Source organism: Squalius cephalus (assembly GCF_949319135.1).
Source record: "Squalius cephalus genome assembly, chromosome: 17".
Taxonomy (NCBI): Eukaryota; Metazoa; Chordata; class Actinopteri; order Cypriniformes; family Leuciscidae; genus Squalius; species Squalius cephalus.
The window spans coordinates 14,033,147-14,177,325 of NC_137138.1; the positions used below are offsets into that span (position 1 = coordinate 14,033,147).

The following is a 144,179-nucleotide window of genomic DNA, read 5'->3' on the forward strand; positions in this document are numbered from 1 at the left end:
AGGCTAGTCCCACGGATATAAAGAAATGAGGACATTTAATTCTACAGAACTACCCGCAAGTGCTGAATTACTCACACAGGTCAGTTTATTTGACGAATTAAACTTGTGAGGTAACGCAGCGCTGTTTCACTTGGTCTACACTATCATACTAAACTGCATTTGAGTGTGTTGAAAGTTGTAATGGCATTCTATGTGTTAGTTTGTCTGTATGAGACTAGCAGTAAGCTAGATCAACATTAGAATAACATACTGATCATATTCTAACATTTCATCATGTTGAGCTATATAACATTGATTTGTTTTATGTACATTTGCTCACCTGTCTAATAAAGCAAATGCAAGAGGCATCTCTGTCAAGTCGAGAAGCTCTGTCAAGTCGAAGTTTGCCGCGAAGCTCTCGGCATCTCGAAAACGCCACGCCAATATTGATCCTCGTTTTAGTTCTCCTTTTGTCCCAAAGTCTGCTTGCCATGTGCTTGCCATCCATAATGTTTGAACGAATCAACAACAGCGTGCCGCTAGACGTTACGCAGTTGTCCACATCTGTCGCCACGGTTACTATGGCAGTACAAGCGGAAACCAGGCAGGGATAACGCGGATATTACGTCATTGACAGGCGACAAGTGACAAGGGACGGGCATTTTTAAAATTTCTCTGAATTTACAAATTTTTGGAAACATTTAGGATAATGTAAGTACATAATTGAAAGAAATATATAACACTGTGCAACTTTGGATATTTTGATACAGAATTCTTACATATTGTACCTTTAATTGAATGAATTCTTGCTGAATAAATTTATTGATTTCTATTTCTTTTTAAAAAACTTGCTGGCCCAAACCTTTGAATGCTATCACATTACAGATGTAAAATGTCATTTCACATTGACTTTAAAATGGTGAACATGTTTAAAACATACAACAATAATGTAATATTTGTATTTGTAATTTGGGTGTTTCTAAAAATGTAAAAGTGTCAGATTCACTTTGTTAATACATGTGAGGGCAAAGAACAGGACTTTTAAAAAAATAAAGGTTTTCACAGGGTTTGCCAATGAAGAACTATTCAGTTCTTAAAATAACTTTTTCTTAGTGAGAAGAACATTTTAATAATCCAAAGAACCTTTTTCCACTATAAAGAACCTTTTGCAATGTAAAGGTTTCATTGGTGTTAAAGGTTCTTTATGGATCATCATGCAATAAAGAACCTTTATTTTCAAGAGTGTAATGAACTAATTTATAACAGAACTGCATTCTTTACTGAAGAAAAAAATGATTTAGAGAAGGAAGGAATTCACTTGCAGTTTAAGTGTATTGTGTATGATAATACTGCTTGTCTTTTGTATTTTATCTTTTAATAATTGTATAAATTTGTATCTGTTTGCAGAGCATGCCATACGATGTTTAAGAATTGTGTATACAATGTTTTCTGTGACTCAGACAAGCTTTTATTCTTGAATGCATGGCCATTAATCCTGCAATGATTGAAATAACCATGTAATATAATTAATTATAACAGTTGTTTTTGTCATCAGTTTTTATTGGCTACAGTCATCGGTCAAATTTCCCTTGGGTGTCTGTTAATTTTGATGGAACGAAGCTCGAAGACTTAATTGAGATTTCTGTGTTGGCTGGGATTTAAATCTGTTTATTTTATTAGTGTCATGTAAAAATAGATAACCTTAATGACAGAAGCTAATTGGTGTGGTCATTTATTTTAGGTTTAAATGCTCGCCTAAAGTCCCGTTTTTGTCCCAGAAGTTGTACAAGCCAATTAATGTGATGCCTCTGGGAACAGTTTATGACTCGAATTATAAGACACGTACCATAATAATTAATAGTTCAGGGGAGTTTATGTTCTCTGTTTATTACGCTGTATGTCAACAACGCAGACATCCAATGCGGGTAAAACATGCACGTATTACTTGAGGATCATAAATATGAAAACATGTTATAAAATAAATATGTTTGGGTGCAGACAAGCCTCTCAGGTGCAGTGATTTTCACATATGTGAGTTCTGTCACTGAACCTTTTAGACCCTGGATGTAAAGTTAGTGATTAAATTGCATTTTAATTGACCCATTTGACAAACGGGTCACTAGAAAGGGAAATATGTATTGCATTTGACAGAATGAATATGGTCTCCCTTTCTCTTCAACTGCAGAGTTAGCACCAGTGCTTACTTTTTTTACTGCAGTGTTAAAAGGTACGGGAGTGGATTACGGCTTTCCTATCTGAACTACTGGCACTGTGAGCTACAAAAGCTTTTCACCCGTGAAGTATACAGTCCTTCTCAAAAGTAACCAAGATGGACACAAATAGATTGTATTGTGCCCTGTGTAGCCCTGGCCCACATTTTAAATCTCTCCTCTCTAACCTAATCAGTGACACTTAGGGTAGACAGCCAACATCTGCGAAACCATATCAGTTCATGTCAGTCAGGTGCTTAAAAGGGTGGAATTGGAAAACCAAATGGAAAAAAAGAAGAATGTGTACATTTTTGTGTAATTTTACCAACAGGAAGCTTTAAATGGGTATTTACACAAAATAAATATTTTTGTCATCATTTCCTTACCTTCATGTCATTCCGAACCTATTTGGCTTTCTTGCTTCTGTGAATGGAAGATATTTTGTTAGAAGAATTTTTTATATAGCCTAATATTTTTAATATATAGAGTTGTAATCAAAATGATTTAACCCCCATTGCAAATCAGGGTTATTGGCAAAATGTACAGACTTTCAGCTGTTTGCAAAGAAGAAATCAAACAAAAGTAATTGAAATAGCTCAACACAACAAATGTTTCAAGTGGTTTCCCCAAATTCAACTGAAAATGCAACTTTTAATGACTTCTGCAGTCTCATAATTATCCAACCCCTTCATAGCAAGCATCTTTAGTACTGTTTGACCTTCTGCAAACGAGATGTATAACCAGACACACGCGTTTCTGAGGAATCATTCAACCCCCTGAATAGAATCCCTCACAACAGCACAAATCTGCAAAAACAAGTGTTGTCTCAAGCACACTGATGTGTCTGATGCAACTAATCAAGGGCTTCATTAGTTAGAGCTTAGTTTGATCTAGAACACATGAAATATCTGAACTGGCTATAGGGGTTTGTTGAGTTTCACGTTTAACTGCATGTGAGAAATATGGATCGAGTTAAAAGAATGTTTCAAAAAGTTAAGACAAGATATCATCGTCCTTCACAAACAAGGAACAGGATACAAAAAGATAGCGAAGGCACTAAATGTTCCTAGAGACACTGTTGGAAGCATAGTTTGCAAGTTCAAAGCTAAAGGAACAGTGTTTACACTATTCTTTTTGTCCCTGTTGATCAGCGGTATGTCTGGAGGAAGAAGAATGAAGCATGTGCGGAAAAGAACACACTGTCTGCAGTTAAGCATGCTGGTGGCTCGGTGATGCTCTGCGGCAGCTTTGCATCCTCTGGCACTGGAAACCTGCAGCGTGTGGAAAGCAAGATGGATTCAGTTTTGTATATCAGGAAATGTTAGGAGAAAATGTCTTGCCGTCAATGAGGAAGCTGAAGCTTGGGCGTCATTGGACCTTCTAAGGACAATGATCCCAAGCATACCTCAAATTCCACCAAGTCGTGGAAGATTCTTCAGTGGTCAGCACAGTCACTTGACTTGAACCCCATAGAAAATCTCTGGTGGGATTTGAAGAAGGTGGTTGCAGCACGCAAACCCAAGAATATTAATGAACTGGAGGCCTGGGATCAGATTCCTCAGAAACGCGTCTGTGTCTGGTTATACATCTCGTTTGCAGCAGGTCAAACAGTACTAACGATGCTTGCCATGAAGGGGTTGAGTAATTTTGAGACTTTGAGAATTTTGAGAAAAGTCATTAAAAGTTGCATTTTCAGTTGAATTTGGGGAAACCACTTGAAACATTTGTTATGTTGAGCTATTTCAGTTACTTTTGTTTGATTTCTTAATTGCAAACAGCCAAAAGTCTGTAAATTTTGCCAAGAAATATACACACACATATATATAAAAAAAAATATTTTCATACAAAGAAAGTCAGTGATGTTCAGTTTTTTTTTTTTTTTTGGACTCCATTGACTTTCATTGTATAGACAAAAAACACAGACTTTTTTTCTAAATATATTCTTTTGTGGTCTGCAGAAAAGAAATTAGGACTTTTTTGGGGGGAGAGGGTTGTTTAACTATCCCTAAGATTAGCTAAAACTAGTTAGATTCTGAAATATATATAAATACAGCAGCCTTTTCATTCTTAATTCACTCACATTGTTTCAGCATAGAATGTTTTTCATTGGGATTTATTTTTTTATTCAAAGCGTGATGAACTAATTTCTTCGCCCAGGGATGGCATGTTCTTCTGTTATTTTCTCTCTAAATATTAATTCATCCTTGAAAACCACAACAAAAAAAATGCACAATAAACTTCATTAGAACTATGTATCCTAATAGGAAGCTTAGTGTGGAGGAGAGTTTACCCATAAGAGTTTACCCATTGGTCCTGGCCACTGTCAGTGTGAAATATGAAAGTGCTTAACCCCTGTGAGCTGAGGGAATGGCAGGGAAGCCAACGGGTGTTGAATTGCAGGGTTTGCATGTTTATAATGAGCAGAGAAAACTGCTGCAGAGCATAAAGAAGGAAGTCTATTGCACATTAAGCGGCTGAATGTTTTACAGAGGGTAATAAACTCCTGCCTGGCTAATCAAATTTGCCAAGAAAATACCATCCTTCAAGTGTTCAAGAGACCAAGTTTTTAATCCTTTTCTTCAACAGTGTTTATTGAGAGTCATTGCAGCATCACAATTTACCTGATTACAGAATGCATCTTCTTGCTCATTTTCAAAAACAATTTAGCAAAGTTTAATAGATTACTCAAATTGCCCTGGTGTGCCATTCTGGTGATTTAGTTGATATGAGGATCCAGCTTCATGCCCACATGCCCCATCAGATTAGTAACTTTCAAAATTAATCAATCAATAAATAAAGAAATATCTAATTTGAAAATTAAAGATATAATTTAAAAATTAACTTGTATATGCACCAGAGAAACAAGCGCAGGGCTACATAAGGTCTAAGCTAACTCATCTCTGGGGCTTTTAAGAATTCTGCCTGCTTTTTTATATAATGAAAGTGGCTGAGGCTCCAAAATCAGTATAAAGCCACAAAGGTATTGTAAAAGTGGACCATACGACTTGTGCAGTATAAATATAGGTCTTCTGAAGCTCTACAACAGCTTTTTTTGAGAAACAGGCGCATTAGAGACTAGCATAACTGTGTTCATTACAGAGATGGGGGTGTGTGTTTTCTAGACGTTTTCCTATTTAGGTAAACTTCATAGAAGTGGCTGTTTATAATGAACCCACATAAGCGAGCAGAGACATCTAGACAAGTAGCCGTCTTACCTGACACTGACATTAAAATGGGCAGTCAAAAAACAATCACAAACATTCAATCTGCATTCAGACGGGATTAGATTTCCCAGAGGATCGTTGAGTTTGCCGAAGAGTAGGTAACTGTAGGTAATTTGCCCTGGAATTTTTACTGAGGTTGTCTGAGAAAAACACAGACATGGCCAATTTGGACGAGATTAAAAATCACAAAGTATGTCTGTGAAACACAAATTTCTCTAATGTCCCCCTGAGAACTAGTCCCGTCCGAATAGGGCTTAACCCACCATGTTTGATTTAAGAGCTCCAGCATGGAGCTGCATGATTGGTTCATTCATTTTTTATTTTTTGACATAAAAACATCATATGGCTTCTGAAAACTTGGAAGATGAGTCATTTGGTCACTTTTAGAATACTTTTAGGGTGCTTTTTTTGTCCCTGTCATCACAATAATTCTTTAATTTATAGTTTAAAAAATCTTCTTTATTTTATTAGTTTTTATTTCTTTCAGCTCATGCCTGTGTTAATTCATCGTGTCCCAGAGAGATGTGTGCACCAGCGATCATATCTGGCATCATGTTTATAGTAATGGCCTTATAGCTATTAGAATGCTGAGGTAATCACTCCTATTGTTCAAATGTCTGCAGATATCCATTCAATGCATGATTTATTGTCTCTTATGATTTATTTGCTTCATAATGCATGTAATTAAGGTTCTAATTCCCTTCCCCTGAAAGACACGAGGAACCCTTAGAGAAAATGGTAATGCACGCTTCAGAATGGAAATCGCATGCAAATAAAATCTGTTTCAATAACAGTTCCTTTTTACATCAGCCTGTACTTTTAAGCATTTTTATTTTACTCTGAAGTCTCAGTCCGTGTCAGACCGAATTCTTTTCGGAACTACACTTCCCATTGAAGTATGCATTAAGTATGAAGTATGCTGTTCATATAAAAGGCATTTTTGCATTTCAGTTGTTTTTCTATAAAGATGCGCTAGACAGACCTGTTTGACCATTGCTCTCGTGTCTTGCACCTTTTTTGCAGCATGACAGTGTTCTAAAACTGATTTTGAAAATTTCCAAAAACTCTAGATATTGGGGTTTTTTTTTTTCATTCCACTGCCATGCATCTTGTGTTTTTAAACACAAAAATGCATTCTGTCCATTCCACTGCAGTGCTTTTCCACAGTTTTTTAATGTAAACATGCGCTAGTAGATATGTGTTTGGGAGCCATTCATACAGAACATGAGATGTGAATCTGTGGAATGGATATCCTGTTTTTTAAAAGTTGAACTTATTTTAACTTGAGCGCTACACTGAAAACGCAAAGGTCAAAGACATCCATCTGGAAAAACAATGGAAAAGTAGTGCAGTAGGGGCCTTTCACACAGAAATTGTTTTTTGCATTCCGCTGCTTTTCCATTGTTTTTAAACATGCACTAGATGGACATCTTTTGTCTTTTTGCGCTCACATCTTTTGCAGCATCTCTCACATTACATGCCATTCAAGCATGGAACTCAAGTAAGTTAAAAATAGTCTTGTCAAGACAACTCTCTGAGTGTTTGGCATGGTAATGGATATGACAATGTTAATGTGTGGTCTTGGGGGATAGATCTGCTACGCTGCTGCTATACAATATACATGAATTACCCGTAGCAGACCTATATAGGTGGAGCTGGGGGAGGTGGAGAGGTTCTAAAAGCGTGCTGCAACTTATATAGCAAATGCTGACCAAGTATTTGAAAGTTGAGCAACAATCTCATTGGCTGCTGATACAGCAGAAGCCAATCAGCTGTGCCCTACAAAGAACAATGTGATTGCAAGCAGATTGAGTTAAGGATATCAGTCTTCGCTGACAGGTTTGTATTTTAACTTTTTAAAAATAGTGTCTCTATTCATTCCACTCCCCTGGTCTCACTTTTTTAAATGAAAAATTATTAAAAGAAATTGTTTAAATCTCCAAAAAATATTGCTAGAAACGAGGACAATCTGTAGAATCTGGCCAGTTCTAACAAAGATGCAAAGTAAAGCTTTGCCTCAGACTGTCTGAATCACAAGGCCTGATCAATCTTGTTTTTAATGAATTTGTGGAATGTACAATTAATGAAAACAATCAAAGCATACATATGGAATTGAAACTAGCCTGTTCATTAACCGTACCCTCATGAAATCCTCTCTTGCAAAATCCTGTTAGGCTTATATCAGACCTATCAAACTGAGTTAATGTGAATTAATCCATGCCTGTGGCTCTGCTGTGAATTGGTAGTTTCAGCTCATAAATGTTAAACAGACAGAAGCCGTCTTTGTATATCCTCTTCATCTCACAACAAACAAGTTAAGAAGTCAGTTACAGAACCTATGGCCAGCTTCAGCTCCATATACTGGCGTGATTAATCCGATCTTCAGTCAAAAGAACTGGATGAATCTATGAATGCTATAGATCCTAATCTGAATTCTGACTTGTGATGCATTGCAGCCTGAATCATAATCACACCGTGTTCGTTAGTTGGCTAGAGGAGGACTGGTACCCCGACTAAGCCTGCTTTCTCCCAAGGTTTTTTTGCTCCATTCTTTCACCTGATGGAGTTTGGGTTCCTTGCCACTGTCGCCTCTGTTTGGGACATGTATATTCAACAATATTATTGACTGTACTACTGACGCTGTTGTATGAGAACTGAACTGAGCTGGATGATGACATATTTTTTTGCAGAACTGCTTTATAGATGAAATGAACTAATTTAATAATTGATTATCTTTACAACGGAACTGAATCAACACTGAACTGACTTCAGCTGAACAACAGCCAAAATGCATAATTTTCCTGTTATCACTGTAAAGCTGCTTTGAAACAATCTGTATTGTATAAAGCACTAAATAAAGGTGACTTGACTTGACTTAAAGATGCAATCAGGATGAAAGAAATTCTTTGATTGCAGAAATAAATGTAACTGAAGTAAAACCTTTTTCCTCTGAAAATATTCCACTAGGACTGAGCCGACATGATCTGACAACTTCTTTTTTCTTATTTATAATTCTAACTACAAATTCAGAAATTCATAGGATCTGTTTTACTTCTGCATTAAATGTCAATGTCTTTTGTTTACTGTTCTCAGTGATGTTCGTGGACCCCATTTCCAGAAAAGTTGGGACATTTTGTTAAAATGCAATAAAATCAAGAATATGTGATTTGTTCATTCTCTTTAACCTTTATTTCACTGACAAAAGTACAAAGAAAAGATTTCCAATGTTTTGGCTGACCAACAAAATTGTATTTTGTAAATATAAAACAAATTTTGATTTTGAAGGCTGCAACGCACTCCAGAAAAGTTGGGACAGAAGCATGTTCACCACTGTGTCACGTCCTTTTAATACACTTTTTAATCAGTTGGGAATTGAGGATACTAACTTGCAGTACTGCAAGTGGAATTTTTGCTCAATCTCGCCTGATAAAGGACAGCTACTCAACAGTCCTTGGTCGTCATTGTCTGAGTCTCCTTTTCAATTGGCCAGACATTTTCAATAAGAGACAGATCTGGACTGCAGGCAGGCAGTCAAGCACATCCACTCCACGGTGTAGAATGGCTATGAAACCACTCTCATGCAGAATGAGCATTGGCATTGTCTTGCTTCCAAAGATGTCATCTTAATGGCAGTTTATGTCTCTGTACAATCCCAATATACAACTACTATATAGTACCTTCATATGCAAGTCATTCATGCTGTTTGCACTGATGCACCCCCATACCATGACAGATATTTGCTTTTGCACCTGTTGCTGATGAAAGTCTGGATGGTCCCTTTCATCTTCGGGACTAAGAACTTAATGTCCGTTTTCCCCAAAAACAAGCTTAACGTGGACTCCTCTGACCTAAGCACATATTTCCACTGTCTTTTAGACCATCTGATGATCTCGGGCCCAGAGAACTTGGCAGCATCTCTGCATAGAATTGAGCTTTCCCCTTGCATAACATAGATTCAAGTTGGTTTTCTTGATGCACTAGCAGACTGTGTTAAGTGACAATGGTTTTACAAAGTACTTGAGCCCATGTGGCTATATTTAGCATAGTAGCATGATGGTTTCTCATGCAATGCCATCTGAGGGCTCGAAGGTTACACACATTCAACAGAGGTTTCCTGCCTTGGACACACACTGAGATTTCTCTGGATTCCCCGAATCTTTTCACAATATTATATATGGCAGGTGGTGAAAGGATTAAATCCTTTGCACTCTTGCATTTAGAAATGTGATTTTTGAATTGTTTGACAATTCTCTCATGAAATTTGGCACAAAGTGGTGAACCATGACCCATATTTGCTTGCAAAAACCAAGCCTTTGGTGGATCTTCTGTTTATACCCAAACACGATACCCTCACCTATTACCAATTCACCTGCTAATTGTGGACTGTTTCGCCTCTGCCCCAGCTTTTTTTGAGCGTGTTGCAGCCATTAATATCAAATTTGTTTATATTTACAAAATACAATTATGTTGGTCAGTGAAAACATTCAAAATCTTTTATTTCTATTTTTGACAGTTAAATAAAGGTTCAAGAGAATGAACAAATTACAGATTCTTGATTTTATTGCATTGTACAAAATGTCCCAACATTTATGTAAATGGGGTTGCATTTTTCATATGTTTTCATGTTCCTGATGAATTGCAGACATGGAAAATTATGAAATATTAAAAGGAAGTTGGAAATTGTGATTTCTAGCATTTTTATGCAAGCTTATGCCCACAGGTATTTTAGGTATGATGTATTAAGATTAAAAAAAAAAAAACCCACTAGCATCAGATTTACTGGTGTTTTCATTAAGATGTACATTTGTCTTCAGCTGCCTCATAAATCATGTCAGTATGCTTTCCTCAGTCTGATCATCTGGCAGGAATTTAAGCTGACATTCAGAGACAGAGTGAGCAAGGCAGTTATTTTAGAGGCAGCTCTTCACAATGAATTGCTGACATGATATAAGATAATTTAGCCGTATCCCATCATGCCATAATTCTGTCTGTGCCTTTTATAATTGCAGAGCCTTCTCTTAAAGACACAGTGAGCAGAAATTGGACTCATTTAAGGTTAAAGAAAAATATCATGGCGTTTCAGACCATTTTTTAGCATGATAGACTCAAATTATCTCTTCTATTGTTTGTTTGGTTTTTTTTGTGGAAAAAAAGTACCTTGGGTGTTCTGGGTGTTTAGCTTCTTTTGTGTTCCGTAGAAGAAAGAAAGTCATATGGGTTTGGAACAACAAGATTGTAAGTGTTTTTGGGTGAACTATCCCTTTAAGGAATATCTCATAAGGAGGGGTAGAAGATAGAGAGTGAAAAAGATGAATATACTATATTATTTATAGTATTATATTGGTTTGTGTGTGTGTGTGTGTGTGTGTGTGTGTGTGCGTGTGCATGTGTTTGTGCGTGTGTGTATGTGTGCTATATAAAACAGAAAATGAACGAGTGAACATTCAAATGAGTTTAGAGCTGCTGCAAATTCATTTTGCAGCAGTTTTTGCAACAGTCCATCTTCTCTGTGCATGGTCTCTTTTGCCTGCTCTTTCCCTCTTTCATTGCTCGGCACAGGCAGCAAGAGTGGGCTTGAGCCGTGAAATCCATCATTCCACTTCATCTGCAGCACTCTCCCTTTCTGATCAATGATAGCGCTAATAATAACTGCCACATAGTTACCTCCAGCTCTCTGTCGGTCCAGCACAGCTCCGGGCCCCCCTCTCCAGATTGCCCAGTCCGATTAAGAGCCCATTACAGGGGCTGTTTACTCATAATGTCCCTCAGGCCTGGCCCTGCTTTGTTTGCCTGTCTAGAGATCCAAAGGTGATGAGATGACCTTCTGTAACTGCAAAAGTTCATTCTCTCTCAGTCATTTTCAGTGGTCTTTTTAGTGTTTATTATTGACAAGAGACTTGTGGGGGATTATTTTGTGAACCTCCCCCAAATATATGCTTCAATGCATTTAAAATCTCAAAAAAATACTGAAAATTGTTATCAAAAAGTCTACTCTAGTTATAATTAGTGTTTGTAAACCGGTTTGTTCTGATGTCAAAGTACAGAGTGTCCCTATTATGCTATTTCAGATTCCTTTCATACAGTGTGTAATATAGCTATTTGTGAATGTAAAAGGTCTGCAAAATTTCAAATATCAAAGTGCACGATAAATGGAGTTATTATCTACCAAAAAAAAGGATCTGATTCTGAACTGCCTGAGACGAGTCGTCAGTAATTGCAGTCTTTTTCCAAATGCATATGGTCTTAATTGGCCGCTAATTTGACCTGCCCTCAAACACAGTAGTTGTAGCTGAGGCCTGGAAGAGTTTAGTTCGTGTTGTTGAGAAGGCTTGTTATCTGCGCTGCGTAAGCAAATACACTTTGCGTCGATTTCTAAAGGATGAGGACTCGCGCTCAAATTGATACAGTAAAACCGACGCCATTGTTACTGTTTCATTTCCGACACGCATTGTAGCGGTAGCAACGACGTAACTCGCTGCTTAACTACCATAGTACGATGCATCGTTGAAGAAATCAACTAGCTAGTCACGACTCTTTCCCGAAACCGTATTGCCACAAAGTGGTCGTTCAACCCATACTGTCTATGGTTCAACCACGTTAGTTTATGACGTCACGCACGTGGTGGAGTAATAACTTCTTTTAATGAATCTGTTTGAGATCGAATTAACGCTAGATGTTTTGCTATAAATTACAGACATGGCATCTGAGGACTATTTTTCATTTTTCTCAGTTATTTTGCTTGATTTCCAGATTCAATCATAGGCTCGTTCTTACATAGTAGAGCACGTGCTTTAAATTTCTTAAACTAAAAGACGTAAATGACATTTGTATGTATTCTAAATAAAAGACACAAGTTGTTGTGAATGTCAGCTTGCTTATTTTGCTCAAGATAAGGATTTATTTAGTCCACATGTCATGTAAACTAGAAACTATGCCATAACCACAGGAGAGCGGTCATTTCAACTACACAAGTTTGCGATGCTGTTTGCGAATGTTCGTTAGAACGATGGTTTCGGGAAACACTGACTCGTTGAACTATGCTGATAACGACGGAACTTGCGAACATAGTTGGCTAACGATGTTTTTGGGAAAAGCACCCCAGCGCTGAGTACACTTTCGGGATTTAGAGACTGTATCATTTATCAAACTGTTTCAGACGCTGTGAGAAGAGAGGTGATGCTGCAATGTATATTATGAGATTTTTTACATTAAATGCATGCAAACCTACAGTGGGAGACCTTCAAAACAAAAGGAACCTTTAAAATATGGACACTTTAAACAAGTAGGCTAAGTTGTCCCAAACCTGTAGGAGTTTCCAAATTGACATTTTCTAGAACAAAATACATCTTCAATTCCTTTAAGTCATTTTAGTTGCATAATAAGAAGTAACACATCATCTAACCCTAATCTAAACTGTACATTTTCTCCATTACAAAAATAAATAAATTCAGTTCATTTTACCTGAGGTGATGATGTCCACTGGTCATCAGTCTTGATTTTACCATAGACATGCGGCTAAAGTTTGTTTTCATTAAAAGTACAGTCCTGCCAACACACAACCAAGGGCCAACGACTCTTAAAACTCACCAGACTCAAAACTCACTGTGACATCTGGCCCCATCACAGCCTTCAGCTAAAGTAATCATTAGAAAGAGAAGATGGACTGCCTGTTCTGTCCCAGACCTCTTCTGTCCCAATAGATCCACATTACCAGTCCCCCACCCCTACAAATGAGGAACAAAGACCTAATTTCTCTCTTAATGTTAAATAATCTTTTAATTTAGCTGTGGATCAATGCATTTATTTTCCTTGGGAAGTGAAATATTTGTTATGCTTTCAATTTGATTTGATTTGTTTGCTGGATGGTGTAAAAACCTTCCCATACCTTCTCATAATTATTTGAATATTGTGCACAGACAGTTATCTCAGCTAGACGTTGTAAAACATGCATTTCATTGACTCGCTGTCATGGCTGTTGAGAACAGATTGTTGTGTCATCACATTTTGATGCGATTATTGCAGTGAACCGTGATTGAGTATAAATACGGCTGACTGCTCTTTCGTCAAATTAAGCATCTCATGCATTATTGACATATTTCAGATGTGCAAGAGAATTCAAGGGACTAAGCAAGATTCATTTTAAAGTTTAAAGGTACCAGTACAATGAACAGATCAAAATACACTGTAAGAAAAAAGAATCTGTGCAAAAACAGAAAAGGTACTTTCTGCCAGGACATTTTCCATTAAGTTTACTGACATTTCCTTTAACCCTAAACAATGCAATGCGTATAATTAAAGAAACACCTCTGAAAAATTCATATGGAAAATTCCTTTATATTAACACTATTAATAATAGCCTATTTTTAGTGTACCTACCCATAGGCCTATATTATGCTAAACTACACTTTAAGTTCAGTACATAAGCCATAATGTACATTTGGTTTATTTTGCAACCAAAAACAAAAATAAAAATAGACATGATATGTTGATTTGGCATGAATTATAGGCTATTATAATCTTACCCTGTATATCAACTTAAAGCTTTCACTAAGAAAAAAATTATAATGTGTAAAAAAAAATTTGATCTAGCAACAATACGAACACTAAAACAATAACCATAACATTATTACAGTAATATGAGATCTGAAGTCTTCTACATTCATTTTCACTACAAACAATAACGAAGACGTTTGTATACGCAAGAGTGCTACGAGTGACATTAAAATAGTGAATAGTTTGAGGGCGACGATCTGAATGCTGAATTCTCAGATTGACCAATAAAAAGAGCCATACAATGAAAAAGAACTTTTTATTTCCATACAAGATTAAAACTTTTTCTAGGTGTTGATGGGAATCTAAAATTATTGTTTCACTTTTTGCACTTTTTTCAATTCAATGGGAGAACCCAGGGCCATTTTTCAAGCTCTCTCCAGAATATTTTAACAGCACCACACTAGCCGATAAGAGAATGAAAAAATAGATATATTTTTGTCTATGCTCTCATTTAAGAGCCCTCTTTCTGAGTCACCTCACTGTTAAATCTCTGGGGGCATTCACTGCCACTCAAAATCTGGCTCATACATTTTATTTAGACTGAACAGGGGAAAGGTCCTCTTCCTGTCCTGAGGGACTGATAACGCCACACACTGAGTGGAGGAAATAGCTACAGCTTCACACAATTGCCCTTTTGTATTTATTTGGTCATTTTTAAGCCCTCTTTCCTCCATGATCAACCACTTTATTTGCAAATAATTTACAATAAAGATGTGTGCTGCATAGAAGTCCTGTTGGCTTGGTTTTGTATCATAAAACCATTGATTTTCATGAATCAGAGAGTACTACATAAGCTAAAGTGGACTGCTTTTTCAAGCCACCTGCTTTTTGTTTTGTTTTAGGGGGTTTTCTGATCATTTTTACTTGCTGAGTTCAATTACTTGTTGAGCTCTTGTAAAATTATTATGAGAAGGAATTCAAACTTAAATGGTTATTTTCTCTGCAAAGATTGACCTTGGGTGTTCATTTTGATGAATGAGTTTTCAACACCATGATTTCAGGGCGTTATTTATCATGACATGATCGATGGCATTTCATCATTCCTGATCAATTTTTATGGTGAAAATTATTTTTCCAGTTGCTTTATTTGTATACTTTTATATATGATGGTGTCAAATGTCCATCAGAAGAGAAAATCAAGCGTATAAATCAAAACTCAACGATGAAACTATAGGAACCAGTTTGATTAAAACAGCGGCCTTCATTTTTCCAGTCCGATTTGAACAGGCTATTTCCTGCTCTTCGTCCTGAATGACTTTTATTTTATCTATTTGCATTGACCCGCTGAAGATGAAGTTAAAAGAGATAGAGAATGGCCCTGATTACCAGCCCCTGATGTGACTTCACACCAGGTGATCATTGTCATCCAAGGGTCAAGGGGGGGTCACATCCATCAGTCCAGCAACGAAAAAGGTCCTCGTGCCAGGGTTCTTCCTCTTTTTCCCACTGGAGAGTGATGACGGCCTTGTTCCAGATAAGGGACTGATCCATTGGCCTGATTTGTGGCCAGCAGAGCAATTTCAATACCCGTCTTTGCACTGATAGATGAGGCCTGCTGTTGATAAAGGGCCAATTTACTTTAGGGGCAATGGGGATGAAACTGCAGCAGTTGCCTTTATTTATCTAGACCACAATTCAAAGTGAAGAAAAAAAGTGGCAAAAGAGAGTAAAAAATAATGTGAAGAGTCAGAATGAAAGAAAAGTCACAGTGTTTTGATTGGTATATCTATGACAAAGCTTTCAACTGACTGAGAATATTTTACACACAATGCTTTTGTTTGAAGGAGTGTTACAGTGTAAGGGGTCATTTGACGTGTTGTTATGTTCAAAAACAGGTATTTTGAAAATGAATGTGCTTTTTATTCAAATTTAATTCGTCATAGGCCGACAAAAGGCCTCCTCTGCAAGAGAAGATCAACGCCTTCTTCTACATCACCGCCCACCAATTCACACGTCACGTAGCAGTAAATACAAGACAGACGCAAACAGGATTACCCAAGCAACAAAACAATAGAGGATTAGCCTACAAGACGTTTTGCAGTGTCAAATTGTGGAAAAACAGTCTTTGCATCGCCTTCCTTGTGATCCTAACATTAAAAAAGCATGGATAAACTTTATCTTTAAGAATATAAGAACGACAGTGCAACAAACTACATTCATTCATAATTCGTTTACACAAAACACCCTAAATTATCTTTTGTCAACTATAGGCTAACTGTGGTAACTCAGTACTTAAACTTTATTTGCCACAACCAAGACTTATAAAGCTTATGTAATATGCATAAATGCTTCACATTTGGCAAATGTTTCAAATATATAATGAGAGAAACACCTTTCTACTGTCTTTGTTTAAAAATGAATGTATAATGTAATAACTACCTCACAAATATAGGCTACATATGGGATAAATTACTGCTCTGTCGCATGGAGTGTCCTTGGTATAAAGTTTGTCTTTTGATTCAGGATCAGACTCTGGCTCAAACATGTATGGCTGAATTTCACCCATTGCCATTTTCAACATCGGAATTTTTCAAAACAATTCCACAAGTGTAATGGTGGGGATGTTGAAAATATGTTAATATGCTAAATGGTTACCCAATCGTATACTCTAAAAAAGATGGTTCTTTAAAGGTTCTTTACAAGTAGTAACGGTTCTATTTTAGAACTGTCCTGAAGAACCATTTATATGCTGAAATGGTTCTTTGTGTTGGAGTTTAGGGTTCTCTGCTCCCGCCTTTTTGTTTTTCAAATCTGTAACTGTCAAAAAAAAAAAAAAAAAATGCAGTAGGCTACATGACCACTTTAAGGGAAATAAGACTTCTCTGGGAACCACATGTTCATTTTCTCGTATTTGAGGCGTGGTTTACGAATGCCCAGAGCCGTTTATTGGGCGCTACGAATGTCTATCAAATGCACCTGTATGTAGCTCATAGCCAATCGTTTCAATTATACCAGATGACGTAGAGCAACAGAAATTCGACGAGGAAGAAGACGATGGCTGAAGAAGACTAAACTACTTAGAACACTATCTAAGGCTGCATCGAAAGGTAACTTCGCGTCTGATGCCATGTTGGATCCATATAAACAAACTGCTTCGGTGTGTCGCATAGACGTCGTCATCGTCTTGCTGATCCCCGTTCTGTGATTGGTTCCCTTTTTGAGGGGAAAATCTGGTCCATGGTATCCAGGCTGCCTAGCAGCGTGAATAAAATCGCACTGCGCTCAAGGCAGCATGGGGAAACCCAGGCTAATCTATATCTATTCATCATTACATTCAGAGTTTGCAGATTTCTCAGATGGAGATGGAAATGACAACTGAGACTTTTGCACTTGATATTTTCTCTGTAATGTTAAATGTGTTGCCTGAGCATGATGAGGATACATAGCCTACTTATAAGAATGGTGTAAGAAAGAAGAAAGATCAGTAACTGCCTCTGAATTATGTGGCTCTCATTTTTAATACACATTTTGAATACTTTTACAACTCAAAAAGCAATCTCCTTTAAATGCAAGTTCCCTTGGAATGATTAACAAATTCATCTCAAGACTCAAACAATAATGAATGAAAACCGAGTGAGATACTTTTTCTTCACATTAGTGACATTGTTTCAATACAGACCTCATTATTTTGTTGTATTTCAAATACAAGATGAGCCTTATATAAAAGTAATTATTAACCACATTCACTTGGTACAGACATGGCTGCTTTTTGAATTAGAGATGAGCTCTTTGTTATTTCTGAGTTTTCCTGCGGTGAGATTAACATTTATTTCAAACACTGAGCAAATTTGAGAGCTCATATAATACAATTTTAACAGATTAAAAAAAATGACTGATTATTGTTTTTTGTAATATTGCTGTTACATATCCAGATTGCCACTATGTCTCCTAAGTAGCAAAATACTCAAACTGAATATATGCATATGTTTGACTGTGCAGATGTGCAGAAATATCTTCACAACCCTTACGGCTGTTGGACGTGACACACTTTTATTGCATTAGGCTGCTGTTTTGTTTGTGCTATCGGTGCTACTCTGCCTCAGGTTCTTTTTGAAGTCTATCTACTTTGACAGATGTTTTCCATAGTCTTGCCTTTATTACTCTGAATTTCGTACAATCACAAATAGTATATATTAATTTGCATACAAATTTGGGGGGTTATGACTGATATAGTCTGATGTTCCTTTGAATCCTCCCTCGTGGGCCTGTGGTTCATCCAGCACATTTTCTCTGATAAACCTAATAAAAGATTTAAGGTTTTACAAATTCATAGTTTATGCGAGATGCATAATTCGCATGTAAATATTTGGGAATACAATAACAGTATATTCAAGAGGTATCTGTTCATATCATTCGTTTCAATAATAATAATAATAATAATAATATTAAAAACATCCTAACTATTTCGAAAAAAGTTACTAGAAAATACCAAAAAAAAAAAACAGGCAAAGAACTAAGAATACAATAAATTTTACTTTTAACAAACTGCTAAAAGAACATGTCATGGAAACACACACAACACAAATGTGTATTCAAACAAAACAAAACAGACACATACACAAGGAAAGAACCTAATTACTGGGATTTGTTTTAAATAGGTCTTTGTCCTCACAATATTTAAGAAATATTAGGGTTTTGTTGTTCTAAATACATTTTTAGAAGGTAGAAAAGATGGGACACTAATTTATGTTCATTTTTAATATAGCCTATAAAAAATAATGTAGGCTATTTTAAGCTAAAAGAGTGTGTAGCATTTGCGGAATCTTTGAGAGCCATGGTCAGACCAAAACTGTTTGGATAGGGCATCTTATTTATATTTACATCAGGAAGATCATTTCTATTCATTTCTACTTGTGATGTTATTCTTAGCTCTCAGCCTATAGATGGCGCTGTTACAGTGCTAGTCGGCGGACATGACATCATAACAAGCGTTTTTGACTCTTCTTGGGTCTAAGCGCGGTCTATTGGAATTTACTAGAAATATAATTTTCTCTCTCTCTCTTGCGTGTGAGGTAATGTACTCAAAAACTTATTTGACACGTTTAATATCTGTTTTAAGTGAACATGAACCCGATGGAGTGTTTAGTTGTTTTACAGGGTAAACTCAGTAATGTGCAGGCTACACTGTTAGCTGATAGTGGAGCTAGCTGGCTAACTTCTAAGCGGTAATGTTAGAGAAAAATATATTTTGACAAATTAAAATGTTGTGTTTAAGGATAGTCTGACAGTGGTTATTTAAGCAGCATGTAATATGCAGGTTTTCATTGATAACGTTCACTGACACTTTAGGGAGTGTTGGAAGTAACATTACTTCACTAGTTATGCTGAATGTTTTGATTGTCATTGTATTATATTACTGCCATTTATTTCAGGTTTGGTGTTGACCTGTGGTCTTGAGTTTCCATGGCTGTACCTGCCCTGCAACAGCCCAGTTATCTTCTGGTTAGTACTAGTGTGTGTGTGTGTGTGTGTGTGTGTGTGTGTGTGTGTGTGTGTGTGTGTGTGTGTGTGTGTGTGTCGTTCTTTCTAACCTTTGTGTCTTGATGTCTTCAGGCCAATTTAAAGGCAGACTGGACTAATAAACCTCTTCATCAAAGATGTCATGAGCTGTGCAAAATTATAGACGATTACCCTGCAAAGGTACAGTTTTCTGATTTATTGCATATGACAATGTTGAAATACCCCTTTTTATTTGTACATTTATTATTAATGTTATCATTTGCAGGGTTGTGATACACTTTTATAGTTTAACATGGAGGATCCGTTGCAGGCTTTTTAAACCCAAAAAGCCTGCAAAGCCTGTTTTTATTTTATTTATTTTTTGATTCATCAGAGAAATCCATTAAGGCAGCTGCGCCGTTGCCCATGTATTAGAGATTAAATGCAGTGTCATCTGCTTGGCACATGGCACTGGACCAGCTGCTGTCCTGCTGCCGCCACTTTACCCTCACCCTGACTTCACTCTGTGCTGTCGCAATGAATGATTTTTGTTTAGTACTGAACTCTGTGACCCCGTTTCTCAGATTAATTTGAGCGTTGGTTGGTCGCACATGCCTGTACTCTCTGTACATGCCTGGCTCTTCTGTTTATTTGGATTATTTAAAGCAGGGTTTCTCAAACTCGGTCCTGGAGGGCCACTGTCCTGCACAGTTTGGCTCCAACCCTGATCAAACACTCCTAGCTGTGAGTTTCTAGTGATCCTGAAGACATTGATTAGCTTGCTCAGGTGTGTTTGATCAGGGTTGGAACTAAACTGCAGGACAGTGGCCCCCCAGGACCGAGTTTGAGAAACCCTGATTTAAAGGGTGGCACGTATGCATCCCTGCTCTTTCAAGAAAGTCCCGAAAAGTCTTGTTTGTGTTTATGACATACATGTTTGATTAGGATCTGCATGCGATCTTTCCCTGGTTGGTGGAGAGCGTGTTCGGTAGCCTGGATGGAATCCTTACTGGCTTGAATCTTCGGTTTCTGCAGGCTCGAGCAGCAGAGTACAACATCGCCATGGACTTCCTGGACCCTAGGTTATTTTTATTTTGTTTGTAATTTTTTTTTTTTTTTACTTTTTTTTTTTTTATGGTATTCTGTGTGTTTTTGTATGTATGACTGATATTACCACTGAGTACAAATCTGATATATACTACTGTTTAAAAGTTTTTGTTTGTTTTTTTGGAAAGAAATTAAATAAATTATTCAGCAAGGATGCATTAAATTGAATTAAATCGATCAAAAGTGACAGTAAAGACATTTATAATGTTACAAAATATTTCTATTTCAAATAAATATCTTTCTGTTTATTAAAAAATCCTGAAAAAAGGCGTTTGACTGTTTCCAAAAAAAATTTAAACAGCTCAACAATAACAAGAAATGTTACTTGAGCACAAAAAAAAAGCAGATTATAATGATTTCTGAAGGATCATGTGACACTGAAGACTGGAGTAATGATGCTGAAAATTCAGCTTTGCCACCACAGGAATGAAATGTGTTTTAAAATATATATATAAAAAAGTTATTTATGTGGATATATATATATAATATAATAGAATATATATGTATATATCTTTTTTTCACAATATTACTGTTTTTACTGTATGTTTGATCAAATAAATCTCTGTAAGACTTCTATCAAAAACATTAAAAAAAATCTTACTGACCCCAAACTTTTGAACAGTAGTGTAAATATTGAAATGCAGCCCTGTTGTAATATATATATTTTTTAATATTTATTCAAGCAGTGGTCCTATGATGAAATTGGTGTACAAACTACAAGCTGAGGAATACAAGTATGAGTTTCCAGTCAGTTATCTGCCGGTAAGTGTGCATAAAAAAAGTTTATGTTTTAAGGAATTATGTCCATTAATTATGTTTATGTTCAGAGGTATTCATTTAGGTTTTGGCGCATCATCCCTGATTTATTTCAAAGTATAAGTTATGTTATTTTCACAGCGTTAATATATCAACCATGTTTGCATTTATTTGTTCTGTATGTACAGGGTCCCATAAAGTTGTCCATTCAGGCAGGGGTTCTGCCGGATTGCCCTCTGTTTCACAATAAAATTCAATTCCCCATGTCAGGCCTTCTATTCCTCAGTACGTCTTAGCTCTTTTCACCCTCACTTTTGTGTTTTACAATAAAATATGTTGTATAACCTTCTGTAACTGTTACAAGGCTGTTTCATCACTCTACATCTTTCTTTCACATATCTGTTCTTAATCTTTCACAGATCCTTTTGAATATTATATGTTCAACTTTGCCTCCAGTCTCATGGCACCAAAGGTAAGTGCTGCAGTCATTTTTATAAAATATATTATATAGAATAATTAGAAGCGTTACACAATTTTATTGACTGAACGTTGAAATGTTGTTTAATCATCTTTTCAGAACTACCCTCCAGGGCAGCATGGGAGTTGCTCAGACAGTGCGTACTTTGTGCTTGTCGACACCTACCTCAAGTACTTCCTTCCTACAGAGGGAAATGTGCCTCCATCACCTTTCTCAGACACCAGGGGCACTGTGGCCTCTCCTGCTCCGAGGTATCACAATGTCATTTTTAAAGATCCTTTTCTCAGCAAATAAACTCTAGTTTTATAAGCTTTTATATGCTTTTTCTCTCAGGTCTCCCAATGTGCCTTATGTTGGAAAGGGTGGTTACAGCACCGGTCTGTTAAAACGTCATATTACCCATCAACCCTCAGTCAACGCTGACCCTGCCGCTCAAGAGATCTGGAGGTCAGAGACGCTTCTGCAGGTAGGAAAACATGTTCTTAATTCATGAGTTTACTTAACGATTTGGTGTGTACTCATGCATAAAGTTGTGTGTTTCTAAAGGTGTTTGTGGAAATGTGGCTCCATCACTATTCTCTGGAGATGTACCAGAAGCTGCAGTCTCCTCAGGTGAAGGTAAGAACAAGATACAGGCCATTAAACCTACACACTCCCTTCTTCCACTGCGCACGGCTGGCTGGCTGAACACCACCACCCTCCAATGCTTCACCCCTTCACTGCATAGGGACTGCTGCACGACACCCACCCTGATTTATGCGCTTCCTCTCCCTCTGTGAATGACACACATGTGCTCTGTTTACAGATATATCCTATATTATTTTTGTAAGCATTTTTAGAGGGGGGGGATTCCTGTTCATCATCACAGTCATTCCGACTGATCTAATGTCATGTATATCTGGTATTATCCACGGCACTAAAAACCACAGAACTCCCTTTTGTGGTTTTGTCTTTAAAGGACTTTAATACTAAATGCGTTTACATAAAAAATTAACATTTTACACCACTTTAAAATTAACATTTTGCTTAAATCAACATAAAATAACTATTTCTATATTTATTTTGTATATAAAATATTTTATTTATTCAAGTCAGATTTTGACATTGCAGTTGACCCAGCTTATTCCATTCTTTAAAACTTGTTTTTGCTCTTACAAAATTTGCAAACAAATGTAATTTTTATTGTGCAATACATGAGTATGAAGGGTATATATTACATTATGCACTACATATTGGTTGTAGTATATTATGTAATGTATACTTAATATATCTCCCTTCTATAAGAAGTTCATGAAAATGCTTTCCTTTTTTGTTTTGTTTTTTGGTAATCTCTTTAATTGATGATCATATGGTAGTTTTCTAACTAATCGGCTTCATTTCAGATCAAGCTGTTGATTTAAAAATGTTAGCTGAACAATTGTGTCTTTTGTAGCTGGCTGTTTTAAGCATATTGCTGATGCATTTCATGTGATTTTGGCCATCTTGTAAAGCTCTCTGGTAGTTTACTGGGGACCCCTAGTGGTTTCTGTAGTTGAGAAGTTTTTGTGTAGAACATCAATCTCCCTTGAACTGTTTTATTTCCTCAATGACTTGCCTGTTAAAATCAACCCAAAGTCATATGACTGCTGGAAATAGAAGGGAATAAAAGAGAAATACAGTTTTTTAGTTCATATTTACTGTGGTCTCTGTTGCTTGATGATTTGGGCAGAATAAGCACACTTAGCACATTACATATTTGGCATGTGATTTAAGTAGTAGAATTATTGCTTCATGTTCGAGTCCGCATGATGCAGCCCGCTGGCTTCTTGATATGTCTTCTTCAGTCTTTGTTCTTTGGCTGTGGGATGTATGTAATCTTTTGGTGTCTTTGGCTTCCGAGTCTGTTTCCCTGTCCGTGCGTTATTTACAGTCAGTATATCAGTGTAAGTCTCCCTCCAGTCAGCCCAGGTCATATTAAGTGTGGCATCATTTATTTAACATCTTTGTGCTGGAGATTATGAACTGAAAGTCACCAGTTTACTGAAAATGAAAGTAATAGTTCACCCAATTAGAAAAATTCAATCATTATTTAATCATACTCAAGTTGTTCTGAACCTGTATGCTGTTATTTTGTTTGTATGTAACAATTTTTTTTTCTTTTTCATGTAATATTACATTTCATATACTACTGTTCAAAAGTGTAGGGTCGATAAGATAAGTGTTTTTGGAAGAAGTTTCTTATTCTAACCAAGGCTGCATTTATTTGATCAAAAGTAAATATTAGTAATAAAAGTAATATTATTATAACTCAAAATAATTTTCTTTTTTTTATGTATTTTATTCCTGTGTTAGCAAAGCTGAATTTTCGGCAACTATAAACACATTACATACAAAATTAAAATATCTGTGATTAAGATTTTCTTCTCCATGGAAAAAAATAACTATATGGATTTGGAATGAAATGAATAAACTGACAGAATTTCCATTAATTGGGGTGAACTGTTAAACTCTAGTGAGTAAAAAAATCTGCACTGTAAATATATAATTCTGTTTGCATGGCCTGAATTTATTTAGCAAAAATGACCTACTTTGTCTGAGAGTAAATTGGTGACTTATTGGTATATTTCATGGTGAAAACTTTAAAGATGCAGTGTCTCCTTTTCTGCTCTCATAAGATCCATTCGGTTTTATTTGGAATTATAGAGATTAGACAAAGCTGAAGGCAATAGAACACTTCATCAAACAGACACTTCTCTTGAGAATCAAGGCTCACATTACAAATAATGTTCCTTGGTTGCCTTGACTACAGTTGCAGGCTTTCTGAGGCAAACACTTCTATTTAGTTTATGCCATCGTTTATACTCTAGTTAGCAGCATTCCTCAATTTGTTTTGCCTTTTGAAAAATGTTAGTCACAATTTCTGTGTCATTTTAATAAGAGTAGCCTATATCCACTTGGCCATATTTCATCAAACTTGCATAGTTAGAAAATCTTTAAATGCCTCTCAGCCTTTCGCTAGAGGTTTGCCTTGGTACGAAAAGGACAACTGCATCATCTTCATGTTCATTGCATTTGTGTCTTTTGTGGTCAATATCGATTTGTCTCTTTCTTTCCTTTTGTACACCCCCATTTCGGTCCTGACTATATCCAACTATTTTTCTCGGATTGCACTCTCTCCTTTTTCCTTTCTATTCTCATGTTCACTGCCCTGCTCCTCTCCCCTTTTTCTTCCTTTCCTCCCCCCCACCGTGTTCCTCTCTTCCCCCCTCTCCTCCACCCGTTTGTGATGAGTCCTTCAGCTGGCGTTGTTGCAGTATCGCCTCAGTATGTCCAGCATGCTGTGCCAACCCCCCGCCCCACCAGGCTCTGGGACCCTCCACACATACCAAGTACTTTTACCTTTTCATTCAGTTCCACGGGCTTTCTGGAGGTAACCTCAGATTAGATAGGAGTTAGACTAGGGGTTGGTTTTAACACTAAGGTTTAAGCCCAGTTGGGAGATTTGGTCTGATTATAATGTGTGATTGAATTAATGTGACTACTAACTTGTCTTGTGATCTCTTAAATAATTAGGATATATTGTGATGTTTATTTACATTTTATGTGATCTGCTCTTTTTATTTGGTGTAGTTTTCTTTTATTTGACGTGGTTGTTCTTATGCCTTGAACTGTGCATACGTTACTACACCACACAGAATATCCAGACCAAATTGCCCAAATATCTTTTGTTTTGTAAAATACCTTGTTTCAGCTGAATGTGTGAAGCCTCTGGTCTGATGGTTTTGAGAAAATATTACACTGTGGATGATGCATGTTTACACATGGTATTGACATTCATCTCAGATGATCTGATCGCAACTGGACAAATGACTGATCACATTTACACCCGGTAGTAACAAATGTTTCTATTGCATTTACTGTGACCACTTGTGATTGATTCAGGGAGCTCTTTTTTCGGCACGTTTGTTACCACTTTTAGCTTAAGAGTGCATTTTCTTTACAATTTTTCTTTTTAAATTTTATCCAAATAAAAGTATTTGTTTATCTTTTATTTACATAATATTTCAAGCAGAAAACTCATTCTTATTTTAACCCTTATAATGCACAAAAAAACTTCAGATTATTTTCGGATTTCTGAATTAGTTCTGACCTTGTCGAATATAAGCATAATGCAGTCGTAACTTTTTGAGTGATTTCAAAACTGTATCTGATTAATAGTTTCTCGTTAATGACTGCATGTCCAAACATTTAGTTTCACATATTTCTACTACACTTACAACTTTTAAAAATTAAAAACAAATTAATAACACAAATTATACTTGAACTTTAGCAAAACCAGTGTGATGCAAGGACTTTTTTACACATTTTTATGAGAATACATTGTTATATGGAATCTATAAAAACAATTAATGAATTTAATCGAGCTCCTTAAATGAACTTAAGATGTGTGCCCTTCAAATAATCTGTCACTGCAAGTAAATGTCAGTCAAACCAGTTAATACCAGGTATAAATGGGGTCTCAAATTTTTTTTTTATAATCTTAAAAGTCTGACTTGTGTTTGTGTTGTTTGGATGATGTCTTAGGAGCCCTTCACACCTACGGAGGAGCACGTCCTTGTTGTGCGTCTCCTAGTCAAGCATCTGCACGCTTTCTCCAGCAGCCTGAAACCTGAGTCGATCTCCTCCTCGCCCTCTGCACACTCCCACAGCAGTCCTCTGGAGGAGCTCAAGCGGTGGGTTTTTACAACCTGCTAGCATCTGTCAGCTTGTCCTGAGGATCAGGCTATAGAACTAAAACATCTGTAAATCTAAGGTGGCATGTCGTAAAGAGGAGCTATTCACCCGATCAGGTGCCGCGGACTTGATTGAACTGTCTTCTGTTTTACTGCTCTGTCAATAAGCCTCCACTCTCTGTCTCCCACAGTGTAGTGGTGCAGAGGTTTGTCCAGCAAAAGCTGTATGTCTTTCTACAACACTGCTTTGGTCATTGGCCTTTGGACGCCTCTTTCAGAGCGGTAAATGTCCTTGAGTGCTCACTGACATTTGGAGCCTACTTTATATGTTGGCAATAAACATTATGTGCTGTTCAAATCATAGTGAGGGCCATGATGCTAAAGAAATGCATTAAATGTAATTCAATGTGTTTATTTTGTTGTTTTAGATACTAGAAACGTGGCTTAGTTACATCCAGCCCTGGAGATACACTGGAGAAAAAAACAACACTCAAACAGATGGCCAGAACAGAACTGTTCCCGATAAATGGTATTTATAATATTGGGTGCTTGTTAAAGGATTACATACACTACTGTTCAAAGTGTGTGTGTGTGTGTGTGTGTGTGTGTGTTTTATTTGAGCTCCAAATCAGCATATTAGAATGATTTCTGACGGATCATGTGACACTGAAGAATAAATTACATTTTAAAATGTTAAAATAGACATTTTTAAATTGTAATAATATTCAACAATATTACTGTTTTTACTGTATTTTGATCAAATACAGCTTTGGTGAGCATAAGAGACTTCTTTCAAAAACTCTACCCCAATCTTTTTAATGGTAGTGTACGATATTTCACAGAGAGCAGTTGATGCGACCTTCAGATCAGTTTACCAAAATGATTTTTGGTCTTTGTCATTTACAGGGCCTCATTTGTCCAGGAGAATCTGCTTATGTACACAAAGCTTTTCCAGGTCTTCTTGAATCGAGCCATGCGCACAGATTTGGTCAATGCCAAAAATGCCCTAATGATCTTTAGGGTCGCCAAAGTCTTTGTTCAACCAAATCTGTCAGAGATGATCCAGAAAGGTATTTTGGGAAATATGAATGAATGAATTTTTGATGAATGTTTTATATTATTTTATATTTTAAACAACACCCCATGGATTTTTATTATGATATGATAATGTTTTTTGTTGTTTTTTTATGAGCAAATTAATGAGATTATATCTCCAGGTGAGCAGCTGTTCTTGGAGCCAGAGCATGCCATTCTCCAACGACAGAACCGTGTCTTCCTGACACCTTCACATGGTGGCAGCTTCCTTTCTTCCCGCCAGCCAATGGGGACGGACAGCGTCTTCAAGGTCAAAAGTCATGTTTATAGCCTGGAAGGGCAGGACTGCCAGTACAACCTGATGTTTGGTCCGGATCTACGGAAAACTGTAAGCTGACAATTAATTCTACATGTGCCAAAAAAGAGTTGGTGTTTCTTGCAAAATCAGTGTTAAATGCATACAATAAGCAGTCCGCTCTTCATGAATGGTGTTACCACAGAAAGGAATAGTATCCCCTTAAACCCGAAGTGTACCACCGGCGGTACTTTGATCAACTATTAATGAGTGCCAAGTAGTCCCTCTAAAACGGAGTGTACCGCCCGATCAACACAAAATGGGTGTCATTTGAAAGTTTAGAGTCTGAACTTTACAATGAATGTAGCCAATTTGATTTACTCCTAAGTAGTGCTGAGTTATTTGCTGATAAATAGAATTTATTTTTTCATAATCTATAAAATGTTTTGAACTATGTACTGCAATGTGTCAAAAACATCATACAGCTCATGATACCTTCACAGATATTGAAAATGGCACATCATTTTTACAGCATATTATTACAATTAAAATGAGCCCAAAATTAACATTATCTATTGCGTTGATCATGGAGGAACAATTTTAAAAATGCACATTAGGGGGCGTCAAGGGCTGAACAAAAAGGCTATCTTGGTTCCAAATGCTGTAACTTTGGATTACTTTATGCAATCACCACAAAATTTGATCCAGGTGCTGCTCACATTTAGGGGAACTTCACCAAAGAAGAATTTCCCTCTACCGTATTTACTTCCGAGTTATTGGATGTCAAACAAGAAAGATATGCAAAAATGATATGTATATATTTTTTGTCTTTTATCAGCAGTTTCTCGGCATGAGAATGTCCAAATGTATTGTAAAATTTGAAAAGTGTTCTATCAAGCGATACCTACCTTTTGACTCTCCTTGCTATATTTTTGGAGTTATGAGTCTTTAGTTTTGTGTGTCACTCTAAAAAAACAACTCTAAAAATGCCTTCAGGGCTTAAGGGGTTATAGACCATGATTCCTTCTGTCAATTGCAGGTGTTAAAGCTCATCCAGATTATTGCTCAAGCCCGACAGACTGCCAAACGGATATCGGATCATTCTACGGAAATGGCTGCAAACAGCTCTTTTCTCTCGTGGTTTGGCGTCGGCTCCTTAGATCACAACAACACCTTCAGTGGAGGAGAGATGGACGATTTGGGAGAGGGTGTGAAGAAAACTCACGAGTTCCTGGACAAAGCCCTGGACTATCTCTGTCAAATATTCAGAGTCAGTCTATTCCTGCTTTTATTTAGGATATACGTCAAAAGTTTGGGGTCTGTAAATTTGTAAAAAAAAAAAAAATTGTTTATATATATATATATATATATATATATATATATATATATATATATATATATATATATATATATACATACATACATACATACATACATACATACATACATACACACATATATATATATATATATATATATATATATATATATACATATATATATATATATATATACATATATGTATGTATACATATACATTTTTTTTTTTTTTTACAAATTATATATATATGCTGATTTGCTGCTTAGCAAACATTTCTTATTAATGTTGTGCAGCTTAATATTTTTGTGGAAATTGTTTATATAAAAAAAATTCTTAGACCACAAACTTTTGAACGGCGGTGCATGCATTTATTTACGTAGTTAATTACATGAAATGAAAGTTGAATGAGCTGATTTTGGTTCTTATGTTGTTCAGTTAAATGCTGGGCAGCTGTCTCAGCTGATTGTCAATGTAGCGTCTGTAGACAATGAAGGAGCGTCTAAACAGCTGCCAGACTGCATCCCGAGTGAGAATGGCCTTGTGCTAACAGACCTGGGCAGGATGCAGGTGAGTTTGAGAATGGCGAATTTCTTTAACATATTCTTTAACAAATCATAATGATTTTCTACCTGTATAATTTCCTTTTTTTACAGATCATCAATGGTCTCCGCCGATTTGAAATCGAATATCAAGGAGACCCAGAGCTTCAACCTATCAGGAGCTACGAAAATGCATTTTTGGTTCGACTGCTGTTCCAAATCTCAACCTTTATAAATGCAAGAGTAAGAATATTACTTTAGCCTGCAATGTAATCCAAAATTAAACCTTATTATGGTCTTGCTTTGCATTTAATTTCAGTCAGATGTGACCATATTGTTTGTGTCTTGTAGTTGGGAGACCACATGGAAGCGCTGTGTTCTCGACAGGACCTCCTGGGCAGACTAGGACGACACTACCTGAGCAGTACCTCGGTTGTGGAGCAACGGCGGAAGAGCCCGGTGACGCGGCAGATGAGGGAACGTCCTCAGCGAGTCCGTCTCAGCCTGCGGGTTCTGGCCAGCTATCGCACCCTCCTCGTTCTCCTCCTGCTCTACATGCTGTTGGCACTACTATCATTCGGTGTTCTCTCCAGCACTGGACTCATTCTCATCGTCAGCTTTCTCTATGAGCTCCTCTTGAATATCTTTAATGAAAAACTAAAGACTCAGTAGATGGAGGTTCATCATGCCTTTTTTATATTTTTTTTTATGTCAATACAAAACTTCAAGCAAAGGTGCATGAAGGTTTTTATATACAGTATTTGCACTGAAAGTGTATTGGTACATTTAATGACAAATTGAACCAGGAATGTTGTATGCAATACACGTTTTTTATTTTATTGTTATGAAATGTGGTTAATCCAGTTTATCAGTCATTGAGTTCATTTATAATGGTGTTTTGCCAATGTGGTTGTCAGAACAATCCAAAGTTTTAACTGGCTGCATTTCATTAAACATAATGTGTCTCATTTGTGTACTGGATTTTCACTGCTGTATAAACATAGATAAGTATCAGATCTCCACTTAATTTCACACTGAAAGAAGTAATGCAATGCCATTGTTAAATCTGTTATTTCCCAGCTGTATTGGAGGAAGTAGTGCTGTTACCATAGCAGCCACTTCCAGTGCGAGAGGAGTGAACCGTTTTTGAAACATGTATTTGCAGAAGGAGTATTTGGTAAAGCATAAGTTATGACGCAACGTGGCAGCGAAACGTCATCCGCTTGATTAGACGCACGTGACGCAAAGGTCGTTGTGGGAATCAAACTTGTTTCACAGTGAAATGGATACGCGAGTCGACTCGCTGCGGAGGAATATTGACTTCCTACAGAAGCAGCACAGGGAAACTCTGGAGAAATTACATGGTGAAATAGATAGTTTAAAACGGCAAAATAAAGGTAAACTTATGTTAAATTACCTTATGTATTTTACAGGAATAATGTTTTGGCCTTTTCATGAACATTACATTTACGTGTAAGTGGGGACATGGTCCGTACACTTAACAACAAAATGTAGGCTAACATTTTTATTTTAATTGGCGTAATTTACTGAAAATATGACGATAACCTGTACCGTTAATAATGATGCTGTGTGGTTGTTATAATAATCTCTGCTTGCTTGCCTGTGAGTTTAAGGGATAGTTCACCCAATTCTGTCATCATTTACTCACTCATGTTGTCTATGATTTTCTTGTGAAATACAAAGATGTTGTTTGGTGGAATGACAGCAGCGTCAGTCACCATTCACTCTCACTGTAAGGAAAGTTGCAATGAAAGTGAGCTGAGTTATCATGCAGATTTAGGACAACATGAGGGCGAGTAAATGATGATGGCAGAATGTTAATTTTCAGGTGAAGTGTAGCTTTAATGAGGACGGGCAGTCGGGCACCCGCTGTTGCCTGGTGACGTCGAGCTACTGAATGAAGAGAATGACAGAATGGCGTTTGTAACCGCTGTGGGTGGCAAAGTATCAGTTTACAGACAAACGTTTTGGTGTTTTGTTTCTGACTGTCAAAAGGAGATTTGTTTGGTCAACTCAAATGTAAAGGAATTTTGCTTACACCAAACGACCAGGTGAAAGAAATACACGAGAAATAAATGTTTGCTGATACTAGTTGGCTATCATAGGGCCTACTAGTTGTCACAGATGCGATATTTGAGTCAAATATTGTAAATGCATATTTTTGTTTTTGCTCTTGGGTCAACAATGAAACACTTTGGAGTAGTTTTCATAAATGTCAGTTTGGGACAAGTTGTTACGAGTTTTATCTGTTGTAATTTTATAGCCTTCTTTTCATTATTGTTTTATGTTGGGTAAAACGATATTTAGATATTTTCCATTTCATGATTTTTGTTTTTCGTAATTGTTTTATTGTTCACGTTTTCTGAAAGGCCATTGCATTTAACCATAAGGCGCATATATTATATACAATATGTTGCAAATAAAATAGTACTCTTATATTGAATATTATGAATAATATTATATTATAAAAAATAAAATAAAAAAGTAAATCCACGTCTGGTTTCCCTGCATGATTCATACATGCATTAAACTGGACATATTAATTAAACATCATTCTCCATTCTGTATTTTTTTGTTTGATTATGTGTTACAGATTTGCAGTATAAGCTGATAATGGAGCCTCCAAAGTTGAGCAGTCAAGGTTAAGTGACACTTCTGTTCTCTCACACATTTTCATAAGACAAATATATTATTAATATTGTAACTTGCACCAAAATCCCATGACAGGATCCAGCCGTATTCAGAGGCGTCACACAGAAAGCAACACATTCCAGAGAGACAGACTAAACTATCTGGAGCAAACTTTGGAGGACACCTGCTCATCACAAAGCACAGAGATCAGGTGCTTGCAAAGATTATTATTATTTAATAATATTATTTAATTAAATAGTTATTATTATAAAGATCTAATAAGTGGAAACATACATTCTGCCTGCAGCAGTTCTTTAAACTATAGAGAAACTAGATCAAATACTTCAGAGACCCTCGCAGCAGACAGAATAGAAGCCAGAGCAGGATTCATCACTTCTCTTCAGCCTCTAATGATCCAGTGTAGTCCACTTCAGGCCCCTCGACCTCCCACCCTACAGGAATGTGAGGTCATCATACGCCAACTGTACAGCGCTAATAGCCTGCAGTCCCAGGAGGTGAGACCATATTTCTCAACCTCTCTCACTATACAAGATTGACTATATATGATGCATTTTAATTTGTCTCCTCTCAGATCCTACGTGTGAAGGCTGTTCTCAAAGACATTGTTTTCAACAAGAAAATCACTGCAGAGAATTACATTTTGACCAAGGCTTTTCTTGCTGATGGTAAAAGGTAATTTCTTTATCACTACATTTAACTTCCGCATCTCAAAAAGCCTGTCATATTTCACCCCAAAATCAAAGGAAATTTCTTTTTTTTATGTATATATAATGGAAATATTAAAAATATAGGTCCCTTTATATTAGGTTTCTTTAACTGTCATAAAAAATGATAGGTACAATTTTCTTATTGTGTTCATGTTGATTGCAAAACTTTTGCTGCTATTGAGATAGGATATTAGTGACAGGTTTAGTGATATGGTTAGGTTTAAGGGTGGGTTAAATTGTAAGGGAAGGGTCAACAGTGTAATTATAGATTATAGAAATTAAGGTAACACTTTATTTTACAGTGTCCTTGTTACATAGGTTACATGTACTTACCATAGTAATAAGAGTAAATTATGCATAATTACATGCAATTAACCCTCAACCAAATCCTAATCCTATAGTAAGTACATGTTAATTATTATTACTCAGTATAATTATACTGTAACAATGACACTTTAAGTAGAATGTAAAAGAAAGTGCATTGTATCAAATGATTAATTTAAATGTTAAAGACGCTTCATATAAATGGGGACCTGTCTGTATATATATCTATATCTATCTATATATCTCTATATCTCTCTCTCTCTCTCTCTCTCTATATATATATATATAAAATGCATGTATATACACACACATCTTTTTTTTTTTTTGTTGGCAGAGCTGAAGATTCAGAGACATTTCCTCAGATTTCTTTCCAAACCCTGCCTAGAGGACTGTAAGTCCATGCTTGTAAATTTATTTTGTTTCTATCCTGCCTGTTTTGGAGATATCAACCTTTGCTCTGTTACTATCTGAACAGACCTGTGTCTCAGGCTAGTAAAGCAGAGAAAGTGATCCTCCCTGCCCTCAAACAGACCCTCAACAACAACATAGCAGACAGACAGAGGAGAACTCTGGCTGTGCAGAGACGTCGTCTACAGAGGACTATGCGCTGAAGGACCAGTCATGTGCTTATATAACTACATGTATTTGAGTTCTGTGCCACACATTTACGATTGAAACAGCAGTTTAAATGACTTTATTGATCAAGCAATGCACAAACAGTTAAGGCTTTAGTGTATTGGAATAAAGAAAACCGATGATTATTCATGTAGATAAAAAAGACAAAGAAAGTATTAATATATTGCCATCATTCCATAGAGGTGCAAGGATTATACTGGGCTGCTAGTGCTGATGGGAAAACATCTAAGCAGCTGAAAGGCAAGCCTGTCTCACGCTTTGAGCCCAGGTGTTCAGCAGTGCCGTCACCGAGTGCTTGTCAGGAAGCTGAAGGAGTTTAGAGGTCATGTTCTTATGCACAGTCTGCAAGAAGGGGTTGGCCTCTGAAAACAGAGAGGAAGGTAAGGACGTGTTCAGTTCATACGTTTCACCGCCTATGTATTTTCATTTAAACTGGATGCTTAAGAGGGTTTGCATCTTAGGCAGCCTAATGCCGGGCGTACACCAAAGGATTTTCACAGTCCCAGACTAAAGACCGGCATTTTTTAGGAATCTTACTGGAGTCTCGGCGCGCTCCCGTCGTCTCGATCTTTAAATGTGAGGTGATAATCTGCAGTCGGCGACCCGATTTATGCCCGTCTTTCTCTAGTCTTTCATATCAAACATGTTTGATATTATCGCAAGTCTTAGCGTAGTCATAGTGACGTAAAACAATCAACAACCAATAAATTCGCTACCCTTGCTGTGAGTATTGTCCATTCTCTGTATTCTATAGCCTAGTAGATATGTATCTTTTCTTGTATTATGTACCCTCGAATATTCACTGTGAAACACTTGTTCATAATTTCAACACAGCATTTAAAATTATACCCTTTCAAGATATTTAGTTCAAACTATTGTTCTCATCATATAATGATATAGATTCATAACCCCCATATACAGTCATGTGAAAAAGTTAGGTCATCCCATTAAATAGTCAACTCTTTATTAAGAAATGTTCACATAACAATGTCTAATTTGATTTTTTTTTCATTCCTGGAAAAGAAAGTGATTTATTGTAATTAAACAATACCATCAAACAAATCACCATTAAATTGTGGAATGGCTGATGTCAAAGTCCTTTGATATCTTTTTAAATCCTTTTCCACACTCATAAGCAGTGTGGGGGAAATATATGGGGGTTATGTACCCTCAAATTTATTATTTGTCCTAATTTATTCCTCCTCAAAAATTGCATTCTTTTAAAATTACATTTCACAGAGAGTCTTAAAAAGGCCTTCCTTATTTTTAAATAGTTTAGTTAAATCACTGGGTCCTTCAGTATTGTTCAAATTGTTATTACATGTCCATATGTTGAAAAATAGACAGGCTTTCGTGGTGTCCTATTTTTTTCACATGACTGTATGGTTGCCTTTATATAATTTAATAATAATGATAATTTATTATTAATATTATTATTATTTTAATTATTATTTAATGATGATAATCACATAATTTGGACAGTGACTCCCACCCCCTGCAGAACACCATCACTGCACTGAGCAGCTCCTTTAGCGATAGACTCCTTCACCCCAAATGTGTGAAGGAGAGATCTTATCTTATATACCACCACTGGCCTACCTTCAGAAATATTTTGGATCATGCAACATAATGTGATACATGTTGATATCTAACTTTAGCTGCTTCTCCTCCATTTTTGTTAAATCACTGCTGAGCATGATAGGAGGAATTTGGTGGGAATAAAAAGCTAAAATAATCTAGTTGTAGTCTTGTAAATAGTGTCACTACAAGATTCAATGTTTGTAAAATCTTTAGTCTGAGACTAAAAACTGTGAACCCCAAGTCTTTAGATGTGAGCTGATAATCTTATAAAGTCTTTTCTAAATCTTTTCAAAGTCTTTAGGTGTACAGAAAGCATAAGATAGCACGCTGGCAGTTAATGCACGAAGACTCACCATACTGCTGACCGTCATCTTCCCAGTGGGGGCTCTGATCGGGATAGTCAGCTGGAATGCTCAATTGAAGAGGGGGAACACTGGGAAGATTTTTATCATCTAGACAGAGACAGTGCCGGGAGTGAATGTTTAATTTGTACAAGTGTACATGACGCATATAGTGGGCATAAGTGTTGAACTGACCTAGTTTACATATGAGATGCACCGTTCCATTGTTGCTGCAAAAGGACGGGTCCAGATTGACCAGGAATTTGGAATTAAGCCGAGCCACCTCCCCTTGAAGTATGTTCGGGATGGTCTGGCGCTCGTCATCTTCAAGCTTCCGTTTACGGGAAGGAATTGAGGGACCCCTGTAATGAAGGAATATATTTTGTAATATGTAAATTTACGAGTTAAAGCTGGGTGGTATATATATCATTCAATTGTTTATTTAATGCAAAACTATAAATATTGTTAAGCTGTTTTGCACTAATGCAATACTTCATTTATTACGATTATCTTTTGGTTTGCAGCAATCAATTTTAAAATAATTAAATCTTAATAATGAGATTATTAAAAAATATATTTTTAAAACAAACTATATGGTGATATACTTGTTATAAATGTATAGTTTATATAATTTATAAAATGTATAATATACATTACCGCTCAAAAGTTTGGGGTCAGTATGTTTTTTTTTTTTTATAAATAATACTAAATCATAAAATATATCTTGAGCATTAAATCAGCATATCAAAATTAATTCTGAAGGATCATGTGACACTGAAGACTGGAACAATGGCTGCTGAAAATTTAGCCGTGTCATCACAAGGATAAATTACATTTTAAAATATATTCAAATAGAAAACAGTTCTTTTAAATTGTAACAATATTTAACAATATTACAGTTTACTGTATATTTGATCAAATAAATGCAGCCCTGGTAACCGGCATCTCAGCTGTTGAGCTTACGTGATTGGGGGTCCATGAATTGCTGTCATAGCAGGAGCAAACGTGCGGTAAAGTGAATGGTTGAAAACCGGGGAGCGGATATTGGCCAAAACAGCATCCAGCAGCGGCTGGCAAAGGTACTGCTTTTTGGTACAGGGCACTGGTGGAGGGGGAGGAGTCGGCTGGAAACAAAAGTCAAGACATCACTGTAGAAATCTGTTACTGCTTTTAAATGAACAGCAACTTAACTGACTTCCTATCTTGAAAAAAAAAAGGTTACTCACCACTGCCATGTCATTCTTTAGTTTCTCCAATGCTATTTCACACTTCTGTAGTGTTTTAAGTGGACACCTAGTGGAAGACAGCAATAATGCAACCTTAATCGCAAGTCAAAAATTAACACAAGAGGGTGTTCAGCGTGCCTGCTTTCCTACCTTGTGTTGGGGTCAGTTAAAATGTTAAGCAAACTTTTCATTTTGCTCAAATCCTTCTTCCTGTCTGTAAAGACCAAACAAAGCATGAGCACTAAAATTAAGGGGAAAAAGATAAATCAGCACCAAAAGAGAAAAAGTCTCCAGTACCCTCATTTTTGTCTATTTTGTTAATCATCCTGCGCAGCGGCTCAATGTACTTTGACAGCTGCTTCAGTTTATCCATGTAAAGCTGGTCCTCAGACTGTGAGGCCCCAGCTGGACTCATCACAGAGCCTGGATTCCCTGTAATAAAAAAATAAATAAAAAAGGTTTGATTAGGTTTGCACCGAAATTCAATTCTGGCTGCCACGGAGAAGCAAATAATTATTTTCATGTTCGGGCTGATAACCAATAACTGGCTGAAAATGTCTAATTAAATTATAAATAAAACAAAAAATAAAGTTAATCAATCATTTGATTGATTGTTACAATTAAATTTAGGCATCACAAGATTATAATGTACAGTACTAAAAATGCATAGTCTTAAAATTAATCTCTACATTTAACAATGTTATTGATTTATTCAAAAAAAGTTTGAAAAGTAGAAATACAGGAAAATTAGAATGTACAATTAAATATCCAATCTATAAAATTGCCTGATACCAATAAATGTAAAAAAGAAAACAATATATTAATTTGTATTATCCATGTAAAAAAAATTATATACAATGCTTAAATTTATTAGACCAACTGTCATAATAAAGAGAAAACAAATATTTTAGGAATCTGTTAAAAACTTAACTAAAAAATGTTATTGTAATTTATAAGGCAAACAACAAACTGAAACAACTTAATAGTCTTTATTCACACAATTATTTTATTTTGTATGGCATTGTTTTTATGTAGTACCTTTCCACAGTCTCTGTTGTTATTGACTTCCAAATAGTTTCTAGTTGTTCCCAAAGACTTGCTTGCTATTGATGAAACTTTTGTGCGATCTATCTTTGAAGCCACTAAATCCCAAAACTGTTCAATAGGATTCAAGTCTGGACTTTGACTTGGCCAACTGTGACTAAAGAGCTTACACATACTGGATTAACCATTACAGAAACATAAAAAGATATTTTGGTAATCACCAATACTGTTGAGGGAAGCTGTAGCACAAACCTTACATTGGGTGGTGGGCTAATAAATTTGTTAAACACTACAGTATATATATTAGTGCTGTCAATCGATCATTTTTTTTTTAACTTGATTAATCGTGATTAATCGCAATTAAAAACACGTTTTTATAGGTTTATTTTAATTTATATATTTTATCATTTAATAATTTCACAGTTAATCTAAATTAACACAAAATGTAAAACCAAATTAATGTAGAGACAACATGAAGACAGTATATTTTAAATACTTGTTTAATGGCATCTTTTTATGAATGAAGGTCAGTATCACTGATACTAATACAGCTATTGATGTCTGGATACATTTTTTTTTTCCCCAATTTTAAGCTATCAATTTTTGTAACATTTATTAGGCTTAAAAAAATATGACAACTTTTAATTTTAGTGAACTTCAAACAATCCTCACATAATAAATGTCATATTTACCTGTGCCCTTCCTTCCTGTCTAACAGGTAGGGCATATACAGAAATTGAATACAGTCATCAAACAGTCTGCACTGCGTAAATTATAAATGTATATAAAGATTTTAACACGTTAAACTGGACAAAAATTAATCGCATACGTTAACGTTGACAGCCCTAATATATATATATATATATATATATATATATATATATATATATATATATATATATGTATATATAAAAACAAGAAAGCTTCTCTGTACCTGGTGTATTCAGGGGTCCAGGTGAAGGTACCTGGAGGGGGTAACTCTGGGGGGTGCGTGCAGAGGCAGGACTCTGGGATGGCTGGGGAGAGGGACTGGGTTGGAAACCTCCTGGAGATGGGGTCGGACCAGAGCTAGAGGCAAAAAAAGGTTGAATTAACCTTCTGCAGTTAATACTAGTAAATACATATTGGAGAAAAACAAAACTATTTTACTATACCTCACAGAGTTGGGCTGAGAGGAAGGAGGCTGGGGGGATGGCTGAGGCTGTGGGGGAGGTGGCATCGACTGGGGTGTCTGCACCTGAACTGGGGAGGGTGATGACATCATTTGCTGACCCTTTGAAAAAGTTAGGAGAGAGGGAAAATGAAAGTGGGTTCAAAGTAAATAGACGAGTGGAGGAGAGCGAGCACAGCACTGGTGTAGCCAGTTACCTAGAGATCACAGACATACTGTACAGTCAAGATAAGTTCGCTTTGACTGTAGAGCACCAGTAGATGGCGCTGTTTAACCAGTAGATGATTGCTTCTTATTAGCCTCCTCACTAATGTCACTTTATAACAAAATCCAGTCCACTTACCTGTGCCACACACTTTTTAATTTCACTTTCCTAAGTGCTTCTGGGTAATTTCTGACTAAATGTTTCTGATTGTGAAACTGGTTGGGGGTGGGACTGGGGGGTAAAGGGAGGCAGATGAGTGTGGATTATGGACAGCCTTCGCTCTAGTGTAAAGCCACTGACGTACGCACCCACTGGGTTGCAGCGCTGAGACCCTGCACTCAGCCCTGCGGTAAATACCTGTGGCATTTGCTGTCCTCCAATGGCAGCGGGGTTTTGAGGAATGGCAGAGTTCGGGGTGGCGCGGGGCAACCGGGGTGGCATTTGCATCCCAGGACGGGGCATCATCTTTGAGGAGGACAGAGGGGACAACAGACATGTCACAAGCAAAACAATAAATGCAGTGCATCAGCGGACATGAGGAAGCACATGCAAGAATGCAAACGGAAATAGATTCGGCAGGTCTGCAAGCACAGATGCACATAGAGTCACATTCAATTATGCAAAACAAGGCTGTCCAAAAATAAAAAGATGTGCCAGCACGGCAGCATAGTGAGCTTCCTGTCATTCCAAGAGCATATAAAGTAAAATCCCGGGTTTAATACAAGTAAAGCTCAAATAACTACACGAAGTTGTGAAAATGTTGATTACTATTAATAAAAAGTAAAATAATAAAAAAGGACTTGTCCCTCCTGCTTTTACTTTAAAAAAGCAAAAATCTGGGATACAATAAGGCGGTTACAATAGAAGTGAATGGGGACGATTCAATCCAATGCTACAGCCAGATGTAAACAATGTGTATTAACAGTGAATTAACAAGTCGCTTACTAACTGTTCTGCGTAAGGTATATAATTAATATTTTTTTATATTTAACATAGATCATATAAATGAATTAACCTCTAAAACGGCTATAAAAATGGCAAGAAGATATTTTACAGCTCAAATAATACAAGTTTTTACAGAAGAAATAATTTAAGTGCTTTTGCAAAATAACTGTCATCACATTTCTGCTTTTAAATACTCAAAAAAATCCCATTTACGCTGTAAACGGCTCACGGTAATGAGTGTGGTAATCAAAATGATGCCGTTTGTTCTTAAATTGTATTGAACCCGGAATATTCCTTTAACAACACTTATTGTTAAGACAAGGCAAGCCACAGGCCAATGGATTTCATGCTCTCTTTTCATGTACCAGAATCATGCAACGCAAGGAAAGATGCAATGGGACTCTAAATTAAAGCTGTGGTTGAGCTTGCCATCTGCTAATGGCTTTTAGAGGGGAGCTCGGATCAAAAAATGGGCGGATACAATGCAACCATCAATACCTCCCTTGAAACACATTAAGGAAATAATTTAAAGGCTCAAAGGAAAATATCAGAGTATGTTAACAATCATGGCAAACTGTAATTTATACAGCTTTGTGCAGGCTAACCTAAAAAGGAATGCATTTCTTGTCAGGTGCATGCAGAAAGGGCTTGTGGGTTTAAACGGCAAGCATGCAGTCTATTAGGCTGTTAGCTGCACAAACATGCATAATGCAAATGAGATTAAAAACTAACGCTACTCAGACTTAAACTGACTGCTCTGCTGTATTGCACAGCTCTGCAACAGAATAAAGATTTCTGGCTTTAGAATAAACTAGGGCCACACAGATGGGAAAAGGTGAATAAAAGCAACATGAAGCAAAATGTTATCCACCGAATGCTTGCAGATGGGAGGGCCACCCTTGAGGGAGAGATCTGACTGAATGTATTTGGAAAAGTAAAACAGGCATCTAGTTGAGCTTAGCTTTATCATACATAACTAAAAACAGGATATATATAGAATTTATTAGGGGTGTAACGGTTCAAAATTCACGGTTCGGTACGTTTTCGATACAGCAAAAAGAAATACCAGAGAAATTTCCTTGATTTTTAAATTGTATTTATTACTTTGAACAATGATGGAGCTTATACTTGACCCATTTTCTGAGGTGTCTTAGCATATAAAACAAAAACAGCTCCTTATAAAAAAAAATTATGTAATATTGTAGTAGTTATAAACAAATGTTTATTTTATTTCAGTTTTATTTCAAGTTTGCAAGGCTCCGGATTAACATTTGAGGGCAGCAATTTTATTAATAATTCAAAAGCAAAACGATTAAAAATGTAATATTTGGGAGTGGAAATGGCAGCCACATACTGGTTACAATGGTAATTTAATGTCTTTTTTATTTTTAAATAAAGTGTGAATTTTCCTACATCTTGAAACTTGTAGTTTTATAAATGGGGGGTAATCTTTGAAAGACGAACAAATAATGTTTTGGTCATTACATTAAAAATAACATTTAAAATATAATAATATTTGAGTTTTGAAGTCCTGGAAAAAGATGTGTGACGTTCTTGAAAGCAATTTTACTATTCCTGCCAAACTTTCATCATTACAGTTAGTGTTACTACATTAAATCCATGGTGAATGTTGCTGATCTGTGGACTTAAAGCCTATAACTAGTTCATTTATGGCACATTGTTTCTCCTGTTTTCCACGTCAGCGCTATTTGATCTAATAGAGATCTACAGTTAATAATGGAGAAAATGTAATGCTTCTCACTAGATCTCGCAGTGATGTTATTACTTCTGTGGCAAATTCAAATGCTTTCTTTATTGGATCTCTTAGCGCTGTGTAGTAACAGTGTCGCTTGATCAAGATCAGCTCGTGCTACACTGACAATGGTCCACTCCAACCTATAATGCGATTTGTATATGTGCAGCTTGTCAGTGCAGCACGGCTGATCAGTAGTAAATGCTGCTCCATCTGAACGCCAGAGGGCGCTATCGCGTAGACATGCCAAATATGCCACGCCACAGAAGTAGATAAAGCCCTTCGTTCCAGGAAATCCCTATCAAGCATCATGGCTGAAGCTGAATAAACAGAAGATTGAAACGCTTTGATTGATTAAACATGACTAATAAACACACAACTGCCTTATTCTCTGTAAGAAGTCACATCATCTCACTGAAGGATGCTCAACTGCCGTTATGAAGTGAGTTTGGAGTAAAAGCATGTTATTAAATGTTGTCTTTTGATGGACAAGAGGTTATTAAATGCTTCATGTTTGGAAAGCTGTTTGACGCATGTTGCTTTTTCAAATGCACGTTATAAGTGATTTAAACTCACAGTTCTTTCAGATAGTGCAGCGTTTACAGAGCCGTACATCAATGACAAGCTGCACATAAAAATAATTAACTAAAAAAAATAGTCCCAGCCTTTGCGATTTCAAAATCGTGATAAACCAACTTGATTTACAGTAAGTGCAATTACATCACGTTATAAAAAGGCCCTAAAAGAGGCCAGAGCTGAGCATCTCCGCAAACTAATAGAAAACAACCATAACAATCCTAGGTTCTTATTTAACACCGTGGCTAGACTAACAAATAAACAGATGTCTCCTGAACAAAATATTCTGTTACAGTTTAGTAGTAATGATTTCATGAAGTTCTTCACTGAGAAAATAGAAAACATCAGAACCACAATTGTAAACGTTCAATCCTCAATCGCGCCTTATAACTCAGCCTCAACTATCACCCCGCAAGAACAATTACAGTGCTTTACAACTATAGAACAAAAAGAGTTAAATAAACTTATCACTTCATCTAAAACAACAACATGTTTACTAGATCCTATACCAACTAAACTATTGAAAGAAGTGTTACCTGTAGTGGAAGAGCCTCTCCTCAATATTATTAACTCGTCTTTATCATTAGGTTATGTTCCAAGAACATTTAAACTGGCAGTTATAAAACCTCTCATTAAGAAACCACAATTAGATCCACATAATCTAGCAAATTATAGACCCATTTCAAATCTACCTTTTATGTCTAAAATACTAGAAAAAGTTGTGTCCGCTCAACTGGGCTCTTTCTTGCAAGAAAATGACACCTATGAAAAGTTTCAGTCTGGGTTCAGGCCGCATCATAGCACTGAAACTGCGCTCGTTAAAATCACAAATGATTTACTTTTAGCTTCTGACCAAGGCTGTATCTCAATATTAGTTTTACTTGATCTTAGTGCTGCGTTCGATACTATAGATCATACAATACTCTTAGATCGACTACAAAATTATACTGGTGTTCAAGGACAAGCATTAAGCTGGTTTAGATCGTATTTATCTGACCGCTACCATTTTGTTTATTTAAATGGAGAAAAATCGATCATAACTCCAGTAAACTATGGAGTGCCGCAGGGATCTGTGTTAGGCCCTCTATTATTCTCAATATATATGCTGCCACTTGGAAATATTATAAGGAAACATGGAATTAGTTTCCATTGTTATGCTGATGACACTCAAATCTATATTTCATCACGGCCAGATGAAAACGCTAAATTATCCAAATTGACAGAGTGTGTTAAAGATATAAAAGATTGGATGACGCGCAATTTTCTTTTATTAAATCCAGACAAGACAGAGGTAATACTTATCGGTTCAAAAAACCACCCACAAAACCTCTCACAATACAACTTTAACATAGTAGGATGTCCTGTTACTTCATCCTCTACAGTAAAAGACCTGGGTGTTATACTTGACTGCAACCTGTCTTTTGAAAATCATATTTCATATGTTACAAAAACAGCCTTTTTCCACCTTAGAAACATTGCTAAGCTACGTAATATGCTATCAGTTTCTGACGCAGAAAAGTTAGTTCATGCATTCATGACCTCGAGACTAGATTACTGTAATGCTTTATTAGCTGGTTGTCCTGCATCCTCAATAAACAAGCTACAGTTAGTCCAAAATGCTGCCGCTAGAGTTCTAACTAGATCAAGAAAATATGATCATATAACACCAATTTTATCATCACTACATTGGTTACCTATAAAGTCCCGTATTAATTACAAGGTATTGCTACTGACTTATAAAGCCCTAAACGGCTTAGCTCCAGTCTATTTAACCGATCTTCTATCGCCCTATAATCCATCGCGCTCTTTAAGGTCACTAAATTCGAGGCTTTTGGTCATACCTAGGATATCCAGATCCACCAAAGGAGGGAGAGCATTTTCACATTTAGCTCCAAAACTCTGGAATAACCTTCCTGATACTGTTCGTTGCTCAGACTCGCTCTCCCAGTTTAAAACTAGATTAAAGACGCATCTCTTCAGCCAGGCATTCATATAATACTTTTAATCTTACAGTTAAATCCGGTCTCTAGTTCATAAACGCCAGAGGAGAACTGGCCCCCGACTGAGCCTGGGTTCTCCCAAGGTTTTTTTTTTCTCCATTAGGTCACCTGATGGAGTTTTTCGGTTCCTTGCCACTGTTGCCTTTGGCTTGCTCAGTTGGGGATATTTGGATATTTAATTTAACTAATCAATCAACGATACTATTGATCAGCATTACCAAACATGGACGTTCCATTAGAAACAAACATTGATGTATTGTTTTAATTTATTACTGTGAAGCTGCTTTGATACAACCTATGTTGTGAAAAGCGCTATATAAATAAACTTGACTTGACTTGACATGGAAATTGCAATTAATCGTGCAGCCCTAGTCAAGTCTCAAAAAAGGAACAAAAACAAAGCACCATCAACTTTTCGTCCACTATATTATAAGTGTTCTAAAGCAATTCCATAGAGATGAATATTGAAGTCGTTAAATTCAAGTTCATGTAAAGCTGCCTTTCCACTGCACACGACATTCGCATTCAATTGTCGCATTTCGCCCCCCTAGCGGCAGTCGCATGGAACTTTGAAATTGGTCATGAAGCAACCGTAGTGCTTCCCTCCACTTGCTCCATTCAGCACTCAAACAGCGCGTCACGTTCGGTTACGACAGTCAACATAATGAAACTCTCTCCAAGATGATTCAATGTTCCTATTATACTTGATCTGTAGATAAAGGTCTATAGTAAAATGCATAAAATGACTTGCTGGAGTTTATTGCTGTTCATGTATATTTCTCCTGGGTGTCTTTTAGATCACAACAATGGAATAGAGAGCACTATGAATTGTAACTGAAATTTAAAACTGTTAAAAGAAAAGACTTAATAAACTATTGCATTCATGTAATATACAACGGATCAATATCTCTTTCCTTTTTGCTTTGAACTTTCCAATGGGAAGTGCTGCACGTGCACGCTGTTGTTTCAAGCGCATCATTTTGAATCTGCGCATCAGCGGTTTGTGCCACTCTGTTTTGGTGCCTTTCATATTATAATACTTTAGTGTAATGAAAAATACAAAAAACAATGTGTAACATTTTAAAGGTCCCGTATTATGCCCCTTTTCACAAGATGTAAAATAAGTCTTTGATGTCTCCAGAGTGTGTATGTGAAGTTTCAGCTCAAAATACCCAACAGATCATTTTTTACAGCATGTTTAAATTGACATTTTTTGGGGCTCAGAAAAACGAGCTGTTTTAGTGTGTGCCCTTTAAATGCAAATAAGCTTCTGCTGAACGACACAGGGGGCGGAGCCTCACAAGCTCGCGCTCAGTCTCTCAGGACAATTTCATCTCACGGAATGATGATAATATCAGAAACTCTCAGTAACGGTGTTCATTTCGAGTCGGACAATAATGCCTACAGAGTCAGAGTGCTGTATAGAGATGAAACAGGTATAGTTTAGTAGTTTAATTACGGTTTCTATAACGTATTTGTCATCTGCTTGTATGTATCCATTATTTATTAATAGCCTACAAGTCTGCTGTCTGAATGATGATCAAACATATACTGATGAGTTTAATAAAGTTTATTGTACATCACACAAAAGATGAAGCGTCAGTTTTACTTCAGAAAATCACCGTAAGAACTGAGTAAACACAGTAAGTTATAAGAAGTGCGCAAGTACATAAACGAATTTCGGTAGAGTTGAGGGAGCATTTCTGTGGGCGGAGGTTAGTCAAAAAACGGTTCTACTGACGTCATTAAAGAAGGAAGTAGAGGGATGTAGTCAGTGTTGGGCAGTAACGCGTTACTAGTAACGCGTTACTGTAACTCAGTTACTTTTGACAGTAACTAATACTGTAACGCATTACTTTTTAAATAAATTAACGCCGTTACCGTTACCATATGGTGCGTTGTCCGTTACTTTTTAAAATTAATTATGTGCCGCAGTCATGGCGAGTCAAGGCGAGAGCAAGGCGAACAAAAGCGAGGCGAACAAAAGCGAGTCAAACGCCGCGAGCGCCCTTGAAAGTGCGCGAGAGAGACCGTTGGAGAGCGCGCTCGGAAGTGCGCGAGAGAGAACGATGTGTCCGAGAGCGAGCTCGAAAGTGCGCGAGAGAGACCGATGTGTCCGAGAGCGAGCTCGAAAGTGCGCGAGAGAGACCGATGTGTCCGAGAGAGACCGGTGTGTATGTTGGAGAGCGAGCTCGAAAGTGCGCGAGAGAGACTGATGTGTCCGAGAGAGACCGGTGTGTATGTTGGAGCGCGCTCGGAAGTGCGCGAGAGAGACCGAACGTGTTCGAGCATAATATAGTTTGTTTATAAAGAAATTACACACTTCAGCATTTGAATAATATCTGTAGCATATTGGTATCATCTGCAACGTTTTAATTAGTTTACATATGAAACAAAACTGCAAAATAACCTGCAAAGAACGTTCCCAGAACACATCAGACCGGTTGTGAACACGACTAGAAAACACGACTAGAATTTGGCTTAAATAACCTCTGATGGTGACGTTCTCTGTAGGTTATAGAAATAAACAGCCCCAAAATTATATTTTATTATTATTGTTTATTTTGCTACATTGTTCAGTATTATATTGAGAGCACATTTTGTGAAACTGCTTACTTTCGTGAGGAAGAAAATATTTCAAGTAGGCTATACAGTATGTCTACCAGTTTTAAAGGTGTGTGAGTTTTATCATTTTAATTTGCACTACAAAGAGTGTATGTGTATGTATATTTTTATTACTGTTTATTTATTTTTGGTACATTTCTTAAGAAGCATCATTTATTTTTAGACTTATTTCTTGGCCAGTTGTTGACTGTGCAATAAATATTAAAAGTTCTAAACCTTCTATTGTTTTGTTGTTCCTCTATAATAAAGATAACATTTTAATATTTAAGGTAATAGGTGTCTCTCACAATGTCCCACACCAAATTAACATTAAAATAGTGTGAATTATTGTACAATATTTTATAATAATAATTTATTCTATTTAGTGTCCATTTTTCATTTAACTTTTTTTTTAAGTAACGCAATAGTTACTTTCCCTGGTAATTAGTTACTTTTGTAATGATGTAACTCAGTTACTAACTCAGTTACGTTTTGTGAGAAGTAACTAGTAACTGTAACTAATTACATTTTTTAAGTAACTTGCCCAACACTGGATGTAGTCCAAAGGTGCCGTTCGATGTAGGCGACTTCTGTTAAATAAAATATCTCGCTTGGTATTGAACTTTGAGCTTTATAATTTTACAGATATTATTTATGCTCTAACAGCAACATTACACACTAACTAAAGTTTGAAACATGGGATCACGAAGAACGGGACCTTTAACAGATTTAGTGCTACACTTATTCACTTTTATTTGCTCTCCATCTCCACTAAATCATGTTTTTTTCATTAAATGTTTAAATTTAATACAATTATTGTGCACTCATGATTTTTCTAGAGTAACTTTTACTGCTGAATTTTCCATTAATCTAGTTTATTATAGTATTTTGTCATAGATTATGATCATATTTTTTTTCATTTGTTGTTTTTTCTTTATAATGATGTTTAACACACAGAGGTATAGAAATAAAAAAAATAAATCACTGCACTATATCGGATCGGTATCGGCCGATACTCAGAATTTTTGGTATCAGATTGGTTCTGAAAAAATGGTATCGGTGCATCCATAAAATATATATATATATATATATATATATATATATATATATATATATATATATATATATATATATATATATATATATATATATATATATATATATGGCAAGTGCTGACAAATAAAGCCACGTCAGCAGTGTGAATTTTTTTTTTTTGTTAGTCAGCTTTTACAGTAACAAGATTTTTTTCTCCAACAAGTAGTGTACTTTTTAACAATTGTGATATTGAAATATTATACATTTCAAAATAAAAAAAATTAATTACTTAAACTTCTACTAAAACTTCAAAACTAAGTTCAGTTGCCTATTTTAAAAAACACTTGTTATTTTGCCATATTTTATTTTGAAATACACATATATAGAATTATTCAGCTGCTCGCTTGAAAATTGTCTAAATACGTCTTGTGTTCTTCTTTTCAAAGTACCTTAAGCATTCATGGTTTAAGTTTGAAGTATCATTTATGTCGATTGCACAAACGAGTTAGGTGGGAAAGTTTAATACTTAAATTAGGGGTTTGGAAAAACCCTTAAATCTAATTATGAGTAATAGTAACAGTGGTGCTTGCTAGTTATGAGTAGCTTGTAGTTTGTAGCCTCCCCAACACTGGTGAAAATGTCAGTAGCTTATTTGTTCAGAAACATTGAGCTGTGATTGGAGAACAAGGCCCACCGCTGTGGCCCACAACTAAACCTCTATTGACAAGAAAAATATTGATGTATAATCCTTCTCTTGTTATTTAGGCATTGTGCATTACACTACGGCCCACCACCAGGCAAGGAATAAACAGTTCTGACGTGATTGATTTTGGTAGCATGCAATCACTTCACGCTCAAGTCTCTTATCTCAATCCTCACCACGGCTTGCACTGGGTTTACCTGGCCAGGGACTCCTGCGAGCTGGGCCGCCTGCTGCATCTGTTGAACCTGCTGCTGCTGCTGCTGCTGTTGCTGTTGTTGTTGCTGCTGCTGCTGCTGCTGCTGTTGTTGTTGTTGTTGTTGTTGCTGCTGCTGTTGTTGCTGCTGCTGCTGTAATACTCTCGCCTGCTTGTATAAACAGAAGCAAACAGAAATATATACCAGAAACTAAGACTAGCTGGTGTAATATGCATATCATTTTCCTCTCCCGACTACTTGTGTTCAGATGAAGTGAGGCGGATGTCAATAACAGGTGTAAACGGAGACTCAAAGTGGTTATTATGCATTTTGCATTATGATTGCATCCTGTTAGGGCAGCTGATCTTTACCTGCATTACCTGCTGGAGCTTCAGATGTTGCTGCTGCTGTTGGCTGAGTGAGCTGATTTGTTGATGCTGTCCAGGAGCCATTTGTGGTAATGACTGGGACACCAAGACTTGTTGCTGCGAGTGAGGGGGCATCTGACCTGCCACTCCCTGAGCCTGTACCTGGGCTTGACCTTGAGCTTGGACCTGAGCCTGTACCTGGGCTTGAAGCTGCTGCATTTGCTGGATACTCTGGGCTTGGGCATGAGCGTGGGCCTGTGCTTGAGCTTGAGCTTGGGCCTGTGCTTGAGCTTGAGCCTGGGCCTGGGCTTGGGCTTGAGCTTGGGCCTGGGCTTGAGCCTGAGCCTGTGCATGAGCCAGTTGCTGCTGCTGCTGTTGTTGTTGTTGCTGTTGTTGTTGTTGTTGGTGTTGTTGCTGTTGTTGTTGGTGTTGTTGTTGTTGCTGTTGTTGTTGGTGTTGTTGCTGTTGCTGTTGCAGTTGCTGCAGCATTCTGGTTTGGTGCAACTGGAATTAAAGACATTAAAATAATAAATACACAATGAGTAAATTATGAAATTATAAATACAAATAAGTAAATTAACACTTGAATTCAAATACTGTCATGTAGTATCTTTATTTGGCCATGATTTCACCAACCCACCGACAACAGAGCAAACAGAGAGCAGAATGGATGTATCAGAGATGGATGTCTATGAAGTTATTGTATCAAATTAATAGAATGTTAAACAAATTAAATATTTACACCTTTTTAGCTGGTGTGCACAAGCTGATAAGCGAAACACATGGAGTGGATTAAGCGCTCAGAGATGTGAGCTTGTCGCATCCCTTTTTCACAGACATCACTGGAAAGTTTGTAGTTCGGTCGATATGTAAATTGCAGAGAAAGTAAATCAAGGCACGTTGATATGAGAGAGAGAGACTTCTGTTGCATGCTCTTGATTGTTCACTCAGCCCACATGCATCATTTAGATTTACAGATTTACATTTACAGGACAAGAAGTTTACTGTGCACAAACATCTGAAGCGTGCGCCCAGAAAGATGCGTCTCAGACAGCGCTTGGATACTGCATTGAATTTTCTTTCACGTCTTCTTGTGCTTGAACTGACGAATTCACACAAAATTATGTTAAGATGCCCATCTTGGCGAGTATCCTAGTCAACTTAGTTAGCAATGTCTCAAGTGAACGTAAACAGTTGATAAATAAAACACTTGTGTAACAGTATGTTGGATCCGTGCATTCAGTCTTAAAGTGACAGCAGCTTAATAAATCTGCTGCTGTGTTTTAATGTTAATCAAACAACAAAGGACAAAGAAATCAGTCACTGCTCTTGATTGAATGAATTCTGTAACTTTAATGAATATTAATCTATATTTAATTTATACAGTGTTTTACATTTGATTATTCAAATTCTGTACCTAAAAACTACTGTTAGAACTACCTGAAAAGCACAGTTTATTTCATTCTATTGTATTTATTTGTGCTATTTGTAATTGGATAATTTGTTCTTAATTTATTATTGACTGTTAACTTGTCTTTATTTATTTTCATTTATATTCATTAGGCTAGTAGCCTAGTTTTTACAATAGCATCAAAATTGTAATAGAGAATTGTGATATTTCACTGATATCTAAACATTTGAACCACTGACCCAACCGGGCCAGTAGGAAAAAAAATAAGCACTGAGCCCTGCTGAAGCAGCTCTAAATATGTGAAAGATAAAATATGATAGAGCAATAGAATGACCAATGAAAGTAACAGAGGCTTGTACAATACATTTTAACAGGCACAATTAAGCATGAGAATAACTCAGGGCTCGACATTAAGGCTTGTCCGCTTGTCCGGGACAAGTGGATTTTTTTGTAGGACAAGTGGAAGAGAAAATTAGTTGTCCCACTGGACAAGTTAAATTTCAAACAAAATAAAATGCCATGTTACTTCACGTTATGTGCCACTCATTACGTCTATAATTTTACAGATTTAATTTTACCGATTTGAGACGTCGCATAACTGCTAGATTCAAACTGTGCTTTCGCGCGTTGGCTGGCGCTGAGCCAGAGTCGGACGCGTTCAGCGCTGTCATATATATCACAACTAAGCAGTGTTTTCAACCTCATAATGTTTATTTTAGGTTTCAGATATTTAAATACACATAAGCACGAGTAAAACAATACATTTGGAGTTTGTAAAATACACACTGATGTATCGCGTGACGCGTCGCCATGGAAACATTAAAGGGAACGTTCGCCTTGAAAAAACTCACTCTGGGGGTGGGGGTGTCAGTTAGAATATTTTAAACTTACGCGTGAAAGGGTTAAAGAAAAGATCCAAAATAAATATTTGTGTGTGCTGTAAAGTGGTTAGAAAAAAAAAATGGAATCGGCAGGTTAAACTCAATGAAAAACCGGTATCAGCCTAGAAAATTGTAATCGGTGCATCTCTATTTCTACAAAATTATTTTAGATATAGTATACAGTAAGTCTAGCTAGCTTGTCTAGCTAGCTTGCAAATACTGAGGATACCTACAAGAGTCACCACTTCCTCTGGTGATACACTGCGCACCCGCGTGCAAAGTATTACTTTGCATTATGGAGTCTGGAGATCCTTATTTCTTGTTGAAGGGGAACTCTGTTCTTGGGACACGTTCCTTTCTACAGTTTCAACTGAATTTTATTAATATTGATAGTGTTTGGATGCTTTCAATGGTTTGTTCGAATTCTGCATTAGCAAAACACAAAAAAATAAATAAATTATAAAATTATAAATCTTTACCCGGACAAGTGACTTTTGTGCATGGACAAGTAAAACATAAATTTACTTGTCCAAAGGACAAGTGCCTTAAAAAGTTAATGTCAAGCCCTGTAACTGAATGAAATATATATTTGCTAAACCAATTAGAGCAATAAAAATACAGGTATCAGAGAGTAAAAAAAAAAAATTGAAAGTATCGGTATCGGACTACTGGCCTAATTCTGGAAAAAGTGGTATTGCCGAATCCCTAATCACCACCGTTTAAGTAGCAAACATTAATCTTTCGATTCTCCGCTACCTGGTTCTGTTGTTGTTGCTGCTGAGTCTGGGCCTGCTGCTGTTGCTGATTCTGATGCTGCATTTGCTGATTCTGATGGTGCTGCTGTTGAAGTTGCTGGAGTTGCCTTATCTGTTGGAACTGCTGCTGCATGGCATTCTGCTGCATAGCTGCTGGCTGCTGAGGCTGCATGCCTGCCTGCTGCTGCAGCTGGAACTGCATGGACTGCTGCTGTTGCGGCTGCTGTATCATCTGCATCTGCCCTGCAGCTCCTGCTGGGGTAGATATTGCATCATGTCATTTTGAGGGAATGATTGAGAATTCAAATAAGATTATTATAAAGCCACACAGTCTCTCTAATCAGTTGACAGCTATTGAATTTACCAGCCTGCTGGCCTCCCGCTACTCCCTGCATGGCATGTTGACCCATTTGCATTTGCCCTATTGGCCCTATACCACCCATTGGTGCGCCAGGGGGGCGTGGTCCAATGCCAATAACTCCAGGACCACCTCCACCCACTCCTGGTAAATTCTGCAGGGCATTCATGGGGTCTAAAAATAAACAAATGTTACTTTGAAATTCAGAAGAAAATATATTCAAACAGTTAAATAAATAGTAGACTTAAGAAGATCTTAAATAGCTCTTTAATTTACCAGGCCCACCTTGAGTCTTTTTATCTGCAATGAAAAACAATCATTTCAATTCACGGTCCACATCCAAACATCACAGCAATAAGACAGAAAAAAGCATTGTAAACAGTGAATTGCCTACTTACGAATGTCTCTAAAATGAATTATCAGCCTTGCAACCAGAGATAAATACTCCTCCTGTTCCCCCCCACCAAAAAAAAAAAATTGAATATATTTAAACAAATCACACAAAACATTTCCGTTAAACTGCAAGTTAACATGTACATTTAAAAGTAGTACTTACTCTGGTCTTTGCTTTGATAAAAACATGGCTCTCCATGTCAGTACTGGACTTTGTGTGAGCAGTTCCTGCTTTTCTCATGGCTTCATCTCTGCAATAAAGCAGAAGTCTGAATATTTTATCACAACTGATGCACAAGAAATGTTACTTATCGTTTACTGACACTATCAATCATTTAAGAGATGTCTCAGAACTATTAGAAGAGCTTTTTATTATTGACACAAAGAATAAAACTATTACAAGCAAAGAGAAAATAAACTTAATATTCTAAGAGGGTTACAATCAATACATGAAATTCTGAAATTAACTAAAGTGTATTATCTTATAAGTATTACACCAAATAAGAGTATTGCAAGCAAATTAATTTATGAATTCTTCTTTAAAGAAAGAAATAAGTTACTCATTTAGGTACCAGAAGTTTGGGGATAAATTCCTTTTAACAATAAAGAAAAGTCAATCCAAAACATTATAAACACAATTCCAAAATATGTTGGTAACTTAATTGTTTTTTCAAAGTGATGACAAAAAGAGCAATTTGGCAACTATTAACGTTACTAGAAGAGCTTATAATGAGCCTAAAGTGATCACAAGAGCGATAAAATATATTTAAGGTTATTTTTTTTATTTTTTATTTTTTTGCCTACAACTTTAAACAGCATTTATATATAATTAATACATATTTCGCTTGAACATATTTGACTAGAATTTAATTAGGCTTACTTTACATTAGCTAACCGCATAGCTAAACAAACTCTAAACAGAAAATGTAATCTCACTTAATGAACATAATACCGTGATCAGATAAATATCATATATAAATACAGCCTATCTTGAAATTTCGACTGTTTAACAGATGAGCTGATAACAAGCCTGAACATCCGCTAGTTAGCAGCTAACTAGCTAGCTGACTCTGGGACTTTATATGCCCTTTATATAAGTACATAACCAAAAAAATATTTGGATGCTCACATTTGCGCCACTACTTTCTGTCGAAAGGCGGGACTCCTCCAATCACTATCAGGACCTGGGACCTCCATAACTGTTATTGCTGAACAACGTTGAACAAGCAGCTTCCAGTTAGCGATGTCCGCTTCGCAAATGAATCATTCCACTGAGTCGAATCTTTTCAAGGAAACGGTTGAACCAGCTCAATCTGAAAGATTCGTTCAAAAATCTATATTTAAACGAACTGTTCTAGAGACGAAGAAATAATTCAAATAAATCCACTTGAAATATAAGTTTACGGCTTAATTGCTTGTCAGATTTATTAAACACACAACAGAGCTCGTTGTAGTAAACTGTAGGCCTATTTTATTAAAACGTGACAGCTTTTTAGATAACGTATATTAAATCAATAGTAGGTTTTACGTAAATGCAAATTATATGTAGGTTCAAAATACTTTACCTTTCTGAATTTAACCATATCTGCAACCAACTGAATTATTACACAGCAAATGATAATTCAAAAATAATAATAAATACAATTTTAAAATAGAGAAAAAAGTGCAATAGGCTACGTAAAATAATCACTGAAACGGTTCATTGACATGAAAGAAATGAAACAAAAGAACCGATTCGCAGAAATGAGTCAGACTTCCCTAATCCAGGTTTGGATAAAAACTGCTGCTGAAAGGATTGCTGCGGATATTTTCAAAGTCTCCTCTAGCAAATCTGGAATATAAAGGGTATTCATTATTATTATTAGGCCTATTATTATTATTATTTGTAATTTATGTAGGCTATTATCGCACAGTGAAGTCTTCAATCAAATTTCGTTTGATGTCAATAGTGAAATAAACCTCTAAATGATGTATGGTTTTTAGATTACATTTGCAACCCCTAGTAGTTGTCACTAACCTGTGTCATGTGTCAGTTATAGGCCTATCCATAATTTAAATCATGTTTAAAGTGTATTTTGATTTCTTTATTGATATAACTGCCATAAAACTGATTATTGAGATACTATTATAGTTGTTATTAGTATTGTAAATGTTTTTAATTCGTTTTTATTTTTATATTTTCCATTTGCATTTTAAATGTGGTTACATTTTTAGTCCTTTTGTTGTGTGTTTTTGTCTTTTTTATTCGTTTTTTCTTTTTTGAAAATATATTTTTTTGTATTTCCGTTGAGTTATTTTAGCTAAGTTAAACTAAATGAGAAAAATGAGAAATGTTATACCTTAAGTTTTGTACATATTTTATTTTGTTAATGTTTATCTTATATATTTTATTTCAAGTGCCAAACTTATTTTATGGTTATTATATTTTAAATTATAATAACACTAACATGAATTCAATAGTAGTAACATTTATAACAGTTAGAGTTACTTTATCATTGCATTACTGACTTTTATTTTCATTTTCAGATGTGTGTTATAGGGTGTGGTTACTGGGAAGACATGGGTGACATGTCAGATGAAAAGCTTCTGCATTTCACACATCGGTTAAATGTTGGCTTCCTGCCCAAACATCAATGTTCTTCATTGACTGTATTTTTACTTACCGGTTAATTACTGTAATATTATTTTAATTATTATTATTTTATTTGGTGGCCATAATCAGTAATGCTGAATGTAGATGGCAGGCAATTCAAGGCCTTGACAAAAGACATGTCTCATATAATTTACCCCATGTTGCATAACTGCAGTTGACATTGTCTACTTTATGACTTAACAGTTGTATGGCAATATAGACTCTTATGATTCTTATGATCATATTCTTGACAAACTGCTGCTACGCAGAAGTTGCCAAGAGGACTGATGAGGTCGGAATATGATAAAAAATATTTATTTTTCCAATGAGCACATATTTGTAAAGGATGTGATGTAATAGTATCAGTGTGATGATTCAGTATCCTCTGGTTTAGTCTGGTTAAGTCCATGCACTGATCTCCAGAGTGTGTGTAATATTCATGAATTTGAGTAGGTCTGTATTAATCAATGCAAAAACTATATGGCCTTAAGTTCACAGGTTTTAAGGCAGTTTTGACTTTGATCTTAGACACGTCTGGCAAAAGTGCCCTGAATATAATCTTGTCTTCTTTTGTGATGTCTTTAACATATCCATGCAGACTGGGGTTAACGCCTCAGGAAGTGCAATATCATAATCCATTTGCCCATATCCAGGGTAAAGAACTTGACCAAAGGCCAGATAATATTAATATAACACGATAATATTCTCTTTATTCAAGTGCTGTTGTTATGTCCTACTGCTTTAAGTACTCAAGCTCTTTGAAGTTGGATGGATCCTGATCAGCTGTCAATATCATTCATCAATTGAAAAAAAAAAAACTTCCTAAAAGTGATTCTAATGATATTATTTCTCTGTCGTTATTTCTGATGTGGACTTCCCTATTCCTAGAATTAGATCTATTACAATTGTAGTTTATCTAAAACTTTATCATTGTTGTTATCATACTTTATTATGTATTGAGAAATTATAATGTAGCCTACATAAGTTCTACTGAATTAAAATACTTTCTGTTGTGACTGAGTAAGCTACTTAACACACATTTTAAACACAAATATCAAAGCCTATTTTTACTCCTTACAAGACCTTCTATATTTTAAATACTTAAGTACAATTAAATGTGGAGACATTTGGCTAGATACTGCATACAATGTTTAGGCCTACACAATATCCATAATTTCACTTAAGTAGTGAAGTAGTATTTTTACAACTCATGTCAATAGCATATGCATGTCATCAACAGAGATGAGATGAGCCAACATGCCATCCAAAATGAGATGAGACCACTACTACCAGCACCTTACAACTTTCACATTAATAGGCCACTCGCACTAAGCTATACAATCTCCTAAGCAGTGTCTTGTGTGCCTCATTATCGCGGTTGAGAGCATTTGAAATGCCGCGCCTCTGCACGCCACTCATCTTTTACTCTTCCTTTTAAGTAACAGCCGCTCGAGGCGTTCGTGACGGGTGATCAGGCAGACCGGGAGCGCGCGCAGATCCGCCCTCCAGACGCCATTTCTCGAACGGTGTGGGGAGCTAAAGCAGCTTTTACACCAATCCCGGGAAGGAACAGAAAACACAACAAACTGAAAAATTTCTAAATCTTTTCGATCGTCTTGTCGCGTGGAAAAGTCGTGCGTCATATAGGGGAGCAAGGTGGGAAACTTTCTGCTGCGAGATTATTCAGAATTCGTTGTGTGTGAAGACGTGTTGCGGGCCGCCATTTTTGTTACAGCCTTCAAAGTCTGCTGGGAGTCTAAATAAGAGACAAAACTCATCCGTACTTTGGTGTAATACACGAAGAAAAACTCGCTGTTGGACGCAACTGATATGTGTCGCCTTGAATCGTTATGCAAGGCGATTTATTAACATATTATGCTTCATCTTCAGCGGACGGTGACGGAAGACGGCTAGCTGGCTAACGCGTTATATTGTCTCATAAGCTGCAGCTACTTTCACGGAAGAGAGAGCGGAAAGGGGAACTTTGACTCTAAATACGCGTTTTTGGGTTCGTTACGAACTTTTGGGGTTGTTTAAACCTGTTCTACGCCCGTCGTGATTCTTGTGTTGGTGGAAAATTTAGCAATGCATCAAAGTTGGTTGACGCCAGTCGCAGCCTGTCTGGTCAAACGTCAGGTTGCGGTTCAGTAGGACTGTCGGGTCAGAAAAGCGTTCGGTTCGCTTCGCTTCGCTTGTAAGAAAAGGCGTTTGCTGTTTTAATTTATTGCTCGTTTCCGTTTTCTTTTCGAGTTCATCAGTTACAAGTGTATTTCGAACAAACATGTCGTCTGCACGGTTCGACTCCTCGGACCGATCTAGCTGGTATTTCGGGCCGGTTTCGAGACAGGAGGCGCAGAATAGGCTTCAGGGACAGAGACATGGGGTGTTTTTGGTGCGAGATTCGTCCACCTGTCCTGGTGATTATGTACTGTCAGTGTCCGAAAACTCCAAAGTTTCTCACTATATCATCAACTCTTTGCCAAACAAGAGATTCAAGATAGGTGACCAAGAGTTTGATAATCTACCTGGACTTTTAGAGTTCTATAAAATACATTATCTGGATACGACCACCCTGATAGAGCCAGCATCAAGGTAAGAGCTTCCATTAGTTTTGACATCGTCACATCATCCACCCCTCTTCTCACTAATGCATTTCCCTCCCCTTCGTTGATATGGCAAGCTGTTTAAACATCCATTCATTTCAACTTACTAGGGTCTGTTTTTATGTTACTAGTTGTTTTCTAGCAGGTTATCAAATAAATGAGTATCTGTCAGTATAAGTGACAATTCGTTCGATACAAGTAGCCTACTGATTTATAAGCTACTAGTACATACTTTTGTAACTAGTCACAATTTCAGTCGTGACAAGTAACAAATTGCAAATATTTCTGGTACTGGTTAAAGTTTTACTATTCGTCAGATGATGGTAATTATAATTTATTTACTAGGAACAATTGATTTTGTTCTAGTGTATTCAGATTGTTGCAACTACTATTTACATTTTTAATTGAGTAGTCAGAATTGACACTTTTCAATTAATCGAACTTGACAAGTAAATATCAATTGTGACTAGTGAGATAAGAAATGTTGCTGGAAACAATTGAGATAGATGCTAGTGTCTTAAAGTATTGATATCTAATACATAAGTAATAATAAAACTGGAATAACAGCAATTTGTTCATTATTAGTGACTGTTAAAACCGCTTGCCATAACTTTCCTGGTTCTTGTTCACATTCATTCTTATAGTTAAATATTGTCAAGGTGAGACGTGAGAGTGGTCAGTTAAACACATCTGTAATTCCCCTTCATTTTTTCCTTCCTGTATGTTCTCATTGAGCCATGCAGTAAAGAGAAATTAAGTCATTTGCATTAAAGATACCAGGAAGTTAACTGTACATGTGCAAAGTGCACATCCAGAAGTGGAATGGATATTACAAAAGACCAACTGCCTAGCAATAAGTGGATTTAAGCATTTCCTCTTAGTTATGCTGTTTAAAAATGCTGTTTCATTTTGTTGTTGATTAGTCAATCCTAAAAACTCTTTTATCATTGTCCTACAGGTACTCCAGTACCCCCCTGCCCAGTGGTCCTATTCAGCCATCCGGGGGACTCGGAGATGAGACCCAGGAGTATGTGCGAACTCTTTATGACTTCACTGGTAGCGATGCTGAAGACCTTCCTTTCAAGAAGGGTGAAGTCCTAATTATTCTGGACAAGCCTGAGGAGCAGTGGTGGAGTGCCAAGAATAAAGAAGGCAGAGTAGGCATGATTCCTGTTCCCTATGTAGAAAAGCTGGTGAGACCTTCGCATCATCCCGGTCAGCCTGGCCATGGTTCACGAAATTCCAATAGCTACGGCATACCTGAGCCAGCACACGCCTATGCCCAGCCTCAGACTCCATCGCCCATTCCCCCCATCACACCCGGCGCTGTTATCAACCCGCTGCCGTCCATGCAGAACGGGCCAGTAATGGCCAAGGCTATCCAGAAACGAGTGCCATGTGCATATGACAAGACTGCCTTAGCACTGGAGGTAGGTAGCTAAATGATGGATTCCCATAAACCAGAATTTTGCATTTGTCACCTGCGTGGAAACGTCTGCTAGTTTCCGTTGTTTTATTGATGAGGGATAATATGGGACAGCCTTATGTACGTTAAAATCTATTTATTTCCTTCAGTTCACAAGATTGAATTTTTTGTTGATGTTTAGGAACACAGGATGCAGTGCTGGTTGCCATAAACACTTAATGAAGCTATTTCTCTATGGTTTATAAGATTTAAAGGGATTTTCACCCTTCGTTACATTTGGTCAGATGGTGGTGATAGCATGGAAATGTAAAATGACAAATATTTTCTCTTGATGACACACATGTCAGCTCAGTCCTATGTCTCTGAGGGACTTTCCCTAGACAGACCTATCAACATATTTGTAAGTGTATATATATATATAAGCCTTGGGTTGAATATTAGAGAAAATAAATCTTCATATTCTCACTTCCTCTGTTTATACTTATGCTCACTGACTTGTATTTTAGGATATTTTTTAGCATTAGACCAATCTTGTTTTTCTTTTCCTAGTTAGCAATTTGCATGTGCCGCATATCTCTTTAAGAAATGTGTGAGGAGAGATGTAGCGAAAAATAAGCACAGAGACCTCTTACGTGTTTTGTGTCTAATTCAGTGTAGTTCATTGGGTTGTTCAGGGTCTAGAATGAAATTCCGTACTTAGTCATCCCACATGGCAAGTTCCAGCACCCCTTGCATTTGTTTCTACATGCAAGGCTTTGTCAATTTGTAAAAAGAAAATGACATAACCTCTGTCTTAGTCAGCCTGAGAATGTCAGTTGATTCAGCTAGGTACAAGAAAAAGGTAAAGAAACTCATGGTTCAAATGCAGATTTACTTTGTATTTGGCCAAAATGTGGCCCCATTTTATATTTTTCCATCTGTCTGCTGTATTTTACATGCGAGTGAAGCTTTTGTATGGAAACGGGGATTATGACGCACGGTTTGTTGTGGCCTAAAGCAAAATAGTCTGATTTAGAACAGCTATTGCAGGAATGTTGAGAAAGTGAAGCTGCATGAGGATTTTGTCCTGAACTATGATTTTATATGCTTCAACTTTGATTTTGATGAGTGGTATTTTTTATTTTTTTTTAATGGGTACAAACAAACCAGTAACTCTGTCCAGCTTAATGCACTCAAAGGATTTTCATGTCGTTGAAAAATATTTTGTTCCTTGGATCTAGTTTCTGGTGGGCAGGCCATTGTCTTTTCCCCAGGCGTTCCCGGAATTTTCTAGGTTATGTTTTTTTAAAATGTCAAAGCTTTCACTGTGCTTTTTAAAAAGCCAATAATATTTTTTTCTCATACTAAACGTGAAAGTAAATGCCTGTTTTCTTTTCCCTCACAGGTGGGTGACATTGTGAAAGTGACTAGGATGAACATCAGCGGTCAGTGGGAAGGGGAGGTAAATGGCCGGAGAGGTTTATTCCCTTTTACCCATGTGAAAATATTGGACCCCCAAAACCCAGATGAGAGCGAATGATCTGGACCATGCTCTGTCAGCACCCCGTCAGCTCGCCGGACGCCCCATCAAGTCACAGCTGGTATTACGCTTGCCTGCCTTGGGGCTCAGCCGTGGCGCATTTCTCAAGCAAAACCATTTGCGTGGCTTCTGACTGTTTACAGCTCCGAAATCAAACGGTTCTTAATCCCCCTCACCTGGTTACAGGCGAATCAGTATTTTTTTTTGTTTTTTTTTGTCTGCCCTTAATATTCTGTTACTCCTCTCATCTGCAATCTGTTCCTGTGACGAGGTGAAATGAGGTCTCCTACATTGACCTAAGCCTTCCTGCCACTCCCCTGCAGTTTTCTGCCTGTAGCTTTGACTTTTGCTAGCTGAAATATATTAAGAAAGGGAAATAATGATAATTATACCCTCTGGTTTGATTGCCAATTGTTTACATGTTTGGTCCAAAATTTGTCTTTTTATTTTGTGTCTTGTTACATTTCAACAAAATCCTAATGATACTGATCTGACCCTTGGTAATAGCTATGACTTGAAGATAAGGGTATGATGTTGCAGGATCTTAGAATAGCGACAACTGCACCACTCCTGATTGACCTTAGAAACAGACTCGATTAGTATGTGGGACTAGTCTACTGTAACCTTTTTATTTGTGCCATAATAACTTATCTGTAAATTGCAGTAGTAGTGTAGCTAGATGGTTGTGCCTCGACTCTCGGGGGATCTTTTGAATGGTGAAGGGTTTGCCTGTGGAGCTTTTTGCATCCAGTTGTGATGCAAAATTGGGTCTGGGGAGTAAAAACGCACCTCATCTATTCCATTGGACAAGCTGGAAATGTCACCTGTGCAATCGTGAGCTCATCTCGTCCCCTCATCCTCTTCTACTCTGGTTACAGTAAAGTCTGTTACATCACAAGGTCTCTGCTACAACTTTTGAGGGTTTCTGCCCAATTTTGATTCAGTAACCTGACATGCACACAACTTTTTGGTTTTGTCCATCTGTAATCTGTTTCGAATTTAGCCAGATGTTGAATCAAGCATTTACTGTGTGTTGAAATAAACTGGCAATTTCTTAAAAGGGATTTAAAAAGCCTGCTGGTGGCCTCTGTGCATGACCTTCTGGCCAAGAGGGTTTTGCCTCTTAGGTTAAATGCTGCTTCATGTTATGTTTTATTTGTCTGTCGATTTTTCTTTTTCTCTCCTTTTTGAAATGATCTCCTCTTTTGTCTGGTTTACATCCGTAGCAAGTTAAGGATAAACATTCATATTAAGCAATAGACCAGCCCGTATCTTAAGTGCTCAAATAATTTAAGTTTCAAATGCATACCTTTTCCTTTTTTGTTTTTGTTTTGGCTAACAGTATTACTGTTTGTTTTACATTACAAAATATCCATGTGGTCTCGTTTGTTTAAAATGAAAATTTGTGCCTTTTATTTTCTTACACCATTTACATGTTAATAATATTTCCCATGGTTAACACCTGTGCTGGTATTACCCATTATGTACAGAACGAGTAAATAAAATTTATGTCTACATCTCTGTGTGCATTTGACCAGCTTCCTGTGTATAAGGAGTCGCAGGATTGCCATGGTCATAGAAAACCTGGAAATATTAGGGGTTGAAATTTGTGATATATCCAGATCTGGAAAAGTTATGAATTGTAATAAAATTTTAAAAATGTTATGGGAGTTTTAGCGAATACTAATTTTTCCAGTTTTACTTTGCTCTCAATTGATTTATTGTTTACATCTATTTAAAGATTGGTACGTGACGTACAAATGAAAATCCATCACAGCAATTTCTGCTATAGTCATTCCTAAAATAAAACTTTAGAAATCACAAATGGCTGCTCATTAAATTAACTAGTCAAATAGAATGGGAACCCTGTAAAGGGAAGTGCAAATATCATTCTGGAGACTTCTAACTCCTAAAGTGGGTCATTTTGAAGCCCATGTTTCAACAGACATTTTGTTCAATAAAACAGTGATGTAACACCCTGTTTAGAGACAATGTTCAGTATCTGGAACAAGAGGTTGGTTACTCCATCTCCCTTGAATTTTTTATTAGCACCAGTTGTGATTGTGACTGTGCCCTGGAGAGAAGACATAATTAAAAGAATTTTAATGAAGTGTCCAAAAAAAGAAACCCTGTGCTATGATGACCTAGAGAAAGTTATGAAGGTCAAGCTTTGCATTTTTTTTAAAATCAGTAAATCCGGATCCCATCATTTTGGTTATTTGGCTCTGTGACCTTGATGTAATGCATGCATAAACATAAACTTATCCCATCCGTTTGAACAGTGTGTGATTCAGTGCAAGAAAGGTTCCTCATGGCACAGGTTCTTTTCACATGTATTTTGCAAGTCTGAAAAGGAGAATTTGGGAATCGAGGCTGTGTTGGCATGGATTCATCATGACAGTCTGCCTCATCTGCCTGTAGCTATTGGTGACAAAGTTATATTTGGGGGAAAGTCTGTGAACAAACACCTGGAGGCCAGATAATTATTTAAAGGTAAAGTGTGTAATTTCTGTGCCTCTATAGCAGCAACAAATAGGACTGCAGTCTTTCTAAGCTGTCACATTTCTAAGCTGTATTTCTCACTCTAAACGCATGTCTGAATAAGCTGCAAACTGGACCAGTTCATGTTGATCGTCAAAAGAGTGACTACACAAGACAGACATAACAACATTGACTCGACCAATGGAATATGGGAGGAATGAAATGATGTTATGGTGGTGCAGAAATATACTTCTCCTTTGAAGTGCATGGGCAAAATTTGCTCCATTTAAACTATGTAATCAGTCCTAAAAATATATAACCTACTATATAATGCTTTTTAAAATGGACAGTTTTTAGAGATTTTTCCAAATGCAAATGTATTAAACTGGGTTTTGTTAGTAACAAATGCAGTCACTCTTCAAAACCAGCTAAATTGCAAGGCGTTTGCTCATGGCTTTTAGATGGTTTTGTTGGTCTAAAGATTCTTGCAAACAGATGCAGATAAGCTTGACAGCATCAACCCATTACCCCAGGACTGTATGCGTTTTGGAAACCTGACAGAAACTGCAATCGAGGAGCTAAAAATAAACCAAATTGCGCAATTGTTGCTGGGCTTTGATATTTATATTTATTTTAGGGAGCTTGAAGAGGGAGAAATGTAGAGGAGCTCACTTTGATATCTGTTGGATATTGTCAGTTGAATCAGAGATACAAAAGTTCATTTTTTTCAAGATTAAATTAGCAATGCATACAATTTAATTATTTTTGTTGTTGTTGCTGAATGGCCAAAATTGCAGCTAAGACACCAGATTCATTATATAAGTTACTTTTAGTTGTTTTAAGTCAGAGCAGGTGATGTTAAAGGCTTAATACTATTATATTTGGAAAAGCTGAACATTTCTCAACACTAGTTGTGGATTTGACACTTCTTGCTTGTGTAATACATAATGCTGTTCGTTTGCAGCAAAGTGAATATTTTGTAGAAAACATGTTTATAACTCTTAATACTCACTGTGCTTTAGAAAGCTTATTTTAAAAGCTTGATACAAGACCACAACACTTGTTTGAGGATCCCTCTTCATCTGCAATTAAATACCCACTCATCAGAACTGATGGAAATGGATTGTTTTTGAGAACAATCACTGGGTTTCTGAAACAGAGGTCAATGCAGGCCTATTTTAGCCCATTACCAGCTTGTCCCAAGGCTAATTCTGTTGCTATATAGATTGAACCACCATAATGAGTGGGTGGCCCAGTCTTAAAGTGACAGCCTAAATATCAGCTAAAAATGGCACGTTTCAAACATGTAAAGACTAAACATGAAGATCTATTCTAAAATCACCCACTCTAATACATCACAGTTTCTCTTTTCTATTCAGTTGCTGCAAGGTAAACCTCATCTCACAGACAATCTGCAAAAACAATCTGTGTGTGCAGAAAGCCAGAAGCAATGCTCCTATATTTAGTCTTTTGATGAGTTTCAGTCAGCTGAACCTTTGCCACATCTGTGCATTTTAATTGGAACAACCAAAAAAGTATATGCATCCTAGTAGGCTATTATCTAATTTTAACTGAAATGATGGTAGAAGCTTGAAAATGTCTAAAATTATTGTTATTATATTGATTACTTTTTATTATTAAATACGTTTAAAATACCAAACTTATGGAAAATTGTTTGCAATTCTGTTTGGGGATGCTATTGGACAGAAATGACACACATTTGCCAAACCAACATAATTTACTTCTTCGGCTATTTCTGACACATGATGAGAAACATTTGAACAGTATATGTTAAATCATCATCCTGCTTCTGTAGCAAAGTAAATGTTATCAGAATGTTGTCTTTGTGTTGTCTAAATCAATCTTGAGCCCTTCCAGAATCTTCACGCTCCATTTGGTGGTGCTGACGATTAAACATTTACAGGACATACGCCGCTGCCTTCTGCTGTGGAAATGAGGCCATGTTGAGTTATCGTGACTCCCCACTGGCTCTCTATAGGATCTGGGTCAGATTTAGAGTCAGAACCGGGGCTTTATTCTTCTCTCTATACCCTGTGCCCTCACCTAGTAAGAAACTAAAATGAGTAGGTTTAAAGCACTATTGTTAGAATACACAATCTGCAGCCTACTATTAGGCTATCTACTATTCAGTACAATACATAGATAGCCAGTAACCATAAACATTATTGCTGTATAATGCAACAGGAGAAATAACAGGCCCAGTCTGATGGGAGTCTGATGGTGGATCAACTGGCAATCTGGCATCATCAGCTGTGGTAGAATAACTGACAACATCTTTGTTATCTTGAAAATAATTCTTAATCTAAACATAACATTTAATCACTTAACCTTGGTTATTAAATATCATAAAACATTTGAGTTATGAACAAATAGGCCTAAATCATGCTCTAACGTCTTCATATTTTTGTATTCTAATTTTTAAACCAACTGTTTTTAATGGGGTTTTGAGACTTGTCATAGTGCATGAATAATGTTTTAGCAGGGGGTCAAAGTTTGGCTGGGGTAACTCAAGATGTCAAGTAAAATGTTATATATAGAAACACTTTTCCAGCTCACAGGTAAAACAGACAAATCGTGCTATTTTCACGTTTCATTTTTCTCTACTGCTTGACTAATCTTTTAGAAATGTCGCCATCTACTGGTAAATTAACATGCTCCATTCATGATTAGCCTACTACAACTCTTTTGACTAAAACATTTTTGCACCACATCTGATTTGTTCATCATAAAATTTGGTTGGATCTATAATTTCTGTTACATATCCTAAGAGTTATATTAAGCATCGAGCGTCCAACATCGCTCAGTTTCTCTCATCTCCTGCACCCAGGCCAGGGTTGCCAGGTCTGTGTAACAAAATGATCCTAATGGCCAATCAAATAAATAGCCCAAAAGTAGCCCAATAACCATATCCCAAATATCAAAACTCATGCCATTGACATTGACTGTAAAATATGTAATTTAGGTAGGCTCTGTTATGCAAAATGAAAACCACTATTTCGTAGTGATCACAAAACTTAACATCTAGCACAGTTTTATCATGGGCAGAATATAAAATATTTCACTACAAGCATTTCAGACAAATATGATTTATGAAATATGTCAAACCTTTAACCCATGGGAGATAAAAAATCACCCCATGGCAAAAGTAGCCCAATTTCACGGGGATACCGTGGACATGGCAACCCTGACCCAGACAAAATAATCATCCAAAGCACCCACAGCAATGGCATAATCAATCGATTACTTTGCCATGGCATAAAAAGAAAATATTAGATACTTTCTCTGTTATTAGGATAGCCTGAATAGATTTGGCTCTCTGTTTTTACAGCTACAAAGAGCACAGCACTTGTCTTTCAGATGTTTTCTAAAGATCTGTTAATCTGGAAAGCATCTGCTGTGTAAAAACATCTGATAAACGTCTTAGAAAAGGCAGTTTTACATACATTCTAAATCTTAAACATCTTAAAGACATCTTCTAAATACCTATATTAACAAGAAACGTCCAAGAGACGTATTGCAGATGAGCAAACACTCTAAAAAATACTTCTTGCAGATGTTAATGCAGACATCAAATAGATGTCTCCGAGATGTACTTGTGCTATAAGGGGCATTTCACTTTAACTGAGCATGAGCTCTAAAACAGAAAATAAAAATGAAAGTAAACTACATCAGTGATATTTTATACAAGCTATCATGCGTGATGATCTGTTTTTATAGCCTACTGTATTTCCATTTCGATTGCTCCTCCTTCTCTGTCATCGGGTAAGCAATAGGCTACTAGTTATTAGTTTATTCAAAAGATTTGTCTATAGAATGGTGCTAAATGATTGCAAGAATTCACTCTATTAATATTTTTGCTACTTTAATAATTGGAATTTATAGTGAATTAAAATCTCTCTAACAGTACAATATTAGAACAGGATATTTGTTTCCATACTTTGAATTGAATAAACATGACAGAATACTGTCTTCATGTCTATATGTAAGTGGTAGTGCAGGAATGCACATGTTATGTGTGGTATTCTAAAAAATATTGTGCTTACTGCACCTTTTAATAGTTCTTTTTCTCAGTATTGTTTTGTTTTTGATATATAGGATATCTGTCTTTCACACAGGACTGAGCGAATGAGTTCCAAGAATCAGCTCAGCAGAGGAGCATGTAGAAACACCTCACCAGTCACCACTCCTGAAATCAGTCAGCCTGACCCACAGAGATGGAATTCTCTCTGTGCCTGAGCCCTGAGGAGAAAATGCATGTCCTGAACATGAATGACTCCACCTATCAAGAACGGTAAGATATTTTGGCCAGAACTGACTGGAAGTAAGAACTTATCAAGAGGAAGTAAGAACTGTTGTGGTTTTCTATGCAAACAATAACCCACGAAAACATCCTCACTGTGTTGGATTACGTTCTTAACAAATCACAAACATTATTTGGCCTAACAAATATAGTTTCGTAAGACTCAAACAGAAGTAGACATTTGTATTTGGGTAGACGCCACTTCTTGTTGCTTGCCAATTAACCACCGTTTGCCAGTGTTTGTTTGGGCTCAGTAGTGTAACTGCCCTCGCTATAAACCAAGACTTTGGAATAAAACGTTTAAAATAAAAATTAGAATGAACTTGCTCCCCGTACTTTGTCTGTAGTTTCTATGGCAGTCCAGAATATTGTGCAATACTATATGTTAAACATTAGATGGCAGTATTGGGTTGCTGTAGTAAAGCGGACTCTTACCCATAGGCTACTCAACAAAAAAAATGTGTCATTGCACCGTGTCACTGTTTAACAGAGTAGTATTTACTCTTTATACTTTGCCCTTTATGGCACTAAGTGCTAAATATGCATTTAAAAGTTTGATGGCTCACTGATAGCTCATTTGTGTCTTATCTCATATCCTCATTTGTGTTAAGAAATACTTATATGCTAGTGACCCTTCAAGACTTATTAGTTGGGCACCCAGCTTATTTAGAAAGACTGCTGAACAACATGGCAACATGATCGATCAAACCAGCAATAATAACCAACATAAATATCGAAATCAGGTTAAATAAATGCAAATACGGTATACACACACTCACAGGATTCTAATCCTTTGGTAAATTTGAATATTAGCCTACTTTGTGTATTTTTTAAGTGATATATTTAGTAATATAAGTTTTAATTTTTTGAGAGATAGTTATGCTATAGCTTACTCCATGCTGTCAGTGCTGAAGGTTCAACCTAAAATTAGTCTTCCTATTATGAATAAGTCCCTCCCTGAGCAATTTTGGGGTCCTGTTGACCGTGTAGTTCTGACTTCGTCCTTTTCCAATCACAGACCGTCACACATACACATCCACACACACACCCCTGTCCTTTTGTCACCAGAGAACCTGAGCTGCTGCTAATTGTGGTGCTGGCAGGATGCCGTAGCCATAATGGGCCGCCTGTGCAGCGGGCTCTCATTGAGAACTATGGCTAGTTGAGCCGCCACTGCACCACAGTGCGGGACGGCTGCCAAAATGAACTCAGCAACCTCTTTGGTGTGCCCTTTGGGTCAGCTTACACAGCAGCGTATACCGTTCTGCTGAAATCCCTGAATTAATGCAGAGAGGGAAGAAGAGGGGGAGGAATGACTCAAGCGAAAAAGGAGGTACACAAAATGGTGCTCACTTTTATTTGCTGTGTCAGAGTGGGGCAGTCCAACACAAGGGGGGTTACAAATCGTGATGTAATGTGAGAATGTTTGGGGGGGGGAGGGGTGACAGTCATGTCCATGTCATGTGTTCACTTTTATTCAGTCGGTGGTCGTCAAACAGGCTTGGATCCAGTAGTGCGCTCCTTTCCTTTGTGTTTTGGAGTGTTTCAGTCTCTGGTTTTGTGTCAGCTCTTCACTTTTTGACCTTGCCCTGCGCGGCCACTGCCTCCATGGCTTTGCGCACTGTTTCCTCGTCTCCCAGGAACTGCATGGGTTTGATGGGCTTCAGGTCCTTATCCAGCTCGTAGACGATGGGAATGCCAGTGGGAAGGTTGAGCTCCATGATGGCTGCATCTGACATGCCTGTAGACACAGGTGAAGATCTTGTCAAATATAGTTCTTGAAGTTTTCTAAGCCTTGACTTTTCCTGACCTCTGTGACCTTTACTTTCTAAAGTCCATCTCTCTCTAGCTCTCTAGGGAGAATGCAGAACCTTTCTACTGAAAGGTTGTGCCCGTAACAGGAACCTAACCCCCTTCTCATCTCTTCTGTGTGTGAATGAGGGCTATAAATAGTCTCTGTGTCATTGGGGATCATTGAAGCCTGGTGGTCAGACACGTTCTATGTCTTGAATGCTAGATGTCCTTGTTCCTGTCTTGTTCCTTGACATGCTTAGCTAACATGCAGTTCTATTATATAACACATCACTCGCCCACTTGAGTCCCTGAATAGTCGTTTAACTAAATGCTTGGTGGGATGATACTCACCTTCTAAGTGCTTGACGATACCACGCAGGCTGTTCCCGTGGGCTGCGATTATGACGTTTTTGCCGGCCTTAATCTCAGGTACAATAACCTCATTCCAGAAAGGCAGGGCACGAGCAATGGTGTCCTTCAAGCTCTCGCAGATGGGAAGCTCACCCTCTTTCAGACCCTTGTAGCGCCTTGACTGGTAAAAAAGAGGCATGGAACATCATCAATCCTGCAGTCATCCCCACATAGGTGTTTACATGAGTGACGTAAAAGCAAAGTTTCATATATATATATATATAATGTAATTCCTTTGTCTTACCTCACTGATGATCTTGTGATATGAATGGTCCTTATCCATAGGAGGAGGAGGAATATCGAATGATCTGCGCCAGATCTTGACCTGCTCCTCTCCGTGCTTGGCTGCTGTCTCTGCCTTGTTCAGACCAGTCAGACCACCATAGTGACGTTCATTCAGACGCCAGGTGCGCACTACGGGCAGCCACATCTGGTCTGTGATCTCCATGATGGTCCAAAGAGTCTTGATAGCACGCTTCAGAACGGAGGTGTAGCACACATCAAACTTCATGCCTGCATCTTTGATGGCCTGAGCACCACGCTTTGCTTCCTCCAGACCCTTTTCACTGAGGTCTGCATCAAACCAGCCACAGAAACGGTTCTCCTGGTTCCAGGAGCTCTCGCCGTGGCGTACGATCACTAGACGATGAGCAGCAGCCATTTTGAAAGAATTTGTGTTTTACTACGATATTTTCCAGACTAAGCCCACCAAACACAGCCCTCCTTGCTGTTGTGCACACACTCTGTGACAGACAGTGAGCCCTGCGTGCCTGTGCTATTCTCTTTTTATAGCAGTCTGGTATGTGGCTCGTCATGAATGTCATATCTCTCCTGCTCTGAACCAATCACAATGTTTCACTTTCAGAATGACAGTTGAACATTCCTATTGACTCTTATGTGTAAGGGGGCGGACCGGATATCTATACTGCTCGAAGGGCAGAGGTCATGAAAGGATTCGAAATAGCAACATGACTTTTAATCTGAGAGGTGTGGAGTAAAAGTGCAAAGATCAGAGTCAGCCTATATCTCAGAGGCTAGTAAAAGGCCATCAGTAAACACTGTAGCTCAAATGTAGAGAGAGAGCATGTCGAGGCTCCATAATGTACAGTACAGCAGGAGTTTCTGAGCTTTTTCTATGGCTTAAAATATGTTTTACTTGAAATACCTCCTGAGGATTTAAGTAATGTTAGTTATAATGAACTTATCAAAAAAAAGGATATATATATATATATATATATATATATATATATATATATATATATATATATACACACACACACAATTGTTTATTTGTGATATTATCAATATTATATAAACTCTGCATCTTTTTAAATTGTTGTAATTCAGCATTGGAATTACATTTGAATTAAAGAAATTAATGTATGTTCATGCAATGTTTACATACGTGTGTATGTTTATATTAAAACATTCCATGATCTTAACTGCCATTTAAAAAACAATTGAGTCTGCATAAGTAAAAACATAGACTTCTTTGTATTGTGTGTAATACCTCTCAAATCCAGCTGAGGCAATGGTGTGTTTCCACAGGTAAAGCACTGAAAATAGAGCTGTAACCATTCCTCACCTCTTTTCCAAACCCCCCTCCCTCCCCTTTCCTCTCTTCCTCCGGCTTTCATCTCTATATCTGCAGTGGAAACCATGTGCCTTATGTATATATTTTTATGTATATATTTTTAACCCCTATGTTTCATAATTAAATTATGTTAAAATAATGTGACGATGCACAATGCAAATAATAATTTGCTTAATTTTAGCCTCTTGACCTTGGTGGCAGTCACAGAGTGTGAACTTAAACATATAATTATAAAAATGTATGATAATTTCAGAGCAAAAACCTCAATTTATTAACAAAATCGTTTTATACTTGTACTTGCACATACATCTGCGCATAGCTCTCTCTCTCTCTCTGTCTCTCTCTCTCTCTCTCTCTCACACTGCTATTGATACTGCATTGTCAGAGTTTAGAAAATCACTTGCGTCAGAGCTTCTTTCTGGCTATATAAGCTGCACTGACTGCAGTAGGAGCAGCAGATCAGTGTTTGAAGGCAGTTCGAGCTGACTGTGGTACCGAGGCACAGAGCAGCTTGTCCTTGGAGCCATGAGTGCCGTCGGGTTTGACCCCTACTTCTCGTCCTCTTACAAGCGCTGGTATGTGGAGAGCAGCCCCCGGGTCTCTCAGCGTGGTCGTTCTCGCACCACGTTCTCCACCCATACCCCTTCTCTCTCCTCTCGCCTCCACTATGCCTCCCCCGGACGGAGCTCCGCCGGTCTCCTACTGAGCAGCGCTGGCCGCTCCGTGGAAATGGACATCAGCCACGCCGCCCAGGTAAGCTCCGAATTCCGGACAGTGCGAACTCAGGAGAAGGCCCAGATGCAAGAGCTCAATGACCGCTTTGCCGGTTACATTGAGCGTGTCCATGAACTAGAGCAGCAGAACCGTGCCCTGGAGACTGAGCTGCTAATGCTGAGGCAGAGGCACGTGGAGCCATCCCGCCTGAGGGGCCTGTACGAGCAGGAGGTCCGCTCTCTGAGAACCGCCGTCGAGGAGGCCCGCATGGAGAGGCAGGCCGCGCTGAGCCACCGCGAGAGCATGGAAGATGCCTTGAGGAGCCTGCAGGCCAGCTACGAGGAAGAGGTGGTTGCCCGTGAGGACAGCGAAGGCAGGCTTCTGGAGGCCCGCAAGGAGGCCGACGACAGCACTCTGGCCCAGGTGGAGCTGGAGAAAAAGGTTGATATATTGCTAAATGAGCTGGGGTTCCTGAAGAAGGTCCATGAGGGTGAGATCTCAGAGCTTCAGGCCCAGATTCAGTATGGAGCTCAGATCGCCGTCGAGGCGGAGACCGTCAAGCCCGATTTGTCCAGCGCCCTGCGGGACATCAGAGCCCAGTATGAGAAGCTGGCAGCCAAGAACATCCATTCAGCTGAAGAATGGTTCCGCGGGAAGATGGGCCACCTGACGGAGAGCGTGGCGCACCACAGTGACGCAATGAGGAACTCCAAGGATGAAGCAGGAGAGTATCGCCGCCAGCTTCAGGCATGTGTCCTTGAGATCGATGCCTGCAAGGGCCTGAATGAGTCTCTGGAGAGGCAGCTCAGGGAAGTGGAGGACAAGCAGAGTTCAGAGGTTGCTGCCATGCAGGTTAGTACTAGAAACCTCTATTTTAGTTATCTTATGCTTTCAAACCATAATTTTAACATCCATCCTTTCCTGCAGGATACAATCAGTGATCTTGAGGATGAACTTCGAGCCACTAAGGGTGAAATGGCGAGATACCTTAAAGAGTACCAGGATCTTCTCAATGTCAAGATGGCCCTTGATATTGAGATAGCTGCTTACAGGTACGATTGCTAATATAACATTAGACATTTCGATTCACGTTAAAGGGATATTTCACAGCTGGAAAGATTAATGTGTATTTAAATTGGGTCATTTATGTAGTAGAAATGTGAAATTATTTATAGTAATAGTTGGTACCTTCTAGACTGAGAAAAGCCAGAAAATGTATTTTTGGCTCAATTGGATGAAAGACAACAACTCCCAGAATGCACTTGTTTCGCGGCCCTACGAGGTCACTCCCAAGCCACGCCTACCGGTTACAGAGGGCAGTATCGGAAGAAATGATACAACTAGGCTACTAGTTGACTCGAAACTGAAAAGACGCCGTTTTATCGTGAGATCCCACCCCCTATGGGCGGGTTGAAAACATGCGGAACTAGATCCTACTACTGGCTGTAGTCTCTAGCCTCTGGCCAAAAAAGCCTCCATGAAGCAAAATGACGATTTTTGCATCATCTGAGTTTTTATTCCAGACACACAATGCAGAAATCTCTCGTCTCAGGGGGACATGAGGGAGGGAAGCACAGTCATTCGAAAATACTACTGGGTTTCTACTGATACAAAGCTTATTGCTAATTGGTGAAGTATCCCTTTAATGCTTCTGATTTGTCACGTAATCTTTTGCAGGAAGTTGCTTGAGGGGGAGGAGTCTCGCTTCAATGTGGGTATGGGAGGTATGGTCGGTGCTTACTCGGTTGGTCCTGTCTACTCCCGGCCCATGTTCTCAATGTCCAGCATGAGCTCTGGAGTCCCCTACATGCTTAGTTCTCGCCTGGTCAGTGCATCCCTCTCAGCTGATGAGGCCATCACATCCAGTCAAGCTCAAGAAGCTGCAGCCAGTCCAACCCAGGAAGAAGAAGAAGAGGAGAAAGAGGAAGAAGAAAAGGAGGAAGTAAAGGAAGAGGAAGCGGAGGAGGAAGCGGAAGAGGAAGAAGAAACAAAGGAGGAAGCGGAAGGTAAGATTCAGATGCAAGATTATAAATACAAATATTTTATTATTCTATATGTTGACAAGAAGTGCATAACTAAATTACTGTTTTAAACAGGTGTTGAACAGGAAGAGGAAGGCGAGGCTGCAGCAGAGGAAGAAGAAAAGGGAGATGAGGTAGAAGAAGAAAAGGAAGATGCTAAAGGGGAAGAAGGTGACGAAAAAGAGGGAGACGGGGAAGAGGGTGAGCAGAAAGAGGAAGAGAAAGCTGAGGAGGAGGAAGTGGCTGCAGAGGAGGATACTGAGACAGAGAAAAGTGAGGAGAAAGCTGACACAAGTGCTGATAAGGCCACAGAGGAGACTGAGACAGACAAGGAAGACACTAAGACAGAAAAAGACAAGGTAGAGAAGGAAAAAGTTGAGCCTAAGGCTGAAAAAGCCAAAGAGGAAGTAGAACCTGAAAAAGCCAAAGAGGAAGTAGAACCTGAACCAGCCAAAGAGAAAGCCAAAGAGAAAACTGAACCTGCACCTGAACCTGAGTCAAAGGATAAAGCCAAGGAAGAGCCTGAGAAACCAAAAGCAAAGGAAAAGGAAGAGTCAGAAAAGCCTAAGGTAAAAGACGATGGTGAGAAAGGCAAGAGTGAGAAAAAGGAAACTGTGAAGCAGGAAAAGGGAAAAGAGGAGACTGAGAAACCCAAGGGAAAGAAGTAAAAATGTTGTATCTATAACTGCACAAATACCAATAGCCAATGGTGCTCAGAGCAAAATGCAATACAATGTTTGAAACTAAAGTTAACTTATCAGCTTTTAAAACAGATTAATATTTGTCTGATGTTACTGAGATGATCTACATACCTGAGTGAATGTATGCTTGTGAAGTAGATTATATTTTTGAATGTAGCATCATCAGTCTTGAAATAGAATGCAATAAGTGAATCTTTGCTGCCAGTGCAATAAAAACTTGCTTCTTGATGATCAAAATGCTTTGCTGATTTATTTCATTGACATTTTTTGTGGGTGTAATCATTTTTAATAGATTCCTTATGCAGAAGTACCCTAATGTCTGTTTAGTTTGCTGAATACCTTTAGACTTTTTTTTGTAAATGATATAAAAAAAAGGTGGTAGCCTATATTTAATTGAAAAAAAAGTAGATGCAGAATGCCTAATTTGGGGAAACTTCATAAAGAGAAAATAGCATTTATGAAGATCTCTAATGTCTGTTTAGTTTAATGGATGCCTTTAATTAAAATTAGATGCAGGAAATTTCATAAATTGAAAACGCCAATGAGACATTTATTAATAGCCCTAATCATCATGTGATCATTAAACCGTTCATTGCACCTTTACACACCTTCTTGTACACAATAGAAGGTTTCAAAAGTATCTCTAAAAAAAGTAAATCCTTTAAAACAGTGTTTTACAGAAAACATATATGTACATAAACATGCACATAGATCAGCACATAGATCAAGTTCAATGTAGCAAGTCATAGTCAGTTAAATTTAGTATTTTTCCTTTAAATTTAACAGTAAATTAGATACAGTACACAAACTACTGCAGTACTGAAAATTTGACCAAAGTGAACCGTTATAAATTATTGCCCTTAGTTCATAACTTGTACTGCACAAAACTTGAGGCACACATTTTAATGAGCCCTTAGCAGTATCAGGGAACTAAACCCTGAGCTGTTTTTATACATAATTCTGTAAAAGTTATTGAATAGACAGAAGTATTGTCACTTTTTTTGAATGATATACACCATATTTCATAAAATGTTGTCCCATTTTACATTAGTAATGCCTTGAGCAGTCCAATATGAATGTTGTATTGAAATCGCATGTATTTGTGAGCAATGTTGGAGAAAGTTACTTTGAAAAGTAATGCATTACAATATTGCGTTAAAAAATATACTAATTGCGTTACTTAGTTACTTTTTAGAAAAGTAATGCGTTATGTTACTTTTACGTTACTTTTTTTCACCTGGTCTGGGCTTGTTTTTTTATAACAAAAAAGTTATTTTTTGGGTAAATGTAAAGACCCTTTCATACCAAAAGTGAAATAATAATCCTCAGGCTGAAGGAAATGCAAATTCACGTGTGTACAGTAGAGGGTGCAGCTCAAACAAACCTTTCAGCTGTGCTGCCATTCTGGATAACAGAAGAATGCAGGAGAAAAAAGTTTAACACTTAATTTACCCATAAAAACAAAAAAAAATCTAGTAATTTTTGCTCATGGTTTAACTGAATCATTGAAGGTCAGAAGCAAGTACATATCAATAAAGTGAGATTAAATGCATACAAATTTATGTTTTATTGAACATATTTAGTCATTGGAGGTTTGCATAGTATTCTGATTCTGCATTTCACTGATTTTATTCATTTTGAGGAATATTGAATCTTTTTTGTGCAAGTGAGATAAATGCACTCTCACATTTAGTCTAGAACTACAATAACCATCATGTTTACACACAACGGCTCTGCACTTTGATTTGTCTCAACATGGGGACAAGAGAGCTGTCAGTCAATAAATGGGAAAACAAAGTAAAGTTTTAAAATAATGCGTTACTTTACTAGTTACTTGGAAAAAGTAATCTGATTATGTAACTCAAGTTATTTGTAATGAGTTTATGAGCAACATTGTTTATGAGCAATATGTATCATATACACTGTAAAAAGTGAATAGTTGGATCAACTTAAAAAAATTACTTCAATTGGTAACACCTAAAGAAATTAAGTTTTCTCAACTTTTTTTTATCGTGAAAAACGTGATAATTTAAGTTGAGAAAACTTAATTTCTTTAGGTGTTACCAATTGAAGTAATTTTTTTAAGTTGATCCAACTATTCACTTTTTACAGCTCAAACAGTTAAGTGTTGGTGCTTGCAACCCCAAGGTCATGGGTTTGATTCCCAGGGAAAGCGAGAACTGATAAGAATGTAAATGTGTACTTTGAAATGAAATGCAAGTTGCTTTGGATGAAAGCATCTGCCAAATGTGTAAATGTATCTCTGATAAGGCACTCTGCCTGCAATGCAGCAATGTTGTCTCTATAAAGTCTCACACACAGCTGCTAGTAGTGCCTATTACTTTCATTTAAAAGCATACCACCGCAGATACTTACGCTGATGTTAAAGCATTCAATAAAAATGACAATAAAATGTACATGGTGATATAAATAATTTTAGGGAGATATTTAAGTTGTTGATCTTGACTTAAAACTAAAAATCTGATGAATCACAATAATCATAGAATTTTTTTTTTTTTTTTTTTTGCTATCAAGATTTTAACAACAGCGACAAACAATAAACATGACCTGTTTCGTGAAAAATCAGCATTACTGTCACATTTTAACACCTGACCAGTCCAACAGTTAAAGGAAGTAGCTTGTGGTGTAGCTGATGTCTTATGTGTGAACTGATCAATAATTAGACATAGTTACGATTTCCTGATTGGCCTAGGGGAGGAAAGCAACAGCAAAAATGGATGGTGGTGAAATGAATGTGCAACAGCATGAAGCCACCCCGTCTCCAGACCCAGAATTGTTTCACAACTACCCAAATAACCACATAATATATCATGAAAGAAAGTTTTTATTTACAAATTAAGCAAAAGAGGGGTATCAGAATTATTGGCACCCCTGGTAAATATGATCAAAGATGGCTGTAAAAATAAATCTGCATTGTTTATCCTTTTAATATTTTATTCAAAAACAGTGCAAAATTCTAACCTTTCATTGATGTAAATGAATTGAAATTCATTATGAATTCACAATCACATTATGAAATAAATGTTTTTCTCCAACACACGTTGGCCATAATTACTGGCACGGCAACCTTTTAAAATACTTTTTGCAACCTCTTTTTGCCAAAGATAACAGCTCTGAATCTACTCCTATAATGCCTGATGAGTTTGGAGAACACCTGACAAGAGATCAGAGACCATTCCTCCATACAGAATCTCTCCAGATCCTTCAGATTCAGAGGTCCATGTTGGCGCTTCTTCTCTTCAGTTCACCACACTCATTTTCTATAGGATCCAGGTCAGGGGACTGGGATGGCCATGGCAGGAGCTTCATTTTGTCCTCAGTGACACATTTTTGTGTTGATTTTGATGGGGGGGGGTACGGGGGTACGGGGGTTTTGGACCGTTGTCCTGATGGAAGATCTAACCACGGCCCATTATAAGATTTCTAGCAGAGGATGTCAGGTTTTGATTTTTTATCTGTTGGTATTTTATCTGTTGGTATTCCAGGACCTCCAGCAAAAAATAGGCCCACAGTTAATATATATAATATATTCTATTTAACTGTGGGCATGGGGTATTTTTATGATGGCTTCAGATGGGTTTGCTGCCAAAAAGCAATTTTTTTTTAAAGTTTTTTAGTCTGACAACTGAATATGTTGGAGTTTGTTTGTGGATGAGCGAGGAGAATTTTTCTTGAAACCCTCCCAAACAACATGTGGTGATATAGGGGTTGTTTGATTTAAAAAAAATTATAATAATTGGGCTTTCTGACAGAAGTCTTAACTAATCTCTGCAATTCTCTATCTGTGACCCTTGGAGAGTCTTTGGCCAAAATAGACACATGTCCTCTTCCTGGCAGATTCGTAACATCTTTAGTTGATTATAACTTCTTAATTATTGCCCTGATGGTGGAAATGGGAATTTTCAATTCTTTAGCTATTTTCTTACAGCCACTTTCCATTTTGTGAAGCTCAACAATCTTTTGCTGCTCATCAGAACTATATTCTTTGGTTTTACTCACTGTGATGAATGATTAAGGAAATTTGGCCTGTGTGTTTCCTCATATTTAAACTCCCGTGAAACAAGAAGTCATAGCTAGACAATTTCATGTTCCTAGTCCCCCTGGTGTGCTAAAAAAGGTAAATATTAATGGGAATATACTTAAGAGAGATATTTTACTCATAAAAAATTCTAGGGGTGCCAATAATTGTGGCCAACATGTTTTGGAGAAAAACGTTTATTTCATAATGTGATTTTCTCCACATTTCAATTATTTTACTTCAATGAAACATTATATTTTTGCGATTTTTTGGAATGAAAGATCAAAAGGATAAACATTTATTTTTTCATATTTAACATGGATGCCAATAATTCTGACCACAACTGTATATATATATATATATATGTGTGTGTGTGTGTGTGTGTGTGTGTGTGTGTGTGTGTGTGTGTAATTTTTATATGATTTTATGGCTATTTTTTTTTTTTTTTCATTTTTAATTTCTTGATGTTTTCACTTTTGAATTTACTTGCAGCCATTTTTAAAACAAACTTAAAGACATTTTTTTTGTAAACCACACTCTCAAATGTGCATTAAAAAGACATGCATACCAAATGCATTCCACATGAGGAAAAAAGACAACAAATATATATAGTGTTTTTTAATGTGATGTTTATTGAGCAAATGCTGCTGAGAAATTCATTCAGATGAACAAAGACATGGGACAGCAAACGGTAGCACCTCATTAACGGTAAGTAGTTGAATTCAAGTCAATCCTATGCATACAAGAATGTATATGCGCATTGACAGGTTTATTTTCAAATGCACTCATCAGGTAAACATAACTGACAACAGTAAAAAGCATGTTTAAGGCTAAGAGTTTCTTAGTTGCTTTATGTACTGAGTGTATATGACCATGGGTTATTTTCAGCATCGCCTGCGTCCTTTTTTTTTATTGATTTTTTTACATTTTTGGCTCAGTTGGTGTCCTCGCAATAATAATATTTATAAGGCTACTTTGTCAGAAGAACATATCTCTACGACCCTTGTTACCCTAACTTGAAGCAAATGTCATTCCCCACCACGCCGCGAGTATTTTATATTAGGGTGGTTATGATTCTATCTCAAAGAACGAGGAGCGCGCTCCCCCTGAGCTGGCATGCAGATGCCACATTCAAGTGACCGCCCCCCTCCCCCAGGTATTGCAGTTACAGAACAAAAGTGAAAGTGAGTCCCCGGTGTCCCGGACCACATTCGCAGCGGAACCCATTTAAAGCTGTCACTCAACATGCATTTTTTTAGCTTGCCGCAACTTGTGGCTTCTCTCTATGCTTGTTTTTGTTTTAGTGTGGTTAATGTAATTAGGTACATCTGTTGAGCTTTATGATTTCTTCGTTATGTTCATTTTGTGTTGATTGCTTGAATGCTTCCTCCCCAGTTCCTCTTCAGTCGGCTATAGCTGTACGCTCGGGTCTAATCTGCTTCAGTGGACTTCACGGCCTTCTCTGGGGTTTTGGAGACCACTTTTTCCTGGACGCTCTCCTCCACCTCTTCTTTCTCGGTGACGGTAACAGTTTTTGTGACTTGTTTGACTCCGCCTTCCCCAGTCGTGATGGTCTCCACCGTCTTGGTGATGACCACCCTCTGGCTCGATTCATCTTTGGTTGGGCTCTCATCCACTCCGTTGGAGACCACCTTATCGGACTCTTTCTTCTCGTCTTTCTTGGTCGTGTCTCCATTCACGGTTGCCTCTTTCTTTTTATCTTCAGGCTTTTTCTCTGGTTCACTCTTTTTCTCATCTGCTGGCTTTGGGGAATCTTCTTTAGTTTCAGCTTTCGGTGGTTCTGACTTTGGCGCCTCTTTCTTGGGTGGTTCTTCCTTAGGTTCCTCTTTCTTAGGACTCTCAGTCTTGGGAGACTCACTTTTGGGGGCTTCCTTTTTAGGAGTCTCTGTCTTAGGTGTCTCCTTAGGGCTTTCGATCTTTGGGCTCTCACTCTTTGGACTCTCACTCTTTGGAGATTCTGGTTTAGGCGTCTCCGTCTTGGTTTCTGTCACAGTTGCATTGTCTTTTTCAGATTTGGCCTCTTCTTTCTCCTCTTTTCCCTTCTTGTCTTCCTTTGCCGTTTCTGTTTCTGCTTTCTTAGGCTGCTCCTTTGCTTCGGCTTCTTTTTCATCCGTTGATCCTTTGTCGCTACCTGCATCTGCCTCATCTTTCTCATCACCCTCTTCTTCTCCTTCTTCTTCTCCTCCGCTGGCCTGCTTCTCTTCTGCTTTCTCACTCTCAGGAGAGGCCTTTGCTTTGGGTGACTTAGTTTCTTCTGCTTCGTCCTCTGCATCGTCATCTTTCTTGTCCTCCTCACCTTCCTTTTCCTCCTCTCCTTTCTCTTCCTCCTCATCACCCTTTCCAGCTTCTTCTTCTTGTTCTTCATCACCTCCTTCTTTCTCTCCCTCCTCTACATCCTCAGCAGGGGCTCCAGAGGCTACTTTGGCTTGGGTTGAGGCAACCACTTCCTCTTCTTCTTCCGCCTCACCTTCACCTTCCTCTCCTTTCTCTCCTTCCTCATCACCACCTTCTTCACCCTCATCCTCTCCCTTCTCCTCTCCTTCATCTTCCTCTTTGGCAGCTGACAACTCCTCTGCCATCTCAGCCAAAGCCACATCCATCTCAGACTTCTCATCCTCCACCCTCGTCTCCTCGATGATCTCCTCCACAAACTTGTGTTGCACTTTAAGTTTAGGCGGCTCACTTTTGACCTTGGTGCCTTTGGTGACGGTCTGGCGATATGGGAAAGTGCTAAAGTGGCTCTCCTCTCCTTCAAGAAGTTTTCTACATAAAAAACGAAAGGCATAAAAGAAGGAGATACAATTGTGGTTTAGGCTATTTTCAAAATGAAATGTAAAAATTTCTCTGAAATATAGATTTTTTATGGCTACAAAATTAGACAAAATACAAATAATTGCATTTTAAAGAAATGCTAATTCTTTTCATAAAATAATATAACATATTCTCATTTGCATGGTAAATAAAATATTAAATGTTAAACAAAAATATATATATCATAATAACAATACATATTTATCAAAATTGTTAATAAATAATAAATATTACTCAAAATATTGAAATAATAAAATATTATATAATATCAATACATATGACTTAATATCAATAATTATATTTATAATATTATTAATATATTAATAAGTACAAATAAATAGCATTTACAGCATACTCATTTGCAAAATTGATCCCAATCTTACCTGTACGCTGCAATTTCAATATCTAGTGCCATTTTGACATTCAAGAGGTCCTGGTATTCACGAAGATGCCGTGCCATCTCCCATTTCGTGCTCTTGAGTTCATTTTCCAGCTGGTGGATGGTTTCCTAGTGAGTCAGACAAAATATTGTGACAGCTTAGTCAAATAAATCTATTGCTGAAGACTGAAAGAAAAAAAAACTGTCATATTCTCAAGATAATCATTTGTTTATGGATATTCTTCACATGTTACAAGGAACTCTTTGTGGGTATGATGCTACTGCTCTCACTGCACCAATTACATTATAATTCACAGCATCACTGTATGACTTCAAGGACAATCAGTAGGTGCATTGAGTTTATGTGCATGAGGTGATTTCAGGACACAGCCAATGAGCGAACCCTGCCTCTGCTCTGACTCAGCAAAGAGTGAGGAGAGACTGCATTGTGGGTGTCTGCCTCTCCTTAACCCTTTCTAACACCATTCCACTGCACCTATGATGTAATGAACCATCATACGCAAATCCTCTGGTGAATGTCCAGTCTATTTCTCGGCTTTTCTTTCTCTACAATAGTGAGCTCAGAGGAAATAGCATTAAACAGTCATGCAGACTTAACTGCTACTTGATTTTATTAGTGCGGAGAGCTGCAACACATTTTAAAAGTCAAAGTGATTTATGAGGGACTGCAGCAAAGGCTGCAACCAATGTTCAGAGTAGTGGTCTAACAATATTAGTTTTTAAATGGCATATTCTTAAATTGAAGAACATTATTTTAGATTAAAAACACACTATTAGATATACGGTAATGTTTTTCATCATTCAGTGCACTTTAAAGCACTTATAAAACAACACGCACATTTGGATGATCAGACTCCCTTTTTGTTGAAATGCCAAAATTATATGTTGATTATGTAGCCTACCTGAAGGCTGGAAAGGTCATTGTTGTGTCGGTCCTCTATGTCGTTCAGCTGCCTCTCCAGAGACTCTTTGGTTCCTCGGACAGACTCCAACTCGATGGTTTTGGACTGTAACTGGCGGCGATAATCTGCGATCTCGTCCCGTGCGGATTTGATGGCGCCTTTATTTTGCTCAGCGGCCTCCGTGAGTTTCGAGTAGCGGCACACGAACCAGTCTTCCACCTGCTGGAGGTTTTGTGTCGAGTGGCCCTCCAGCTGCGAGCGAATCTCTCGCAGAGCATCGGTGATATCTGTCTTCTGGTAGTCCCTCTTCTCCACGGTGATCTGCGACGCCTGAACCTGCGCTAACAGATCGCTGAGCTCCTCTTGGTGGTTGTTGCGAATAAACGCGATCTCGTCCTGCAGGGACTGCACTTTCTTCTCCAACTCTGCTTTGACGAGTGCTGAGTCACCCATGTCCTTCTTCAGGGCACGGACGATCGCTTCCGTCTCTTCCCTGATGCGGGCTTCCTCATCGAAGCGGTCCCTAAGGCGCTGGATGTCTACTTCAATGTGGTCGGTGTCCAGTTGGATCTGCGCCTTCTCGTTGTGGACCTGCTCCAGCATGGAGCGCAGCTCCTGCAGCTCTTGGTCGTAAAGTTCGCCCAGCTGAGACTGCGACACCTGCTTCTGCCGCAGTGCCTGGATCTCCGCCTCGATCTGCTGGTTCTGCTGCTCCAGAAAGTGCACCTTGTCGATGTAGCCCGCGAAGCGGTCGTTGAGTCCCTGGAGTTGTTCCTTCTCATTGGAGCGCTTGTAGTCTCCATTGAGGATGGAGGTCTGAGTGAAATCAAGGCTGTCAGTGGAGCTCAGAACCGTTGAGCCGTAAGCTCGCGCCACCGGGACGTTGAAGGTTCTCTTGTAGGAAGAAGAGCTCGGGCTTGCCCTCGACCAGGTCTGGGAGCGGAACCCGCTGGAGGGGCTCGAATAGCTCGTCCTGGTGTCCATTACCCTCCGGTAGGGACTCCCTATAGTGTCTATCGAATAACTCATCCGGACGGACGGGGTGTAACGTGCAGATGAACAGAAGTGTGAGGTAAAGTAGTGACTATATAGTGTGTGTGGCTCGCTCAGCGCTGGATAGCAGCTCTGCCTGCCTTTATATAGTCGAGGCGCTGTTACGAAAAAACTCAGGCTTGTTTTGACTGGACCATTGATCCGACGATGTGGGAGGGTCCTGCTTGCTACTCTTATCTTTATCAGTATTTCAGATTCCTATAGTCACACATAACGAGTGCTTGGGTGGCTAATAACCTATAAAAATAACTTTCAAAAAATATTTTCTGTTGAAAGTTTTCTAAAAATTACTTTTAAAGACTTTTTAAACAAGATACTAAAAGTTTTGTGGTGTTAATCATATAGGCCTATAATAAAATTGATAAACTATGAGTAGGCATAATTTTGTTTTATCAGTGTTCGCTATCGTGCACATTTAGCCCACTAAACTTTTGCGGTTATACAAATGTTTAAGAACTCATTTGACATTTATATAGGTCTATACACTTTTTTTGTGTGTTAAACATAAATACATTTTAAGCTTACTTTTAAGACGCTCCCTATAACCAACATTTTCTGTTAAAGCACCCTCCAAAACGTCACAATTTAAACCCTGAGTGGTTGTAAAAAGTTTTAAAAGAACAATTTCTTACAGAACATAATATACGTTGGTTTCGATAGAATTACAATATGATATCACTTCTTTATTAGGCTATTTATTATGATGTTATAGGTCTACAGTTCCACTCGACGTGACATCATTGGTACTTGGACAGAGTCTGATCACGCAGCCAATCACTGACTGCGCGTCCACAGTCAGCACCAAGGACAGCGGCCCGGATCTCAGACACATTCAAGGGCATTTAGCTGTAGTGTGCTATGAAATGACTATTTTCGGTAGCACTTTATTTTTAAAGTGATGTTACACCCGCATAACAGTAAATTATGCATAAGTAACTAACCCTAACCATATAGTAAGCGCATATTATTTATGACTTATTTGTGTAATCTAAATACACTGTAACAATGTCACTTTAAAATAAAGTGTAACCCTATTTTCTTTTGAAAATGTGGCATTGATGAGTTTATTGATTTCTTATAAGAGAAACATTGAGCAGACATGTGCCTTGCGCTGTGAAAAAATATATTTAGAAATTGAAAAATGAAGGCAACAGTTTGCATGGCTTTTTGATCTCAATTCATTTATTTGCTTATTTAAAATAAATGATCTATTTATGACCTATAACACTACCTAAAAAATCAAATTTTTTGCAGGATGTGGGTAAAAGTTTAAAATTGTACAGTAACATTTACTCAACAGTGAGAACAATGTATGTTGTTTTCATTTTAAACAATAGTAAAGGATTATATGTTAGCTTATACTTTTATTTTGTCATCCTTGAAGTTAGGCACATTTTTGTGCTGGTTGACAAATGACTTATTTTTTATTAACCAGAATCCTGCCGTTTCCGAATAGACAAAGTATGCAAGTCATGCATTAGACTGGGAGGATGTGTCAGATAGTGCTGACTTCTTCTTACAGAAAACCTGCTGTTATTTGCTTCACATGGCAAGGATTTGAATTTATAGAGTAACCTGAAGGACATATGATGTATTGGATTATCTAACCTCCCTCTTTCTAATGAAACCTGAGAAAAATGAGCAGAAGGGCTGTCAAGAGGCTCATAACATGCCAAAGATGTGCATCGTTTTTTTTAGCAACATTTTCGAGTTTCATTATTGTTATTATCTGTTTGAGCATACGTTTTAAAGATACTTCAGTTAAGAAAACGCAACCCGAGAGTGTTGAGATCGTAATTGATTGATCCAGAACTGCAGTCGCTATAGATAATTCAACCAAAGTGCTTCATTCGAAGCTACACAGTGCTGAAAGTCACTCTGACCTTATACAGACATCTAGCATTAGCAACTGCTAATTTCCTATAACATATTTTCTATTGCTCAGCAGAGTTTAATCATATCACCAGAAATTGTTCCAAGCCATTCCTATTGAACCATGAGAGGACGATGAATTTGTCCCTTTGAGAGGACTAAAATGAGATATTTCCAATTAATTATAGGCCTATTTGCTTTGTCATTGGATTCGCTGTGTCTGAGCATTGAAGCCAGATTTAGCCAGCGTGCAATCATGCAGAGCAGCAGAAGAAGAGCTCCTGAACTCAATGACCTTATGTCTCTACTGTCCACTCTGCATGTCCAGCCCTGAGAGAAGACCATCCATTTTAAATGTGCAAATCATCCCTGAGGAGCAGGACGCCTGTCGCTCAAGGTGCTTTTGTGGCCATGCAGAGCAGTGCGGTTTAAAATTCAATGCAGGCCACCAGTAATGCTGCAGAGCACGCCCTTACAGTAGCAGCCCACTGTGATGTATTATTGGAGATCCAGCTATAACGTGACGATATTACGGGCAGTGAACTCAGAATCAGGTGATGAGGCACGTACGCAGTCTGTGATTTATTAATAAAGAACGATTGGGGGAGGTATGCGGCGCATTAATGGAGGCAGACGCTCATGTAAGTGACTTTCAGAAGAAAACGTCTGCCAAGAACAGAAACGTAACAAATCGAATGGGATCTTTTAAAACTTGTCATTTGGTGCAAAAAAAAAAAAAAAAAAAAAAAGTGCATACAAATGGGTTGCAAAAAATGTGGGTTGCAAGATAAGCTCTGGTACAAATGCAGTGTATCAGTGCATGAAGGCTTGATGCTGATTTAAATCTCTGGAGGATACTGTTGTTAAATCAGCCCTGAAGGGATTCTTTTGCTCGGTTCCCTCCCCTGATGAGACCGGATGACTCAGCAGTAATCTGTAGACAATGTGAGAAGTGTTTTATATCTGAAAGCATTTGGAAATTCATTGATCTGCGTAATTCGTGACTCATTTAAGGTTCCACCTAACTTCAACTAAACATTTTCCATTCCTTGCCGTCTCAGTGTGTTTTTCTGCCAGCAATGTTTTATTCATGACCGAGGGGAGAGTTAGAGAATGGGTTAATGCATGTGTGTTTGCAGTGTATGTGAGTGTAAGAGATAGAGAGACCCCTGCTGGTCTCTTTTTTAGCTGTGATTCATCATCCCCCCCAAGGTGGTTAGCAGAACGAAGATGTTGGGAGTCAGCATATCGACGTGGAAGCAGAGAGCAGCATCATATGAGCAGAGAGCCTTAATGGTCCATGTCATGGACATAATCCAACCTCATTAGACACTCCTACAACATGTGTATACACTCATGCAATCAATGCACTTAAGAGTTGGAGAAGTAAAAAAAACATGCTTCACTATCATATCTCCATATACTCTGCAAGACAAAACTGCAGTAGAAGGATCATGAGTAATATGCTGTAAATATATGAGCCTGATAATAGCATATTATCATATGAATTACCGTTTAAAAGTAAAGGAACTAAGAATAGGAAACTATTTGAGGGAATAGCCATTTGTAGTTGTGTCTGAAACCATAGTGGACGTTATCGGGTGCACTCATTTAATCCCATAAAGCACAGCAATAGCCTTTTTAATTGATTATTACAGTGTTTGATTAAGGATTGGACAGAGTTCAAGATAAATCTTTTCATTAGCCTACTATTTGAGCTGCTAGTTTGCAAGTTTCAAGAACAGCAAGAACAGAAGTGGCAGTCTTTCCGGCAGACAGTGTCCAAATTCGCTCACTCGTTTTCATTCACTCCTTCATGTGAACTATATTAGCGGACTAATAGTGAATGAGGGCATAGGGCCATAAACTGAGAATTTTCTGAGAGCTTCAACTTGTACCATGTGACTGAATGTGTACCACCCGAATGCTGCAGATTCACTCTCAGAAAAAAAGGTACAAAAGCTGTCACTGGGACAGTACCCTTCAAAAGGGTTCTAATATGTACCATTTAGGTACTAATATGTACACTTTTGGAGCTAATATGTACACTTTTGGTACCAATATGTACCTTTGAGGGACTGATATGCACTCTTTAGGTACAAAGGTGTACCTTTTGAAAAGGTACCGCCACAGTGACAGCTTTTGTACCTTTTTTTCTGAGAGTGTTCATGCTGTGTTCATGCCGTCATAATTACCGTAATTTCGTTAAGGAGGAAATAATAAGGAGGCAAACCATCACAGGTTTTTTTGTGTGTTTAGAAAATTTTTTTATAAATCAAATGTAAATTCATTCCAGTTACACTTAATGCTGTCACGTTTTCCTGGTTAAATAAACATTACATAAAAAGAGAAACCAAATGCAATTAATTTTTTTTTTTTTTACAATAACTTACTGTTCTATTTATTAAAACCAAATATAAATCTCATCAAGTTAGTGTTTTTATGCATTTTACATTTATTCCAAAATAATAACTAAAGGCAGTAACAATTTAAACAATATGACTCAGATGGTCACAGACTGGTCATCATATCCAACCATTCATCCAATCATCCCATTCATTCTCAATTACCCCCCATCAAACCCGCATGCTATAGTCTGTTCTCAATGAAAACTCAATGGGATCAGGGGAGGCAAGACAGTCCTGCTGTAACTTTACCTGCTGTGTCGCTGTTGAACTTTACTTTAGAAAAACGAGTGATTTATACACTTTTAAGGCCACATTTTGTAATATTTGCGTTGTTTTATTTTTGTAATATGGATAATTTTATAATATGGATAAAGCATTGCCTCCCTTGCCTCCTCGGAGGAAGCGCCCCTGGTTTTCATGTATTGGTGAGATGTTCCTTTAAACTAAGCAGAGGTGGTAAGACTCTTGACATCCATTATTATCTCCCTATCCTAGAACACCAGCTCAATTCTCTCTTTCTCTCTCGCTCTCTCTCACTCTATCTTGCACTTGGGTGTCACAAAGCCAAACAGATTTGTTAGATCTGAATGCTTGCTCAAAATTCCCAGGAGGGGGCTTTTTATTGGGCAAAAATGATGACAGGAGAAACTGTGTTCATTTAGCTCACCCCCAGGATGACTAGTTGCAGTTTTCCTCACAGTTATTGAACGCACTCCCTCACTCCATGCATCCAATGGATGAGTAGCTCAAATCCACTATCTCTGCATTTCAAATGCAGAACCCTGGACATCAGTGAATGATCGAAAAACTATAGATTGCTTTAGTCTTGCTTTTTAAAGCCTCAACTGTCATCTTTGTCATCTTTTTGAGTCGACTGTCATCTCAGCATATGTGTTTGAATAGGAAAGGGAGGGGTTAAAATGAACTTTTCAAATTTCAAATCAATTTTAGATTTTGTTTTTATTGACATTACTGTTCAAAACTTTGGGGTAGACGAGATTTTATATGTTTTAAGAAGTTTCTTGTGCTCAATGAGGCTGCCTTTATTTAATAAAAAATACAGTAAAAACAGTAATATTGTGAACAATTTTACTGCTATTTTAATATGTTTTAAAATGTCATTTATTCTTGTGATGAGAAAGCTGAATTTTCAGCATCATTACTCCAGTCTTCAGGGTCACGTGATCTGTCATTTGCTTTCTCATATTCACAACATCTTTACTTTTACAGCAAATGATAGATTTGAGAGATTGGATTGTGGTTGAGTTTTAGGGTTGACAAATCTTACAGGGGGGGGCAAAGGCATTAGTCTGTTGGCTGAGTCACATCTCTCTCTCTCGGGACATCATCAGGTTGGAGGATGTGATGTGATGATGTCATAAAGAAAGCTTCGTGTATGGATAGGAAAGGGAGGGGTTGCCCAGGATACGCAGTTTATCTGCAATGCATCAGCAGCTTCCTCTTGCATTTTCCTTCTTCCCTTCTTTCTGATTATCATACCTGAACTATTGATAATGCAACAAATAGCAATATTACAATTAACACCCTAGAAATTCAGCATTATTTTGTGTCATATCTGCAATTTTTTGGCATCTTATTTGTGTTCCAAAGTTAGCCTGCTTTGTGGGTGGGTCTCTCCATCATGTGATCTAACAACTAACCAATCCAAACTTGAGTCCTTCATCAGGTGATGAGGTTCGATGAGTGTCATCGCATCACTGATGTCTGTGTCGACAAATTGTCCCTCTCTGGGGACAGGAAAGGAGACTGCTTACCCTTCATAGATTAGATTAGCCAACAAAAGATGACTTTCAGCAGAAAAGGGCCGGGATACATGCATGCACACACACTTGCATGGACTCGCAAGCTCTCGCTAACAAGTCTATCTTATCCTTGTGATGTGTATACGCAACCATCTAAATGATACTGTAACTGTGTTGTTTATGATTGCACCAAACATTTACACCTCTCTAATATGGCTCTAGTTGACGTTAGGTGATCAGTCATCGTGTCAGAAGACTGTGGAATGCTTGCTTTACTTTTTGACAAAAGGATTTTACCCAGCAGACTGAAACAAATGATAGCCAGAGGTGGGCAGTACTTGTCGGGTTGACGTCAGAACATCCAACGTCGGACAGATGTTGGATTTTGGTTGGAAATGAAAGTTGGGTTGAAAGTCAATCTGTCGTCGGATTTTGACATCAACCTGATTTTCATTTTCAGCGTCGGGTTTGGTCTTCTAAATGCAAATTTTGTCATTGTTTTGAAGCACACTATTATAGATAACAGTAAGGCTAACATATTCATACTAAAAGCCAAAAAACTTTTCATAGAGACTTTAAATAGGGCACTATTTGAGGGAACAGCCATTTGGGTGTCCGAAACCATTGTTATTCAATCTCACATTTAATTCCACTACTGGAACTGTGTTCTAGAAATACATTTGATATTGATATGAGGGTATAGGGGCGATTTCGGACACAACCAATATCTGATTAACGTGAATATTATTACTAGTCTTCTCGACTAGATGTCATCCTTTTTTTCTTTTCTTTTACCTTGTAGGATGTTACAACGGGGCCCCTGATAGCAATAAACATTGATAAATGAGAAAGAAAGTCTACAACATAAATGCCCTCTGTGCACTGAGAGATGTCTAGCCTCAAAATTACATTCTGTCACACATGCTGCTGTGTTTATGTGTTTGTGTGTGTAGTTATTCCTACTGGGACTATGAGCCAATCCTTTTAGGTGTTTTATTATGCAGCAGAACTAGTTAGTTCTCTGTACTATATACAGTATATATATCTGAAATAAAAAAAAAAATATATATATGTATATATATATATATATATATATATTTTTTTTTTTTTTTTTTTTTTTTTTATGTAACATATTGCATATTTTTATTATAATATATAAAATGTTCTGGTACACACTTCCTAATTTCTGGGCACAGAAATGTTACCCTGCAACTTTAAATGACCATGTAATTTATTCAACAACTCATCTATTCAACTGCAACTATGCCATAATAAAATGCTGAAGAAGAGCTGAACATGTTCGTTTCTGATTTTCAGTGTCAGGCTACTATTCAATGTAACTGTGATATGAGGCCATGTTTTTATTTATTTTGAATCAAATAACCCATGAAATAGTGTAATTGGAGAAGGTCCACAGATAGCAAGTATTTCACTTACTTGTCAGAGCTGCTATACCAGGATCAAGTTCAATACACTTGTCCTAGCAGACAGTCAACGGCAAGCTACCACATCACGTCTTGTCATTGTTGGGCCAGAGCCTCACTCACCTCTCAGAAACCAAATTGCTTCTACAGCTAATAAGATTCATAATTCATATACTGAGAAAATGTAAACTATTGATTATATTTGTTCGACTCATTATTAAACCACAAAGGAAGGCATAATAAAATGGTGGGGACCATAAATATCTCACTCTTTTGTTTTAAATGGGGGGCATAGACTGCAAGCAGACTTAAATATATGTGAGGCTAAAGCAGGTAATCATCCAAACAATAAAACATAAGATAATCAATCCTTTAGCCTTAAACCAAATGCATATAAATTATTCTTTACACCACAATCATTTATGTCAGTTAGCGGGTGTGTGAACCACATTCATAAAAGACTCCATATACTTCTCCTGTGCAATCTTAGATTTTAGCCTAAAACAATATTCTGAATTGTTCACTAATTCAGTAATAAAATATTCAATCCACAGCATAAGCCTGAGACATGTCCAATATTTTACATTCTGAAGCTATAGCATGCAAATGCAAATGGTATATATATAGCAAATGGTAGCAAATGAGTCTGAGGAGCTAACTAACTTAGCACACAAACTTGGTCTTTGCAATTTATCAAAATATACACTTTTACAGACTTTCAAAAAACAAGTTTGTTAGGATTTACATTATAAAACAATAGATATTATGGTTCAAATCGATTCCAGAAAAATGTATTTTCTCGATTCTTGAGAAAAAGGGAATATGATATGTTAATTAAACATAGAGTGCTATAGTGATTACGGCTGCATCCAAAACTGTATATTTGCCTACTATATAGTAGTCAAAAACCAGTATGTGACAAAAGAAGTATGTCTGAATTCACAGTACTTATAAAAAAGTAGGCAAAAAGTCCCCGGATGAACTACGACTTCCGGCGCCATTTTGAAAAGTGCATAAGATGGACCCTTTAATATCCCATGAGCCCAATTGACGCTGGTAGGTCACATGATGATGACAACATGGCCAACGTAGTATGTCCAGATTACATTCATACTACACACACTCTATAAAAGAACATACTTTTTTTTTCTTTCTTATAAGTAATTACTTATTCAAAACATGTACCCACTCAAGAGAGTATGCGAACATTGCCTACGTATTTTGTAAGCCAAAAACCTGGAAATGAGTTCACACTACTTTTCATACTGAAGTACAATAAATATCACATATCACACATTGAAAAAAATATACAATAAACATATCAGTTCTGCTAGCCTACCAGTAGTGATGTTGTACAATGAGGACATTGTCATGTTGCCAGAACTAGACTCCAAGTGTCCCAATGTGTAGTAAGCCATCATCCTCACTGTCCTTACAGTGCCCAAATTCATGTACACAATATTATGGTTCACGATGCACCAATTGAGATGCACCAATAGTATAATTATTCCGCTCAACGTTGATTCAATTTAGTTCAGATCAGATTCAAAAAGTGTGACACTGTAAACAAATATGTTTTGGTCAACAGAATCAAGTGCGAGTCACTGGGACGAAGCAGAATTCCCTTAGCTTTTACAGATCTTCTGAGATAATTTGGTAATGGAGTTGTTCTGTGAACTCGACTTAGTCATTTGCAGTCGATACTCTCGCAGTGCCTCTAAAGCAAAGAATTGAATCATTTTGGAATCGAATCTCAGTGCTTTATGAGCCACGACCAAACAGTTGAGACGTCCAATGGTAGAATTGATTTTTTCTTCATTCTGCATTGACCTGCATCATTTAGATGAAATAATTCGTTTTCCATTTAAACATTTCTTTTATCTAAAAAAAACTTGGGAAATTGTAATACTGGAGAAATGCGGTAAACAAGATAGGCCTAATATTTTATCTCATGCAATGACATTCATTTTTGGGGCCACTGTGTTTTATTACACTGCATTGCTATAGTACTGTGCAGTTTTATGGTGTGCAGGATTGTATTGAGCTGATGTGTTGCTCTCTCTCTGTATTATATTGTGCTGTGCTATACCATCCTGTGCTTGGCTCTGCTGTGCTGTTTTCAGGCTCTTGTAAGGGCTCTCTGCTTGCTTGCAGCTTCTAACAGTAGACAACAGAACAGACGGCTTCCCACACATTCCCCTCAGTAATTTGCTTTTGTCTCTGCTAGAGCCAATTAGACAATAAATGTTTACACAGACAAGCTCAATGTGCCAGGAGTTTCTGAAATGCACTTGGGTTTTCTTCAACTTCCTCTGCAGGATCATCAACTTTTCTTGGCTGCCTCTATTACATAAAAACCACGTCAGAATTCAAAACATACTCATATCCGTGAAAGAAATATCATTTTGCAGTATTTCCTCTGGAGCAGGAGAAAATTAGATCTCTGCAGAAACAGCTGAGGGTGGAGATTGAAAACACTGATTTTTTGATAGGTTGATGCCACTGGATGTTACTGCACAGACTTTAAGATATTTACATTCTCTGTCTCCTTCCTGCAGGAGCAGGCTCTGATATTTAATCAAAAGCTAATGCAATGCTGTCTCACCTCGCAGGGTGAGGGAGATATATGGATGTGATTAGTTTTATGGCAGACAAGGGCAGCCAGCCTGTCTCACTGCAGCCCTGAGTCACACCCAGAAACCCCATCCAGCCCACAGCAACATGCAGCTTGAAGAACTAATAGAATCAGAGAAACTTAATATGATTTAATGGCATGTGAGTCATGTTGCAACAATGAACCACAGATAAACATGACAATAACTATAGCCACCTCATGCCTGAAAATGCATCTATCTATCTATCTATCTATCTATCTATCTATCTATCTATCTATCTATCTATCTATCTATCTATCTATCTATCTATCTATCTATCTATCTATCTATCTATCTGTCTGTCTGTCTATCTGATCAACAAACACTTTTCACAGACATATAATGTTTAATAAACAATTAATATTAATTTACACATTTATATAAAAAAAGTAATATTAAATAATTTTATATGAGTAAAATAATATAGTAATTCCTAATAAATACATATTAAATATATTTAAAGCTATTAGAAATGACTAAGAATCATGTGACACTGAAGACTGGAGTTATGGCTGATGAAAATTCAGCTTTGCATCACTGAAATACATTCTATTTTAAAGTATATGAAAATAGAAAAACGTTATTTTAAATAGCAATAATATATTATAATAATATTTCACATATTTTTGTATTTTTGATCAAATAAATGCAGGCTTGATGAGCATAAGAGTCTTCTTTAAAAACATTTAAAAATAGTAATATTTCAAAACTTTTGACTGGTACTGTATATGTAATTTAAAAATATATATATAATTATACTGTTATATAGTGTTTGATTGTGTTGGAAGGCATTCCAAGTGAACATGAAAATGTAGTAAAGTGAATTACTGCAGAAAGTCCCTGCATAGGGACCCTGAGAACGGGAACACAGTTAAGGTTTCTGCTGCTGTTAGCTCTGGGCTGAGGGAAATGTGCTGCGTCCGCAGGCCCGCTAGCTGATATCCGATGTGAGATGGAGGTGTAATTGATAATGGTGCAGCCTCTTTTCTGCACTGCAGAGCTGCTGTACTTCCTGTGTGTTCATCTGAGCGTGTGTTTGTGTGTGTGTGAGAGAGTTTGTTTTGGTGGTGCTATATTACATTCAGCTACAGATAATATACTGCCCTCTGTTGGACAGAGAGAACACAGGGCACTATAAAGTGCTGACTCGTTGACTTGAAAAATTCTGCTGAGACAGCTGCATAGGAGGAAGGTATACTGGCTTCATCTACAAAATTGTTTCTGAATACATAGATGCATTTTACTCATAAGAGCTATATTGTGTTATCCGTGGGCAATGAGTTGATTGGAGGTGACCTTGGGAAAATGCATGCTGTGTAAGAATGGACGGGGGGAGGAATAATTGTTCAGGGAAAACATGAGAAACTAAGAGGAAATGGGAGGGAGAGGCAGAAAAAATAAAAGAGAGGATAAGAAAAAGGTACTGACTAACTAATTATTAAGCAATCCTTGTGTCATTCGATCTCCTTGCTTTTGTAGAGCCTTTTTTTAGAGAGTGTGTGTGTGTGTGTGTTTATTTATAAATCAGTAATAATAATGATGATGTTATTATTATAAATAATAATATCATCAATAAATAACAATACAATATTATACCATTTTTATTATTATTATTATTATTTAGTGCTTTGAGCTAATTTTTGACAAAAGAAAATGTTTTAAATATTTAGCAACACTAGAATGTCCCTAGAACTTTTTAAATATTAAAAAAAAAACATTTTAAATACCACAAAACCATGTCTGAGACATTTAGACTATGTTTATTTTATAATTTGAATAATTTAAGTTTTCGATTCCAACTTATTCTAAAATCATGACAAAAACGTGTTATGAAAGGCAAAAATTTAAGTAAAAATATGAATTTCAGAATTTGGAAATTTCAAATTTCAAATTTCAAAATTTGTTTTTAATGACAGCGGCACTCAAGCAGGTTTGTGTAAAACGTGATGATGTCATCCAGCATGATTTGAGAATGATGCAAAGACCATCATGAGTTTCAATAGACGAACATCTGACTGTCTGTAAGAAGTTACAATGTCAGTGTCACTAATTTACTTATGTCAGGTGTGGGTTAAGAATTATGAGGACTTTAAAAGGGCTTTATTTTATCAAAAAAATAAACAGAACACAACTTAAACCTCAAGCAAGGCACGACAAATGGGCAAGGCTTCCACACAAGAAACATATGATCATTTCTCACAGGACCGAGAACAAAAGGAGAATAAATAGGGAAGGAAATCAGAGGGGTAACAAGAGAGAGAGTGGGTGGGGCAAATGAACCAATAAACAGGTAACCAGAGGATGGGACCAATGCTATAAACTAAAGGACAGAAGCGCACAGATGTCAGGACCCCGACACCGAAACTGAACCAAGACTAGGCCGAAGTGTCAGGATCCAGACACCACGCCTCGAACACACAAAACACAGACAGCACAGAGAACAACCCCAAAGCATTTAAACACAACACAAACACATTACTGTCAGGATCCTTCCTGTAACCAAACTAAGAACAACCTGACAACTTATTAACTTAATAATCTTAGAACTTTCCATTCCTTCCCAGGTTTACATTAGATTTCATTCGATTTTGGACTCGACAGTCTGACTTTGACTAGCCTCATATTGCATCACTAAAGAAATGCGCTAGAGTTCTGAAACATAACGATATAAATAGGAGCTTCATTCTAGGGAGGAGTTTCTCTCTTTCATCCCACGTAGTTTATTTCGAGATCAAAGACACGGGAGGATCACAGGCCATGGAGCACTTCTCTCTCTCAGGACAGATCTGAGCTTTGTGCTCCTCCTCTGAATGTGTTTCACTCTGGGTGTTGTAGTGAAGGACCGTGCGTGTTCTGTTGGTCATGGCGCATTTGGCTAAACCTCACGAGATCGGCCCAAGTCCTTGATGAAAAGCTCTTTCCGAATGTCCCCAAGCATCTCCTGCAGTATGAATGCAGGACTCTACTCTGGTCTCTGCAGATTCCTCTCATTAAATATTTAAAACTCTGAATGCAGCTATTAGTAATCGAGATACGCAAAGATTCCTTTTTCCCTCACCAAACACCTGCGCTGGTAAAATCCACCAAAAAAAAAAAAAAGTGTTGCAGAAAACTTCATTCTGCATACAGTTTAGAAACACTATTGCATAGTTGAACACGTAATAATATATATATATATATATATATATATATATATATATATATATATATATATATATATATATATATATATATATGAAATATTACAAATATTACTAAATTATACAATATTTTCCTCTAATGCCGTGCTAACTGTTGTTTATTTACGCAATTTTCAATAATAAATCAATTTTTCTGACATTGCATAGTTGAAGTTGTATACAAGATTATTTCTGATTGAGTATTTATATATATATATATATATATATATATATATATATATATATATTTATTTTTTTTTTTTTAATGCTTGTAATTTATTCTTTAGTACCATGCTAATTGTTGTTTATGCAATTTGCAATAATAATAAAAAAAATTCTGACAGTGTTCCTCTGAGACAGTTTTGAGTTTTATACAAGCTATTATTAAATATAAGCTATTATAAAGGTAGTATTTATAATTTATTTATTCATATTCATTTATGTATATATTCTATATTTTTTGTAATTAATTATTCTTAAATACCATGCTAAATCTTTTTTTAATTATGCAATTTCCAATAATAAACAACTATTTATGATATCATAGTGTGCATCTGACGCATTGTTTCCCATTGTAAAGTTCATTTCATTACAGCTTAGAGTTTTATACAAGGTGTTTTTTTTTTTTTTTTTTTTTTTTTTATCTTTCCAACCACATGCTGAAGTAAATATTTGTATAAATGTGATCAGTTTGCTATAGCTTTATTTCATTTTATTTAGGCTATTACATGCATCTTGTCATAGTACGTTAATGGTTAACTGATAGCATAAAGGTGAAAGAAGTCACTGAAAATCATCAATAAGCAATTAAATGTTCATTAACTGTCAGTTTCAGTCTTTTCACAGCAGTCCTGAATGTTAATACAACCCCTCCTTAGCTCTTTCTATCTCTCTTTCCCTCTCACATTAAATCCTTCTTGTTTCATCTCCTCTTTTACATTCAATTGTTCCACAGGACCTCATTTGTTCACAATCTTGCATTACTCTCCTCAGATTCACAGCCAACGCCCAGCTTCTGCAGTACTGCAGTCTCTCCTTTTCCAAAAGTCTCACCCCTCCTCTTGATCACTCTCTAGTTATCTGCAGTGAGGAGGAGGGAGAGGAGGAGAGATGCCGTGAGGAAGAGCACACCTCGCGACTCACGCTGCTGCAAGGATCAGTTCATCACAATTCATTGCACCGACTGTCACTCAGGCACTTAGAGGCTTGTACATTTACACGGGAGCGTAATTCATAACCCACTGCACGCTCTTTCTAGCGCCGCTTGCATGACTGTCCTCCCTCAGGCCTCTCATTAATCCGAGCTCTATATCCCACTGCCCTCTCACAGGAGAAGAGGCATGGTTCTCGGTCCTTCATGCTGGGAAAAAAATGTTCGGGACCTAAGCTGGCCTATCACATCACAACAGTGTTGCCCAATGCTACTAACTTGCATGAAACATTAAACAAGGCTAAATTGCCATTTTCTGCAAAAAATATATCTTTTCAATAATTCTACCCTTTGGTGGTTCAAGAAGAAGGGCTTGAAATCATTGATTTATTGAAGCATAAACTTGCATAAAATATTAAACGAGGCTGAATTGCATCTTGCTGCAAATGTTTTTTTATTTTATAATATAAATATGATTTATTTATAATATAAAATAAATATTATAATCTTCATATACTATTAACATATCTTATTCTATTACAAAAACATTTAAATTTGTCCACATAGAACCAGTGTCATTTTAGTATTGTTTATATAGTATTTATTAATAATTAAAAGTAATTTTAAGCTTTTATTATTATATTTTCAGTTTTAATTTTAATTTAAGTTTGAGTACTTTTGTTGTGTGTTTATTCGGTTTTTTTAGATGTAGTTATTTAGTTACTGCATCTTTAAATAAAAGATGCAGTTATTTATCTTTAATTTATTTTTATTTCACTTTTAGTTTTAGCATTTTTAGAACTTCAACTTTTACTTCAGTTTGTTGCCAAGGCAGCATTTTTAATTTTCGTTTTTTCACTTTATTTCAATTAACAAAATGATTTTAACAGTTTTAGTTAACAACAACATTGTTGTTAATGGTCAGCCAGACCAGTTTTATAAGCCAGAGGTGGACAGTAACAAAGTACATTTACTTGAGTACTGTACTTAAGTACACTTTACTTGAGTATTATTTTTTCTGGAAAATTTTTACTTTAACTTCACTACATTTGAAAGACAAAATCTTACTTTTTACTCCACTACAATTGTGTCAAGGTCCTTGAGTAAAAAGTAGTAACGTCAGTCAGGGGATGATTTTGGTTGCAACAACATGTCAACATGACGTCAGATTGAAGTTAACATCCAACGTCGGAGAGACGTTGGATTTTGGTTGGAAATGAAAGTCGGGTTGACGTCAGAACACGACTGATGTTGGTTTGAGCGTTGAGTTTGGTCTTCTAAATGTGAATTTTGTCATTGTTTTGGAGCACACTAGCTAGTAAGGCTAACATATTCATACTAAAAGCCAAAATACTTTAAATAGGGCACTATTAGAGGGAACAGCCATTTGGGTGTCTGAAACCATTGTGGACATTATTGAGTGCACTTATTCAGTCTCACATTCAATCCCACTATCCTATAAATTTGATGTTGATATGAGGGTAGGTAGGCAGGCATAGATTCATCAGACTTTTAAAAACGAGTAGGCTACTTCTGAACTTTTACTTGAGTAAAAATCGGTCTTTACAACTTTTACTTGTAATGGAGTAATGTTTGACCAGTAGTATCTGTACTTTCACTCAAGTAAGGCAGTTGTGTACTTTGCTTGAAGCATATACACTATATCAATAATCTAAGGACTGAATTGTCAACTATTCTGCGGAAGGGTTTTCTCATTCACGTGCCTCAACTGAGTACATATGGTTTTGAAATTGTAATGTGCTGCATTTACATATTTAGTGTTTTCATTTCATTATTTTTACTTGATTATCTTATATTTACATTTATTTGTTTACTTTGAGTACCTTTTTTGTACTCTTAAGGTGGCCTAGGATAAATGTGCTAATTTTAATAAATGCCGACATTTATTTTATTTTTATTTTTTTGCAATTGTGGTTGAAAATGTTGTTGTGCTTTCTGCTAAAGTTGGAAAATGTTCAACAAATATATATTTTTTGAAAACCACAGTGTTTCGGGGTAATAGCCTATAAGTAACGCGAATTACGTAAACTGATTTTTTTTTCAAGTAACTAAAGTAATGCATTACTTACATTTACATTTAGTCATTTAGCAGACGCTTTTATCCAAAGCGACTTACAAATTAGGACTAAATTAAACGAGTCATCGTGAAGAGGCAAAAACAATGCAAGAGGTGCTCAAAATACGAAGTTCAGGCATTATTCAGAGTAGCATAAGCTCGATAAGTGAGGTTTTAAAGGGAAAGGGAAGGTTTTTTTTAATTTTTTTTTTTTTATGATGTTAAGTGCTCACGGAAGAGATGGGTTTTCAGCTGTCTTTTGAATGTTGTCAGGGATTCTGCATTCCGGATGAGGGTGGGGAGAGCGTTCCACCAGCATGGAACTGTGAATGAGAATGTTCTGGAAAGTGATTTTGTGGCTTTCTGTGATGGAACCACGAGACGTCGCTCTTTGACCTATCGTAGGCTTCTGGTACTTTTAAATGTACAACTAAATATCTGAGTTACTTTTTCAAATAAGTCATGCAGGTAACTTTGTTTGCCCATTTACTGACTGTCACATCTCCTGTCGCCATTTTGAGAGAAATCTGGTGTGAGGTGTAGAGGTGTCTGCGCTGATGATTGTGTAAACATCATGGTTATTTTAGTTCTAGACTAAATGTGAGCATGTATTTACTAATCTCACAGAAACAGATTAAGTATTTCTCAAAATGATTAAAAGCAGTGAGATGCAAACTCAGAATATTACGCAAACCTGCAATAATTAAATGATATAAGACATACTTCATACATTTAATCTCACTTTATTAACCAATGACTTTGTTGCTGACATTCGATAATCCAGTTCAACCATACTAATAAGCAAAAATTACTTTAGCTTGTAACAGTGTTTCATTTTTTTATTGCTGAAGTAAAAGTGGTGAATTTTCTTCCTCTGCAATCCAGAATGGCAGCACAGCTGAAGAGTTTGAGCTGCGCCCTCTACTGTACAGTCGTGAATTTGCATTTTCTTCAGCCTGAGGTTTATTAATTTCGTTTTTTGGGGTGAAAGGGCCTTTACATGTGCCAAAAATATAACTGTTTTATTACAAATCAAACAAGTTAGCCCAACCCAATTGAGAAAAAGTAACGCAAAAGTAACATACCGCATTACTTTCCATAAAAAGTAACTAAGTAGCGCAATAAGTTACTTTTTTACGTATTACTTTTAAAAGTAACTTTCCCCAACACTGACAACAACAACACCGTATAGAACTGTCCATCTAAATCACTAAATAAAACTCTCTTGTCTGCACACAAATATGTCAGTTTTGTGACAAATATGTCTTTTTTTTTTTTTATGATTATAGGCTATATTATAAGTTAGAATCCTGGGCAATTGCACTTAAATTGTCACAAAAATGACACATGTCATTGTGTTTATTTTGTGATTTTTGTCATTTTTTTCCATGTTATACTTTTGACAGGTGGCATAAGTTCACCGCCCATGGAAAAAGCCCAATGACAAATCCAATCCTCGGATGCACTACCTCTATGGAAAGTAACTTAGAACCTGTTTCAGATTGGGCCTAAATTGAATCAGCAAAATAAAGAGCTATCAATGGAATGGAAAAATGCTCAAGATATTTCAGATGTGATTAGAATGGATTGTGCAATTCTTAGAAACTCCTACCTGACAAAGACACACGTATTCGATTATAGAAGATTTCTCTGGAAGCATATTGAGGTTTCCTATTTAAGAACAGGAGCATGCAAGAAAAATGCTTGGGCAATTAAGAAGAACAAGGTACAACGAGGATATGAGCAAGCAGAAAGGAATGCAACGTCACCATCATTCAGATGTCCAATATATAGTGAAATACTATATTTATAGTAGAGAAAAATAAGAGATTTCATGAGCTCAGCATGTGAAAGGCTTAATAACAGGCCAGGTTTAATGGATCAATATATTGTTGTCGCACTGAACAAGACTGTGCAAGGCTAACAAATCTGCTGTAATGTAATGCTGGGTACAAGTTGACCAGTCGCAGCATTAACATCATCCTGAAGTGCTCTGGAGTTGTTCTCAAGGGGCGTCGTAATTTAACCTGCATGTGAGCTTCAGCAGATTTCCGAGCAGGATACAAGAGAATCGGTTCGATACTGCGGAGTGGGAGTTTGGGTAGGCCTATACGTTACCTCTGTGCAGGTAAGGGTCAGCAAAAACATAATGGGAACAACATGAAATTCTCCAATGTGAAGGCCATGCGCCACTGAAACCCACCATCTCTCACCCTGAGAACAAACGCACTGCATTAAGGAGTGGAGACAGTTGTCTGACTGATGAAGCAGTACACTTGAGTGCAGTATTCATTTCACACACAGAGGGAAAAGTGATGGCATTATTCCTCTTGACAGGAAATATGGCTGTAATATTGAGTTTTTGACTGTGGCTACACGTTTCATAAAGGTTTGCTGAATTCTTGCCCAGTGCTTTGTGCCAAATAAACGCTTTGACTGATGCAGTGGCTGCCGCATATAGTCTCATTTTCCAAAAGAGTAGCCAACTTATGACAATGGGCAGTTTTATCATGAGATAAATGAACAATTGTAGCCTACCTCTTAGCACATTATTGTACTTATTTGTACCAGTAAAGCTGTCTTGGTTATTATTTATTTCTCAAATAAAGGCCTATTATCAATAGAATACATGTTAATGATGATCTAATGCTGGAATGCTCTGATAAAATGCTCTAAAATGTTAACAAATTACTGTCATGTTATATTTGTATTGTATTTATTTTTATATAAAGGAGTAGTATACTACTGGAAAATACAATTGGAAATAAAGTGTCATGTTGAAGTCTTCAATATATAAAACATAAACAGGTGTTCTGACAATATGCTATATTAGGATGTACACTAGATTGCAGGGTTTGAAGCTTTGTTAAGCCTTATCCTATCACACCACATGAACAATGCAGCACATTTTGACGAGATATTATTTTATGTGCTACGGTACCTACACTTTTTCAACGCATTTCACACTACTACATCAAAAAAACAAACATCTTACCTATGTTTTGGACAGGTCTGACTGAAAAAAAATGAGTGTTTTAAGTTCTGAGCTTCAGCACAAACACCGGCCCACAAGTTTCTTATCATTCGGCATTTAGTCCTGTGCTGCCATCTAGCAGGGAAAGAAGGGTAAACATTTCATTAGTTCTTTTATGATGCTTTTTTTAATTACTAAATCTTAAATGTATCCCCTATACATTTATGTTTATTGTTATTCAATAAGTAGTTCAACCATTTTATATAGACTATTAATACATTTGAAAATGACATATTATATATTTCTTTGTTATTTGAAGATTTTTATTTTTCAAGAATCCTAGTCCAAAGACAGTGCTCTGGTAGCTCTAAAAACATTTTTTTTTTATTTCAAAGGCAATAGCCTACATTTTCATGTAGGCTATAAAGATTCAATTTATGCTGTGAAAAATTAATATCATATATGTGGAAAAATATTTAGTTCCTCTTATGTTGGCTTTTATAGTACTGTATTGTTAGATGTATTTTTTTATTTAAATCAAATTATTTCATTTTATTTTTATTTTTTGTTAGTTTAATCTTATTTGTATTATTTATTTATTATACCATGGTCTGGGTGAATACTCGATTCTGATTGGCTGCAGGGTGTCCATTAAAAAGTGATAGAGGACACCTAGTAAAGGAGTTCTGGTAAAACTGACTGTTTACCGTTCGAAATTAATAAATAAATGCGCTGGCTACATCAGCTGTGAGTAACCATAGCAACATACAACCGGCGTAGCGTCATAGAACGTCTCTGAAAATGTTCACGCCCACTTTTAGGGGAAAACAATCCGGCGAGCGCCATACACAGTATCAGATTGAGGACGTGTACTAACCCTTACAAACGTGTAATTTGTATTTAAACATTTTTTTTTCACACAGTAGGCTACCCCTATTATGTATTTGCATTTAATTAAATTTTTCCACACAGTATTTTGTATTTTTATTTTAATTTAAATACAATTTCCATGTATTTATGCCCATCTCTGCCTGCCATCATGATCAATATCTTGCTGTTATGGAAATATCATGAATTACGGATGATGCTATCGAAAGTTAAATCAGGCTAGTTGTATAGCTGGACAGAAAAGTGCACTCAGTAGCTACTCTAAATATAAAGACATAATATTATACATTTAAAGATGTTTACTTCTTAAAACCGAAGTAAAATCATTCACTGGCTACCTGGTGACTCGATGAGGTACGAGTAAATGTCCGGGTAATACACTTCTGGCCAATGGGTGGGGTTGTTAGACCAATTTGACGCTGGTAGAATGAAAGGGACATGTTTTTAAGTTGCCCAAATTAAGTTTATAAATGTATCGTTCACGCTCTATGGAAAGCAGGGTGGACATATAATTACTCTACATATTTCATCTAAGTGATTTCTGAAGTTATACACGTCTGCCGGCTGTGTACGGACGTTGTTTTGTGCCGCTATTTTGTATTGAAGTCTATGGGAAGTCTGGCTTGTTTTCCCCTAAAAAGGGGCGGTTACGAAATTGACAGTTAAGTTCCCGGATGTGCCGGTTGTATGTATAAATCGAGCGAACTATAAATATCTCCGGTTGCTAAATAAAGCGTCAGGCGTAACCAGGGAAACCAAGCAATTGTTTGTAAAAAAATTCGATTTCGATTGTAAAACTAATTAAAATATAAACTAATGTTTTAAAAATGTGTTATTTGGAAAGTGACCATGGTATAAGCGGGTTAATGCCCTTCGAGGTGTCCATTGTCAAGTATTAACAATGGACACCTGACAATGGACACCTCGTCGTGCATTAACCCTTACTTTTGTTTTACACAATTTTCTCTAAACCTTAAACTCTAAATGTACTCTAAATTGTTGTATTAGAGTTTTCAAAGAAAGCTTAAACCCAGTCCCAGACTAAAATGCATGTTGGAGCTGTTTTAACTGATAGCAACTTACACTGGCATATCTTAAAATATGTCAGTGTCATTGTTTTGTCTTAAGATGCACACCAGTATTGTTTTTTTTGTTGTTTTTTTTCAAGGCATGTTTATAAAAGTTAATTGTCCTAATTGAACTAAGGCCTAATCCTGGCTTAGTGAACCAGGCCTACAACTTTTATTATTTAATTAACTCTATTGTTGTCCGTTTTATTATGTCCTGCTGTTTGTGTTTCGTCACACAATCTTCCCATTTGCCTTCAATGAACTGATCGTGGAAGTTCATTCAATTTTAATCCTAAACTTTTTAAAAGGTTCAAGTTTAATCAACGGCTTTTAAGAGAAATTTTGTAAATTTTTGGCAAATTTTTTGACAAAATATAATATTCCCATACCAGCAAGTGAATTTGCAACTGTGTTTGGCACCATTTCTTCTGGAATATTTAGTTTGAACAAAACAGATTAGATTACCTGCAACTCCCTCCCCTCTCACAAAAACACTCCCTTGTAGGACAAATAGGTTTCTCCTTTCATTGTAATAATTATAACAGATCAATAAGAGCACTTTTCCAAAAAGACACTGTTTCACAACCATATTTAATTGCATTTTGGATTGATGTTGACTGGAAAAAAATTTGACTTTTGTCCAATTGCTATCTCTTAACAAACAAGGTCAAAGAAGTATCTTTTAAACTCCTCCACAGAATATACCCTGCTAAACTTTATTCAAGTTTTAAAAAGAGATGAAAGCTGTAGCTTTTTGCAAGCAGGATGTTCTAGCAGAAGGGTATGTTTTATAGTATTTAAAAGTGAAGTGAGTCAATATTGCCCTCAAAAAACATGTGCACTCTTATAGGCCGAATTGCTCATACCTCCCCCTAGCAGTTGAAATTTTGTATTGTAGCCTAATTGTATTGTTTGTTTTGATTTTTGATCAATAAAAAATATTTATAAATTGGAATTATTTATTAATTAGCAAAAATGTAAAAATATTATTATTTTGGTATACTTTTTTTGTTGAAAATGTATTATTTATTATTGTTTTTTAATGTGAGCCACTGGGCGGCGCTACCGCTTTATCAAAGCGCTCGTTGCTACAGATGACGTTCCACGAAGAAGCAAAAAACGGATTTGTTCTCCCAGAATGCCTTTCACTTCCTCTTCCCTTCTGCGGCCTGAGAACGTAAGTGCCCATACGAATCCCACTGCAGCGATGGTCAAAATAATCCCTTTATATCAACACCATCAAAGACTTTTGCGTTCAAATATCACATCGACGTTTTTACTTATGTTGTATTTAGCATTCTCAGAGAATATGACTTGTCGCCGAAGATAAAATCATAATGTTTTGTTATGTGAAAGATGATCGCCCGTGTTCTGCCATTTTCTAGTCTCGGACAGGGACTCCGTCTTTACATGAATGAGCTACATGTGCTTTAGAGCTTACGAATGGAAAATATGATTGGATTGTAAACTCATTACATATTAATTGTAGCCAGACATAGCAATTTCTGTGTATGAATCGATGTATATATCATGCGGTGGCCACACTATTAGTGCTAGTATCCGTGTGTTTTATTTTTATGGACTGTCATTAACAGTTGTCTTTTTGTCTGTCGAGTTTGGTATCTGGTTTCCGCCTGTTCTAACCATCTGGTGTGATTCGTTCTCTCCGTAGATCTCTGAAAATGGTCCGCTACTCTCTCGACCCAGAGAACCCGACTAAATGTGAGTTGGTAGCTACTTTATAGCCTAATGCCTGTGCAATATTGAACATGGAGTAAGTTAATTGCTTTTGTGTTCTACAGCATGCAAGTCGAGGGGCTCAAACCTTCGTGTTCACTTCAAGGTAAGACTTCATGCCACAATATGAGTGATTCAAGACACTGTCATTCATTGATGCTTCTGGAGCTGATAATGTCTGTGAGGAGGACACTTAAAGTACTGCTCACAGGTTATATTGATAATTGAAACCGTGATGACATTAATAGGAGCATTTTTCCCATCCCAAATTTTTGCTTGTAACTAAATGAATTACGTTAAAAACTTTGTATTGTTGTGTGAATTTTTTTTAGTTGCTTTGAGTTCAAATAACTATGTGGGTACAAATGTTGGTTAGTTGGCATTTATAAAAAAAAATATTTTAAGTTAATTGCAAAATCAAAAATGTTTAATAGAGGCAATAAGCTGCATCTGGGTTATTTTTGCCTACTTGTAGCCTGCATCCGAAATCGCATACTTCCCTATTATATATTAGGTGAAAAAAGTATGTCCAAATTCATAGTACTTCTAAAAAAGAAGGTGGAAAGTACCTGGATGACCTACTTTTGCCAAGATCCTGAAGTGTGCATATGATGGACAGTTTACTATCCCATGAGGCCACAGGAGAGGATTTATGAATGGCAGTGAAGTGACAACTGACGCTGGTAGCTTGCATGATAATGACAGCATGGTGAATGCAGTATGTCCGGATTACATTAATACTATATAGAATGTACTTTTTTAGTAGTGAAGCAATTACTTATTCAAAATAATACCTACTCGAGTATGTGATTTCGGATACAGGCTTACTCTTTGAGTACTGTGAATTTGGATGTACTATTGTCACATGCTGTTTTTTCGCCTACCATATTTAGGTGTGAAATAAGCGATTTCAGATGCAGCCAGTGCTTTATTTCTTTTGCTGTGACTTTAGGTTCCTTGGTGATATCGGTGCATTCAATTAATGCAAAAAGCTACTTCATGATCATTAATGGTGTATTTCTTAATTTAAACGTAAGGTGGAATGACCTATCATTAAATCTTGGCACTCATACACAAAAATGAATGGGATTCTTACCTGTCAGTACTTATCAGTTGCACTCCATGCCTGAATAGAATAGCAAATGCACTGTGGCTGCGATGATGACTACTTAGGACACCTTTTTATTAATCATGAAAAGAATCAAGTATATTCTGAGTAGCCACATTTGTAGTTTGTTAAAGTGCTGATTTACTTGAAGTGGACTTTTATTAATCGATGTCTTGCTGTTCCCCCCTCAGAACACCCGTGAGACCGCCCAGGCCATCAAAGGCATGCACATACGCAAGGCTAACAAGTACCTGAAGGATGTGATGGTGAAGCACCAGTGCGTTCCTTTCCGGCGTTACAATGGTGGTGTTGGCCGTTGTGCTCAGGTGAGGTTTTGTCCCATTCATTTAAAGCTGCCTTTCAAAACTAATCCATCCGTGTTGCAATGATGACCATCTTAGGACACCTTTGGAGTTCACTATGAAAATTCAACTTATTCTGAGCAACATGTAAAATAACGTTCAAAAGTTTGGGTTCTGTAAAAGTGTTTAAAGTCTTATGCTTCAGGTTGCATTTATTTGATGCAGGTTGCATTTAAGTCAAATTGGTAATATTGTGAAATATTACAACTTAAACTATATATATATATATATATATATATATATATATATATGATGTTGATGCTCATACATTTAATGTTAAAAAAATGCATGTGATGCTAAATTTGTGGAAACGATGATTTTTTTTTTTTTAAATAGAAAGTAAAAAAAATGCTTTTCAGAAATATTAATCTTTTTTTATTATAAAGTCTTTACTGTCACTGTTCACTTTCACAAATTGAATGCATCCTTGCTGAATAAGTATTAATTTATTTGAATATCTTACTGACCCCAAACTTTAGAACAGTATTGTAGCTCAATGTGTTTCAGTTTAAGATAACGTTTAAGCTTACAGGTGTTGTCGTTATTTTCTATTTTTTAGGCCAAGCAGCATAACTGGACTCAGGGACGTTGGCCCAAGAAAAGCGCAGAGTTCCTGCTCCACATGCTGAAGAATGCAGAAAGCAACGCTGAGCTCAAGGTACGACCTTATGAACAATTACTCTAATACATTTTCAATTCAACTTAGGGTTGGGCAGCATTTTGGCTTCAGTTTGTGACTGTAATTTGGCTTGCATGAATGCAGCTTTACCGCTATTAGGGTGTTGGCTTTATTTCATCCCACATTGTGATCTTGTAGGGTTTGGATGTGGACTCTCTGGTGATCGAGCACATCCAGGTGAACAAGGCCCCAAAGATGCGTAGGCGTACTTACCGTGCCCATGGACGCATCAACCCCTACATGAGCTCCCCATGCCACATCGAAATGATCCTCACTGAGAAGGAGCAGATCGTTCCCAAACCAGAGGAGGAGGTGTCTCAGAAGAAAAAGGTATGATTGTTAATGTTCTTCTGAAGTAAAGTAGTTCACTTGGCTGTAATGATGACCACTTAGGACACCTTTGGATTAATGATGAAAAGAAATGTACTTTTCTGAGCAGCCATTGTGCATTAAATGGAGTTGTGTGGAGTTTCTTGTTGAATGCACATTAACTAATATTTGTTTTCTCTTTGCAGATTTCTCAGAAGAAACTGAAGAAGCAGAAGCTTATGGCTCGGGAGTAAATGTAAATAAAGTCCAACGTTCGTACTACACATTGACTCTGCTCCTTTTCTTGTATATTCAGTTTTTTATTTTACTTTAAGGCATGATGCTCAAGTAATTTTAAAAGGGGAAAAAATTGTCTAAGCAGTGTCAAACTGTTCAAATGGTCCACTAGTGCCAAACAGAAATATGTCATTACTAAGCAAAACTTGGGTTATTTGACAGGCAGAACACTAGAATTTAGTCAAATATTGTGTAATAAACAGTGCATTAAACAAAGACTTTACAATTTAAATCATTCTTCAGTGTGTATTGATGTGTGTACTTTTATCTTGGGAATCAAGATCTTTGAGTGTCCTTTGCCAAAAAGATGTCTTGTAGTGATTGGCTTGGTTGTTGGTTAAGAACCAGAGTTTGATATGAACCTTGATGGGGTTTAACTAGATAGTTAACATCATTAAATAGTTACATTTAATATGTTTGGTTGTCAGTCATTTAAATACTTGTCTAATCAGATGTTGACACATTATGCAGTCAGTGAAATATACAACCAGAATATGCATATAGATATATTTTATGTAACAAAACATATTGACTAAGTATTTAAAGTTAATTAAAATGAGTCTTGCCTCGTTTATAAACCGTTTTGTGTTTTTGGCACGACCTCCGTGCGCTTTAATACCAGAGGACATAACGCTAGGTTCAACATTAGAGGGCGCTGTAGCACCGCAAATCTGTCCATGTGAACAAAATAAAGGTGGCAAGAGCTTTCTCTTGAGGAGGGACTCCGTTTAGGTCATGTTGGCTATATATGGAGGTAATACAAAGGAATTGATTTTTTTTTCTGGACTTAATTCTAAAACGTGTGAATTACTCATCTTGGGATTTTTGCTATTTGAGTTTATTCCTCAAAAAGCACAATTTAATAGAATTATATAGTAGCCTACTAATATGCGTTAGTATATAAATATTTGTAACTCAGTTTTATTTGTAACAGTAAATCTATGAATCTCATTTGTGTAGATAGATTTTATGTAACATGAAAATATATGACAGTAATCGTGAATCAGGTCATTTTTAATGCAACAGGAGGGTTGCATTATTCGCCACATCCCAGTATGCTATTCCACTCTTTGACCACTAGATGCTGCAACACTGCAGTTTACATTAGGATATAAACCTTAGATGGAGTAAGATAGCAGAGAAAAGGATACATCATGACACAAAACAATTGTTTCCCTTTGGTTGTTTTGCATAACTTAGGCTATTTACATAATATTCTGTAACAAGTCAGCCTCTTTATCTTTAATGGACTACTGATATTTTTTAAATTAGATTAATACAGCATGTGGCTTATATGCACAGAGAGATGTACAGAACCTTTAAGACTGCGGCTGTGAGTTTCTAATATTACACATGTATTCAGTTGGCGCTTAGTTTATTCAGAAGAAACCAAATAATACAGTAATATTTGCCAATAACAAATCCAATATCAATTTGAAGAAAAAAAAAGTGGCGGAAGGTTTTGATAAGAAGGTGGGAAATACATGTAGCCTAAGCCTACCGGGTGGAGCTCAAAGTTGTATAGGCAAGTTTATTTATATAGCACATTTTATACACTATGGCAATTCAAAGTGCTTTACACAGAAAGGAATTAAAATCATCACAAAATAAATGCAAGGAAAATGAAAACAGTTATAAAAAAATAAAAGAGATAAATGATACAGTTATAAAATGAATTAAAAGAGTAAAAATATGATACATAGGCCTATATAAACTTCTCATCTGGCAAAACACCGGTGTATCTTAGTAAAATGATAGTGTTTATTGAAGCTTCATCCTTCTGTGATTGTGTTGTGATTTATCGGAGTGTTTAAGCGCTGGATGTCCACAGAGACTTTTAAGCTCATAAGATATCCCACCGCCTCACATGACCGGCACGCATGCAGATGTCCCTTTATTTAAGAAATAGATCTCAAATTGACTACATTGATTTTGTCCCCTTTTTGTATTTAATAGTGGGTCGGATGGCAGCTCTTTTAATGTGCAAATGAGAACCAATGAGGACATACTCCTAAATTCAGTTCAGACAGAGGAACTCAGCTGACACGGAGCGCGTCACCGCCGGGCTCAGCCAATCACGTCCCACCGAGCCCCTCTACTTTCCCAGGCACGCTCTCAAAGTTTTGACTTTTTGCAGCAAAAGACAGCAGGTTGATGAAAATGTTTTATTATCTTCCAGATCTTCATGTGAACTACCCAGAAAGACTCTCTTTTTATTTATAGATTTCAAAACACTCTATCTTTTAAAGGACGGCTCTCTTGTAGGCTATCATGCCATATTTGCAAGCTCTGAAAGAAGGGAATGGATTTTGCCAGAGGAGATGGGTTTGAAGCTTCAGTACATCTGATTGGGATTTTTTTAGAGAAATTACTTTTTGTCTGAAGGCTTGAGATTGTGAGGTAGCCTAGCCGATTTTTGTTTCTCTTTTCGGTAGGCTGTTCTGCGTTTGTGTTCACGTTTTTCTTCGGTCTCCACCGTCTTGCTTCTTGCGCAATATTTAGTTAAAGTTGTAGTTTCTTGGTTATGTTAGCGGTGGGGCAAATGGACGGGTCTCGCCAGAGCGCTTTCCTACTCAATACCCCACCTTTGGCTGCTTTACACAGTATGACCGAAATGAAGACACCCCTTTACCCAGCCTACCCGTTATCTTCCACTGGACCAGCATCCTCCACTTCACCGACAGCTACCTCTCCGAATCCAGGTGGTATCCCCGTGTCGTCCCCGGGGATCAAAACATCCAGTGGACTTTCAGCTCTCGGATCACACCATCAGTCCGCGGTCGCCACCCCTCACGGAATAAACGACATCCTCAGTCGCCCGTCGATGGTCACCGGAATGGCAGCGGCAGCGGCGGCATCTTCTCCCGCTGGGATCTTGTCCGGACTGCCCCGTTTCAGCAGCCTGAGTCCCCCGCCGCCTCCAGGGCTGTATTTCAGCCCCAGTGCCGTGGCGGTGGCTCGCTATCCGAAACCACTGACAGACCTGCCAGGCAGAACCCCGATATTCTGGCCTGGAGTCATGCAGAGCCCGCACTGGAGAGACGCCAGATTTGCATGTTCACCACGTAAGTGCGCTATTCATTCGCGATTAACTTTCTTGAATAACAATATATACTTGATAACAATAAGCACAAACATAGCTAATCATAGGGTATAACAATAGCTGATTTTTTATTTTATTTTGCCCTCCTACAGATCAAAACTCAGTGCTGCTGGACAAAGATGGAAAAAGGAAACACACTCGACCGACGTTTTCCGGCCAGCAAATTTTTGCTCTGGAAAAAACATTCGAGCAAACGAAATATTTAGCAGGACCCGAGAGAGCGCGGTTGGCCTACTCTTTAGGAATGACAGAAAGCCAAGTCAAGGTAAGACAGTCCTAATAGTTTAGTTTATGCATGAGAGGGGAACACCTTGACTGGCTTGATTATTCATTAATTCAATAGCTATTAAAAAAGAGAATTCAATGTGGGATCGGCCTAATAAATGTGTTTATTCATACCTTCCTACATCTGTTAATTTATAACTTTTATACATAGGTCTACATCAATTTATTTCTCTAATGTAGGCTACTTACATTTTAAAGCAACGTTGCAAAAATGAAAAATTATTTTCATATAGGCCTATAGGCTATATTAAAGTTATTCAGTCATGGAGTTATCTTAAAACAAATAATTTTGTATAAGATTGCAATGTGCACAACTGCAATTTTTTGTTGTTGCAATTATCGCATTAAAACAATTTAATTTAATAGGCTCAGAAAACTGGTCGAATTTTATACCCGTTGATAGGCTATTTGATTGAATATCTCAGCCTAATTCCGATTGGAATATTCACTTGAAGTGAAATTAGGAGGTTAGGATACAGATAGGCTATTTAAATAGCTCTGTTCAAGGTATAATATTTTTTTTATATAGCCTATCAGCCTTTTCATACTTTAATTTGTTTGACACTGAAAAATGTTTTTGGACGACACGCTATTATAATTTCCATTTGGTAGCCTATGCTTTTTTTTTTTCTTTTTTTTTTTGCTGAAGATAAATCATCATTTCTGTGTGGATTAAAATCTCTTTTTTTAATTGTAAAGGTGTGGTTTCAAAACCGAAGAACAAAATGGAGAAAACGGCACGCGGCTGAAATGGCCACGGCGAAGAAAAAACAAGATTCGGAGACCGAAAGGCTGAAAGGGGCCTCGGAAAATGAAGACGACGACGACGACTACAACAAACCTTTAGACCCAAACTCGGACGATGAAAAAATAACGCAGTTACTGAAAAAACACAAACCAAACTCAGCTCTTATTATTCACACATCGGAAAACGAGAGCTCGTAAAGCGGAAGCGGGAGATGGGTTGTCAAATTCATCAAGAAGTGTCAAAAATAATACTGTAGGCTACTGTTTTTCACCAAGTTTGAGCTCTGGTTTGAGAGGAAGGATGCAAATCAGAGGAATATGCACTATTGGTGGAGCTGAACGTGCATCAGTGTCTGCAATAGACACGTTTCAACGTAAAGACAACGGTACATTTTTGTAAATTAACAGCGTGAGTTGTATCGCATAGGAATTATATTACTGTGAATATTTATGTGTAAAATATTTTGAATAGTAAACATGGCAGAATTCGTTCACTTCGCCTCAGTTTAATTTTTGGTTTAGGCTTTGTGATTTGCATTTTCATATCATTAATTTGTATAGGTGCTTATCACCCTGAGTTATTTGATTTTTTTTTTTGATTTTTTTTTTTTGTCTATGGGTATAAGTTGCCTCAGCCCTTTTGGTCCTTAAAAAATAATCAACCATGGAAATATAGAATAATTTTCAGAGTTGACCACTGAAGACATAAGCGACAGCCTGAAATGAGGCTCAGCCAAAAAAGGCCATAACAAGTGTAAATATAAACAAACACCTAACCATATATTTGTAATATAATGCTAGTGTTCGTCTCCCAATGTTAGAATGTTTCTTTAATTTTTTTCATGATTAATTTATGATATTTTAAGTTTGTAACAGTGTTTGAATCCTGCAAAATGCGCCTTGCAGGTTGTGTATTGCACTTTTATTTAATAAAATGTTAAACATATGGGATATTTTTTCTTTCTGTTATTATCAAATCGAATATAAATATTTTGTGAATAAACTACAACGAAGTTTTCAAGCATTAATAAATATGCTGGCCGATTCTTGATTAATTATTGAATCTTCGCTTCTGCAAGAAGTTGTCTCACTTGTTATTGACGTGGCAACTCTTATTAAAATGCATTTTATATATAGTCCTATAAATATTTTGTATTATTATTCGTTATTCGACAATATCAACACGGTGATCTGTTTCATTTCAGTAATTGAATAAACATGTTCTGTTATTGCTCTGTGTGAACACATTTAATTGTTTTAAAGACAATTACTCCGAGCTCTTGCATAATTTACTAGATTTTCGATGTATTTTCGTTCATTGAGAAATGTCGATGAAAAAAAGGACATAACTGGAGGGAAAATGAAAGTAATAAAGCGTTTGGTCTTCAGCTGATCGCGTCACAGCTTCAATATGTCAGCTGATTCGCGCGATTAGATCACCATGTTCTTTGGAAATTGAAAACCACTCAACCGATTTGTTCTCAACAAACCAACAGTAATTTTTAATTTATAAGGTGAGATGATGCACCGTGCACCGTTGTACTATCAGAAAATATTTTGAGCTGGTATTTTTGAAGGACAGCAGGTCCAATGCTTCTCCACAGGTTATCAACCAATATGATTTTTTTTGTGTTTTTTTTTTTGATGCAGCATTATCTATTATGTTACATGTATCATTGTAGGCAGACCTACAGTTATACTAAAAAAAGACACTCAAATTTTTATTTCTACACATTTAGGCTATTCATTTTACTCATTTAATTATTTTGATGCGCAACTCAGATTATAACATTAACGGTCCATAAAGGGTTGCCAAAAGAACGAAATGGTTTAAAAATGTTATTAATCTGAAGGGAAAGATTTAGCCACATGACAGTCTTTAGATGTTCAGCATTTTGCACGTTATCGAATTGACAAAGGCGACTAACTTAATCTCATGCACTTGGCAAGGATGTGTGTCTCATTGCATACAAATAAAATCGTGTTTGAAATAAAACAATTTAGGCTGAATTTATAACTGGAAAAGTTAATTCTACGACAAAAGAAAAAAAAACATTTAGCCTATTTGAAAGATATGTGTAATTATATAGGCTAAAGAAGCAGAATGCCTGATGATTTGATGCTTCACAGAATGGAAACTGTCATGGATCTGTGATGAAATTGCATTTTAACAACTTTTCTTTGATTTCTTTGAGCAAATCAAACGGTTAAAAAAATTATCATTCCCTAAACATATAATAATTTTGTCATTTACACGCGTGACACGTAAAGTTGGAAATCTGTGTCTAATCGAGAGCGTTCCAGAATCTGACCAATTTGCAAATGTAGAAAGTTTTCATTAATACAATAAAATAAAATTGAACATTCTTTCTGACACATGTTGAATTTTGCCTTGTTTTGCCCCCCAGCATTCCAATACTGGGCTTTTTCCATTTTAGTATGTTTCTGCAATTAACCATTTTTCAACTTTTACAACATATTCTCTTTTATTCGGTGGTTGCGTCAATTGACTTTCCAATAAAAAAAATAAAAATAAAAAAAAAACAGAAATTAGAGAACTTTTTCAATACGAAAACTCATACTATAATACTATAATCTCTATATTTTCTTATATCCGTGTAACGGTTCGTCTTGTTTTTCAAAAACATCCATGCTTTTTTCATTGCATTATTTCTTATATAGGCTCGAGATTTCAGCATGTCAAACTCTAATGAATCTATCCTTATTTTGCTACATGTGTAGGCCAATGACCTGATGTCAATAAGGTATCAAATTACTGTTGAGCGAGAGCTTAATGAACTCTCATCTACAACAATTAATCTCTGATTGCTTCACATTAAAATACATTCATGAATATGCTCATTAGCACTATACTGTACAAAGCCATTTCAAATGAGCACATCACGAAATGAGCTAATGCAAAAGAACAAACAATGCTGAATGGCGACTGAAAATGAGTGAAAGTAGATGATTTTGAACATGCACCATTATTTAGTAAATGAACAATAATAAAGAAGTTTTGATTTATTTTAATTTTGTTTATGATTATGTATGAATGATGTAGTGGGGTTAAATTGACACATTCTTTACCAATGATTAAGTGAACAATACTTCATTGTAGATGTTATAGACAAATTTCTATATTATTTTCAACTCAAATGCATATAACGTCCCTACATTTGTAAAGTGCAATGAAAGAGGCAGAGCAGGTGGACCATGGCATATAGGCAGGAAAGACCCGGTTCTGCAGGCTTGCTCGTTCCCCTGATCTGAGTAGAATTATGATCCATCACCAAGGTCCAGGTGTGGTGAACATGGCGTCTGCTCCTCAGGGGAGATATCTTAGCATCTGCTGAGTGCCTGCTGATGTACTGCTCCAGGAACAGTGCTGGGGCTGCAGCTGGCCACATGATCCTGGGTCAGTGCTGCTCTCCCATCAGACACTTGTTGTAAGCGAGGTTAATTAGTTGAGAAATAGCAGTTGCCTCCCACAGCCCTTACCTAAGATGACATGCATATTGGAAATGTCCAGTTTATCACCAGATTCAGAAATTAATTTCAAATGCCTTTTAAATTCCCAAATTTAAACTGGGCTGCAAACAGGATGCATTCAAATGAATTGAATTTCAAAGAAATTCATATAACCAGACATTTGAACTTGTTTGAAAGTTTTGAAAAAAACGTAAAAAAAACTTTTTGGATATAGCCTAGATAGATAGATATTTTTATTTATTTATTTAAGTTTATTTAAATAGGGACAAGTATGTTACATAAGCTCATGTTACATACTACATTTTAGCCGAAGCTAATTCTCAATGTTAGTCCCTAGTGGGCCTTTACATAAAATTAAACAATACAGTTAAAATAAACATAATAATACAGTATAACACAATATAAACGCAGCGGACAGTCAGTGGTCACATTTCTGACCTCTGATAGATAGATAGATAGATAGATAGATAGATAGATAGATAGATAGATAGATAGATAGATAGATAGATAGATAGATAGACAGATAGATAGACAGATAGATAGATTAAGTAAATAAAATGCATGATTGAAAAAAAAAATTATATGGAATTGTCAAGTTCACATAACTTAATTTTTTTCAATTACGCATTAAGTTTATTTACCTAATAATTTTAAGGTAACGGGTTTCCTCATTTTTTTTAAGTTAAGTCAACTGATCACAGTTTACAGTGTAATGTTTAATGAATTAATGTTTGTAGACCAGGGTGGAAGAACACTTCATTTCGCAGAATGCGTTACCTGTGCTTAATTTCTCTAAATTACAATGCAGTAACTTCCTGTTCCTGTCATTCCAGTTCAACTTCCTGTTTATTGTTTTAATGTATTAATGTGTTATATATTTCAATGAAATTTAAGTAGAATCTCTGTCATGTCTCGTGACATTGAACAGGAGAGAGAGAGAGAGTATTATGGGAAAATTCCTGTTCTTGTCAAATTTAAAAATTCTGGCTCATTAATCGGAAGGGAGTCATTCTTATTTTTCAATTCTGGTTTCAGTTACAAAATAATCCACCATTGGATCTCATCTGCACCGCAGTTCCCATACTCAGTGTTTTACTCCACACATATCTTCATCCATGGCACTTAAATGTCTTTTGACATTTAGTGATGTGACTAATTTGCTGATAACTGTGTGTTTTGGATAAAGAAGCCCATTGATGTGCTCTCAGTTGAACGTGTACTACAAGAGATTACATACAAGACTGTGTCACAAGAGGCTGCAGCCGTAGAGAATGAATGCTGGCTTACATGCGCCTGAGGCCTTATCTATTTCTCAACCATTTGGAGAGTCCTGATAAAGAGCACCTTGGGATCCCCTATTATGAAAACCCCGGGTGCTTGTCACAGTGCAATGAGCTTCATGGGAGGTTTTCTTGCATGAAGGATTTTGCTCTTATTATACCTTTTAACTCTTCCCTTAATGATTAGTGTTTATTATAATACACTCTATTCTTCTCTCATGTAATATTAAAGCTATATTTACCACACATTTCTATTAAACAGGGAATGTTCTCATAACGTTGTGGCAAGGTTCTCTCAAAGTTACAAATGCTCTTCCAATAATGTTAATAAAATATTATCTAATGTTCTTAATCAGTTAGCACAAAAACATGTTATATGTTATATAACATATATGTTATTTATATATCATTCATGGAATGTTTTTACCGTTTTACAGTTTTTAAATGTAATGTTCAGAGATAATTCAGAAGTAACGTTCCCATTATGTTTCCAAAATTATAAAATGGAACATTGGCATTACCAAGAAAAAACGTTTTTAGAACGTTTAAAAAACATTCAGAGAACATGTTCTTAGAACATGTGTTTGTTAGCTGGGCATCTGCTTGGTTAATTATTGCTGTTTTTAAGTATGTATGTGCAGGTGAATGTGGAGTTTTGGGTTTGAGGTTGATGTGTGGCCTCTTGAGTATATTTGTATTGTTCTCCAGGAGCTGAAGATTCGGGGGGCATCCTGGGTGGTATGAACACACTCTAGTGTTTATAATCTTCTGTAATCTTGTCTAATGATGTTCTCATAATCTGTCAAAGCCTTTAGTTGCAGTGGCTTACAAACAAATCTTGATTCACAATCAGATGGTGGTAAACAACCAAAAAGATAAGCACATTTAAACTAATCTGACGGAAGGACTCGTACACTGTGGAAAAAGGGATGGGTTTATTGAACGCAGTTAGTGAAACTTAATTTTCTATATATTATTATTTTTCTCACAAACATTACAAGAGGAGGTTTTTGCAGTGACGACATAGACATTTATGGTTCCCCAAAGAACCTTTCAATGATCAGTTCATAAAGAACAATTTTTGTCTTAGTGTGAAGAACATTTTAAAAATCTATAGAAGCTTTTTCCACTATAAAGAACCTTTTGTGCAATGGAAATATTCCATGGATGTTAAAGGGGTGGTTGATTATGATTTCACATTTTTAACTTTAGTTAGTGTGTAATGTTGCTGTTTGAGCATAAGCAACGTCTGCAAAGTTACAATGCTCAAAGTTCAAAGCAAACGAAGATATTTGCTTTTAAAGAAATCGCTTTTTAAGGACTATACAACAAACGGATAGGGACTACATGACATTCCTCCCGGGTTAGTGACATCACCAACCCTAAAATGTACATAAACCCCGCCCCCGGAACACGATTTATATATTATCAAGACAGAATATGCTAATCAATGACTAGAAGATAACTACACATAAGCTACATAAATTCATCAACTAACCATTCAGAAACGTCCTGTTGCATTCTACATGTTGTCACCTCTTCTTGAGTCTCTCCATCATTGTCTGAATCCGGTTTGAACATAAAAGGCTAAAAGTTTTTGAAATTTTCAGTGCACGTCTGTGTGAGTGCAAGCTGTTGAAGCTCCGCCCTCTGTGCCGGGAGCAGCAGCTCATTTGCATTTAAAGGGACACACACAAAAACAGTGCGTTTTTGCTCACCCTCAAAAATTGACAACTTTAACATGCTATATAAAAATATCTGTGGGGGTATTTTGAGCTAAAACTTCACAAACACACTCTGGGGACATCAAAGACTTATTTTACATCTTGTGAAAAGGGCATTATACCACCCCTTTAAAGGTGCAGTAAGTGATTTCTGAAAAATGCTGTTGATATTTGAAATCACTAAAAACAAACACGCCCCTAGCCAAAAGTGTCACACCCCATCTTGATAGCTCCACCCCCAAATTCACGAACAGGCTATGCAACACAGGCACCTGATTGGCTACAAGTGTGTTTTGGCGCTTGGTCTAAACCACTTTCAACAGCGTTTCTCAGAAAATGCTTACTGCACATTTAAAGGTTCTAGATGCCAATAAATAACCTTTATTTTCAAGAGTGTATATATTAAAATTTTGGGGTATTTTTTATGTTTTTTGAAAGAAGTCTCTTACCCTCACCATATAAAATAACTTCTTTCTATTTTAATATATTTTAAATGTCATTTATTCTTGTGATGGCAAAATTACATTTTCAGCAGTGTCAAATGATCCTTCAGAAATCATTTTAATATGCTGATTTGGTGCTCGAGACTTTTTTTATTTATTATTCTCATAGTTGAAAAAGGATGTGCTGCTTAATTCTTTTTTTTTGTGGGAAGAGTCATTCAAAAACCATAAAGCAAGCCAAGCCGTTGACATTTTGTTTAATGCTTATGGTGGTGGGGGTCTAGGGGAGAATAATGTCAAAATGAGCACCTTCATAGACGGCTCAGGCCATGAATAAACTGCCCTCATCGGCCAAGTCCTGAGTCCTGCATTTTATTAGCACTAGCCATGCTAAAATAACCTGCTAACACATAGCATAGTGCAGCAATAATAACCTCCTCAATCATATTTTAAAAGTCACGTCAAGCCAGGCCTGTATAATTCATCTCTATGCAAATACATCAATGTCAGCCCATTAGTGTATTGCTAAAGAGGTTTTATATTAAAATGCATTCTTGCCTTGTCCTTTTTCCTTTTTTTTGTCTTTTTTTTTTTTTTTACTCACTCCAATAAAACATGAGCCCTATTGGCCAAGAATTATAGCAACTATTAGAGTAACATATGGACAGCATGCACTCTGAAAATAAAAACCAACAGATAAAGTAGAGGGTCATGGTAGGGTACAAACACTTAGGAAAATGGCAGCGGAGTAATAGATTTCTCCCTGGCTGGCTGAGGAGACCCAGCATGCCACTGAAATCAAAGCCTTATTATACATGCATTTAGGGCTGTATTGTGTGGCAAGATGCGTAGCCCTCGCTCTCCGGGAGAAAAGTTATGGCCGACACAAAGAGGACCAGTGCGATGAATTAAAAAGACAATAAAAAGGTGATAAAGTGCACCCTGAATGTATTATATCTTTTAATGAAATGAAAGTAGTGGACAAGCTGTGTCACGTCTCGTATCTTTCAGCTATAGTGACATTGAGCAGGAGAGAGAGGGAGGATTATGGGTAGAGCAGGAATCAGCTGATAGTGTACTTCCTGCTATTGGAGGACACAGAATTGAAGCCAAGTGTCATCCAGCTCCAAAGGTTTGATCAAAAGTGAGTATGAGGGGGGAAAAGTAAGAATACTTAGGTGATTATTTTCAATTAATTATATATATATATATATCATGACAGCTCTCTGAAGGTTTTTAGCATAGTGGATATGACAATGTTGATGTATTTGGTATTGGCGGAATAGATGTGCTACGCTGCTGCTGAATTGCTGCTGTTGATTATTGCTGTTGTTGTAGATTATTGCTGCTGCTGCTGCAGAGCAAGTACTGGAACTTGCTTCTGCCAATACATACGCCGATACACTGCTGTGAGTATGTAAGACATACTGCTGCTGCTGCACAAATACCATATCAATTACCCATAGCAGATCTATACAGGTGGAGCTGGGGAAGGTGGAGGGTTTTAGACGAACTCTGAAAGTGTGCTGCAAACTGCTATAGGGAATGGTGACCATCTATTCAAATGTTGAGCAGCAAGCTTATTGGCTGCAGAAGTGACCAATCAGCTTGTGTCAAGCTGTTAAAGCTGTAAATGTCATCAGCTTACTTTATATATATATATATATATATATATATATATATATATATATATATATATATATATATATATATATATATAATGATTTATAATGGTAATTTAATAATTTATTAATGCCATATAGGCCTAGGTCAAGTTTAGCTCTAAATTGATATATGTTTTTACTTATATTTGTAAATGTACTTTTTCGACCATTTTTGGACGTCTCAGGGGAAACCACCAATGGTAGGGGGGTAATAATTTGGCGGCATGTACAAACCTGTACAAAGCGCGAGAAGGTTAGTGGCTAGAAAAATGTTTTATGAACCGCACATAGTGTAGTGAGAATGGTACATTCCCTGCGCCGTTTGCCGTGTTGTGTTTGGCTGGATGTTGTGTTTTCAGGGCCTGATTACCCCCTTATAAGTTTAATGCTTTAGCAGGGCCAGTGGATCCTGTCATGCCTGCGTGAACAGTGGATTTTTCTCCTTTATGGTGTCATTAATTTAATGCGGATCATTAGCTCTCATACAAACCCATGTTTTGACAAATGTAAGCAGTGAATTATGTACATAATGTACCGCGCCCGTTCGTGAATGAATCACATGATAAACAGGAACTGCCCTGGCATATTACCCAAATGTGTTTCAGGGGGTGTCTCTCCCCAGACTCGTCACTCCATTACAGAGACAGCTCACTCAATAGCGGCTGTGTGTCTGACACATGCGGCCATTGACAAGCTTTTCATTGTGACCGCCGGTGCGTTCTGGCTAACAGCATTAAATATTGGGTCTGATGAAAAATGATGAAAAAGTGAACATGGAAATGATATTACCTTGCAGCTCCGGGTGGTATTCTTCTGCCCCGCGTGCTCGGTTCTTGAGATGTGGAATTTTAAACTAACTCGCAGCGTGAATTTCATTGATGAGCTCGGGCATATCTTTCTGTCATTTGTCTGAAGTGATGTCTTTCATATTTTTCTTTTTTTTTTTTTTTTGCTACTGGTTCAAACTGATATAGCTATACTATATTAGGTCATGATACTGCGATGTGTTATCGTTGTAGAAACACTGCTGTGGGAAACTCAAACCTGGCCACTAAAACAAACCAAAAATATTTTTGAGAAAAATATTTGACTGAGAAAATAATGTTAATATCATTTTATTAATAACTCGCGATTTAAAAAATGAAATGTTAATAACCCAAATAACATCATCAGACACAATTTAAATGATGACCAATGGCACAATTTCAGTGATAAAGAATGAACTATTCACAATTTAAAATTATTTGAAAATGTAGGGCAAAATCTGTAAACTTTCAGAAACACATCATATTAACAACCTTAACAATAAACAAATATTATAAACAAAAAAATCTGTTGTTTAATTAAAAAGACAACAGCAAAGCAAAGAAAAAAAGCAAATAAACAATAAAAAAATCAAGTCAAAGAAAAGAAAAAACAAGCAAAGCAAAATAAAATTAAAATATCAACAAAGCAAAGACAAAAGCAAAGCCCCAAAACAAAGCAAAACAAAAACCCAAACAAACAAACACAAAGTTTAACCCAAAGACAACAGCAAAGCCAAAAAACAAAACAAAACAAATGAAAATACTTTAACTCAAAAACACAGTTGTTTAAAAGACAACAGCAAAGCAAAGAAAAAAGCTATAAACAAAACAAAAACCCAAACAAACAAATGAAAATAATTGAACTCAAAAACTCAGTTGTTTAAATGTCTATCATCTGTTGGAAGAGACTATTATCCAGCCTTTTACTTTCTCTTTCTACCTATTGAATTTAGATGATTCATGTATTCTCAGTTTTATTGTTAGGGCGAGAGCTTAAGTGCGAGACCAGAGCATGAACTCTACGCAGCCTCTTGCTGACCGGCGCTAATATCTAAAATGCTTCTTATGACCTACTTATGAAGTCAATCTTTGAGAATCTATTGATCTGAATGCCAAATCTGAGGCTGTAGCCTCATGCAAGTGCATGGAGGACGATGGGCAGCGAAAACGTAAGTGCATTGCTCTGACCTCTTGCCTGATTCACCACATGACCGGAGCCCCAGACGATCCTCTCTGTCAAAAGTCAGAGGTCAAATGTTCCACAAGAGGTCATTCGCCATCAGTACGGCCCGAGCTTAATTTAATATTTGGACAATGGAGTAAATACATAAAAGAATGAAATGCTTTTAAAGAGGAAGAATTTAAGACAGGAGGGACACTAATTGAACGGACTCCCGATTTTACTGCCAAAGATGTTTTGGTGTGTATTTAATCAATGCTTAAGGCTCATAAAATACCTAGGTCATAGTCAGGCATATTTCCATAATCAATAATGACGAGACCTCAAGTTCAGCAGGCTATGATCCTATTCATACCTCTTTATTTTTCATGGATATATTTGTCACTATTGCTGTCACTGAATATTGGAAGCACTATATAAATGCTATTCTTAGAAACTAAAAAAAATATGTTTTACAACCTATTCTGAGTAGATGCTTTGTGTGGTAAATAACCCTTTCAGAGAAAGGTTTATCCACTGACTCCATATTTGAAAGGAAAGTGCACATCAAGTTTGTCTGCTGATCTACTGTGAGGCAGAACATTTTGAAACAGCATGTGAACCAATGAGATCTATAACAAAATGATGTTTGAGCATGTTAAAGTGATAAAACTAAACAGGCCATTGCTACCATTTAATCGCCTGAGGTTAATGGTTCTAATTTTTTTACTTGCCATTAGGTTTGAGGTGTTTCTCATCTCATTTTTATTTTACTTCATTTTGTTTGATTTTATAGGCATCTCTTTAGCACACATTGATGCTCCGAGCTGTTAAACTCTAAAGAGCTTCAATAAAACACCTCTGTCAGTGGCCTGCCAATAAAAAATGAAAACCCATTTAACTCTAAGGAGGTACAACTCTGGTCTGTGGCCAGTCAATAAAACAAACACAAACCATGGGCTCTTGCTGAAATAGACATTGCTGGTTTGCAATGGAGATTGCAAGGTCAAACAGACAATTCAAACAAAGCAAAAGCAAAGACATTTCGGTGAAAACCATTGAAAGAGGTTCATGTATTTCTTTTTGAATATAAAATCAAAATAGATAAACACACAGCTGGTTATATGTCTTTTGATTTGAAGTTAAATCAACAAAAACACCCTTCTGGGAAACATGCTAAGAAACTATTTACTTGATATGCTTTTTGAACATGCAAATCCCGTGTTTAGATATCTATCATCAAGTAAATCGGTCATCTAATGCACCAGAAATATTGTCTGAACGACAATAGTAAGAAGTTCACCTCATGGAAGAGGGCAAAATGTCAAGTCCCCCTGGCTCTGGACATGATCGTCACACTGGCTGCAGTAATGAGGCCAGCATCTCCTTCCTCGAAGAGTGTGAGGAGAATCTGGATGAGGCATCAGAACCATTGTTTACACTTGGAATGATTCCATCTGAAATGAGCCCCATTACGTTCTCCTCAAACACCATCAGCTGTACCACAGTGACCAGGGGTCAAAAGTTTAGACTGGAAAGGCTGTGTCAAAGCTTCTGAGCAAACAAAAGGCATAGATTATAAATGAACATTCCTGGTCCTGTAGCACCATAATTTAGAGCTAAAAGTAGACTTTCACTTAACTGAACTCAGTGGTTCATTTTGGACTTGGTCTGAAATATGGCTTATTATTACACAGGCCTCTGAAATACTTTTTTTCTGAATGGTCAAACACGCCATCTGTAGTGGAATGATAATTCTTAATATTCGTTGTCGTCCGTGGAAACACTGTATATCATACAAACATACATATTTTTTTGGTTTTGGCAAATTGGTGGCTAATTTGTATGAATTCGTTCAAACTCATTCATACATCTGTGTATGATATGCTTACGCCCCACTGATGGGTTGTTCATGCATATATTTTTTTAAAAATCAAACGTTTATATGAAACGCATAATAATTACGTTTTCTAATGAGACTGGGTTGATGAGATCAAATATTATACTGGAACAATTTTACAAGAAAATACTATTTATTTATCTTATTATTATTTCAAAATCTTAAGTTTAATTAAATGCGTTACTTGCTGCTTATTTGTAATTAATTGTGAAGTTTAATAGCAAAATTTACACCAAATTTATTTTCAGTGTATTTGCACTTTCTCATTTCATATAAATACAACATGCACTGTAAAAAAATTTTTTTTAGATCAAGTAATTTCAACTTAAATTACATTAATTAAACACTTAAAAAATAAGTTGAATCTTGTATAACATAAAAAAGTTGAAAATTGCTTAACTTATTTTGATGAGTTAAAGCAAAAACATATGTTGTCATAACTTTGATTGAACATATAATTTTTTACAGTGTGGTGCATTTTGCAAGTGAAAATTACCTAGGTCTTCAGTATTAATATTACTGTAATTGTCTTTAAGTGTTTGACTTGTTGATAGGATTTCTTTGCACATTGTAACGGACTAACTTTATGATAATATACAGCTAAAATGATAAAATAATTAAACAATATGTCCACATGTTTAATTATTTGATGAGTAGTAATATTTACAGAGATAATGTACAGTCATACAGTCAATATAAAACAAAAGCAATAATACATCTCCTGAAGTGCCTACCACTTTACATGGCGGAAGAGAGCAGCTGCCACATGGGATATCTCCGATTATTCCCAGTCATGGTGTAAAGAGCATTAGATTCCTGCGCTGTCACTTTCTTACCTCACATTGACACGGTCTTAATTCCCCCATCTGAAACAGTCCAGGATTGAGAGAGGAAAAGCAGAGGCGCCTCTCTTGCTCCTCAACAGACAGGGGTGACATAACTAAAGAGGCATTAACACCCAATTGCGACATTGCTAAACAAACGACAGGGCCTTGGCGAGCATGGGAAAATAGCATTATAGCCCGGGAACAAATTGACAAGGAGAAAAAAAGAACAATTTGAGCCTTGTTTTGCTCACTCTATCTGCATGGAACTGACAACTTTCTATCATGTATACCAACTTTCCCAGGCAGGATTATGTACATAAAAGAGCGTTTTCTGGTGAGCACAACCATAAATCAGGCTCCTCTGGGTCTTGTCTCTTTCTCACCTCTCACTTGTAGACAACACAAGTTGTGTCTGTTCTCAAGCGAGGCCAGGTTTTGAAGGCCTGTGGGACAACCGTGAGAGTAAATATTAACCTTCTCAGGACCAAAGCACAAACATTTGTAAGAAATTCAGACCGGAGCAGGTTCATAAATCAGGATTTCAGTTGCTTGGTAAGTCATTAGTTTATTTACAGGTTTAGATCTGGACCTTAGCTGTGAAACCACATGAAAGTGCAACTGAAAGATTTTTTTAAAAAAGTGAAAAACTTCTAAACTCTTTAAAAACAACAAAAAATGTTTTAATTAATTATATTTTAGTTAAAAATTATATTATTTTTATTTATTTATTTATTTAAAATTCACTTTTTTTTTTTTGAAAAACAAAAGCTGATCAAATAAATTCTCCCAAACTGCGCTTTTGCCCTAAAGAAGGATCCGTAACTTAAGAGTTTTCTTGAGATCTCATGCTGAAAAGACGCTGGCTGTCACTCAGATAATTCTCTCAGCTTCATTGTTCATTAAGCTTTGCTCTGGTTTCCTGCTGCTCTTGTGTGTGTGCTGTGGAGATCAGCTCAATGGGGCCTCTTTGTAATCCTCTAAAATGGAAAATTCACAATTTGTAGCAATTTGTCTCACAGCAGCTCCTGCTGTTACAAGAGCCCTGATCCACTCCCCACCCAAGTGCCCTTGTATGCCTATAGGGAAACATATAATATAATATAATATAATATAATATAATATAATATAATATAATATAATATAATATAATATAATATAATATAATATTCTGGGTAAACACTGCAAATAAATATCATCATTAAATTGAAATGAAAATGAAAATTGAAAGTTTGCATGGGGCCAGTACCCAAAATGAAAATAAAAGGCATAACTAAATTCACAAGCCAGCAGATCAATCTTCTCAAGTATGTTCTGGAATGTGCATTTACTTTATTTTCTTGGCAAATCGGCTTTTATTTGTTTAACCTCTTTTATGGCAGTCGAGTTTATGGCTCTCAACTTAATTCCAGAGGCTGATATAAGTAGAGAGTGAGGAGAGCAATGCTGCGTACTGGGTAGATTGAGAAGACTGAGAAGATTGAAGATCAATAATGAGGTAACCATTAGCTAAAACTAGTGAAGAATTTTAAATTGTAAACAAATTATAAAGAGTAATGAAGCCAGCACTAAAAACCTGATTTTACAGATTATTCGAATCTTGCCAAGCATGCATGCATGCAGGATCTCAGGATACTTGCATTCACCTTATTGGCAACGCATTAGTAAGCTATTTTCTGTGATTCTGTCTTCTGATTCGTTTGCCGCAATAATAATGGGAAGAATAAAAAATGAAATAGGGGGAGAGTGGGGTAAGATGAGCCAATAGGTAAGTTGACCCACCCCCTTTATCTTGGCAACTGTACACTTTTGTTGTCATGTGACCATATATTTTGGAACTACCCATCATTTTGGCCAGACTGTGAAAAGGAGAAACACATGGGAGGAGTGGAAGGCACCCATTTACTTTACAAACTGTTTTTGGCTTGTCAAAGTAAAATTTTAGCATAACAGATGCATTGGCTGTTATGTCAAAGTAAATTTGTCCAGGACTAAAAATATTTATGATCCATATTGGGGATTTAGCAATGTACAAAACCATGCAAATAATTTAGCTAAATATTAATGGCAGCTGTGCGACAAAGTGAGCCAAATGCTGTGGGGTAAATTGAGCCAGCATTTTAACTTACCCGACCATAAGGCAATTAAGTTAAATCTCTGAGTCTGAAGTTTAAACCGGTATAATTTCTTTGTAATAGTATGCAACTGGTTTAGTTTATTATGTACAATTACACCAAAATCCTTTTCTGATAAGAACCAGAAGATGCTTTTCACCAGACTAAATGTTTATAGTTTCAGTGACAGTTGATTATTAAAAACATTTTTTAAAGAGGTAAATTATCTTTAAAATTTCACATGGGTTTGAACCAGATTCATATAGTCAGTTTACACCCAGGTGTTGCAACTTACCCACTGACTCGGATCAGCTTACCCCTAACCTGAGGTAAATTGTGCCACAGGAACACTTTTTTTTTAATAAGAAGCCATATTTTTAGAACCCTTTGTCATAGATGTATTTTGATTTAAAATTATATGAAACATCCAGAAATTTCTTTAGATAGGCCTGCATTCATTGTACTTCTGCCAAGTTTTCTCTTATCTTGAGGACCACATAGCCTAAGTAAAAAAATGGCTCATCTTACCCCACCCTCCCCTAAATGGTAAAATAATTTGCACTACAAACTAAGTTAGCCAACTATGGTCTATTCTACCTGTGGTAGAAGCATAGTTTCTTGTTTGCATGTAAGGACTCAATAAATCCTTATCTTGAGCAAAATAATCAAGCTGACATTCAGTACAATCTGTATCTTTTATTACGAATTATAAACAAATGTCATTTTTGAGGAGTGCGGATGCATGTGCTTACTTGCTCTAGAGGCTACGTAAGAGGGAGCATGATTCAATCTGGAAATAAAGTAAAATAGCTGAGAAAAATGAGAATTAGTCCTCAGATGAAATGTTCATAGCAAAAAATCTAGCATTAATGCGATCTAAAACGGATTCGTTAAAAGAAGTTATTACTCCACCACCTGCGTGACGTCATTACCAAACGTGGTTAAACGACAGATTTGCGACAATACGGTTTACGATGCATCGTACTGTGGTAGTTAAGGAGCGACGAGTTATGTCGTTGTACAGGAAACCCATTCCAGTGTGTTTATGATTACGATAATACGTTAAAATAATATGATAAGTAACAGTTTCTATCAAGCAGCATAACGGACTGGAAGCACCGAAGCAGAGACCGTCACCGGAAGCCTCGACACAATCAAGTTACAGGGTGAATACAAACACCAAATCCAATCCCTTTTTCCCTGTAACAACCAAAAATCCACTGAAACTGTGGATTCATTTATATATTGCTATATTTACAGCATGACAGTACAGATTGTAAGAATGGACAGTTAACTGAATCAGGACATCAAATCTTTCCTACTGTTTTTTATCTGACAGAATCCTTTCAGCATCCAATAAGAGACAGGGAACACACTTAAGAGCATGCAGAAATGTAAAACCACTGTGAAAAAGACAATCAATCTCTACTTCCACCCACATACATCCAGGCAGGCTCAATATATTTGACCCTGAAAGTGATAAAGTGTTTTAATAATTCAGTTTTCCTGAATGATCTGTTCTGAACAATATGGGCAGGGGTGTTTGCTGTACAGTTCCTCACTCTCAATGCAATAGGCTAGTTGTCTTGTTGTATGTATGTTTCTTGAAGAGGTCACTCACCGACACATTATAATAGCTCAGTAAAGTCTGGTGACCTCAAAGTCTCACCAATTTACAGCCAATGAGTTAAAGTGTGTCCAATCTAATTCTAGATGTTTATGGAATGGAAAGTGCAGCCCTGCTCTCAAAGTGAATTGAAGTCTTTCTTCTCCGTACGCTGCTCACCTGAATAAAATGATATGGAGTTTCAGACTGATGATGACAGCTTGGACAGGTGGGTTATATTATTCATATAATAGTAATATGTATATATTTTATTAATTAAAAAAATACAATTTCAATTATTATTTGCATTTAACTATACAAAATATTTTGATTAAATGCAATTTTGTAAAATCATTTTTAAAACCAATGTGTTTATTAATTTTTAGAGAACTGCTGAACTACAAAAAGCTTAAATCTATGTAAATCAAATGTGAGACTGGAAAACGTCTCGGGTTACGTATGTAACCCTCGTTCCCTGAGTAGGGAACGAGACGCTGCATCGATACTCGATACTTTGGGGAATGCCTTCGGCATGAAGCGTCTGAAGTCTACTATACAACTATTCCAATCTGGATTGGTGCAACGTCATTACGTCAGCCGTGACGTCGCATGTGACGGTGATCCGGAAGCTATAAAACGGTCACAGGAACCAGGAAATGTTAGCTTCTAATTGGTCAAAGCAAGTCGTTCTCAGGGGCGCGAAAAGTGTGGCCGAGGGATGCAGCGTCTCGTTCCCTACTCAGGGAACGAGGGTTACATACGTAACCCGAGACGTTCCCTTTCGTAAAGGGAACTCCCGCTGCATCGATACTCGATACTTTGGGGAACAAATACCCACGCCGCCACACTGAGAGAAAAAAGCCCTGGTACAAAGATCTGGTACACTCAAGGACAATAAAAAGAGTAGAGGGTAGATCCAAACTAGTTTGTCGTAAGATTTGGTGTAAGAAGGGGAGGTGAGGAGCCGGAGGCTCAACTGACCTCGTGGAAAGGGAAAAACCCCGGACAGTAGAAAGTATAAGATAAAAGGTGAAGGCAAAAGCGCACCTTATATTTCAATTATAAGTGGTTTCTGCAGATAACCCACTGTCTACTTGATAGAGGGGAATATCTCCTAACCCTTGATACATTACTAGATGGATTAACTCCTCCCAGCCCGAGGCCTAGCATAGGAACCTCAAAGGCTACGACCTTGACCATCCGACACATGCGATGGAGGATGGAAAACCTGAAGAATCATGATATCGCCTACCGGCACCTCGGTACCGGGGCAACAAAAATGTAGAGTGGCTCCCACACTCGCAAGTAAGAGGGGGCAGCACCACCACTCTTCCAGGGAGTAAGACGAGCAGGAAGCAGACTCGATAGATTCTCCTATATATACTTATACATCTCAAATATATATATGTATACCTCACCCACAGGACATGATGGGTGCCAGGGATAACCCATCAGCCTGATGCCAATAGGCTGGATGACAGGATTCATCCTCCAATCTACAGGAACATGGAGTTTCAGTGGGAACGTCCTTCCGAGAACACCCCTAGAGGCTTGCGGAGGGCACTGAGGCCGCCACAGAGGCCCTAAGCATGAACAGGAGATCCCGTTAGAGAGCGGGATGGAACACCAGAACTGAAGCCAGTGGGCAGTAATACACTGGGTTCGATGCCCTCCCTAACTTAATTGTTTAGTTCCTAGTAGAGTGGGGTTCTAGTATAGATGTCCTGACCACCTCGGTGGAAAGGGCAACCTAATTATGGGTGGGACCCCCTCAGGGGCCAGACCCATAGTCTCCATAACTCTGGTCGGGGATGAAATAATATACCATCAGCCTGAGACAGAAGATCTCTCCTAATAGGAATTCTCCATGGAGGACTCTCCAGGAGACTAATAAGGTCCGAAAACCAAATTCGGGCCGGCCAGTACGGAGCTACAAGGAGTAGTCTCACTCCGTACCTCCTGACCCTTTCTAGAACCCCAGGGAGCAGAGCGATCGGGGGAAAAGCGTACAGACGTGACCTCGGCCACATCTGTACCATGGCATCCAAGCCCAAAGGAGCTGGATGTGAGAGAGAGTACCAGAGCGGGCAATGAGAGTTCTCATGAGAAGCGAACAGGTCAACCTCCGCCCGGCCAAACTCCCTCCATATAAGCTCAACCACTTCAGGGTGGAGCCTCCATTCCCCGGGCCTCAGCCCCTGCCTCGACAGGATGTCTGCTCCCCTATTTTCAACCCCAGGAATATAAATAGATCTGACAGAGAGAAATTTGTCCTGGGACCAAAGAAGAATTTGATGCGCCAGTCTACAAAGAGGGCGAGATCTCAAACCTCCTTGGCGGTTGATATAAGAGACCACCGACACATTGTCTGTCCTAACAAGAACATGATGGCCTCTGAGGTCCACAAGGAAGTGCCTCAGGGCAAAAAACACAGCCAACATCTCCAAGCGATTAATATGCCATGAGAGATGATGGTCCTTCCAAGTACCTCGGGTGTAACGGCCCTCCATAACCGCACCCCAGCCCGTGCGGGACGCATCCGTAGTCAGAGTTTTTCTCTGACATGGTGCTCCCAACACCGGGCCCTGAGACAGGAACCATGGCTTCTTCCATACGACAAGAGAACGAAGGCATCTGCACGTAACTCTGATCGTACGAAAAGGGTTTCCCAGAGGAGAAAATCCCTTGTTCCTGAGCCACCACTGCAAGGCCCTCATATGGAGCAGACCAAAGGGTACTACCGTGGAAGCTGCAGCCATAAGACCCAAAACTCTTTGAAAGTGTTTGACAGTGATAGCCTGGCCTAACCTAATACTCTTCATTGTGTTTAAAATAGTATTAATACGAGCAGGAGACAATTGTGCCCGCATCGTAATTGAGTCCCACTCTACTCCCAGGAACGTAGTCCTCTGAAGAGGAGTTAATGAACTCTTCTTCACATTGAGTCTCAACCCCAAGCACCTCAAATGACTCAAAACAACATCTCGATGTTGAATCGCCAACTCCTTTGACTGGGCTAAAATAAGCCAGTCATCTATATAATTCAAGATACGAATCCCCTGAAGTCTCAGTGGAGCAAGGGAAGCGTCCATACATTTAGTAAAGGTGCGAGGTGATAAGGCTAGGCCGAAAGGAAGAACTCTATATTGATAAGCTTTTCCCCCAAAAGCAAATCTTAGAAACTTCCTATGATGTGGAATGATGGAAATATGGAAGTATGCATCCTTAAGATCTATCGTCACAAACCAATCCTCGGATCTGATTTGATGAACGATCATAGGTATCGTCAACATCTTGAACTTAAATCTCCTCAAAGATTTATTCAATACCCTAAGATCTATAATGGGACGCAGCCCACCATCCTTCTTTGGAACTATGAAGTACCGGCTGTAGAACCCGGAATCCCTCTGCTCTAAGGGCACATACTCTATGGCCTCCTTAGCTAGGAGAGTCTGCACTTCATCTTCCATTACCTGAGCCTGATCAGGAGATACCAGCGTCTGAATAACACCACTAAATTTGGGTGGTCTAAACTGGAACTGGATTCTATATCCTTTCTCAACTGTACTCAGGACCCACTGAGATATATTTTGAAGACCCTTCCAGGTGTCTAAATAATCTGCTAAGGGAATTAGTCTCTCAGGACTAACCTCAGGTGTTCCATTCACATCTCTAGTTTCATCTTTATTCTCATTTATATTTTCGGTGACCTGAAGCACTCTCCTGGCAGGAACTAACCGAATCATTTTTTCTACAGGCCTCGTGAGAGGTAGCGAACGTTTCAGAATAATAGATTTCATAGGAACATTCTGTGAAATACATTCGCTAGAATTCGATGCGTCCCGAAGCGCACTTGACGGCGGGAAGCAACATCGATTTCCTGAGGGCTCCGCGGAGCGAAGTTTTAAAAAGCCCTCGCGGAGGGGGATGCCCTCAGAGGCCTGGACGTCCCGTCACGGCCTCTTAGCCGAAGCCTTCCTCGCCTGAATAACAGTCCTCAGATCTGTCTTCGGTTTGGAAGGCTTCGGCTGAGAGTGTTGCCCCTGCCTCCAAGCCCCTTGGGGGGGAGCACGAGAGGCCACACTCTCCTTCTGCCTCAGCAGGTGTGAGGAGCTGGCGGCGGCCCCGTGGGACTGCCCCCTGGCAGCAGACCCACGAGACCTGGAACGACGGCGGGGGATAAGCTCTTTAAATGCGGCTGACTGTCGTTTCGCCTCCTGAAACCTATCGACGACATTGTTGACACCGTCGCCGAAAAGGCCAGAAGGCGAAACCGGGGCATCAAGGAGACAAGCCCTGTCCTTGTCCCCGATGCCCGACAGATTCAGCCACAAGTGTCTCTCCGTGGCTACCAGTGCTGCCATGGAGCGGCCGATGGCGCGGGCCGTCTCCTTGGTAGCACGGAGAGACAAGTCGACCACACGACGCATCTCTCTAATGTCGTCGTAGGCGACCTCCCCACCGTCATCCACCTCCTTGAGGAGGTCGGCCTGGTATGCCTGCAACAGCCCCATCGTATGCAGACAACTACCAGCCCGACCTGCCGCCATATATGCCTTCCCAACCAAAGCCGATGTTGTACGGCAGGGTTTAGAGGGAAGCGCCGGAGCCCGCAGGGATGACGCAACGTCAGGGGAGAGGTGCGATGCAAACGACTCTTCAACCCTGGGCATCATCCCATAGCCCTCCTCCCTAGCACCCATTATATTCGAATATAGATGTACATTGGGGCTAGATATTCTTGAGGAGAAGGGCTTATTCCACGATCTCGACACCTCGGTGTGGAGATCGGGAAAAAATGGCAGACTCCGGCGTAGAGGTTGTGATCGAGACTGCAGGAAGCGCTCATCGAGTTTGCTTTTTACAGTCGCTTCCTGCGTCTCAGATGGCCAGTCGATCTTTAATTTATTAACTGCTCTGGTCACAACCTCTAGCAGCTCCTCAAAGGCAGGGGAATGGGGTAAACTTTCGCCTTCCCCTGCCTCGATGCCCAAAATATCTAGCTCCTCGGAACCAGATAATTCGAGCATCGGTTCCTCTGCTGGGGCGGAAGAAGCCGCAGCGCGGGCTTCCGCACCCTGAGCGGAACTACGAGAACTAGCTTCAGAATGCCGAGAAAGGGCCGAAGCCGTCTCGACATCATCCACTAGATCTCTCTGCGATCCCCATGAATGCAGACGCCGCGCTGCCTCGACAGACGCGGGACCCGATCCACGGGGATCGCGGGGCTGGCCACTTTCATCAAATAAAGCTTGCCGGGAGCGGAGCGTTCTCAGGGGCATGATCTCACAGTTAGCACACATAGCGAGTGTGTGTCACCCTCAGCGAGAAAACGCGGGCAAGGGGACGCACACTGCCTAAATTGTTTCTCGGCCATAATATAAACTCTTTTCACGGACAGACAACACCAAATAAGACAGACAAGTTGTACATAGAACGCTTGCTGAAGACCAGAAGCTAACATTTCCTGGTTCCTGTGACCGTTTTATAGCTTCCGGATCACCGTCACATGCGACGTCACGGCTGACGTAATGACGTTGCACCAATCCAGATTGGAATAGTTGTATAGTAGACTTCAGACGCTTCATGCCGAAGGCATTCCCCAAAGTATCGAGTATCGATGCAGCGGGAGTTCCCTTTACGAAAGGGAACTCACAGCTCACAGTCCTAAAAAGAAATAACCCAGCTGTATAAATGTGAAAAACTGAATATGAAAGGTAAACAGTGCCGGTCAAGATAGGTTAAACTACTGTTAGGCAAATAAATAACTTGACGTAATTGCATAAGGAGGTCTTTTTTGTCGACCTAAATTCACACTTCACCTCATTAGCAACTCGGCTGAATGATGTGAGCAGCCCATTTCAGTAATGAAGCATTAAAAAGGGACTTTCAATGATTTTTGGTCAAGCTAAAGTTACTGCTGAAGTATGTTATAGTGCTCACCGATGAAACCATCATGAAAAATCAATATGGACAATGGCTAAGAAAGGTGTCAGCATTTATTAATATGGATCTTTCTGACATAAGCTTCGGATATTTCTGATGCAGGATCCGTTCCTTCATTATAATACCCCTTTTCGATAAATATAAATCATTTAAAGAGCAATCAAATGTGTCACAGTTGGTTTTAAGTTGAATTCTGCAGACTCTATTCAACATTTTAAGTTTGATAAACCTTTTATCAGTGCCCTTCTATTGCATAGTATTCCCATATTTTAAATCTGAAACCTCTGTTAAGATGTCTAATGTAATTGGATCCATTTTCAAGTTAAAACCCTGGTGCCATGTCAATTGTCTTTTTCAATTCACACACAGCCACTGGCAGACATTCAAACAAAATAATTTGTTTCACCACCAGTAATTTTGTTTTGATTATTTTCTAGTTGGCTGTGATAATGTTTGGCATTTTGATATTTAAATGGGTATGTAATTGTTCCAGCCATCGCATTTTGGGTCTGCCCTACAATCAAATCTCACTTTTCTTGTTATTATTTATTTATCATTTTTTTTGTAAACCGGGCGAGCAAACAATCTAATCTCTTAACCGAATGAGAAGCTTTTTCACGGTTTGATTACAACCGCTCACACACAAAGAAGAAAAGAAACACTTCTGTCTCAATTTATTTATTTATTCCCTCCTAAAGTGAGCCGTGTTGTTAAAAAATGGTTTTATATTAGTTTAATGGATTATTTGCTCATTAGGCATTAATCATAGTGCCCCATCTGGATGGAACTGCCGTGACTACAGGAGAAACAGCTATTCTGATCTCAATTAGATTATGCCTCTCTTCTTAGCCTGCCCATAAATCATTCCCCCAAAGTGAAATTAACAGTTACTCGAGCGCATTAATAATCTGCGTCAGGCATAGGAGAAATTCAGCAACTGGAACCACCCGTCCCAGCCAATGGTGAAAACATCATTTTGTTTATGAAATATAAACATTCCACGGTGGGGTTCCTCCGCAAATTCCTCCCCCTTTCCGTCCGTGACAGGGAAAAATGATGGTGTGCCGTGTGCCAGATGAGCAGTCACCCGGACACAGTGTGTATAGCCACACAGCTTGATCGTACTCCAGATGGGCTTGTGGTGCTTTGCTTTTCTACTACGCTGGCTTTACTGCAAACATATACTCTGCATATAATCTTAGATTGCTTTTTGATACGATAGGAGGAAATGCATGAAGATGCATGTTGAGGTTTAACGGGGTTGATTCATTTGAGACCTTTTTTGTTTGAATTCTGGGTAGTTTTCCTCAGATAAAGCGTTTAAAACGCAGCTTTATTGGCAAACTTTTTATGATTATTGCAGTCAGGGTGTCATTATCATTAGGGTCAGTGAATAACATCTTAGCCATATATGGATCCATTAAAGGAATCCCAAATGAGCAGAATATTGACACAGCTAAATGGATGGGGTTCACTTATTTCGGTCCCCCTGCGGCACGAAACACGTGTGGCAGGGGGGACTGGATGATGTCCAACAAAAATCTCAGCCTGCTCTGAGGCTGTAAGCCATGGCCGGGCAGGACTCTTATTGCACCTCAGATGGCAGATATTGAGATATGGAGAGCAATCGTGATGATTACCTGAGTGAAAGCGCAGGGAATGAGTGATATATGAAGACCACTTAAAGCCTTTGTGTCTTGTACATTGCATCTTTGAGAGATTAGAAGTGTGACATTAAAATGGAAATCACTTCACTCGGGCATGACAAGGGACACTACGTGACCCTCGACGTCCCAGTGAGACTGGCGGATGACCGAATGATCCTTCTGGGAGGGATGTAGTCATGAAGCGTTCCACAGGGAGAGGGGAAATAGGCCGGTGCAGAGGAGAAAGATTTTCTTCACGGGGAGTAAACAAATCAGTCATCCTTCTGGGCCATTCTATGAAATGGATAGAATTTAGATTTTTTTTTTTGTAATATAAAGTAGCCTAATATAAATATATGCTTTCAGAAAGGTAACAGGCTTAAAAGGATTAGGTTTATTTGGCTTTTAAATACAATTTTATGTTTAATATACAATATATATATATATATATATATATATATATATATATATATATATATATATACATATATATGTGTGTATAATATAATAATAGTGTGTGATATGTATATAAAAATTCCATTAGTTATGCATTATTATGAACAAGTCATACATTTGTTACAGTATTTAGTTTAGTAATTTTGTTTGTAAAAATATAATTTAGCTTAATAATATTAACAGTTACAACTTGTACAAATGCATTAGTTGATGTTCAAATGAACATGACCTAAGATTAATAAATGCTTTAGAAGTATATTACGATGTATAACTAATGTTAAGAAATGGAAGGTAACACTTTTAAGGTGATGTAGTTACACGTTACATGTTTTTAGTTATAACAAAAAATGATGCACAATACTTAGTTACTAAACCTAAACCAATCCCTAACCTTAACCCTACAGTAAGTACATGTTGTTAATTAATATTACTCAGTACTTATTTGTGTAATTCCATTGTAACACAAGTTACCCTTATCCTTGTACAATGTAATTACACAAATAATTACTGAGTGTAATATATATATATATATATATATATATATATAATCAGTTCAAGTCCATCTGTAAATTTTCACAGTGACAGCCTTCAAAAACACACATTTTCTACATTTCATATCAAACACCGAAGGAAAAAGCTCTCAGAACAGCTTGATCTACTCATGTTCATCTGGCTTCATTTGAAAAACATTAATTTTTACCCAGCTGCAAATGAGAACACGTCCCTTTAGACACTCAGCCCGTTTCTCCATCCCTCAGCCTTGCCTTGCACTGTTCAGGGAGCTAAACTGTGCCCTACACTAATCTCAGTTTGAAGAATGAATGATGAGCAAGTGGATTGTCAGAAGTATATCAGCTGTAATGGCAGTCGTGAAAAGAGAGAGAGATGTAGAGCATATATACAGAGCGGTGGTAGGACAGATAAAGAAATAGATCTGGGGGCCGAATAATTCCCTGAACTGCTCCGAAACCACCTCTCACATCTGTCAGAGCGAGCGGCACAAAGCGGCACGCCTGGTTCTTCTCACCAACGACCCGACACCACTATCTATAATTAATTACATCATTTACATTAGACTATTGACTAAATAAATACATAAATCACAGGGCCTCGAGTCAATAGATGCAGACATATTTAATCATGTTCTAAATAATGATCACTGTTCCCATAATGCAATAATTATTTTCAGCAGCTGACTGGAATTAATCTTGTGTCACTATGCCATCGGAGACATAGAGGGAGAGAGAAAGTGAGAAAGAGAGGTCTTGATAAATACAGGCTCATTTGGGAGGCTGCTGTGTGAATGACAGCAATAGAGAAAGTAGCATGTGAAAATCCCAGCTTGTCTCTTTATGTGGAGTGACAGGTGAAAAGCGGCTGTCTAAAAATGCACTGGATATTCGCTGTTTTGTTTATCAGCTGCCGAGCGCCGAATGAAAGAGGAGTAACATGTATTGCCTGTCCCTCCACCTTTTCATCTGCTGTTTAAATGGGCCAGGGGATTGGAGAGTGAAGTTTATTCCACCCATTCTCCCCGACAGTGGAACCATTTATAGCAGAGCATGAAGGAGACAGCGTTCTGTCACTGGAGACACTCCTTCAAATCAGGTCTGGAGATGGCTGCCTGTTTAGGTCACATTTAGCAATCTTGCCAGTCCTTACAGGGCTGCACTAGTCTGCTGCCTCTTTATTTTAAAAGATTTTGCATTGCCAAGCCTCATATCACAGGATATTGTTAAAAAACAGTGGTTGTTAAATGGTTTTGTTTCAGAGCACAGATTTTTACGTTGGACGTCAAGTGGCGACCCAATGATGTTAGCTTATATAATGTATATAAGTAAAAATAAAAATCAATGTCATTAAAATCCAAAATGAACATTTATTAATGTTACTGTAAGAGCCAAACTATATGCAAAAGTATTAACGTGAAATAGGAAATTCCAGAATAAGAAATTTCAGGATCAGTTTTGAAAAAAAAAAAAAAAAAAAAATTATATATATATATATATATATATATTTTTTTTTTAAGCTCCTGGGAATCTCTGTCCCAAATAATCAGTTGGTCAGGTGCTGTTCCTCTGGCCTAAAATGTATCAGGGTCAAAGGTTAATGACTTTGTGTTGACCACCTAACCTGTTCTTTGATTAAGTGGTCGCAGGGTTTTTCCACCTTTATAAAGACATCCAGTGTAGCAACAGGATGTATGGAATGTGGTGTTGCACAAGGCTTTGTCAGACAGCAAGCACCCAAGTTGGATGGTGAGAACCACCAATATTTATTCATGATAAAGAGACGGCGCTGGTGTGTTGGCACAGGCTACTTCATTTACATGCTGTTATAGACTGTTTGCCCCTGCCTGGGCACTCTGTCCATCACTAAATAGATGAACTTGTCTCTTTTGTTCCATTCCCCTGTCATCCTGCCTTCATACAATGACAAAGTTTTAAACTTTATGTGCTACCTTTATTTAATTTTAATTTAATTATTTATTGAAGAAACTCAGTTTCCCTTTCCCTTTCGTTTACTGTATTTATTACACATTTTATAAAATTAACATAATTGCATTTAATATATTTGTATGATTTCAGTGTTTTCTAAATATATATATATATATATATATATATATATACAGACACACACATATGTTGTACATATACTGTGTGGAGTTTTAATTGCAGAGGTTTAATAAGGTTAATAAAAAACTCTATTTTGTGATTGTGTCAAGACCAGATTTTCCGTCTCTCCATTCCTAGTTCCTCATGAGTTATGTGGGAACTGGCCATCACTCTCAACTTGGGTAATATATGTGTGATGTGTGTGTTTGCCTGTGTGTGTACGTGAGTGAGAGTGTGATGTGTGTATGCGGTGGCCTGAGGGTCTAATATCCAGCACTCAATCACCGGTGTTAAGAGGGAGGAGGGCAGAAGATAAGGCCAGCAGAGACTCATACCTCTGCACTCCCAAACGTATCGACCAGGAGATTCTTAAATGACAGCAAATGCAGTGCTTCTCACAGAAAGACGCTCGGTATCAGCTTCTCATCCACAACACTCAGCGCATGAAAAATCATCCGATAGCAAACACTGCGTTAAAGCTAAACTAAAGCTGACTGAAAGCATTCAGACATCTAATTTCTTCCTCATGCTTTAGTTATCTCATTAGGCCCTTTCAATATTCATTAGTGCAATAGAAGATGGTTAAAAACAACCTGACAAGTCACTGTAAAAATGTTTTTGTCATGTAATCTAAATATATATATTCCATGTGGTAACATCTAAATGAACTGGTTTTATTCAAATTGAATATATTATTTAACATGACTGAATCAACTTGACTACATTAGATGAATCAGGTTAGGTAGAAATGACAACTACAGTTTCAATTTTTATAACGTTTTTCACTTAACATTAGAAACTACATCAAATAAATATTAATAAAGATTAAACATACCCAATTTTGCAATTTAGCAATACCTTTAAATGCGCATGGTTGATGAAGTACATTTTACTTACACACCAAACACGTGGTTTGTGCTTTCTGCTTAAATTTATTGCCATTTAAACATGACAAAAAGGCCGTGGAGGTGGTCATTACAATAATCCATCATGTCTGCAACTGCTGCTATCCAGCCTTGTGCTAAATTCAATCTAGGAAGGGTCAACACATCTTTTTTTTTTTTTTTTCACATGTCTGAGAGCTGGCTTTTCTAAACTGTCATCAGTTTACCTTTGTCAACAAAAGGGCATGGAAGGCAAATTATTAGAGTTGAGCCAAAAGCCTGGATTAAACATTAGCTGCTCTGAATAGCTTTGATTTCAGACTTACCAATATATATATAACTTTACTGTATTTATTACACATTTTATAAATTTAACATAATTGCATTTAATATATTTGTATGATTTCAGTGTTTTCTAAATAATTATATATCTGCATGGCTTGCAATGCCACCATACCCCAAGTTGATAGAACTGCCCCTACAATATGTACCCTTTTAATTCGACTTATTTTACAGACAGTACAGGCTGAATTCCTTCCGCTCATATGATGATTTATGC

The 144,179-nt window shown here is 37.4% G+C and overlaps 9 protein-coding genes across 27 annotated transcripts; 6 read left to right on the forward strand and 3 right to left on the reverse strand.

Annotated features, from left to right (window-relative positions):
* The first annotated feature begins 18,867 nt into the window (after positions 1-18,867).
* smpd4 (sphingomyelin phosphodiesterase 4) lies at positions 18,868-30,354 on the forward strand. 4 transcript variants are annotated; one of them, XM_079846586.1, is made up of 20 exons: positions 18,868-18,978; positions 19,339-19,408; positions 19,520-19,606; positions 20,351-20,487; positions 21,196-21,274; positions 21,457-21,553; positions 21,688-21,740; positions 21,846-21,997; positions 22,080-22,212; positions 22,293-22,364; positions 25,025-25,114; positions 26,310-26,458; positions 26,650-26,740; positions 26,887-26,987; positions 27,365-27,528; positions 27,676-27,881; positions 28,828-29,058; positions 29,545-29,676; positions 29,763-29,891; positions 30,000-30,354. In XM_079846586.1, exons 2-20 carry the CDS (start codon positions 19,370-19,372, stop codon positions 30,318-30,320), a joined length of 2,463 nt encoding a protein of 820 aa, XP_079702712.1. In that variant the 5' UTR covers positions 18,868-18,978; positions 19,339-19,369; the 3' UTR covers positions 30,321-30,354. The 4 variants fall into 4 exon arrangements, with proteins under 4 accessions (XP_079702712.1, XP_079702713.1, XP_079702714.1 ...); XM_079846587.1 differs by having other exon boundaries at positions 21,199-21,274; XM_079846588.1 differs by lacking the exon at positions 25,025-25,114.
* A 79-nt stretch (positions 30,355-30,433) lies between these two features.
* ccdc74b (coiled-coil domain containing 74B) lies at positions 30,434-33,963 on the forward strand (the record flags this gene model as incomplete). Of its 3 annotated transcripts, none has more annotated exons than XM_079846590.1 (7): positions 30,434-31,045; positions 32,263-32,310; positions 32,397-32,511; positions 32,608-32,815; positions 32,893-32,993; positions 33,687-33,743; positions 33,828-33,963. In XM_079846590.1, the coding sequence occupies exons 1-7, from the start codon at positions 30,931-30,933 to the stop codon at positions 33,961-33,963; spliced, it is 780 nt and encodes a 259-aa protein (XP_079702716.1). In that variant the 5' UTR covers positions 30,434-30,930. The 3 variants fall into 3 exon arrangements, with proteins under 3 accessions (XP_079702716.1, XP_079702717.1, XP_079702718.1); XM_079846591.1 differs by having other exon boundaries at positions 32,611-32,815; XM_079846592.1 differs by lacking the exon at positions 30,434-31,045 and adding an exon at positions 31,573-31,601.
* Positions 33,964-34,213: 250 nt separating this feature from the next.
* Positions 34,214-54,810, reverse strand: med15 (mediator complex subunit 15; the record flags this gene model as incomplete). 14 transcript variants are annotated; one of them, XM_079846581.1, is made up of 18 exons in its annotated part: positions 54,662-54,807; positions 53,696-53,783; positions 53,538-53,589; positions 53,425-53,439; positions 53,146-53,313; positions 52,783-53,036; positions 49,738-50,238; positions 49,370-49,537; positions 39,914-40,021; positions 39,335-39,453; positions 39,115-39,248; positions 37,434-37,568; positions 37,287-37,350; positions 37,137-37,203; positions 36,874-37,034; positions 36,106-36,272; positions 35,923-36,021; positions 34,214-34,350 (listed from the first exon to the last, which is right to left on the reverse strand). In XM_079846581.1, exons 1-18 carry the CDS (start codon positions 54,727-54,729, stop codon positions 34,214-34,216), a joined length of 2,505 nt encoding a protein of 834 aa, XP_079702707.1. In that variant the 5' UTR covers positions 54,730-54,807. The 14 variants fall into 14 exon arrangements, with proteins under 14 accessions (XP_079702707.1, XP_079702705.1, XP_079702708.1 ...); XM_079846579.1 differs by having other exon boundaries at positions 52,783-53,033; positions 53,416-53,439; XM_079846582.1 differs by having other exon boundaries at positions 49,370-49,534; positions 49,747-50,238; positions 53,416-53,439.
* A 2,807-nt stretch (positions 54,811-57,617) lies between these two features.
* Positions 57,618-62,544, forward strand: crkl (v-crk avian sarcoma virus CT10 oncogene homolog-like). Its single transcript, XM_079846714.1, has 3 exons — positions 57,618-58,756; positions 59,726-60,197; positions 61,578-62,544. Exons 1-3 carry the CDS (start codon positions 58,446-58,448, stop codon positions 61,710-61,712), a joined length of 918 nt encoding a protein of 305 aa, XP_079702840.1. The 5' UTR covers positions 57,618-58,445; the 3' UTR covers positions 61,713-62,544.
* Positions 62,545-69,848: 7,304 nt separating this feature from the next.
* Positions 69,849-71,620, reverse strand: pgam2 (phosphoglycerate mutase 2 (muscle)). The gene is made up of 3 exons (XM_079847363.1): positions 70,964-71,620; positions 70,660-70,840; positions 69,849-70,255 (listed from the first exon to the last, which is right to left on the reverse strand). Exons 1-3 carry the CDS (start codon positions 71,378-71,380, stop codon positions 70,086-70,088), a joined length of 768 nt encoding a protein of 255 aa, XP_079703489.1. The 5' UTR covers positions 71,381-71,620; the 3' UTR covers positions 69,849-70,085.
* A 1,086-nt stretch (positions 71,621-72,706) lies between these two features.
* On the forward strand, positions 72,707-75,977 carry nefla (neurofilament light chain a). The gene is made up of 4 exons (XM_079898463.1): positions 72,707-73,879; positions 73,955-74,079; positions 74,705-75,033; positions 75,124-75,977. Exons 1-4 carry the CDS (start codon positions 72,839-72,841, stop codon positions 75,714-75,716), a joined length of 2,088 nt encoding a protein of 695 aa, XP_079754589.1. The 5' UTR covers positions 72,707-72,838; the 3' UTR covers positions 75,717-75,977.
* Positions 75,978-80,408: 4,431 nt separating this feature from the next.
* nefma (neurofilament medium chain a) lies at positions 80,409-85,022 on the reverse strand. The gene is made up of 3 exons (XM_079847823.1): positions 83,923-85,022; positions 83,004-83,128; positions 80,409-82,572 (listed from the first exon to the last, which is right to left on the reverse strand). The coding sequence occupies exons 1-3, from the start codon at positions 84,949-84,951 to the stop codon at positions 81,219-81,221; spliced, it is 2,508 nt and encodes an 835-aa protein (XP_079703949.1). The 5' UTR covers positions 84,952-85,022; the 3' UTR covers positions 80,409-81,218.
* A 22,489-nt stretch (positions 85,023-107,511) lies between these two features.
* On the forward strand, positions 107,512-110,913 carry rpl17 (ribosomal protein L17). Its single transcript, XM_079898550.1, has 7 exons — positions 107,512-107,611; positions 108,107-108,156; positions 108,237-108,277; positions 109,471-109,605; positions 110,201-110,299; positions 110,459-110,650; positions 110,836-110,913. Exons 1-7 carry the CDS (start codon positions 107,529-107,531, stop codon positions 110,881-110,883), a joined length of 648 nt encoding a protein of 215 aa, XP_079754676.1. The 5' UTR covers positions 107,512-107,528; the 3' UTR covers positions 110,884-110,913.
* A 1,836-nt stretch (positions 110,914-112,749) lies between these two features.
* On the forward strand, positions 112,750-116,000 carry nkx6.1 (NK6 homeobox 1). The gene is made up of 3 exons (XM_079847788.1): positions 112,750-113,991; positions 114,122-114,294; positions 115,014-116,000. The coding sequence occupies exons 1-3, from the start codon at positions 113,451-113,453 to the stop codon at positions 115,257-115,259; spliced, it is 960 nt and encodes a 319-aa protein (XP_079703914.1). The 5' UTR covers positions 112,750-113,450; the 3' UTR covers positions 115,260-116,000.
* The last annotated feature ends 28,179 nt before the right edge of the window (positions 116,001-144,179 follow it).

Excerpts from the sequence above, each read along its gene's own strand:
- smpd4 (XM_079846586.1), top strand. The coding sequence starts at position 19,370 with ATGGCTGTACCTGCCCTGCAACAGCCCAGTTATCTTCTG. Across the intron at positions 19,409-19,519 it reads AACAGCCCAGTTATCTTCTG|GCCAATTTAAAGGCAGACTG; the intron begins GTTAGTACTAGT and ends TGATGTCTTCAG. Across the intron at positions 25,115-26,309 it reads GGACCCTCCACACATACCAA|GAGCCCTTCACACCTACGGA; the intron begins GTACTTTTACCT and ends ATGATGTCTTAG.
- crkl (XM_079846714.1), top strand. The coding sequence starts at position 58,446 with ATGTCGTCTGCACGGTTCGACTCCTCGGACCGATCTAGCTGGTATTTC. Across the intron at positions 58,757-59,725 it reads CTGATAGAGCCAGCATCAAG|GTACTCCAGTACCCCCCTGC; the intron begins GTAAGAGCTTCC and ends ATTGTCCTACAG. Across the intron at positions 60,198-61,577 it reads AGACTGCCTTAGCACTGGAG|GTGGGTGACATTGTGAAAGT; the intron begins GTAGGTAGCTAA and ends TTTCCCTCACAG.
- pgam2 (XM_079847363.1), bottom strand. The coding sequence starts at position 71,380 with ATGGCTGCTGCTCATCGTCTAGTGATCGTACGCCACGGCGAGAGCTCC. Across the intron at positions 70,841-70,963 it reads ATCACAAGATCATCAGTGAG|TCAAGGCGCTACAAGGGTCT; the intron begins GTAAGACAAAGG and ends CTTTTTTACCAG. Across the intron at positions 70,256-70,659 it reads TATCGTCAAGCACTTAGAAG|GCATGTCAGATGCAGCCATC; the intron begins GTGAGTATCATC and ends CTGTGTCTACAG.
- nefla (XM_079898463.1), top strand. The coding sequence starts at position 72,839 with ATGAGTGCCGTCGGGTTTGACCCCTACTTCTCGTCCTCTTACAAGCGC. Across the intron at positions 73,880-73,954 it reads CAGAGGTTGCTGCCATGCAG|GATACAATCAGTGATCTTGA; the intron begins GTTAGTACTAGA and ends CCTTTCCTGCAG. Across the intron at positions 74,080-74,704 it reads ATTGAGATAGCTGCTTACAG|GAAGTTGCTTGAGGGGGAGG; the intron begins GTACGATTGCTA and ends AATCTTTTGCAG.
- nefma (XM_079847823.1), bottom strand. The coding sequence starts at position 84,951 with ATGAGTTATTCGATAGACACTATAGGGAGTCCCTACCGGAGGGTAATG. Across the intron at positions 83,129-83,922 it reads ATGACCTTTCCAGCCTTCAG|GAAACCATCCACCAGCTGGA; the intron begins GTAGGCTACATA and ends CTGACTCACTAG. Across the intron at positions 82,573-83,003 it reads ATTGAAATTGCAGCGTACAG|AAAACTTCTTGAAGGAGAGG; the intron begins GTAAGATTGGGA and ends TTTTTTATGTAG.
- rpl17 (XM_079898550.1), top strand. The coding sequence starts at position 107,529 with ATGACGTTCCACGAAGAAGCAAAAAACGGATTTGTTCTCCCAGAATGC. Across the intron at positions 109,606-110,200 it reads GTGTTGGCCGTTGTGCTCAG|GCCAAGCAGCATAACTGGAC; the intron begins GTGAGGTTTTGT and ends TCTATTTTTTAG. Across the intron at positions 110,651-110,835 it reads AGGTGTCTCAGAAGAAAAAG|ATTTCTCAGAAGAAACTGAA; the intron begins GTATGATTGTTA and ends TTCTCTTTGCAG.
- nkx6.1 (XM_079847788.1), top strand. The coding sequence starts at position 113,451 with ATGTTAGCGGTGGGGCAAATGGACGGGTCTCGCCAGAGCGCTTTCCTA. Across the intron at positions 113,992-114,121 it reads CAGATTTGCATGTTCACCAC|ATCAAAACTCAGTGCTGCTG; the intron begins GTAAGTGCGCTA and ends GCCCTCCTACAG. Across the intron at positions 114,295-115,013 it reads TGACAGAAAGCCAAGTCAAG|GTGTGGTTTCAAAACCGAAG; the intron begins GTAAGACAGTCC and ends TTAATTGTAAAG.